Raw genomic sequence first — 132,641 nt, 5'->3', positions numbered from 1 at the left:
GCTGTGTTGGGTCTTCGTTTCTGTGCGAGGGCTTTCTCTAGTTGTGGCAAGCGGGGGCCACTCTTCATTGCGGTACGCGGGCCTCTCACTATCGTGGCGTCTCCCGTTGCAGAGCACAGGCTCTGGACGCGCAGGCTCAGCGGCCATGGCTCACGGGCCCAGCCGCTCCACGGCATGTGGGATCTTCCCGGACCGGGGCACGAACCCATGTCCTCTGCATCGGCAGGCAGACTCTCAACCACTGCGCCACCAGGGAAGTCCCTTAAAATATTCTTGATAGAGATTCTTTGTTATACATGATACATCTTCTCTATTTGTAGTTTACCTTTTCATCTTCTTTAACATGTCTTTTAATTAATACTAGTTTTTAATTTCAATATAGTCAAAGTCATCACACTTACTTGATAATGGGCTTTTTCGGGTCCAGTGTTTAAGAAATCCTTCCCTAACCTCCAGATCTAAAGATATTCACTCATATTTTTTTTCTGAAAGTTTTAAAGTTTTGCTTTTGATATTTGAATCCTTAATCCATCTGGAGTTGATTTGCATGTCTGATGTGAGATAGGAATCTGATTTATTTTTCATATGGATAATAATCTTTTTCCTGTTCCATTTATTGAATTCCTTATAAATAACCCAGAAAACGCAAATCAAGACCATAAAGAGAGATACCAATTTACATCCATTTAGTTGGCAAAAATTGAGAAGTCTGACAGTATCAAGTGCTGAAGAGGATAGATCAATAGGATGGTGAGAGTATAAACAGTTACAACTGCTTTGGAAAACAGTCTGGCTTTATACTGCAAAGTTGAACGTACATCCTACAATGGACCCACATTCCATTCATAGGTATAAACCGAGGGCGACTCCAGCATGTATGCCCTGGGAGAGAAAACCACTTATGAGAATGCTCATTAGAGCAAGAAATGTGAAAGCCTAAACTCCAGTACCCAGGAGGCCAGATAAATAAATGCTGGTATAGTCAAACAATGAAATACTATACCGCAGTGAAGATGAATGAATCACTGCAAACCACAACTCCTAGTAATAGAAAACTAAATGGGAAAAAAGTCCCAGAAGACTATATACAGCATAATATCCTTTTTGTAAAAGTCAAGAAGAGTTGAAACTAATCATTAACTTCTTTGCGTGCATCTATGTGTGATAAAAAATAATTTAAATCGAGAATGAATAAAAATACAAGATTCAGAATTGTGGCTATACACGTGGAAGAGGCAGGGGGATGGGCCAGGGCAGAGCACGTAGAAGGTGGAAGTTTTTGTCATTGTGTTGGTTCGCTGACTGGATAGTGAGATCGTGGGTGGTCGTTATATTATTTTATTTTATTTTTTTAAAGGTAACTTTCTAAAATTATTTATTTATCTATTTATGGCTGTGTTGGGTCTTCGTTCCTGCACAGGGGCTTTCTCTAGTTGCAGCGAGCCGGGGCTGCTCTTCGTGGCAGAGCCCGGGTGGGCTCTAGGCTCATGGGCTTCAGTAGTTGTGGCACCCAGGCTAAGTAGTTGTGGCTCGTGGGCTTTAGAGCACAGGCTCAGTAGTTGTGGCGCATGGGCTTAGTTGCTCCGCGACATGTGGGATCTTCCCAGACCAGGGATCGAACCCGTGTCTCCTACATTGGCAGGCGGATTCTTAACCACTGTGCCACCAGGGAAGTCCCGGTCGTTATATTATTAACAAATAAACACACAAGTAGATAAAATAAAAGAGGGCCAAGCATGGACCAGTGATGAGAGTGGGAGAGAAAAACCAGCACAGAACCTTTGAGGAATGAGCTGGCCTAAGGTGTGAAGTGATGACACTCAAAACGAAGGTCAAAAAGCTGTTTGAGGGAATTCTCTGGTGGTCCAGTGGTTAGGCCTCTGCCTTTCACTGCCAAGGGCCTGGGTTCAATCCCTGTTCGGGGAACCAGGATCCCACAAGCCATGCTGCGCAGCCAGAAATAAAAAAAGGTATTTGATGTAAGTAACAGTTAAGTATTACTAAATCAAAACTCCTCACCTTAGTAATTTTTTCACTAGATCCTGATTAGGTATTCGTTTATATATGCAGGCTGCCTAAATTCCATGTCATTTCAGGTCTGTTTGGATCACAGTGAAAAACATAAATTCTCTAGGGAGAGACTGGATAGAAAGAGAAGCAAGTTGACTAAGAAAACCTTCAGTTCTTCCAAGCACTCTCTGAGAACTTACAAAATCAAGGCTGTCAGATGTTGGTGACAAGAAATAATAACAATACAAATAAAACGGAGTGCTGGGGTTATTTCAAAGCTGAGTCTCTGTAGATAAGAGCTTACTAAAGACAAATCAGAAAATGGGACATCAATTTATCAGCATGATCTTTTTGTGCTTCAATTTCTTTAAATCTTAGTCTAAACGGGAGGTTACCCTACTGTTGTTCTAAAACTCCAACTCAACAAATATTCGTTGAGTTCCTAAAATATGTAGGCACTGTGCTTGGATCTAGGAATAAAACAATGAACAAAGAAGACAATAGCCATGGAGCTATTGATAAACAATGTTTAGCAAAATAAATATATTTCTGTTGTTATTTAAAGAACTGGATCATACGTGATATCTTTCATGAAGCTTTACCTGTCTTTATCCAAAACATATCCAGTAGAATTGATGACCCCTCCTCTGTCCCCACTAGACCTCACAGTGCTTCCTTTATAGTATTCGTCATGCGGACTTACAATCATTTGCATACATGTCTGCAGTAGATATCTGTTACTTGTATTCTGTCCAGGACCTTTTCTTCTCAGGAACTCCTTTCTCCACTTTCTAAGGCTGTCAGTTACATGCCCCTGCATCCCCAATCCATGGGGAAGTACAAGATGCAGGCTGGCCACAGAGAGAAGGTGGGTCTGTGACCCAAGTAGAACATTTTCTTGAGGCTTTGGATCCTGGAAGAGAAGAATCTGTTTCTCCTCCTAAAATCACTAGTACTAATATGGATGCCTAGAGCTTTGCCTCCATGGGAAAATCTAAGAACACAGAGGAGAACAGAATTGTGAGATGGAGAGAGAGACTGAATCCTGATGATACTTTAAAAAAAATATTTATTTATTTATTTGGTTGTGCCGGGTCTTAGTTGCAGCAGGCGGGCTCCTTAGTTGCAGCATGCAGGCTCCTTAGTTGTGGCATGCATGTGGGATCTAGTTCCCTGGCCAGGGATTGAACCCCGGCCCCCTGCATTGGGAGCATGGAGTCTTAACCACTGGACCACCAGGGAAGTCCCCTGATGATATTCTTTAAACCTGAACTAGTACCTGCAACCCATTATCCCAGTTAAAAGAAACAATATATTGACATTTAACTTAAGCTCGGTAGGTTAGTTTTTTGTCACTTAAAACTAGGAAATCCCAACCAATAATGTGTATGTCTCCTCCCAGACTGTCAGCTTCTAGGAGTACCTATGAGCAAGGACCTACTTGGCACCTAAACTGGTGCACCTAAACCTGGTGGCAATGGCTGACAGGCTGACACGGCAGGCAAATGCCTAGATAAAATTGTTCAGCATCTAGAGCAGGTGTGTATAACCCTAGGCCCATGAACTCCGAATTGGATCCATGAGTGGATGTGTATATGTGGATTTTTCAGGTAAGAAAGTTAATACTGGTCATCCATCAGGTGCTCAAAAGAATCCCAGACCAAGAAAGTTCAGGAACTCTCACTGGTTTAAAGGCTGTGCCTCGCAGACTCAGCCTGGTTTCAGTGACAGCAGTCATCACATCTGGATACATGCAGCCAAGGGGAGAGAGAGCTTTGGTCGAACTTTCCTTCAAGTCTAGAGAATGCAAAAGCTTGCTGTATTCTAAGTGCAGTCATGCCATGTTTGTGTCGTTTGTACCTTTTTGTGTGCTTTTTGTGTGCTTTTTTTTGGATGCTTTTTGGTCTGCTCTTCTAGATCCACTGAGGGATACAGCTGGGAAATGTAAGGTAAGAAGCGAAATCCAACCCCCTTTGACCACAGCCCTCACTTCATATCACGTAACTGACAGAACCCCTCCTGCACTCCCTCCCAATCCCGGGGATCCCTCGAGCACTGACCACACCTAATCCTGTTATTAATCTCTAGATCCACTCTTTTTTTTTTATTGTGGGCAAATACACATAACATACAATTTACCCTCCTAACCATGTTTAAGTGTACTGTTCAGCGGCGTTCAGTACACTCACATTGCCGTGCTACCATCACCACCATCCATCCCCAGAACTCTTCATCATCCCAAATTGAAACTCTGTGCCCATTAAACACTAACTCCCCAAGCACCTCTCCCCCCAGCCCTAGGAAGCTCTGTTCCACTTTCTCTCTCTAAGAACTTGACTAATTTAGGTACCTCATATAAGTAAAATCATACAATATTTGTCCTTTTATGTCTGGATTTTTTCACTTCGCAGAATGTCCTCAAGGTTCAGCCATGTGGTAGCATCTAGCTTACATTCTGAGTCACCTGTGGACCACAGTGACTTAGCTTCCCAAACCTGCCTCTTCACGGCTGACACATAGGCTGGCTCTCAGAGGGCCGGACCGAATGCTGAGCCAGATGCTGTGAATCTTCACTTCCCCGGCACAAACGAGCCTCTCTCAGGGGCTTCCTGGGGAAAACAGATGGGAGAGATTATTATCCCAGGCTCATGAGGTCTCCAAGCATTGCCATATTCATTCATATGGATTTTCTTGATGTTTTTCTTTTTTTAGCGAGGTATAATTGGTCCATAACATTATATTAGTTTGTACAACATGATGTACAAACTCACAATTGTGCAACATGATGATTCAACATGTGTATATATCGCAAAATGATCACCACGATAAGTCTAGTTAACATCTGCTACCATACAATGTAACACATTTTTTTTCTTGTGATGAAAACTTTTAAGATCTACTCTCTTAACAGTTTTCATTGATGTTTTTCAAAGATAAAAGACTGTGGGGAATTCCCTGGCGGTCCAGTGGTTAGGACTCCAAGCTTCCGATGCAGGGGGCACGGGTTCAGGGAACTAAGATCCCGTGGGCGCAGCCAAAAAAAAAAAAAAGACTATCTTTGCGCACCAAATATGCACATGAATAGAAAAGGCTATCAGATCTTTCACTAGGTGAGGTTGGAGCAAGTTCTGGAGAATCTCTAGTGAGGAAGAGAGGGGATGCTAAGGAAGAATCAACCAGGACTGGTAGATAGTCCCAAAGCATCAGGTTTCTTCATGGGAAAGCTGGGCTGGAGAACACAGTGGGACCTCCTACTCCAAGCCCGCTTGACTGAGAGCAATCAGGCCTGTGGCTGTAGTGAGGATGTGACTCTTCTCCCGGAGACCCTACAACAAACATGAAGGTTGGAAGCACAAGACCTGCTCCAACTGAATACAGGCAGGGAGGTCCAAGAGGGGACTGTCAACTGCTCATGCTGTACAGGGGTACACGTGACTTTGACTGGTCAACCCACCCTATTAAGGATCCTGATCGAACTTAGCCATCAATAAACCACTCTCCTATTAAGAATCAGCCAGAAAAGGGATGAAGGGGGAGGCAGGAAGTGAAAGTATTGGGGACGGTCATTCCTCTCTGGGCTAAGGCAGGGATGAGGGGATAAGAGGAAAATAAATCCACCTTGCAAATTCCAGAAAAGCCAGCCTCACTGTTCCCGACAGCAACGGCCTTCAAACTGGACGTAGCAAAGTGAGTTGCTAGTTGATGAGCTCTCAGCAACTTTTCGGGAATTAATATTCAGATCCTCAACTTGAGTTTGTCTTCTTTCTTAAAATTGTTCTGCCAGGGCTTCCCTGGTGGCGCAGTGGTTGAGAGTCTGCCTGCCGATGCAGAGGACATGGGTTCGTGCCCCGGTCCGGGAAGATCCCACATGCCGCGGAGCGGCTGGGCCCGTGAGCCATGGCCGCTGAGCCTGCACGTCCGGAGCCTGTGCTCCGCAACGGGAGAGGCCACAACAGTGAGAGACCCGCGTACCGCAAAAATAAAAAATTGTTCTGCCAGAGAAGCGGTGTGGTCAAACTATTACACTGGTGCTGTATTTCTACCTCCCTGTTCTCAATAGTGCTTCTCCCACTTAGGAAAAGTGTTAGGGTTAGGGTTAGGGTTGGGGTTAGGGTTGGGAACTCGATCTCTCACTCATCTGAATCTTCCAATGGTGCATTGCCACTCGGTATAAAAATCTCCAGGCACCCTACAAAGGGCAATTTAAAATAGTGGTGTTGATGAGAAAATGAATAACTCTAAAGGAACATCTTAGGTTGGTGTATTAGTTTCCCATGGTTGCCATAACAAGCATTTCCACAAACTTGATGGCTTTGCAAAACTAGAAATTTATTTGCTTACAGTTCTGGAGGCCAGATGTCCAAATTCAAGATGTCAGCCGGGACCAGCTCCCTCCTAAGGAAAAATAATCCTTCCTTGCCTCTTCCAGGTTTTGGTGGCTCCAGGCATTCCTTGGCTTGTGGCTGCATCACTCAATCTCTGCCTCTGTCTTCATGTGGCCTTCTCCGTCTTTGTGTCTCCTCGTCTTCCTCTTAAAAGGACACTTGTCTTCGGATTTAAGGCCCCTCTTCTGGGGTAGTCCAGCATGATCTCATTTTACAATTCTTAATTATATTTGCAAAGACTATTTTTCCAAATAAGGCCATATTCACAGGTTACAGGAGTGAGGATGTATCCATATCCATATCTTTTCGGGGGGCCACAATTCAACCTACTGCAGCTGGGTTACCCCAGAAGCATTGTCAAGATCAAGACCTGAGTGCAAATTGTTTTTTAGGGAGGTGATCCCAGGAAGCATCAGCAGGAGAGTGGGAAATGATTGACGGGGAAGAGAAGGAAGCCAATACAGAGTACCTTAATGAGTTACCGTTGTGAGAAACGGGTTCACTTCCATAGAGAGCCCTGGGGAGATGGTGTAGAACACACCTCAGGGTTCTGAGTCAGGGAAGCTGTAGTATTCATGCTCAGAATCTCGTTTGTCATTGACTGAAGGCTGTCCCCAAGGGTATTAACTCCCTGATGCTCATCTCCTTGAACACTCAGGCAAAGTGAAAGCTTTCAAAGGATTATTCATATATGTATTTGAACGCTTAGTGCACGTACTGAAATGCTAAGTGCCTTGGGGATGTGGGTGGGGTATTGATAGCATCTGCTACTGGGCAAGTCAGGTAGTTTTTATTTCATTGCTTCTATCAAAATTGAAGAAAGAGCTATTAGAGTTGTCCACCGACAGGTTATTTAAAATAATATTTAATGGAAGATCACTGAGTGATTTTTGGCATAAAACCGAGAAGAATTTCAAAAAATTGACTGACATTAGTATACAAATTGCTTCCAGACTCCTCTGCACATTTATTTTAACAAAGTTAGTTACTATATATGGGGATTAAGTAGGAATACGTGATATTCATCAATATATAATATTTATCACTGGACACATGAATTAAAAGTTTAAAAGGCCAATAAAATTTTACTTTATGTTGTATACTCATGAAATTACATAGCATACTTAACTTGTTTTTAATACACTTAAAACCCTATGGTCACTGCATATTTTAACATTTCAATTTACAGAGGTATTTTTGTTCTGGAGAATTAAGATGCTGTGATCAATAAAAAATGGACAATTTGGAATGGAAACAGGTTTAAAGGGAAAAAAGAATGATGGAGAATGTCCTGCTGTTAATATAGTGCCTGTTCTTTTTTTTTTAATGGATGATGGATGGATACATTTAAGGCATGAATTTAGATACTGCTGGATATGGGTGAAAGAGTGACATGATGATTTTATTCTAAAATGTAAGTATTGGGCTTCCCTGGTGGCTCAGTGGTTAAGAATCCGCCTGCCAATTCAGGGGACATGGGTTGGAGCCCTGGTCCGGGAAGATCCCTCATGCCGCCCTGAGCAATTAAGCCCGTGCGCCACAACTACTAAGCCTGCACTCTAAAGCGCACGAGCCAAAACTACTGAGCCCACGCACCACAACTACTGAAGCCCGCGCGCCTAGAGTCTGTGCTCCGCAACAAGAGAAGCCACCGCAATGAGAAGCCCGCGCACCGCAACGAAGAGCAGCCCCCGCTCACCGCAACTAGAGAAAGCCCACACGCAGCAAGGAAGACCCAACACAGCCAAAAATAAATAAAATAAAATAAAATAAAATGTAAGTATTTATGGAACCCAGGAAATAACATCCTTTGCAATTCCATATGCTTACAATGAAAAATTTTAGAAGTCACTCTAAACTTCCTTTAGGAAACATTAACTAATCTCTAAATCTGAATCACAGATTCCTTGAAAAGAGGGTCTGATTGGCCCAGTGTGGATCAGATACAGATACCTACCCTGGTAGAATCAGTTGTGGTCAGTGAGGTGGGGTCACACAGACTTTCTGTCCACTCGGTAGGGGCTGTGAGGGGTTGGGTAGCACGTGCTAGATGGTTCTCGGAGAAGAGGGTGGCACCCAAGAAAGCTTGGCTACTTAATAAAGGTTTTTACTTAATACGCAAGTGAACCCCAGCAAACTGATTTTTACGCTGAATCCATTTTTTAAAATATATCTTTTGAGGGAATAGACCGGTGGTCACTCAGAAATACACTGGCACCAACTCTCCAGAAAATCTCTAGGCACTGAGTTTCAGAGACAGTTGAGGGTGCTGTCCATGCAGCCAGGCCCTACCAGCTCTGTTTGTCTCCATTGTAGGATGAGAAGCCGATCAGGCTCTTTGTTCATGGATGGAAACACTCAGAACATGAAATATCACATAAACCTCCCTCGTAACATAAATTTCCTTCCTTCTTCCAGGCAGTGGTCCAACATGTACTTTAGGTTCCTTCTTTAGCATCTGGCTTATTTCATAAGCCAACCTATATTTTGCCCCTTATATTTTTAATCAGGTTGAGTAATGCAGCTACTAGTTTAGACCAAAATTGGATTGATTTGCTTGTGACTATGAATAACACAACAGGGAATAAAAAGGAAACATGTACAGACAGTGTGTCTCTGGAGAGGTACACGAGATTCTCTGAGGAACCGGAGGCTCCAGTTCAGTGTTTCCCAGCATTTTGGACATTTCTGTACTCTCTTCATAAACTTCACTCTATCGCTTCCTTGTACTTTTTTAAAAAATAGCTGTATGGAATTGCACACTCACCATTTATACAATTCAGTGTTTTTTAGTATATTCACAGAGTTGTGCAACCATCACCATCAACTAATTTTAGAACATTTTCATCCTCCACAGAAGGCAGTCCAGACCCACTAGCATTATCTCCCCATTCCTCCCCCTCTACTGGCCCCTACCTGCAAGCACACTTCCCGGCCCTAAGAAACCATTAATTGATCTACTATATGTCTCTATGGACTTGCCTATTCTGGACATTTCATGTATATGGAATCATATAATTTGTGGCTGGCTTTTTTCACTCATATAATGTTTCCAAGATTCATCCATGTTTTAGCATGAATTAGTACTTCAATCCTTTTTATTGCCAAATAATGTTCCATTATATAGGTATATCTCTGTATTAGGGTTCTCCAGAGAAACAGAATCAACAGGATGTGTATATATGTATATAGAGAGATTTTTTTAAAGTTTTATTTTATGTTGGACGATAATTGATTTACAATGGTGTGTTAGTTTCCGTATGTATACATATATCCATTCTTTTTCAAGTTCTTTTCCCATTTAGGTTATTACAGAATTTTGAGCAGAGTTCTCTGTGCTATAGAGTAGGTCCCTGTTCGTTATCTATTTTATATATAGTAGTGCGTATATGTCAATCCCAAACTCCCAATTTATCCCCGCCCCACCACCTTTCCCCTTTGGTAACCATAAGTTTTTTTCTAAGTCTGTGAGTCTGTTTCTGTTTTGTAAATAAGTTCATTTGTATCATTTTTTTTAGATTCCACATATAAGCGATATCATATGATATTTGTCTTTCTCTGTCTGACTTACTTCACTTAGTATGGTAATCTCCACATCCATCCATGTTGCTGCAAATGGCATTATTTCATTCTTTTAATGGCTAAGTAATATTCTATTGTATATATGCACCATATCCACTTTATCCATTCATCTGTCGATGGACATTTAGGTTGCTTCCATGTCTCGGCTATTGTAAACAGTGCTGCAATGATCATTGGGGTGCCTGTACCCTTTTGAACCATGGTTTTCTCCAAATACATGCCCAGGAGTGGGATTGCTGGATCATACGGTAGCTCTATATTTAGTTTTTTAAGGAACCTCCATACTATTCTCCATAGTGGCTGTACCAATTCACATTCCCACCAACAGTGAAGGAGGGTTCTCTTTTCTCCACACCTGAGAGAGATTTATTTTTAAGCAGTTGGCTCATATGATTCTGGAAGCTTGGCAAGTCCAAAATCTCATGGAGTAGGCTAACAGGCTGTAGCCCCAGGAAAGAGCTGCAGTTCAAGTCCAAAGGCAGTCTGTGGGCAGAATTCCTTCTTGCTCAGGGGAGGTCAGTCTTTTATCCTCTTTGGGCTTTCAATGGATTGGATGAGGCCCACCCTCATTATGGAGCATAATCTGCTTTACCCAAAGTCTATAAATTTAATGTTAATCTCATCCCCAAAATACCTACACAGAAACATCCAGAATAATCTTTGATCAAATATCTGGGTACAATGGCCCGGCCACGTAACCATATCAAATCAACCATCACAACTACGTTTTATTTATACATGCACTGGGTGATGGAAATTTGTGCTGATTCCGTTTTTTAGTTATCATGATGCTGTTGTGAACATTCATGTACAAATTTTTGTGTGGACACGTTTTCATTTATCTAGGAGTGAAATTACTGAACTAAATGACAACTCTGTTTTACATTTTGAGGAACTGCCAAAACATTTTCCGAAGCAGCTATACCATTTTATAGTCTAACCAGCAATGTATGAGGGTTCCAGTTTCTCCATAACTTTGCTAATACTTGTCATTATCTGTCTTTTTCAATATAGCCTTTCTAGTAGTTGTGAAGTAGTATCTCATTTCCATTTTCCTGATGACTGATGATATCAGACCTCTTTTCATATGCTTGTTGATTGGCCTTTTGTATACATTCCTTGGAGAAATATTTATTCAGATCCTTTGCCCATTTGTTAACTGGGTTATTTCTCTTTTTATTATTAACTTATGAGTTCTCTATATATTTGGAATACAGGTCTCATATTTGATATATAATTTGCAAATATTGTCTCCCATTCTGTGGGTTGTCTCTTCATTTTCTTGATGGTGTCATTTGTAGCACAAAACTTTTTACTTTTGCTGAAGTCTAATTTATTTGTTATTTTTCTTTTATTGCTTATGTTTTTGGCTTCAGATCTAAAAAAACATCACCTAATCTAAGGTTTCAAAATTTACTTCTATGTTTTCTTCTAAGAGTTTCATAATTTTAGCTCAAATAGATGTGTCTAATTTTAATTTTTGTGTGTGGTGAGAGGAAGGGATTTAACATCATTCTTTTGCATGTGGCTACCTAGTTGACCCAGCACTTGAACTTTTGCTTTTATTACCTAACTTTTCCTGAAATCAATTAATTTTTTGATGAATTGATTGGGCGGCGGACTCTCAACCACTGCGCCACCAGGGAAGCCCCTCAATTAATTTTTTGATGAACTGATTTCAGGAAAATAAATTATTTTAAAAGAAAACGTTATAGCACTACCGTAAGTGTAAAGCTACTATTATTTGCCATATAAAGAGGGGAACATAAATATAAATACTAAGAAAATAAAACAACCCTATAAAATGTTAGAGATACAGATAACTGCTAAAGGCCTCCTTTCTTTGTTATCAATAAAAAGGGAACTCAGTGAGTATTAGAGATTTATTAGGGATATACCAGCACCAAATGGAGATGTTCCAAGTTAGAAGGATAAAAAGAAGGAATTAAAAAGGAAACATTTGTCTCACTGAGTGATTTGGGGTGAATCAGGGCCTCCTGATGAGTGAACAAATAGGGAATTCCCTATGCCCCCTAAGCCTGGGTCCCACCCGGTGGGAAACCCTTCTCTGTATCACTAACATCAACAGTAATGGAAAGAACCTGGGCTGACGGGGGAGCCCACTGTGGGTTTGATGGCAGGCTCATCACTTATCACCTGATTCTGGGCAAGTTACTCAGCCTTTCAGAACACTGTTTGCTCAGCTGTCCCTTCCGAAAGGGTGGTCTGAGGATTTAAAATTGAGGTATATAGAAGGCAGTTCAACAGAGAGTAGGCAAAAAGAAATGTGAGTGCCCTCTCACCAATTCCAGAAAAACAGAGAATCCAATACCCAAGCAGGGTTTCCCAAAATACGGGATGCTAGTGGCGTTGGGATCTCCCTGGAGAGGAGATTCCATTGCACACAGCTGGGGGACTGCTCTCATAGACCTGCCTTGCGTCTCTGTGGCTTCTGTCACTTCTGTTTCGACAGACTGGCCTTGGTGAATTTTCCACTCCTGAAGACACATCCTCTGACAACCACTCCCAAGGTCCTCTCAAGGCTCGGGGAATTTGGTTTTATGAATGACAGGAGAAAAAAGCTAAAAACATGGAGAATCCAAACGCACTGCCAACAGAAAATATCTAGCTTTGAAACGGCAAACTCCTTAATTAACGTTAAGTCCATTCTAGAGGCTGGCCAATGAAGGTAATTACAAACGAACATACGAATAAAAGTCTTCGGAGTGTAATCCTCCAGGTTACAAATATCAACTATTTAGTCAGATTTTGTTAACTGATTTTCATGTTGTGAAAAAAGTCTAAATATATGGTGGCATTTAACAAGACAGTAAAAAAGAAAGTGTTCTATATCTTGACCTGATTGGTGGCTAGACACACACACACACACACACACACGTGTGTGTGTGTGCATGTGTATCCATCATATTGCACCCTTAAAATTTATCTCTCAATAAAAAATAAATATAAGAAATTACTATAAAAAAATACACTGCCAAAAATTCAACCTTCCTAAAGACAGTAGCAGCATCCACGGTCTGTGCCCCTTGCATCCTCTTCCCAGCCCCTGGTGACAAATACTAAGAAGCGGAAACAAGGTACCCAGGCTACCTGTGGGCTGCAGAAAGGAGGGCTGGAAAATCCCAGCTGAGAATAACCAGTTCCTGAAAAACCACAAGCTCTTTCCTGCCATGAAGAGTTACTGAGCCCTTCCCTCTGGACTGCGCCAGGCAAGGTGGGGTACAGATGAGACAGGGGATACAGGATCCCATACCTAGAACCTCTCTGCCCAGGTGGGGAGATGAACCACACAGGAGGGGGTCCCAAGGTGTGACATCTAATCTGAGTCCAGGGGAAGGATGGAGAAATAGTGGCCGGAGAAGGAAAGAAAGCATATATTCCAGAAGACCAATGGGTGGAGAGGCTGGAGAGCTAAGATGCACAGTGGGGTGGAGGGTGGGCCTGACGGGGAGAAGGCAGAATTGAAACAGATATCAGAAACTTGGTGTTCTTTCTTTAAAACAATCAATTCCATCCCACCCCCTATTAGGTCCTGTATTTCCGATTCAGGTTGGCAGATGAAATCCTGACCCTAGCCTTGAGCCTATACACTCTCCTAGTTGGCAGTTGTTAATTAAGAAAGGTACCGACAGACCAGAGAAGCTGTTGATGGAGGTAGACGACATGCTCACCAGAGCAGTTTAAAACTGGTCAGAAAAACCTGGGGGCTGAGAACACTCAGGAGAAACTCCTACCTGCTCGTCTTTCTGGAGCCTTGACTGGAAAGTGTACAGTCGTAACCATACTGTTGTACAGTTTACATCCATGAAGGTAGGTACCCTTACAATATTGCCTCTGACAAATCCCTTTGGAAGCATGTGGCCTTTTAAAGTTTACTGTTCTCTCCTGTATTGTGAAAGCGTTTTTTTGTTTTTTGAGCTATAGTTGATTTACAATGTTGTGTTAGTTTCAGGTGTACAGCAAAGTGACTTAGTTACATATATCTAGTCTGAGTTCAGGGGAAGGAGATATATATATATATTTTTTTCAGATTCTTTTCCACTAGAGGTTATTACAAGATATTGAATATAGTTCCCTGTGCTATACAGTTTTTGTTGTTCATCTATTTTATATATAATGTATCTGTTAATCCCAAACTCCTAATTTATCCCTCCCCCTCCACTTCCCCTTTGGTAACCATGAGACTGTTATCTATGTCTGTGAGTCTGTTTTGTAAATAAGGTCATTTGTATTATTTTTTTAGATTCCATAAATAAGTGATATGATATTTGTCTTTGTCTGACTTACCTCGCTTAGTATGATAATCTCTAGGTCCATCCATGTTGCTGCAAATGGCATTATCTCATTCTTTCCTGTGTTGTAGAAACTTTAATCTCAAAACATTTCATGTGAGGTGGTAATGGTATGGTGGTTACAGAGGAGAGAAAAACCAGAGAAAGGACAGCATTACTAGAATCATACTGTTCCATAAATGGGTTGGGGGAGATAGAGGAACAGATGAAATCATAATGGCAGCCGCTGGGGCCAAGTCAAGTGGACATGGACCCCTTTTCTCAACCCTTCCCCAATTCATTTCACTCAGTTGAACCTGGGTGACGGGTACATGGGTTTTTTTTTTATCCTATTCTCTCTAAGTTTTTGTATATTTGAAAATTTCCATAATAAAGAATTTTTAAATTGCCTAATTGATTATCATGTAGCCAGATGTACCAAATTATATTTAAAATGTATTTAAGAGGTACTTGTTGCTCCCAAAGTATTTCAAGTTTAAATTACTTTGCTCAACTGAAGACCCTGATTGGATGGATGATGAATAGATAGATTAATAAACAGATGGAGGGATGCATGGTCAAATTGCTGCTAAAATAAAGACTTGGTCTCCGGAGCCCTGGCCACAGCTCCAGAGTGCACTTACCCGCCCAGTTCTAACGTACTAACCCTTGCTGATTCCATCTTTGATTTTCCTTCTAAAGCCAGATCTCTGTATCAAGACAGATAGACAAGATCCTTTTCTCTCTCCCTTCAATTTCACTTAGGCTCCTTCTGGGTCACTGACATCCCTGAAAAATGTGAAGTGGTGACCTCAAGATGAATGGCTCCAGGGCCTGTTACCAAATCCCCCAACAACCTATTTTGAAACAACAGGCTTAAATTATATCCTAAATGTGGGTGTTTGCTGTTATTTTAAATTTTTTTATTTATTTTATTTATCTTTGGCTACGTTGGGTCTTCGTTGCTGCACACGGGCTTTCTCTAATTGTGGTGAGCGGGGGCTACTCTTTGTTGCCATGCGCGGGCTTCTCACTGTGGTGGCTTCTCTTGTTGCAGAGCACGGGCTCTAGACATGCGGGCTTCAGTAGTTGTGGCATGTGGGCTCAGTAGTTGTGGCTCGCGGGCTCTAGAGCACAGGCTCAGTAGTTGTGGCGCACAGGCTTAGTTGCTCTGCGGCATGTGGGATCTTCCCAGACCAGGGATCGAACCCGTGTTCCCTGCACTGGCAGGCGGATTCTTAACCACTGCGCGGGCAGGGAAGTCCCGTTGCTTTTGCCATTATTAAGATTTCCTGCTCTTCTTCCCCATCCTGACTGCTTTTCCTTTGGGAAATTAATAGAGGTCTTGCATGCACTCAATCACTGGCTGACCCCCCATTTGCTGAACTCCTATTGTGTGCTACCAAAAATTAGCAACACGGAACCTGCCATGGATTTTTTTGTGGTTCTATGAGGATTTACTGTTAACACAATTGCTTATATGAGGATAGTGGGGTTTTCAAACTCTTTGGGGTACACTTTCCAGTGGTGTGCTGGAGCTGGCTCATCCAGGCTCCAAAGAGCCTACTGTGGCTTCTCTTCCCAACTTCCCAACTCTGTATTCAGGGACGCTAAACGGGCAGCTTGAAAACAGCCATAAGAGGAGTATTTGCACCACAACACCAGCACATTCTCCAAATCAGGGCTTTCTCCCCTCTCCCCCTCAACCTCAGAGCCATTTATTAAACATCTACCAGGACACAACAGACTTTCTGCACGTATTACCCCATTTTCTCTCTACACTAGTCCTTAATGTAAACAATTTACTCATGAGAAAAGCCAAACAAAAACACTAACTGCAGCACAAGACTGAGTGAAAGCTGCAGCCCAGTTCTTATGACTCCAAAGCAGGGGCTCTTCCCCCGACACCCCACACTCCCCCCTGCCACCCCCTCCCCAGCCTCCCTCCCAACTGTAATTGGCTCTCCTTCTCTACTTCTCATCTTTTCCCTTCACTTTTGCCAACCAGATTTTAAGGACAAGAAATAACAAAACAGAAGATGAAGTGGAAACAAGGCAGGCTATGGCTTTTAAAAAATATAATTTTTTAAAGTAAATAACAGAAGTAGCATATAACCTAGAGAGTAGCACTTGTTATAGGCTCCATTATTCATAAGGACCCTCACAGGCTAGCCTGGGGGATTTCATAATATGTATTGAAAAGGGTGGATATGGGCAGTGATAATAGTTACTCGAAAGACCAGTAGGGGTCTTCTCTGGTGGCACAGTGGTTAAGAATCCGCCTGCCAATGCAGGGGACACGGGTTCGAGCCCTGGTCCAGGAAGATCCTACATCCCACGGAGCAACTAAGCCCGTGTGCCGCAACTTTTGAGCCTGTGCTCTAGAGCCCACGAGCCACAGCTACTGAGCCCGTGCACCACAACTACTGAGCCTGCATGCCACAACGACTGAAGCCCACGTGCCTAGAGCCTGTGCTGCGCAACGAGAGAAGCCACAGCAATGAGAAGCCCACGCACCACGACAGAGCAGCCCCCGCTCACCACAACTAGAGAAAGCCCGCGCACAGCAACGAAGACCCAACGCAGCCAAAAAAAAGTTTTAAATAAATAAGACCAGTAGGATATTAGAAATGAAAAAAAGAATTATTAGCAATAGATTTATTTATATTCCAAACAATAGAGACTATAGATAAAGGAGACCGGAAACTCAGAGCCTTGGGATTTTTAATCTCTCTCCATATATCTCTGAATTTGGTTTCTTTCTCTTTTTTCATTATCTGAGTACCCAGGTGCTGTGAAAAATATGAAGATGACCTGTTAGAACCCGCAAGTTGAATTTTCCAGGCTGGTTCCAATTTTAAATAATTATGTATTGTTATCAAAACCCTAAATTTGTTACCTAAAGTCATTGAATACTTATCTTTTCATAATCCTTTTCCTATAACCATTCACAATTTTTAATATGATTTATGAGGTTCAGCCTGGGTCTTTGGTTCAGGAAACACAGCCACTGTACTGGGGACAGTCCTGATCCAGGGCATTTGTGGACTGCTGGAAGAGCTGGCTGTAGTTTCCGATTCAAGTTGGGTGAGCTTTGAAGAAGCAATTTCTTCTTTGGGCTCAGAAGGCTCCAACAAACTACCTTGCAGAGAAATAAAAAAGAGATTCAAACATTTACTAAACTAAAGCAAACAGCTCCCATTTACAGACTGTTGCACAGCAGAGGCAGGCTATTACCAACAAGGTACGGTGGGGAAATGACTTGCCCAAAGTCATCCAGCTTGAAGAGCATCACCAACCAAGTTGAAAGGCAATGCCCGTCTTCCTCCAAAACCTGTGTTCTTTCCTCAATGCCCTGGTCTCAGATCATGTGCTGGGAAGAGATCTGTGAAGAACTAGGAAGATGTTCCTAAATAAAGCAATGAATGGTCTCCCTGATCCTCCTGCTACTTCCCTCCAGCACAGCCACCCCACGGTCTGCAAACCCCTCACCTCCTATCTTATCAGCTCCCAGGATAAAGCGTCTCAACATCAAAATTAGTTCCTTAAAGGGAGCTTTAAAAAAATGTCTAAGGACGGGCTTCCCTAGTGGCACAGTGGTTGAGAGTCCACCTGCCGATGCAGGCGACCCGGGTTCATGCCCCGGTCAAGGGAAGATCCCTCATGTCGCCAAGCGGCTGGGCCCCTGAGCCATGGCCGCTGGGCCTGCGCGTCCGGAGCCTGTGCTCCGCAACAGGAGAGGCCACAACAGTGAGAGGCCCGAGTACCGCACAAAAAAAAAAAAAAAGACACGCCCAGAATAAAAAAGCCAAATTCTGAAGTTATCACACTGTCACTTGAATCTTTGTCTTTTCCTATCTGTTCTGATAAACTTGGCAAGATCAACAAAGGACTTTTTGTGTTGAGACCAGAGGCTTCACTTAGTACTTGGTTCTCAGATGCCACTCCTTTAGGTTTATCATTATTCTCTTTTAGCTTTCCAAAACTAAAAGTTGGGGGTAGGCTGGAGGTAGGGGATGGAGGGACATGATACAAAACTCTGCCTCTCTTATCTAAAAAAGATCCCTAGCACATCCCAGGTTTACAATGTTTTATACTCAAAGTGGCATGGGAGTAGGTAGGAGAATAGATACGACCTCTATACACAGAGGAATATACTACTGGATCTCACTAATCCCAGTGTCACTCTTTATCCTGCCTTCCATACCTTAAACCTAACTTCTCACATCTCCACTGTATCCACCCTATATATTTCAGAAACTCCAAATGATCCGAACGAAATACTTTTTAAAGACTGCTGTTGAAAGCACAATTTCCACATTAATTATGATTAACTGGCATCTTTTATAGAAATGGCATCTTGCTGAAAGTAACATGACAAATTACATGTTTCCCAGGATATTCAGTAAAAAGATTGCCTAGTTCTATTACTATTAAAACTCTGAAAAGAAGCCAAGCTGCTGTGGCACTAGAATATATTGGCAGTTGGTTATTTTTTTAAAATAAACTTGTAAAAACTAAGATAATTAAGTTTTTACTCCCTCAAAGAAAAAGCATTTTGCAAAAATATTGTGACAGGGCTTCTCTGGTGGCGCAGTGGTTGAGAATCTGCCTGCCAATGCAGGGGACACGGGTTCGAGCCCTGGTCTGGGAAGATCCCACATGCCGCAGAGCAACTAGGCCCGTGAGCCACAACTACTGAGCCTGCGCTCTAGAGCCTGTGCTCTGCAACGAGAGAGGCCACGATAGTGAGAGACCCGCGCACCATGATGAAGAGTGGCCCTGGCTTGCCGCAACTAGAGAAAGCCCTCGCACAGAAACGAAGACCCAACACAGCCAAGAATAAATAAATAAATAAAAATAAAGAAAATAAAGGAATTCCTTAAAAAAAATATTTTGATAGTGTGAAACACCACAAACACAAATAAGCAACTGTGTACAAAATAATTTATTATAGCATTACATAGGCTGGCATTATTTTACAGTAAGTTTTTTTCTCTCAACATTTATGAATCTAAATATTAGCTCAGGAAGGAAAACCATTTTAATTCATTGTTTCTCTAAATAAAATCTCCCCTTTTGAATTTATATTTGCCTTTAAAAGGAAGTATTAATGTTACAGACATTTATACAGTTCTGAAAGAGACATATTCAATGATTCTATTACTGTTTTCTGTACAAGATAGAACAAAAGCTACTACCCCCCCCAAAATATTGCTCAACAATACTGTATTTTAATAGTTAAACTAGCTGATAGTTTAAATTCTCATTTTGCTGATATAAAAATGTATTTAATAGTCAATGCATGGCTATAAGAGTAAGAATATCTCATTGTAATTTGTATTTTACCCTATTATGCTCCCTTGAAGCGCTCATATACAAACTACTTGGTCACTCAAAGCAATTTAGCCAAGAAAGCATAACTCTTGCCTGGGGGTCTTTAAGACTGATCTAGATACGCAACAAATTTACCAGTGAACTTCCATGATTAAGAGGCAAACAGATCCCCATATTCTGAATCATCAATATAAAACTGGAGTACCCCTGTTCAACAGAAAATAGCATGTTCACGGCTATTAAAAAAAGTAAGGTGGACAAAAGGTCAAACTGAAGTAAATTTTAAATAAATATCTGTCAAAAGGAGTTCCATATCACTTCTGACATATAGTTAACACTTCAATATTGATGTGCTTTAATAAAAAGCAAACAAACACTAACAAAACAAACCAATAAGGGATCAAAACATCAGATTCTGAAACGAAACCCAGATCTAAAAATAATAATACAGCAGAGCTGTATGCCACTTAGGTTAATTAAGAAATTATAGTTATGACATGAAGTGACAGCACCAATCACAATGCTGATAATTCAGAGGCTTAAGAAAGCTGGACAAGTATATAACAGGTAATTTTAAGAGCTTTTAATGTAAATTGGCATAGTCGGATAAAGAATAAAATAAGCTTACAGCATACTCCATTGAAAAATTCTATCCAATACAGTTGATCTTTGAACAAAAGCAAGAGTTAGGCGCACTGACCCTCCCTCCAAGCAGTCAAAAATCCACATTTAACATACAGGTGGCCCTCTGTATAAGCAGTCCTTCCCTATCTGAGGTTCTGCATCCCTGGATTCAACCAACTGAAGATCGCATAGTACTGTAGTATCTCCTATTGAAAAAATCCACATATAAGTGGACCCTCGAAATTCAAACCCATGCTGTTCAAGGGTCAACTGTACTTCATTTCATATCTATATTAACATACAAGCTGGAAAAGAAACCCTGATCTGAATTCAACTTTGAGTTTTACAGAAGTCAACTTTCTACAGGATTTCAAATTTCACTTGCCAAGACATCACAGTTAGCTGTGTGGTTTAGAGCTGCGCTATGACCGCCGACTTCGCTCCCAGCAGGCAGGAAAGCAGAAGTAAAAGGAAGCAGGTTATGACAGGCCATCCTGTATTCTTCATACTGAGAATTACAGTTCCCAAAGCTGCCATCAAGCAGTGCCTCAGAAACCTTTATTAAAGTCTATTTAAACAAGGGAAAAATAAAAATTATTTTTAAAAAACTCTGGTTAATAACTATTTTAATCAAAAGATGCAATTTGTTAATTAAGCAAGAGAAAACCAACAATGCCACACTCTAAAATAACTTCTTGCTATCTATAATAAGTAATCACCACAAAAAAAAGAACATTTAAAAAATCAATTCTACAAAACCTTAAAAAAGCAATAGGGAACTTGCCTGCTGGTGCAGTGGTTAAGAATCCACCTGCCAATGCAGGGGACACAGGTTTGATCCCTGGTCTGGGAAGATCCCACATGCTGCAGAGCAACTAAGCCCATGCACCACAACTACTGAGCCCAAGCACCACAACTACTGAAGCCTGCGTGCTCTAGGGCCCGTGCTCCGCAACAAGAGAAGCCACTGCAATGAGAAGCCTGCACACCACAATGAAGAGCAGCCCGCGCCCAGCAATGAAGACCCAACAGTCAAAAAAAAAAAGGGCGATAGAATTCTAATACTTAAAAAAAGTGAGTCTCTGAAACTGTGACCACTGAAAGTGTCCTTTATTAATAACAATAGTTCCCATTTACTGAGTGCTTACTATATGCCAAGCACTTCACAGTTTACTATTTCAGTTAACACCAACTCTGAGAGATAGACAGTATTTTCATCCTCACTTTATAAATGAGGAACAGGAAGCTAAGAAAGGTAACTTGCCTAACATGACACAGCTCATAATTGGTAGAAGAGCTGAGATCCAAATCTACACATAACTCCGAAGGGCCACTCAAGAATTATGTTGTAAAGATATGTTTTGTTAGATCACTCAGTATCCACAATCTCTGGGAATCAGTGTGTGAAAACTCTTACCTTTACATTTTTATCTTTTATGGTTTCATCCAGTCTAGTGGCAATAGCAATTGCTTTCTCTTGCCTTGACTTGTCCAGAAAATACATCATTTTAGCACCTGAAATACCAAGACATTACAAAATGAGTGCATTCCTATGTCTTACATTTGAGTTGATTTATACTTATCAGTGACTTAAAACATGGTTCCAGAGACTTCCCTGGTGGCACAGTGGTTAAGAATCCACCTGCCAATGCAGGGGAGACGGGTTCAATCTCTGGTCCGGGAAGATCCCACATGCCGCGGAGCAACTAAGCCCGTGCGTCACAACTACCGAGCCTGCGCTCTAGAGCCCATGAGCCACAACTACTGAGCCCACGTGCCACAACTACTGAAGCCCGCACACCTAGAGCCCGTGCTCCACAACAAGAGAAGCCACCGCAATGAGAAGCCCGTGCACTGCAACGAAGAGTAGCCCCCGCTCGCCGCAACTAGAGAAAGCCCACGCACAGCAGTGAAGACCCAACACAGCAAAAATAAATAAATAAATTTATTTTAAAACAAGAGAGCAGTGTGACAGACGGACAACAGGAAAATGTTTGCATATTCATGAAGAAAATAATTTTTAAAGCTGTTTTAAAGTAAAATCCAGTTTATATTCCCCCTATAAATTACATGGTCCGTGTTCTATGCTCATTTTTCTATTGGGCTTTTATTAATTTATATTTCTATTGTTAATTTATAAGAGTAGTATGTATATTATTAGCTTTTAATTAGTTACATATCTAATGTATTTTTCCCACTTGGCCTTCTGACTTTATGGCTTTTTTTTTTTTAATGTGGCAAAAATTATCTTTTCCTTAGAATTTCGTATGATGTTTAGAAAGGCATTTCCCACTATTATAATAAAGAAATGTCTCCCTCCATTATTCTGTGTTCTTGAAGAGAAATTCTTATTTGCCCTTACTACCAAGAAGTGCTGTAATTTTTCACAGGAATTAACTTTTTTTCCATAGACGTCACAACCAAGCGGTATCCCTTTACAACAAGAAAGCTCAGGTGAAAATATTTAAAGTAGGAGCATAGTTAATTATATTATGTACTCCATTCATTTTGGCCCCAACTGCTTTTCCACAATCTTTTTCCAGTTTCCATTTTGCCATCTTGTCATTTTATGAATTTGTATATGCTGCCTAAAATCCTTCCTGTAACAAGACAGGATACAGTAAATCCTCAAAACACAAAATACGGGGACTTCCCTGGCGGTCCAGTGGTTAAGACTCCACGCTTCCACTGCAGGGGGTGCGGGGAAATAAGATCCCACGTGCATGCCATGAGGTGAGGCCAAAAAGTGAAAAAGAAAACAAACAAACCCACAAACACAAAATACATACAGTAATAAAAAATACAAGAAAAAATAACTGTCGTATAACCTCAACATCCAAAGTCAACCATTAAAGCTTTGATGCTTCTTTTCAGCTTTTATGCCATGTGTATTTTTACATAGCTGAGATTATATGTTAATTCTGCATATATATTACAAAAGTATCCCTGTTATTACAAGTCTTTTGAATAAATATTACTTTATATGACTACCTGTCATTTTATATGAACCTACTACTGTTTTCCCTATTACTGGACATCATTAAATATGTTTCCAGTCTTTTCCCCATCCTTACACAGATCATTCCAGTTAATATCTTTGCCCTTAAAGCTCTTTCTTTGCTTTGGATTAATTCTTTAAAATTATTTACACAAATATGTGTGACTACAGCAAAAGACACAGTTGTAATGAAGCTCTTGGTAAGAATGACAAATTGTTTTCCTACATGGCCAGGGCAATTCACACCTGCAGCAGTAAAATACAAGAGTGCTTATATACCACATCTTTCCCATACTCTAGTCTCCTTTTCCCACACAAAAATAATCTTTCTTTTTAGGTGGGAGGTTAGGTTGTTTATTTGAGACTTTTCTTGTTTCTTCTGAGGAAGGCCTGTATCACTATGAACCTCCCTCTAAGAACTAAGCTTTTGCTGCATCCCGCAGGTTTTGTATGGTTGTGTTTAAAAATAATCTTTCCTAATTTGAAAGATCAGAATGGTATTGTGTTCATTTCTTTTTCTCTGTTAGTGAGGTTGATAATCTTTCCAAACTTTTCTTTTTTCGTCACATTCTAACTTTTTTCCATAAACGTTTTAACCCTGGGAACTAAATACCAACCTGAAAGTAGATGCTGAAGAGAGGTAGCATTATGTTTGAGAAAATCCTCATTAAAACTTTCCAAATCCTTGTTAACAAATATTTTCTGCATTTCTTGAGACAGAACTCTGCTCACAACGTCTGGAAGATTACTATGATTAGACACTATAAAAAGAGAACATGTGAAGTTTATAAAATTTTTGGTCTGTACTTTGAAACAAAATCAATTGAAATACATTTATACTTATTATTAAACTTGATATATTTTACATAATAAAAATAGTATTACTCCTTTGGAATATAAATACATTCTAGCTTAAAATGCACTAATTTCTAACATACCTTTGCTAGCACGTTCATTTTTATAGATAAATCTCCATTTAAATACTATAAACATTGTACTTTTTTTGTTTTACATTGTTATAAATCTCTTTAATGTCCAGCTTAATGGAAGACAGCTGAACTGTTATATTTACTTTTACATAAATATAACCTTTTTTATACTTACCAGATTTAGAAAATTTAATTAAACATTCATGTAACCATGGGTTATTCCTGTTGATGGCAAAAGCTCGTTTGACAGACTGCAGCATTAACAGAAACTTTCCTATGTCAGAAAAAATTATAAAAGTAACAGCATCAATATTTATGTATGTTTTTTCTTCACTTTATTTTAGCCTCACTTAAAATCCAGTAACAAAGTGTTACCTTTCCTGTAACATTCAAAAGCAAAATTCAAAGCTGCCTTTGGTTATCAAAGATAATATTATTTTCTAAAGAAATGCTTGAAAAATCATGAAGAACTGATTCAGGTAAACAACTTGTACGACTATTCAAATTATTCATTTGATCATAATATTCTAATTTATTACTCAGTAAAGTTTTGAGTAGCAAAGGAAAAAGGAATTAAGAGCCTTTGTGGAAGGTTGAAATGAAACTCTAAGAAACAAAAATAGATCTAATTCACAAAGATTCTATTGAATATGGCCACCAATAAAATCAAGGATTAAAATCTGAATTCAAACTATTACCTTTTCTAAAATATATTTCAAATGCTAACAGATGAGTGTCAATGTTATCAGCAACAAGGTTCTTAAGAGGTATAAGAAACTTGATAGCTTCTTCTAATGGATTTTCTATCTATTTTGAAACAGAAAGAAAAATTATTGTATTTAAAAAGCAGTTACACAACTCAAATTTCCCCCCAAATTTTATATTAGTACATAGCTGAAGTAATTTAGACAGTTCTCTTCATATAACCAAGTAAGCAAGAAAAAATTTTAAAACTATCAACTATAAACAAATAGTCAATACTTTTCAAAAATGGAAATAGTTCTATTGCTTTTCTGATTATAAAATCAAGATAATTTTATAAAAATCAAAAAAAATACAGGAAATTATTCCACAGACTCAATGAAATGGTACTACAAGTACCATTATACTACAAGTACCATTATGCTACCAAGCCCCTTAAACTACAAACATTTAAAGGAGGCAAATATAATTGCACTACATAGTTGAAAAAAAGGACAAATTTAAAATACTTATACTAGATTCATAGTGAATAAACCAGAAAGCTATTTCCCTAAATAGGAAATATTTCCCTAAATCTGGTTCCTAAGTAACTATTAACACTTTGAGAAAATCCTGGAGATAAGATGCTATTCTCTTTGTAGCTAAAACATTATCTAGCAAGGTATATGAAATGCTTCCATATTTAATTGTATTGCTGCTCTAACAAATTACCAAAACTTTACTGTACTAACACAAATTTATTATCCTGTAGTTCTGTAGGTTAAAGGTCCAACATGGGTCTCACTGGGCTTAATATCAAAATGTCAACAGGACTGCATTTCCTTTTGGAGGCTTTAAGGGAGAGTATGTTTCAATGCCTTTTTCCAGCTTCTCAAGGATGCCCACACCCTCTGGCTTGTGGATCCCACCCCATACCCTTCAAAGCAACAACAGAGGATTGAGTCCTTTTCCCACCACTCAGCCCTCCTCTCCTGCTTCCCTCCCCCACGTTTAAGGCCCCTGGTGATTACTTACATTGGGCTTACCTGGATAATCCAGGCTACTCTCCCTATTTAAAGGCCAGCTAAGTACAACCTTAAATTCCATCTGCCACCCTAATTCCCTTTGCCATGAAATATAACATGTTCACAGTTTCCAGGGATTAGAACACAGACACCTTTGGAGGGCCATTATTCTGCCTACCACAACTACAATTCTATCTATAATTTGCATTAGCCAAAATTTGCATATTATCACTCAAAAACAATTGATGACTATCATAATGATCTTGGCTAATACTACAAATAGCTTCTGATTTACAGATTTAAATACATTATGTTTACGGTCAGAACAGAACGAAATAACATAAATTTTACCAAGTAAAGACAGTAAGTTCGTCTCACCCTTTCTAATTTTTCAGGTATAAGTTCTTCTTTGAGACCACTGGTTTCTTCTTCTTCTTCATCCCGTTTTTTCTTTTGATTTTTCTGTTGACGTTCCCTTTCCACATGCTTTTTCTCTTCTTCTAATTTAGCCTTTTTTTGAGCTCTTCTCTGCTTGCTAAGCATTTTCTTCAATTCTTTGGCTGACAGGTTTTCTATAAATATCCAAATGAATGAAAATTCTGAGTCAATGTTTCCAATTTCCTCATATTCTTATTCAATACATACTATTAGTATAGTTTTTTGGGGGGCAACTATATGGAAGATTTTAGAAAGTGTACTCCTAACGACTAGCTCAAACCTGGCACACAAAATGCAACAGCAAATGCTGCATCAACTAAAACCAACCAATTCTAGCCTGGTTCTGCTTCCTACACAATACATGGGTTTAGGCAAATCATCTTCTCTCAGGCTCAAGTCCCAAACTGTATAAAGTGGGGCTGATGACTATCCTCTTGGAATATGAATATATCAAGGATAAGTGCAATGCACATAAACACCCGTGATCTGATCAGAAATTTGCCTCCATGCAATTTCTCAAATATTCTTAGATATCAACATTTTAGTGAATAAAAGGCTCTATACAGATATTCTCATTGGCATTATTATTTTCAATCAAGTAGGTATTCGAAGTTGTACAAATATATGTATTTTTCCCCTAAAAAGCTCAAAACTATCTTCAATTCCTATTTAAGAAAAAAAAAAAAAAAACAGCCCATAAACATTTCTATTTTTCCTGAATGGGCCCTACCGACGATAAAAATTAGAATGACTGCAGGTCATTCCATTAGGGTAATTTAGAAGCATCAGCTACAGGACATCATCCTGTCGACTTTTTCTAAGTCTTCCCCCCACTTTTTCGGGTATTATCAGTTATCTAATGTTGTCTTCACATCCATCTGATAATATACTTTTTCATCATTATGTTAATGATGTTCTGAAATTTTGTGTTCTTTTCAAATCTCTTTAAGCAAGTCCCTTTTCAGTTACCTGAATTTATTTCTTGTTGTTTGCTTTCATTGGTCAAGGGATTATCATACAATTTCAAATATATTTCAATAGCTGATCTAGCGGCCTTGAAATAGAAGGCATGTCTCCTGAGTATATCTTCTAATCTCAAAAGGTCAACGTAGGCACGAAGGGTCATCTTTCTCATGCAATAAGTATGGAAGTCAAATTGATCGTCGGTTATCTCAAAAAAATGCTTAAAAACAAAACCACAAAATTATCCCTTACGTTTATGTCAATAATGTCTACTTTTGAAAAGAAAATCATAAAAAGCCCGAAAGATATGTAAGCAGTCACAATTTCACTTAGTTGCCCTCTGTAGTGTTTAACATATGAAGGACCTCAAGATGTTCTTTGCATTAAACTTAAGTTTCTCTTCCTATGATCCATGCCAATTCCCTATACATCATGTTTTATTATGATACTCAGTTTCTATGAAATAAGTCAGATGAAGGGAATTCCCTGTTGGTCCAGTTGTTAGAACTCAGCGCTTTCACTGCCAGTCCCGAATTCAACCCTGGTCAGGGAACTAAAGTCAGATGATCAGGTTATTTTTTAAACCTGGAAATTACAACATACTGATATTTTCATTTTAATGAAATACTTCTCAGTATTCCCCCCAAAATCAGCAACGCAGAGTTAAACAGAGCTGAACGGAGACGAAATATATATAGGTTCACACTGAATGTCTACAAATTAGACGGTTCTACTCAACCAAGAGCCCTTCAAGGACAAGCCTATCATATCCATCCCCACTACCCGGCACAGGGTCTAGCACAGCAGACATTCAATAAGCACAATATTTGCCAACTCAGGAGAGAAGCTGCTTATCATTCGTGTGACTTGTTAATTTCCTAGAGCCTCAATTATTTAACCTAAGTTAGGAATAAAGAAATATCAATATATACAGCTAATTTCATAAGGTTGCTAAGGGATCAAATAATTATTTTAAAGTTCATTCTGAACAGTAAACTGCTTTACAAACGCAGAGCATTATGGTTTTCTCTCACTCGTTAAACTCCCATTTATCTACTTACATTCCATTTTAGCAAAAGTTCTTAATCTGGAGTCTACGTATAAACAAACCTAATAACATTTTCCTAAGGAGAGAGCTTGAGGCTTTCATCCAATTCTCAAAGGGTCCGTGGCCCAAAAAGGGTTAAGAACTAATCCCCTACAGGGAAAAAGACAACTAATCCTCTGACAAAACAATTTATACTTTTATTTTCTTCCCTACATGCATCTCTACCTCCATCTTCTTTCTTTTCCCCTATTTTAGCTTCGCCAAAAATATATAGGAAAATGAATGATTCATTACACAAACACGGATCAAACTCTGCTACTACTTCATTTTCCCTCTGTCCCGGAGGCCTAGTAACTCACTGTGCAGAGAACACATTAGTAATTGTCCATATCATTTGATAATTTTAGTTATCTTGGTAATTAGAAATACACTATACACAGAATTACAGTAAGTACCTGAGACTTTAAGGGAAGAATACTAAGATAAAAAGAATAAAAGTATACATTGTGAAGGAAAGAAATGGGGAAGAAAAAAAAAATGAACATTTTAAATTAGTTTATATTTCCTAGTTCAAGAATCATGCTTTAACGTTATATTTGAAAGTTGCATTCCTCCCATTAATAAGACAAATAACATAAACTTTTTTTAAATCAAGGAATTACATAGTTGTCACGGCTAATATAAATCAAGTTATATCTAGCACTATAATATCTTAAAATTCAATACAACTGACTGAGGAAAAATGGCAGTGCCCAAAATCATGGCACACATAATGAGATGAAAGCATCTAAGAGATTACAGGACCTTTTTTTAAGGGTGAGAAACATTTACGTGTAAAAAGGCAGACACAAGTTTCAAGAGATATTCCTATAGCATTAGTAGACATAGATTTAAGTCAAGTCTCAGAGGGAGCCATATGGAACCACAAACATTTAAGCCGCCTCTTTATCAGTAACAGCCCATAGGCTGCCTCTCTCCAGTTAATGTCTTCCATAAATAGGGTAACCAACTTAATCCCAGTTTGTCTGAGGCTTTCTCAGTTTTTCCACTGAAAGCCCTGTGTCTCAGGAACCTGCTCAGGAATGGCATACTCCTACTTAAAAACAATTAAATAATCTTAGGTTGATTTTCTTTTTTAACTTTTAATTTTGAAATAATTATAGGTAAAGGAAGTTGCAAAGATAGTACAGAGATGTCTCATATACTCTTCCCTCAGTTTCCCCACAAGGTTACATCCTATAGTAACTATCAAAACAAAAACCTAACGTTGGCTTAATGTGTGTGTATAGTTCCATGTGATTTTATCGTGTGTAGATTTGTGTAACCACCACCACAATCAAGATAAAGAACTAGTCCATTACCACGAAGATCTCCCTAGAACTACCTTGGGGTGATGTTTAAGTCTCCAAATTTATAAAACATAAAAATATACTAGATAACAAAAACAGGCAAATAGGTAAAGTTACCTTCCCTGCACTTCAGCCAAACATGAACGTGATATGGTCACTTAGGTCATTGCAGAAATTAGGCACCCTAATTTTAACATACAGCCTATGGCCTTAACTCACTTTCCCCCTCATCATGAACACTAGTTCTCTCTTTTGGGGGTGAGGGAAAATGTGGCAGGAATGCTGGCAGGAATTGCTTAAGTTGTCAAAATTAGGCTTGTATCAAAGTAAGACAAGTCTTCAAAAAATTAAGAAATGCTATTCACAGCTTAAAAGTACGGTTTTCTTTAGGAATTTCCTATTAGACCTTCTCTTCTGACCCAGATTCTCCCACCCAGTACTTCTGAGTTGCTGCAGGAGACTAATAGGAGCTCATACATAGAAAGGCTACAAAAATCTCTGGACTTAAGAAATAATAATAACTAGACCAACTAGGGCAATAAGCAACTCTATTTTCTTTATAGAAAATCGGTTGTTATAAAAGCATGTGTCAGGACTTCCCTGGTGGCACAGTGGTTAGGAATCCGCCGGCCAATGCTAGGAACATGACTGACTTCAATCCCTGGTCTGGGAAGATCCCACATGCCACGGAGCAACTAAGCCCGTGCGCCACAAGTACTGAGCCTGTGCTCTAGAGCCTGCGAGCCACAGCTACTGAGCCCACGCACCACAACCACTGAAGCCTGCGCGCCTAAAGCCTGTGCTCTGCAACAAGAGAAGACACCGCAATGAGAAGCCCACGCATGGCAACCAAGAGTAGCCCCCATTCGCCACAATTAGAGAAGGTCCGCGCGGAGCAACGAAGACCCAAAGCAGCCAAAAATAAATTAATTAAAATAAATAAATTTTAAAAAATAAAAGCACATGTCAATTTGATAAAGATTAAGATGCACTAGAAGATAAATTTATGAACTTCCTATGGTTTTGATCTATCAGAAATCTTAGATCTTATCAAAAAGTTTTAGAAATATACATTGTTCCTGTTTCAGATATAAATCAACACACTAAAATAATGAGAAACTAATCACCTGAAGAAAAAGGAAAAGAAAGCTCAATTCTTGAAACATAAAATAGTTAAAAATATTATTCTGAACACAAGTTTAGAGCCAATACTTTGAAGGTGGTCATTTTGTCTTATGTCTAATAAAACAAGTTCTAAACATCGGATTGGGTTGGACTACATAATCTTTATATATAATCCTAAAATCCTGTAAGGGGGGCAAGATGAAGGCAGAAGAAGTACTACAGTGGGCCATTCTAGAAATCTAATGTTTCAAATCCAATTAGTAAGAGCATACAGCAGTATGTCCTAAGCTGAAACTGCCTTCAGTGAAAGAACTCTTGAATGAATTCTCGAAGGGAGAAGGACTTAGCCCTTCTTGGAACTTATTTCTCTATTCAATGACCTTTTATTTAGAAGGTCAACTGCAAAATTTTATATCTGAAAGGTGCTCATTTCTTTACTAAAACAGTTAAAACCTAGGCACAAAAGTAACTCAAACAGATAGCTATTGTATCTTTGATTTCTGTAATTACTTGTAAATCCTTACAGTTATATCAAGAATTTTCTTTTAGATTATATTAATTTTATTAGAAATTAACTTCAGAAGCATTAGTCAGCAAACATCTAATCATCCTATTTGTACTATACACTAATGTTTTTACACATAACCACTAGAAGAGCTAAGTCTTATAATATTTACTTTTTAGTATAAATTATTCACTATAAAGACTAGCTTACAAGTGGAATATGAAGGACCTTTTCTTACTTATCTGCTTCTGGTTATATTTTCAAGCACCAACAGCAAACCCTAAAGATGCTTTGTAAAGTTTCTAGCAATAACAGTTATATACCATGACCAGAGGGTGACGATTTCTACCATGTTTTAATCTCTGATACCAATGATTTCCTCTAATTTTTTTTCCTTCAAAAATGCTTTCTACCAGTCAAAACATGTTTCTTGAACTGGAGGTACAGCTGACCCTTGAACACCACCACGTAGGCCCACCAATATGTGAATTTTTTTCAACAGTAAATACTACAGTACTACATAATCCATGGTTGGCTGCATCCATGGATACAGAACCACGGATAGGTAGGCACCACACATACAAAGAGCCAACGAGAAGGCACAGAGGGATTCTCTACCTCACACAGCACCGGCACCCCAACGCCCACTCTGGTCAAGGGTTCAACTGCAGGAGTTCAAAATCACTGAAAACGCAGGGGAATGAAACTTAGTAATGGAATAGCTAGTAATCATAGCCTAACAATCTTCAAAAAATATTAAAAAGAATAAAGTAGTACAGTTCCTAATGTTAGGAGGAATGGGACTAGAGCTGGAAGAGTTCATGATGGTCTCTAGGTGTTCAAATTTGACTTTCACAGAAAATCTGATAAATTTCTAATTATGGTCTCGCTGGAATTACTGGTCCGTACGTGCCGAGTAGGCTGTTCACTCAGGAAACAATCTACCACTCCCTGAGAACGTCCTGGTTAATAAAAATGTCGTTCCTTAGTAACAAGCAGAATGCTTTTAGAGTGACCATCATCTAGGAGTGTCGAAACAAGCTAGTGATCTAGGTTTTGTCACAGAAATAAGAGCCTGACTTAAACTTAGAATGCTTGGATACTGCCTGAATATATCATCCAAAGGCTTTATATTTTCCAAGAAGATGAGAAGGATTTTCCCCAGCAATCCAGCCATCAAGCCCAGGCTTAAAAAGGAAAAAAACAAAACAAAACAAAGCAAAGCAAAAACTAAGCTATTTCTAAAAGGGCTCAGGTAGAATCCTAGTTCCAGTTCCCAACCAAAGCCACCCCCTAAGATTTAGCCTTCCTTTTGGGCAACCTCAGAAGTTTCACGTGGGAAAAAGGCCAAAGTGACTGCCAGAGTGCAGACATCAGGCTCACCTGGCTACGACGCCTGTGGCTCTATACTGCGTCAGCTTGGGACAGTGCTGCCGAGTGACCCCCAGCTGAGGGCTGCTGAGGGCTGCCTCGGGGGTGCATTTGTGGCTCTTTTCCTCCTGTGGTCCATTTGGAAGGAGAGTGCTTCAGAGATGACAAAGAACAGGAAAACAAAAATTCACACACAAGGAAAAGAAAAGTCCCCTTACTAAGGCACATCACACACATAATCCTAGCAAGTAATAAAATAAGCTTGCAAACCAGCCACACATTGTGTACAAAGTGCTGAATGTGAGAACAAATATCCTGGGAAGACAAACTGGAGAGAGGCTGACTATAGAGCAGATCCTGACATAAAGAGGAGAGAGGTGGCCATCAGCTTGTGCACCTTTCTAGGCTAGAGGTGAAAATCAATAATGGCCGATCAGGGAACAGGAGTTTTGAGTATACGTTAATAATAGCAACAATAACTTACTAATCTTTTCCTTCTTCCTTCAGGCAAAAGTATGCAGACATGTCGAAATCATAACCATTTGAGGATCAAAAGAAAGCAATCATTTATTCACAACTTCTGAATGTTTGAAAGGCTAAAGATCAAGAATTTTTTCACAATGAAGTTTCCAAAGTAGTTATGAGAGGTAGATGATCCCATGTAGAAATCTACCTGCTTTTTTTGTCACCTTACAGGAGAAAAATAAAGCCGAAACTCTATTAACTTACCCTTTCTACTTCATGGCATTTTTTCAAAGCATCCCCATATCTTCCCAAACGCTGATAAGCTGAAATGCATTCTGTTTGAAACCACATACATTGCATCTCATTTAGATTTTCCATGGCAGACGTTCCTTCCTGAAATGGAAGCAATCATAAATAAAGGAAGCAAACAAATAAAAGAGATCCTAAAAATCTCATTTTCTCTTCTACAACTATGTCTACAAGGATTATTATGACAATAAATAGTATTAACAAATTATATAACAAATATATCCATGTGCTTCCAAAAGGCTATCAACTTAAAATTACATGTCTTATTTTCCATCTCTGTTGAGATATTCAACAACCTACATAGAAAAGACTGCAGATTACTGAAGCTAAGTTTTAAACACCAAAGCTTTTACTCAATCTATTTAAGACAGTAATCCTAAGAAGCACTGCCTATCTTTTGTCTATTAAGCAAAAGCTACTTACTTAATCTTTCCTTGCCAACTTAGGATCACTGCTATTTACAACATCATTTTCAAATCGCTTACTAGTAGTTCCAAGCCTGCTTTTCAGTTTCCCAAGTCTCCTCCCTCCACGTCAGGCTATCAGTTGTCACTTCCTTTGTACCCATGTGTCTGCTTCTAACAGCATGTCCTGTTCCATGCCAACTCTTTGCAGTGGGCTGACAAAACCAAATAATGGAATTTATTAAGAATATTTGTAAAAAAAAGAAAAAGAATATTTGTGGGGCTTTCCTGGTGGCGCAGTGGTTGAGAGTCCACCTGCCAATGCAGGGGACACGGGTTCGTGCCCCGGTCCGGGAAGATCCCACATGCTGCGGAGCAGCTGGGCCTGTGAGCCATGGCCGCTGAGCCTGCGCCCCGCAACGGGAGAGGCCGCAACAGTGAGGGGCCCACGTACCACAAAAAAAAAAAAAGAATATTTGTTAACTCAGGCTCAGTGTGTATTCTAGAAGAGTGTAAGACATAGAGTGCCTAGTTTCAGCGCAGGGGCACTGGAGTTTTGTCACAACTTAGAACAGTTATTTAAAATATACTTTATGTGACCCCAGGAAAGACAGTAAAAATATGGGTACATTTATATAAGTTTAATATTCACTTCTCTTTCACACCCCTTGTGAGTTATCAGTTCAATTTTCAGAATTCAAGTATAAAAACCAGTTATCTCTGGGTAAAGGAAATTATGGTGATATTTTATGTCATCTTTAGGGCTGCATATATATTCCATTTTTTGATGACTACATATGTTTATGAGAAATCTACATCACTTTTCATTTCAAAACTTTACTAACTAGAACTTTCCAACTTGCATCAGCAACTCTACAAACATTCTAAACTGTGAAAAATCTGCAAGACGGAAATATGAGCACTTCACTCACTTATTACCAAGCAGATATAAACTGATCACCAGAGTCATTAGCAATTCTCCTCCCCCAGTTCACTGTTATCCACCACACATTAGGGACACGCCTGGCCAGTGAAGCAGTATGGATACACTAACAGGCTCTCCACACGCCACAGCAACTCGTCAAGAGTGGATGATCGGAGATGATTACGATGAGCAAGCTGAGCCCCAGACTTTGAGGACTACTCTCCTCAAACAGCCAACCTTTCCCCTTCTTTCTTCCCCTTCATTCTTCTGGGCCTTTTCAGACATATCCGAGTCGGCTGTGATTTGCTGTGTGGGTGTTTTCTGTTTTTTATTCTTTTTAAACCACTGAATTTATTTAACTTAAGAAGTTTTATATACTCGTTTCTAATTGTACTTTATTTCTAATCTAGCTTGGCCTTCCAGGTGGTACTTTTCTCTACAAGCATCACTGCTTTTACATCTACTCTTGGACTTTCTTCTAATTTCTAATCTTCAAAATTGTGACACAGTGGAAAGGGCATTGAAGAGTTTGAGCCCCAGTACTACTGACTATGTGACCAAAGATGATTCAAGTAACCTCTTCAGAGCCTTAATTACCTTGCTGTAAAATGTCATGTGATTTTACATGGGATTAGGTGCTATATGAACATAAACAGTACTACTATTTTCCTAATTTTATTTTTCTCTAATACCCATCATCCTTTTTTTATTGATATAGCTGGTGTACAATAATTTGTTATAGGTGTGTAACAGTAATTCACAGTTTTTAAAGGTTATACTCCATTTATACAGTTATTATAAAATATTGGCTACGTTCCCTGTGTTGTACAATATATTCTTGTAGCTCATTTATTCTATACACAATTGTTTGTATCTCTTAATCCCTTACCCCCATCTTGCCCCTGTCCCCTTCTTTCCCGGCCCACTGGTAACCATTAATTTGTTCTCTATATCTGAGAGTCTGTTTCCTCTTTGTTATATTCGCTAGCTCTATTTTTTAGATTCCATATATAAGTGGTATCATACGGTATTTGTGTTTCTCTGTCTGACTTACTTCACTTAGCATAATACCCTCCAAGTCCATCCATGTTGTTGCAAATGGCAAAATTTCATTCTTTTTAATGGCTGAGTAGTATTCCATTGTATATACATATATACTGCATCTGCTTTGTCCATTCTTCTGTTGATGGACACTGGTTGCTTCCATATATTGACAACTGTAAATAATGCTATGAACATTAGGGTGCGTGTATCTTTTCGAATCAGTGTTTTCATTTGTTTCTGGATTTATACCCAGGAGTGGAACTGCTGGGTCATATGGTATTTCTATTTTTTCTGAGAAACCTCCATACTGTTTTCCACACTGGCTGCACCAGTTTAGATTCCCACCAACAGTGTTCCCTTTTCTCCACATCCTCACCAACATTTATTTGTGGTCTTTTTGAGGGCAGCCATTTTGACAGGTGTGAGGTGACACCTGACTGTGGTTTTAATTTGCGTCTCTCTGATGATTAACAACATTGAGCATCTCTTCATATGCCTGCTGGCCATCTGTATGTCTTCTTTGGAAAATGTCTATTCAAGTCTTCTGCCCATTTTTTCATCACGTTGTTTGTTTTTCTGACATTGAGTTGTATGAGCTGTTTATTTTGGATATTAACCCCTTATGAGTCACATCATTAGCAAATCTTTTTTCCCATTCAGTAGGCTGTTTTTTCATTTTGTCGATGGTCTCCTTTGCTGTGAAAAAGCTTTTAAGTCTAATTAGGTACCATTTGTTTATTTTTGCTTTTATTTCCTTTGCTTTAGGAAACAAATTCAAAAAAATTGCTATGATTTATGTCAAAGAGTGCTCTGCCTATGTTTTCTTCTAGGAGTTTTATGGTTTCCAGGCTAACATTTAGATCTTCAATCCATCTCAAGTTTATTTTTGTACACGGTGTTAGAGAATGTTCCAATTTCATTCTTTTACATGTAGTTGTCCAGTTTTCCCAGCACTACTTACTGAAGAGACTGTCTTTTCTCCACTGTATATTATTGCCTCCTTTGTTGTAGATTAATTGACCATAAGTGTGTGGGATTTATTTCTGGGCTTTATTCTGTTCCACGGATCTATGTGTCTGTTTTTGTGCCAATACCATTCCGTTTTGATGACTGTAGCTTTGTAGTACAGTCTGAAGTCAGGGAGCTTGTTTTGGCTATTCAGGGTCTTTTGAGTTTCCATAAAAATTTTAAATTATTTGTTCTAGTTCTGTGAAAAAAATACCCTTGGTATTTTGATAGGAACTACACTGAATCTATAGATTGCCTTCAGTAGTATGGTCATTTTAACAATATTAATTCTTCCAATCCATGAACACAATATATCTTCCCATCTGTTTATGACCTCTTCAATTTCTTTCATCAGTGTCTTACAGTTTTCTGAGTACAAGTCTTTTACCTCCTTGGATAGGTTTATTCCTAAGTATTTTATTCTTTTTGATGTTATGGTAAATGGGATTGCTTCCCTAATTTCTCTTTCTGATAGTTTGTTGTTAGTGTATAGAAATGCAACAGATTTCTGTATATTAATTTTGTATCCAGCAACTGAATTCATTAATGAGCTTTAGCAGTTTTCTGGTGGTACATTTAGGATTTTCTATATATAGTATCATGTCATCTGCAAACAATTACAGTTTACTTTCTTTCTAAATTGGATTCCTTTTATTTCTTTTTCTTGTCTGATTGTTGTGGCTAGAACTTCCAATACTACGCTGAATAAAGGTGGCATCAGTGGGCATCCTTGTCTTGTTCCTGACCTTAGAGGAAATGCTTTCAGCTTTAGAAAGCATTCAGAAATGATTTAGAACATTACTGATGTTCTGTCTGGATGATCTGTCCACTGATGTAAGTGGGGTATTAAAGTCCCCTACTATTACTGTGTTACTGTCATTTCTCCCTTTATGTCTATTAATATTTGCTTTATGTATTTAGGTGCTCCTATGTTGGGTACATATATGTTTACGATTGTTATATCTTCTTCTTGATTGACCCCTTGATCATTACCATCATTCTTGCTAATACTCTGCACCACCACTACATCTGCTACTTTACAATTACTGTTGATCCTATGCCATATGAGTTTTAGAAATACTAGTTTGTATCCTACTACACAATTCTAAAACATGGGTTTTAAAGAGTCTACCTAGGGCTTCCCTGGTGGCGCAGTGGTTAAGAATCCACCTGCCAATGCAGGGGACATGGGTTTGATCCCTGGTTCAGGAAGATCCCACATGCCACTGAGCAACTAAGCCCGTGCGCCACAACTACTGAGCCTGCGCTCTAGAGTCCATGCACCACAGCTACTAAAGCCCACATGGCTAGAACCCGTGCTCCACAACAAGAGAATCCACTGCAATGAGAAGCCCGCGCACTGCAACAAAGAGTAGCCCCTGCTCACCACAACTAGAGAAAGCCCATGTGCAGCAATGAAGACCCAACACAGCCAAAAATAAATTAACAATTAAAAAAAAAAAAGCTCTTTTACGATGAGAAACAACAAATGGTCCATAAGTAGTAGCGTTTAATGAAAAATTAAACCTATATGTGTATATGTACATCACATGCATAGGCCATACGTTGTTTCTTTCTCATCATAAATATATACACAACACAGATATGTGGTATATGTATGTGAGATGTGTGTGCATGTGTGTGTTTGTGTGTGTATGAATGACATACCATTTGCCAATACCAAGTAATGTCAGTCTTAAATTTCTGGGTAACTTCATGGGTAAAAAATGATATATTGTTTTTTTCCCTGATTACTAATGAAGATATCTTTTGGCCATTCCATATTCTACTTCTGTGAACTAATTATTCATCTCCTTTGCCCATATTTGTATTGTCTCATCTTTTTCTTATTGAGTATTGTGTGTGTATGTGTATTTAATGTTTCTATGACATCTTTCTTGCAAGTAGTTAAATTTTCACAATAAAACTTCAAGCTAGGGCTTCCCTGGTGGCGCAGTGGTTGAGAATCTGCCTGCTAATGCAGGGGACACGGAGTTGAGCCCTGGTCTGGGAGGATCCCACATGCCACGGAGCAGCTGGGCCCGTGAGCCACAACTACTGAGCCTGCACGTCTGGAGCCTGTGCTTCGCAACAAGAGGCTGCGATAGTGAGAGGCCCCCACACCGCGATGAAGAGTGGCCCCCGCTTGCCACAACTAGAGAAAGCCCTCGCACAGAAACGAAGACCCAACACAGCAAAAATAAAAATAAATAAAAAAGGCTGTGCTGAACTGTATGGAGGAGTTCAGGTTTTCTGAGCATTGGCTGTCCTGGACTCCTTGTATGGCACACACACACACACAAAAGTTCAAGCTATTCTGTGGCTTCTAAATTATAAGGGGTTTCCCTTAACACCCAGACACAACTAGAATCTAGTTAACATTTAAACAAGGTGGTACACTGGTGCTGTATCAGTGATACATTAGCATCACAGAGCACAGTGGTAACTTATTTTCATCCTAAACAACTTACTTACAAACACCAGCACTAAAGCCCTCCACTTTGTATGTAATGCACTTGGAGAGATAAATTATTTATTTTGAAGTATCTTAATTAAAACTTGGAAATCAAACTTGAAACATGGTTTTCTCATGTCTCTATGTTACATTCAATGTGCAACTATTTCAGTGAATTCTCTGGCTTTCTTTATAAATTCTTTTCTTCTTATATGAGTTGGAAATATCTTCTCCAATTCTATGGTTTGCCTTGTCATTTTGCTTATAATTATTTTTTGTTATACGCTATCTTTAATTTTGATATAATCAAGTTTATCAATTTTACTCTTGTACCTTTATGTGTTTGGTGTCTTAAGAAATGTTTCCTACCTTGAGCCCTAAAGATAAACTTCTATACTTTCTTCCAAAAGTGTGAAAGGTTTGCTTTTAGATCTTTAATCCACCTGTAGCTGATCTGTGTGCAGTATAAGATAAGGATGTCATTTTATTTTTTTCAACACAAATAAATAATTATCCAAACAGTATCTTTTATCTCTGATTTTTAAAGCACCTCTGATACATAACAAGTTTCCAAATATGTGTGAATTAGTTTTCTATTCTGTTCCATTAGCCTCCTTATATTTTTAACCATAAACGTGTACTGTTTTTACAATATAACAGAAAGTCTGTGTAGAAAAGGATATGAAAGGATGGTGAAAGATGAAACAAAGGAATAAATGTTTAGCCTAACAATTTGAAAGAACTTAAATTCTTAATGTCACAGAGACCAGTAGTCCTCAGAAGTTAGTTCTACAGAGAAAGAACTCTATGAGCTCTTATGAAGTTAAGACACTGTAACTGAGAAATTAAACAGCAGTCACAAATTACTAGTGAAACAAAAGAACAATAAATCAAATCTTGCATATAAGCACTGAAGTATGGCATAATGCTTATTTCTATATAAAGGTATTTTGCTCCTGTTATTGCTTTTTAATCATCTCCCACCAGAAGCACAAGCACATACATCAACCACAGTAAGAAACCACACTTAGGATGTGAGCTAAACAAGATTAAAAAATAATAACAAAAGTGAATTCTTAGGAACTGCAGCAGCAAACTTCACACATCACCACAGAACTTAACTTTAATTTTACTAACTCAGACAATTACACGCTATTTCCTACCCTTGTGAACTTGGAGCACATTTCCTCTGCTTCTTTTATCATATTTGCTCGAAGCATATATTTTGCACATTTGGAGTTGATGAATCTATCGGCTGTGTCTAAAGACTGAGCTTCATCCATCCACTTGGCAGCTTCTCTGAGATTACCTATATGCTTTAAGAAATGAAAGTATTAAAGAAATCACTGTTTATGATTAAGAGAATATGGGTACAATATAACGGAAAAAGTTCTTAAAGACAAATTAGAAATCTGTTACATTTCTGTCAAATTTATCTAGAAATCTTCAGATACATTACACTTCATATTTACTAAGAGCTGAATGAAACTATTAATACTGACTATACAACTATATAACATAAAACTCCTTAGGATTATTAGAATATTAGGAATAGATTACCAGGGTGTCCTAAAAGTTATCTCTACACAGAAAGAACTCCAAGCGTTCTTAAAATGGCCAAATTCTTCAACTACTCAAAAAACATGACAAAGATTTTACCTTGTAAATTTTTGCTTTCATATAGAATAATTCTATTAGAGTTGGAGTACTAGCAATTGCAGCATTAATATAATCCAAAGCCAAAGAATACTGCCCGAGTTTATCAAAGTGCTGTGCCAGGAAATACTGAACCCAGAGTAGTGTCGTTGGGGGTTCTGTCTCCCCATTCTCTGCAACCAAACAAATATAACATCATTACAGGGAATGAGGCAAAGTAGAGCAACTCACATACTTTCTTTCTCCCAATGCATACTGAAATTAACTATTACAATAAGCAGTACAAATCCAGCAAAAATGACCAAGTTCAACAGAAAGAGATATGACTTCACGTCGTAAAGTTCAAAAAGTAGCAGCCAAACAGAGAAACAAGATGCTGGTTTCACAGGCTTCTACCCATACCTCACTCCAAAGAAACAGTTTGGGGAAAAGAGGTAAATCAATCTAACTCTACGAATTCTCAGGCTGAGAGCGTAAGGCAGCAGGTCCAGGAAAAGTCAAGGAAAATAGCTTGAAGAAAAGATGTCCCTAACTACCACTGCAAAATTTCCACAAAGGCAAGAATGGCCAGGGCTTACTTAGCATTGTAAGTAGGCCTCGACACTACATCAGGGAAACCCAAAATTGAAGGGTATTAGGAGGGCACATTCCTGACAAGATGGGTCACACAGAATCAGCGGAGCTCCATCTGGTTCCCCATTCTGTACACTCAAGCTACAGAAGAGTAGATAAAGAAATACCAAGCACTCAAAATGGATTTCAGAAGGGAAGACACACAGGTATAAAATGAGGTAGAAAGAGCAGAAAGGAGAATTTACTCATGCCACCTCAGAAAACACAGAAGGTCTCCTGGACTAGATGACCAAATGAAATGACAACAATGAAAACACACAGGTTAGCATAAAATTAAAACACAAATAATAAACATAGGCAAAGAGCCAAGCATTTATCTTGCTCCTCTCATATAAACTATATTTCAGGGGAACCAAATATTTGATGAAGAAAAGTTCTTTACTTGGGGTTGACAATATATACACTAATACGTATAAAATAGATAACTAATAAAAAAAAACTTCTCTATAAGAATTCCAGCTAATAAATGCAGAAGGAATGATGATTAGAATGAAATAAGGGATGAACGCAATGATTCTCAGTGGCTGCAAAAATCATTAGGCCAATGAAGAACTTTTAATGGGCAGATTAGGCTGACAAACATCAAAACCCTGATCAATCTTAGTATCACAAAAAGAGAGACAACCAGAATGTTTTCTGCCTTCAGATGTGATATAACAGGAAGTACAAAGTGTCACATATGAAGTATTCATATGGAACCTGAATCTAATCAAGCCTGTAAATCTAGGGGAATTGCCTGGCGTTCCAGGGGCTAGGACTCCATGTTTCCACTGCAGAGAGCATGGGTTCAATCCCTGGTTGGGGAACTAAGATCTCACTTGCCACACGGCAAGGCCAAAAAAAAAAAAGTCGGTAAATCTAACTCGAGCTTTGTAAGATGTATGGATGACAGCAAAATGTATTAAATGATACCATGAGAAGACAATCAGCCAAATTCAAAACATGGTACGTTCCACAAGACAAGTGACCTTTCGACAAACAGCCTTTTTTTTTTTAAAAAGAAAAGGGGGGAAAGGAGTGGACAGTACTACTCAAGATTAAAAGAATATCAGAGACGTAACAATCAAATGTAAAGTGTGGACCTTAGTTGGATCCATATTCAAATAAACCAGTTATACAATTTTTTAAATAATTGGGAAAATTTGCATGCAGACTGGGTGTTAGATACTGTGGTATGAGAGTTAATTTTGTGTAAGACAGCACTGTGGCTACATCTTGTGTTTAAGTGTTTTAAACAGTTAGAGATGCATACTAAGGTACTGACAGGGGAAACAGTATGTCTGCTTTAAAAATACTCCAGGAAAAAAAAGTCGACAGAAGATACTTCAAATAATACTGGTGAAACACTGATAAAAGAAGCTAGGTGATGGGGACACGAGGGTTCATTATTTACTTCTGTGTCTGTTATTTTATTGTGAAATTTGATTCAAACTAACAAGAACAAAACGGTGATAACAAATAAAAGATGCAAGAAGAAACCAAAGTTACCATTCGCATGACTGAAAGCATTCTAGAGTGTTTTCTAAATAAAGCTGCCTTGATTTACATATGCCCCTACAAACAGAAAAACAAAGAACCAAATTATACAGGATTTAAAGTAATATAAGAGTAGAAAGAACAAAGAAGTAGGAATTCAGGAAAAATACATTTGAACATAAACTAACTACTTGATCTTGGTCAAGCTGCTCAACCTCTCAATTTTGTTTATTCATATTAAAATGGAGTTAACTCCCCCCTGACAAGATTAGGACATTTTTAATTACTTAAGATTGCAAGTGTTCTTCTCATTTCATTCACTAATTCAAAAACTATTTAGGGAACAGCTATCATGTAGCACATACATAATAAACATAAGATAGTGTTAGTGACTAAAAATGGATTGAAATGAGTAATCAAATTTCAACTCAATCTAATTTAAACTTACCATAAGGGCTAAAAAAGTCACAAGTTTTCAGAGAGGCTTCATAATTAGTAACAAGCTCCTGGATTATAGAAATCTGTTAAAGAAACATAGTTTTAAAATTTAAAAATATTTTATGAAGGTATTTTTATTTACTATGGATTAAATTAGATTTGGAAGCAATATACAGTTTACTTCAGTACAATAAATTAACTATAAATTGGGGTGCCTGCTTTTCCCCACTCCCTGTGTTGGGGGAAAATGAGAAAAACAGAAAACGTACTGCTCTCTTTATTAATAGTAAAACAGAATCTCATTAATTTCTCATCTCAATAAATATCAATAGTTTCAGGTTTTGATGGACAAATCATCACTAGTTACCACACACTCTTTTTCTTTTTGGCCAAAGAACACACCTGTATAATATATTATTATCAACAATTTATTTGCCTTTTGCTTCCCATTGTTACAGGGTGAAGTTGTAAGCCATTATATATTCAGATTTTCTAAAATGTCACTCATTACAAAAAAGTCAAGTGAAATCATCTAAATTATACAGTGAGTTGATGGAAGAAGTTAAGTAAACTAACTAGATGCTTAAACTACCTTTGTTTTTAGTGGTCCCTTTGATAGATTTTCATTCCAATGCTGCACTTAGGTAGGACTGAAATATTATACACTACACTGTAAACATGCTATGCCCTGCAAGTGCAAAAGAAAAGTGACATGAGTTAGAAGTGGCAGGGGAAAAAAGTAGCTTCTATGCGTGGCTTGTTTTAAATGTCTGTTAATGTTACCTGTTCAAAATGAGTTAGAAAATATAACCACCCTATTTGCAAACTTCAGAAAAACAAAGGTCAAAAGTGAAGAAAAACCATTAAAACTTATAATAGTATGTGACCAATACAGTATTATTTTAAAACCATCCCACTGACAGCAGTCAAAAAAACAAAAAAGATCAAATTAAAACACTTCTCAGGCTTACATGATCTCTTTCTGTCAAGAATGTTGCATTGTAGGGCATAATTCTCTTAGACAGAAGGGCAATAAGGAATAGGTGGGACAGTACACATTAAAAGTGGGGGAAAATATGTAAGTAACATATAAAAAACAGAACATGAAAAGAAGTTACACACATTATGACTTCACTAAAACATATATGTATAGATACATACTCATTGGAAATATGACCAAATGGATTAGGGTAGTAGAATATGAGGACACTCTTTTAAAACACAATAATGCTGTATTATTTTAATAAGATTTTTAAAGCAAAGGACTGTTTAAAAAGAATGATTATTAAAATGTGAATAGACCTATAACTAGTAAGGAGATTGAACCAGAAATCAAAAACCTACCAGAGAACAAACATATGGATACCAAGGGGGGAAGGGGAAGTGGGATGAATTGGGAAACTGGGATTGACATATATACACTGCCATGTATAAAACAGATTAACTAATGAGAACCTACTGTAGAGCACAGGGAACTCTACTCAATGCTCTGTGGTGACCTAAATGGGAAGGAAATCCAAAAAAGAGGGGATAATGTATACATACAGCTGATTCACTTCGCTGTACAGCAGAAACTAACACAACATTGTAAAGCAACTATACTCCAATAAAAATTAATTTAAAAAACAAACAAACAAAAAACCTACCAACAAAGAACAGCCCTAGACCCAATGGCTTCAATGGTGAACTCTACCCAACATTTAAAAAACTAATACCAAACTCTGCCAAAAAATCAAACAGAAGGGAACACTTCCAAACTCATTCTGAGGCCAGCATTACTCTCATACCAAAGCCAGACAAAAGCCAGACAAAAGCACCACAAGAAAACTACTGACCAACACCCCTGATGAATATGGATGCAAAATCCTCAACAAAATACTAGCAAACATGCCTCAGCAGCATATTAAAAGGATTATATACCATGACCAAGAGGAATTTATTCCTGGAATGCAAGGATGGTTTAACATAAAAATTGATCAATATAACTTGCCACATCAACAAAATGAAGGAAAAATACCCACGTGATTATCTCAATTGCTGCAGAAAAAGTATGTGACAAAATTCACCACCCTTTCCTTATAAAAACATTCACCAAACTATGAATAGAAGGAAACTATCTCAATATAATGAATGCCAAATATGAAAAACCCACAATGAACATCATACTTAATGGTGAGAGACTGAAAACATTTCCACTATGATCAAGAACAAGGCAAGGATGCCTGCTTTCATCACATCTATCATCACAGTACTGGAAGTTCTACTGCTGGAAGGCAAGAAAAAGAAATAAAAGGTATTCAAATAGTAAAGAAAGAAATAAAATTATCTCTGCAGATGATATGATCTTACTAGTAGAAAACCCTAACGATTTCACAGAAAAACCTGTTAGAATAAATGAACTCAGCAAAGCAGCAAGATACAAAAAGTCAATACACAGAAATCAGCTGCACTTTTACACACACGAACAATCTGAAAAGGAAATTACTAAAGCAATTTCATTCACAACAGCATCAAAAAGAATAAAATACTTAGAAATTAACTTAACCAAGGAAGTGAAAAACTTGTACAATGAAAACTATAAATCATTGCTGAAAAAATTCAAGATGACACAAATAAATGGTAACACATCCCATATTCATGAATTGGGAAAATTAATATTATTAAAATATCAGTACTACGCAAAGAGATCTATAAATTCAACATTATCTCCATCAAAATCCAAATGCCATTTTTTTTTTTTGCAGAAAAAGAAAAGCCCATCCTAAAATTAACATAAAATCTCAAAGAACCCCAAAGAGCCAAAACAATCTTAAAAAAGAACAAAACCAAGAGGACTCACTCCTGACTTCAAAACTTACTACAAAGTTACTGGAATCAAAACAGTGTGGTACTGGCTTAAAGACAGATGTAGAGACTAATGGAATAGAACAGAGAGTCCAGAAATAAACCCTCGCATATATGGTCAAATGATTTTTGACAAGGGTGTCAAGACCAATCACTGGAGAAACAGAAGTCTTTTCAACAAATGGTATTGGGAAAACTGCATATCCACATGCAAAAGAATGCAGGTGAACCCTTACCTAATACCATGTGTACAAAAATTAACTCAAAATGAATCAAGGACCTAAATGTAAGACCTAAAACAATAAAACTCTTAAAAGAAAACATAGGACAAAAACTTCACAATATTAGATTTGGCAATGATTTCTTGGATAGGACACCAAAGGCACAGGTAACAAAAGAAAAAACCGACAAATTGGACTTCATGAAAATTTAAAAATTTGTACACCAAGATGCCATCCATAGAGTAAAGAGGCAACCCACGGAATAGGAGAAAATATTTGCAAATCATGTATCTGATAAGAGGTTAATACCCAAAATATATGGAGAACTAAAATTCGACAATAAAAATCCAATTCAAAAATGTTTGATAAAATACTTGAATAAACATTTCTCCAAAGATATACAAATAGCCAGTAAGCACATGAAAAGATGTGCAACATCACTAGTCATTAAGGAAATGCAACTCAAAACTACAATGAGATGCCACCTCACACCCAGGAGGATGGCTACCTTAAAACAAAACAAAACAGAAAACAACAGTAGACAAGGATGTGAAAAAAATTGCAACCCTTGTGCACTGCTGGTGGAAAATGGTACAGCTGCTGTGGAAAACAATACAGCAGTTCCTCAAAAAGTTAAAAATACAACTACCAAATGATCCAGCAATTCCACTTACGGCTATATATCCAAAAGAACTGAAAGCAGATCTCGAAGAAATATTTGTACATCCATGTTCATATCATTGTTCATAATAGTCAAAACGTGGAAGCAACCCAAGTGTCCACGGATGGAAGAATGGATGAGCAAATGTGGTACAGACATACAATGGGATATTATTAAGCTTTGAAACGGAAATTCTGAAATGTGCTACAACATGGACGTTACGCTAAGGGAAATAACCTAGTCACAGAAAGACAATTACTGTATGATTCCACTTATATCAGCTTACTTAAAGTTGTCAAAATCATAAAGACATAAAGTATAATGGTTGTTGCCGGGGGCTAGAGGGAGGGAAAAACAGAAAGTTATTGTTTAAAGGGTACAGAATTTCAGTTATACAAGATGAAAAGAGCTATGGGGATGGATGGTGGTGATGCGTGCACAAAAATGTGAATGTAGTTAATACCACTAAACCGTACACTTAAAAATGGTCAACATGGTAAACCTTATGTTAAGTGTATTTTGCTGCAACAAAACAACAACACAAAGGCGGTTCTAAAAGTGCAAATCCTCACCGTCAATATCATAAATGTCAGCATTAGCAACATTAGTGGTTTGTTAGAGATGCAAATTTTTGACCAAACCCCAAATTTATGGAATCAGAAACTCTGAGTCTAGCAATGCTTTTAGCAAGCCGCCAGATAATTCTGACATACCCTAGAGTTTGAGAACTGATTTTTAAAAATGCTGCAATAAGACTATTACTACAAAGCAAAATAAAAACCAATAGGCATTTTTAGGGACTTGCCTGGTGGCGCAGTGGTTAAGAATCCGCCTCCCAATGCAGGGGACACAGGTTCGATCCCTGGTCCAGGAAGATCCCACATACTGCGGAGCAACTAAGGCCCTTTGCCACAACTACTGAGCCTGTGCTCTAGAGCCCACGAGCCACAACTACTGAGCCTGCGTGCCACAACTACTGAAGCCCACACGCCTAGACCCCGTGCTCCGCAACAAGAGAAGCCACCGCAATGAGAAGCCCACGCACCGCAACGAAGAGTAGCCCCCACTCGCCGCAACTAGAGAAAGCCTGTGTGCAGCAACGAAGACCCAACACAACCAAAAATAAATAAATAAATAAATATTTATTTATTTTAAAAAAAGTAATAGGCATTTTTAACCCACCAGGATCAATCTCACTGAGAGTATGTGTAACTTAAAAAACGTTCAGTACTCAATTTATGGAAGGATATAGTTTTCCATGAACCTACACTGCCATCTACTGGCAGTTACTAAACCCACAGCTAGAGCTTTAAATAAGGGTGTACCTTTCCATCTCTAGGGTGAAATAAATTTTTAAAATCAGTTTTAATCATTTTAAAAAGTACAACAAAATATATACTGAAGTTACACATAATTCTTCATAAAGGAGTATAAAATACTACTGAATAAAATAGAATCTCCAGCTTCAGAACTTCAAAACAAGATTTAATTGGGGAAATAAATCAAGGTAATGGAAAGTTCACATGAAATGTCCTAAATAAAAAAATTGCAGAGAACACTGTCCTTCCTGGTTTATTAGGCATATTTATTGAATCTAAAAAATGTATATTATAGTCATTCACTCAGTAATTAAGTGAACAATTCAATTTTCCAAACTTGTCTATGAAAGTTAGTCTAAGGAGTTTTACTAAGGTATAAAGGACCCATTTTACTTCAAGTTTACTTACCATTTATATTTCAATAATACTGCATAACTGTAAATTCAATTATATAATTGTATACTGTATAACTATATTCAATTATACAATATAACTGTATATTCAACTCCTTTCTTGCAAAACAACATGTAATGGCTATTCTTGTTGAAAACAGCTATCTGCCGCTGCCAATTAAAATCAAGAAAGCCAATCCACTTGTTAGGTATCTAAGATCACAATAAAACTTTAAGCCTCAAAATAGCTTAAATTATACAGTCAAAAATTTTTATGAACTGAAAAAATTTCCAAGTTCAACCACCTTCTCCTGATTTAAACATTTTCTTCTAACAGTTATAATTTGACCAGGATTGAAAAAGCTTTGTTTCTGCTAATAAAATCTAACCTGGGCAAATGTTGTGACTATTGTAGATAATTTCCTAAATTACTGCCCTTATCCAGCTTTTCTTATGTATGAGTTAAAAGAATTCTTTATTACCCTTAAAGACAAAGCCCTACAAACCACATCTGATACACAATTTTTCACAATATAAATACAGATCCCATTTAAAATGTTACTGTAACATGAAAGGCACTGAAACTGTCTTTTCAGATTTTTTTTTAAAACCCAAATTAGAAAACTAAGCACAACAGTTTATCAACAAGGACCAAAATTGCTGGATTAATTTCTAATAAATGTACAATTAACAGTGACAATTTTGGTTCCAAAGGAGCTAGCTAGAGATAAGTTGTCCAAGAACTATGACACTAAAATGAAACTAGGTAACTTCTTGCAGAGATGAGGTGTGATGGGTGGGGATGGTGAGAGAACGACCAGTTCTTGAAAACCCTCTCTGAACCAAGCACTTTACAAACTTTATCATTTAATTAAAGAACACAGCAACTCCTTAAGTATTATCTTCCCCAACTTTATGATCCAGAAACAGATTCAGGTAGTTGCTCAAGCAAATGTGTGATGGAGTCAGGATTCCAAACCAGGCCTGATTCCAAAGCAATGCTCCTTTCCCTATACCAGTATTTCCCAAAGAGTGGTGCCCATGCTGGAACAAGAGATGATTACAGCTAATTCACCAACTGAAACTTTTTAAGTTAGATTTTAATTTTATGTGTTTTATAAAAATGATACTAGCACAAATCTGTGGTTTTTACGAAAAACAAAAAAGTAATCAAATTTACTGAAAAATATTTTTAAAATAACACTATAGGTGTTATGTAGATTTGGCAAAAATTGTGAAGGAAATGTCAGCAGACATTATAGTATACTGTCATACCTTCCTAGGTATTGGAATACCTAGGAAAAGTATTGGGTTGGCCAAAAAGTTTGTTCGGGTTTTTCTGTAAGATGTTATGGGAAAAACCAAAAGAACTTTCTGGCCAAGCCAATACTTGCTTTTATTTTCTTCTCCCAAAATTTAACTGTTTTTAAACAAACAAAATGAATTCATGATCATTACAATTACCATTAACTGTTGATCAGCATGTCTGAAAAATACTAACTCTGATACTGTTACCACTGCAAATAATGCCTTCTGGAATTTTTAAAGATAGAACTGTTATTGACTCATTTTTTTCCTTTTCGTGAGAAATCCAGGATTCTCACAAAGAAACATTCTTAATGTAGTCCTTCTATTACTTAGAGCATCTAAGAAAAAAATTCCTTATATTGCCCTGAAATACAAATCAAACTCTTGCTTTCCTTGCCAATTATTCCCCTGTATTACCTTCTGAAACACCTAGTTTTCCAAAAGTATATATGAAATGAAGCATTTTAAGAATCATTTTGCTTGACTAGTAACTGTGAAGCCATTTTTACAATGACAACAGAATTCTAACATTTTTATAATGCTGTTTAGCTTCATTTTTTTCCTAACTTACCTTCACAATTACAGTTAGGTAGTAAACAGATACAAAACTCAAATGTTATACCTACCTGAGTTAATTAAAAATAAGGAAAGCAGCAAAGATACCTTACAGATAATATATTCCAGGATCAAAATCTAGCTTACCCACCACCTCCACCAACAAATTATAGTTGTTTCCCACTAACAACAGCCAAACAATTTAGTACTTCCCGTAGAAATATTCCAATGAAGTTCATGATGATTCTCTTTCTCCACTGAACAGGCCAAGTTTTTTGTAACTCTGTGGGTCTACAGTCACCAGTTTCTAAAGGGCACACAAACCTCTACATGTTCTTTAACTGAATGAGGATCTTGGAATATTTTCATAGTATGGGCAGATTTAACACAAAAAAATGTCCTCTGGGAAACAGCCTACCTCCCCTTCCTGTGTATGGACAGCCATACGGTTTTTGTTGAGACATCTATGCTTCATCCAGTCAGTCTCATCAAGTACTCAATTTCCATGTTCTTACTCATATTCACTGCACCTGTGCACTGATGTCCAGCTTCAATGGAATCAAATGCACCTGTAACAACCCACGCAAACCTTGATGATTCACCGCCTTCATTCAATAGTCTGACATAGTGAATAGCTACAGAACAAAACTGCAAAGTACTTTCCATTATAGATGAAAATGGAAGCCCAGAATTAATCTCCACCTCTTATTTAGGGTCATTCTGGTTTCTTTTAAAACACTAAAACAATTTTTTTAATGTATATACTGTAGCCTTGACAGTTGAACTAAAATTAAATAAAAACTGATTTTACTCAGTATCTTTCTGTGCAAATATATATCTTTATCCTTAGAAAAAACATTTTTCTCATCGATTAAATCTGCAAAGTAAAAAACCAAAATACAGAACACTAAGCACATGTTAGGAAAAAAAAAACTGGAAAAAGATGAGCAAATTAAACCTAAAACCAGCATAAGTAAGGGAATAATGAAGATGAGATTTGGGAACCAATAAAATAGAAAAGGAGGGTGGGGAAATCAACAAATCCAAAACTTGGCCTTCGGAAAAGATTGACAAAAGTGCCTGACCAAGAAAAAAAGAAGACTCAAGTTATTAAAATTAAAAATTAAAGAAGAGACATTACTGACTGGAAATAAAATGATTATAAAGGAATATGATGAACATATATGCCAATACTGGATAACTTAAATGGACAAATTTCTAGAAACACAAATTTCAGAAACCAAATAAGAAGAAATAGAAGATATAAATAAACCAATAACAAGTAAAGAGTTTCAACAGGTAATCAAAAACTACCCACAAAGAAAAGTCCAGGCCCAGATAGTTTCACTGGTAAATCCTACCAAATATTTAATACCAATACCAATCTTCACAAACTTTTCAAAAAAAAAAATACAGAACAGGGGAGAACACTTCCCAACTCATTATAAGGCCATTATTACCCTGATATCAAAACCAGACAAAGACATCACAAGAAAACTACAGTCCAGTATCTGTTAGAAATATAGACGCAAAAATCCTTAATAAAATACCAGCAAATTGAACCTAGCAACATATATAAAGAATTATACAGCACAACCAAGTGGGTTTTATTCCACTAATGCAAGGTTGTTTAACATCTGAAAATCAATTAATGTAACATACAGTATCAACAGAATAAAAACAATAAACACATGATCATCTCAATAGACAAAAACCATTTGACTCAATCTAACACCCTTTCACAATAAAAATGCTGTTTGTTGAAACTAGGAGTAGGAGGGAACTTCCTCAACATTATAAAGGGCATATACAAAAAAATCCATAGTTAACACAATATTTAATGGAGAAAGACTAGATGCTTTCCTTTTTTCCTAACTTACCTTCACAATTACAGTTAGGTAGTAAACAGATACAAAACTCAAATGTTATACCTACCTGAGTTAATTAAAAATAAGGAAAGCAGCAAAGATACCTTACAGATAATATATTCCAGGATCAAAATCTAGCTTACCCACCACCTCCACCAACAAATTATAGTTGTTTCCCACTAACAACAGCCAAACAATTTAGTACTTCCCGTAGAAATATTCCAATGAAGTTCATGATGATTCTCTTTCTCCACTGAACAGGCCAAGTTTTTTGTAACTCTGTGGGTCTACAGTCACCAGTTTCTAAAGGGCACACAAACCTCTACATGTTCTTTAACTGAATGAGGATCTTGGAATATTTTCATAGTATGGGCAGATTTAACACAAAAAAATGTCCTCTGGGAAACAGCCTACCTCCCCTTCCTGTGTATGGACAGCCATACGGTTTTTGTTGAGACATCTATGCTTCATCCAGTCAGTCTCATCAAGTACTCAATTTCCATGTTCTTACTCATATTCACTGCACCTGTGCACTGATGTCCAGCTTCAATGGAATCAAATGCACCTGTAACAACCCACGCAAACCTTGATGATTCACCGCCTTCATTCAATAGTCTGACATAGTGAATAGCTACAGAACAAAACTGCAAAGTACTTTCCATTATAGATGAAAATGGAAGCCCAGAATTAATCTCCACCTCTTATTTAGGGTCATTCTGGTTTCTTTTAAAACACTAAAACAATTTTTTTAATGTATATACTGTAGCCTTGACAGTTGAACTAAAATTAAATAAAAACTGATTTTACTCAGTATCTTTCTGTGCAAATATATATCTTTATCCTTAGAAAAAACATTTTTCTCATCGATTAAATCTGCAAAGTAAAAAACCAAAATACAGAACACTAAGCACATGTTAGGAAAAAAAAAACTGGAAAAAGATGAGCAAATTAAACCTAAAACCAGCATAAGTAAGGGAATAATGAAGATGAGATTTGGGAACCAATAAAATAGAAAAGGAGGGTGGGGAAATCAACAAATCCAAAACTTGGCCTTCGGAAAAGATTGACAAAAGTGCCTGACCAAGAAAAAAAGAAGACTCAAGTTATTAAAATTAAAAATTAAAGAAGAGACATTACTGACTGGAAATAAAATGATTATAAAGGAATATGATGAACATATATGCCAATACTGGATAACTTAAATGGACAAATTTCTAGAAACACAAATTTCAGAAACCAAATAAGAAGAAATAGAAGATATAAATAAACCAATAACAAGTAAAGAGTTTCAACAGGTAATCAAAAACTACCCACAAAGAAAAGTCCAGGCCCAGATAGTTTCACTGGTAAATCCTACCAAATATTTAATACCAATACCAATCTTCACAAACTTTTCAAAAAAAAAAATACAGAACAGGGGAGAACACTTCCCAACTCATTATAAGGCCATTATTACCCTGATATCAAAACCAGACAAAGACATCACAAGAAAACTACAGTCCAGTATCTGTTAGAAATATAGACGCAAAAATCCTTAATAAAATACCAGCAAATTGAACCTAGCAACATATATAAAGAATTATACAGCACAACCAAGTGGGTTTTATTCCACTAATGCAAGGTTGTTTAACATCTGAAAATCAATTAATGTAACATACAGTATCAACAGAATAAAAACAATAAACACATGATCATCTCAATAGACAAAAACCATTTGACTCAATCTAACACCCTTTCACAATAAAAATGCTGTTTGTTGAAACTAGGAGTAGGAGGGAACTTCCTCAACATTATAAAGGGCATATACAAAAAAATCCATAGTTAACACAATATTTAATGGAGAAAGACTAGATGCTTTCCCACTGAGATCAAGAACAAAACAAAAATGTCAATTCTCATCATTTCTATTCAACACTGACTGGAGGTTCTAGACAGGGCAATTAGTCAAGAAAATGAATAAAAAGGATACAAACTGGAAAGGAAGAAATAAAACTTTCTATCTGCAGATGACAGAAATTCATTACACCAACTATAACAACTAATAAACAGGTTCATCAAGGTTACAGAATATAAGAACAATATACAAAAATCTACCGTATTTTATATACTAGCAATAAAAAAACCTGAAAACTAAATTTAAGAAAAATTCCAACCCAAAGAACACAAAAACACTAATCCAAAGAGATAGATGCACCCCTATGTTCACTGCAGGATTATTTACAATAGCCAAAATATGGAAACAACTTAGATGTCCATCAATGGATGAATGGATAAAGATGTGATGTACATATACAATGGACTATTTACTTAGCCATAATGAAGTCCTGCCATTTGCAACAACATGGATGGACCTCGACGGTATTATGCTAAGTGAAATAAATCAGACAGAGACAAATGTCACATGATTGCACTCATATGTGGAATCTTAAAAAAAATTTAAAAAAATAAAACAAAATAAAACAAAAACAAACTCAGACACAGAAAACAGATTAGTGGTTACCAGAGGGGAAGGCTAGGTATAGGCGGTGGGTGTGAAATGGATGAAGGTGGGGTGGGGGGGTCAACTGTATGGTGATGAATGGTAACTAGGCTTGTAGTGGTGAACAACTTATAGTGTACACCGATGTCAAATTATAATTGGCCCTATATAAGTTTCAGGATGTACATCTAAAACTATATAATAAAAAAAGAGAAAATACTTCCATCTAGCATAGCATAAAAAAATAAAATACTTAGGAATAAATCTAACAAAAGATGTATAAGACTTATAAACTGAAAACTACAAAAAATTGTTGAAAGAAATTAAAGACAATCTAAATAAATGGAAAATTTCCAATGTTCATAGACTGAAAGACTCAATAGTGTTAAGATGGAAATACTTCCCAAAGCGATCTACAGATTCAATGCAATCCCTATAAAATCCCAGCTGGCTTCTTTGTAGAAGCTGAAAACTTGATCGTAAAATTCATATGGAAATAAAATAAATCTTTAATGGCCAAAAGAATATTAAAAAAAAAAACTAGGAAGATTCACACTTCCTAATTTCAAAATTTACCCCAAAGCTACAGTAATCAAGACAGCGTGATACTAGCCTCAGGACAGACATACAGATCAATGGAACAGAAATGAGAGTCCAGAAGTGAACCCTCACATTTATGATCCATTTACTTTCAACAAGGATATCAAGACTTTCAATGGAAAAAAAAAACAAATGGTGCTGGGAAACTGGGCAAACACATGCAAAAGAATGAAGCTGGGCTCCCACCTCACACCATATACAAAAACGAACGCAAAATGAATCAAAGACTTTAATGTAAGAACCAAAAGTATAAAACTCTTAGAAGTAAACACGTGTAAATCTTCATGACCCCGAATTTGGAAATAGGTTTCTTATATACAACACAAAAGCACAAGCAACACAAGGGAAAATAGATAAAATGGGCTTCATCAAGACACTTTTAAGAAAGTGAAAAGACAATCCACAGAATGGTAGAAAATATTTTCAAATCATACATCTGATAAGAAACTTGTACCTAGAATATATTTTAAAACTTACAACTAATAATGAAGAGACAAATAACCCAATTAAAAACTGGGAGAAGAACCTGAACTGACGTTTCTCCAGGGAAGATATACAAATGGCCAACAAGCCCTTGAAATAATGCTCAAAATGATCAGTCATCAAGGAAATGCAAACGAAAACCACAAGGAGATAGACCACTTCACACCCTCTAGGATGGCCATAATCAAATATCATATAATAACAAGTGGATTGTTGGTGAGGGTGTATAGAAATCAGAATCCTTATACACTACTTGTGGGAATGTAAAATGGTGAAGGTACTTTGGAAAAGAGTCTTGACAAGTTTTTGAAAAGTTTAAACATGGAGTTACCATTTGACCTAGCAATTCCACTCCCGGGTATATGCACCCAAGAGAAATGAAAACATGTACATGCAAAAACTTGTACACAAATGTTCACAGCATTATTCATACCGAAAGGTACAAACAACCAAAATGTCCATCAACTGATAGATAAAATGTAGTATAGCCATACAACTGGACATTTGGACATAAAAGGCGATGCAGTACTCATGCTACCACGTAGGTCAAAATATTTATGCTAAGTATAAGAAGCTAGAGAAAAAAAGGCCACATATTGTTTGATTCTGTTTGTATGAAATACCCAGAATAGGCAAATCCATAAACAGAAAGTAGACTAGTGGCTGCCTGATTGGGGGAGTGCAGCGGGCAGATATGAATGGGGTTTCTTTTTCGGGTGATGAAAATTTTCTAAAATTACTGTGGTGATGGTTGCAAAACTCTGAATATACGAAAAATCAGTGAATTTGTAAACTTCAAATAGGTCAATTTTATTGTATGTGAACTGCATCTCAATAAAGCTATTAAGAAAACAACAAAGATACTGGGGGTAAGCTGCTGACGCTAAGTGGTAGAGGCCAAGGACACTGCCAAATATCCTGTGATGCACAGGACAGCCCCTAGAATTACACAGCCCAACATGTTGGTGACGCAGTTCTTTGCTGTGGGGGGCTGTCCTGTGCACTGAAGAGTGTTCAGCAGTGTCCCTGGGCTCCACCCACATTAGGTATCAGTAGCACACCCACCAGGCTGACAACCAAAACACCTCCAGACATTGCAGAATGTCCCCTGGGAGACAAAATTCCCTCCCCCGCCCCACCTTGAGAAGCACTGCTCAAGAGGAAGCGGACTTTCCAAACTGCCTGTGAAACAATAGGTGAACTTCCACAATAGAAATAAAGATCAGCAAATCTGGTTACATTAAAATTTAGCTTCTTTATGTTTTAAAATAAAATCTCATTAGAAAAGCAAACATAAGAAAAGAAAATATTTAACACTGTCTAATGCTGGTGAGGGCACAGTGAACCTTTCACACACTTTGGTAATGGCAATACAAATTGATGTTTACAAGAATAACAAAATGTTCTTACCTTTTACCCATTAATTTATTCTGAGAATTTATGAGACAAAAATCCTAAGTAAAGCTATGTATACAAAGATATACTTTTTTAACTGCAAAAACTTTGAAAATCAAAGTTCAGTTGGAGGTATGATTTTGATAAAAGACTATGCTGTCATTAAAAAGAAGATATTGAAGACTACACAATAACACATTAAGTGATTGTGAAATTGCTGGGGGGAAAAACCCAAAATATTTATGGTCAAAATTCACAACTTAAAATGCTGGAGACATTTTTAAAATACTTTTTGACACTTGTACTATATCCTAAGCTAACTTCAAAAGATAATTTTATTTTCATGGTACCTGACATGGATTATTTTTTAAGACTTGGAAGCTTACAAAACTATAATTGTTTATCAGCCTTAACCTCTTTGAAATCCTTCGAGAGTTAAAATGCAGCCCTTAGCTAAAAACAGGACTCACTGCTGATTAGAAATATGCAAATTTTAAAACGCCCTCTAGAGTAATCACAAGTATGTGACCAAAATGATTTGAGAAGGATTTCCCATACTTGTACATTTTTTCTCACTATACTAAGTTCTGACAACTTAAACTCAATTTTCTGCAGCTTAATTCAATTCTCAAAAACACATGGTAAACATTCCTGTTGCGTGCTCAAAGATTAACACTAAAGAGATGTCAAAGGTTCACATATAGATGAATGTATTCTCACTGCCTTCTTTAAAAATGCAATTTACAAGCTTTATAAAATAAAATACCAACAAGTGCTTAACACCTTTAAGATGGTAATTTTGGATCAATATTGGAGAGATTTTTTTTTTTTTAAGTCTATGCCTCTTATGAAAACTGAGAAAGCCAGTGAAAGCCCAGTGAGAGCTTAAGAGGAACAAGTTCTGTAAGGAATTCTGTAAGGAACAAATTCTGTCTTCAGTACTTGCTGTAAGACAGTGTTACAAAAGCACTACTCTATTCTCATTCACATACATGTTCTTTATTATTTCCGACATTTTATCTCATCTTTCTTCTCTGTCACCCTTGCCTAAATGAGTAAGAGAAGAATTTTGGCAAATGCTAATTTAAATAACCTACAAAAATTACTGGTAGGCACTGCTACATGTTTTCATATGAATCAATCACTATCAAAAGAAAATCAATAGAAAAAAATCAACTGCAGAAAAAAATTGATAACAGTACCATTGCAATCAAATAAAGCATACTACAGACATTAAATAATTGTTAAGTTTTGTTTGTTTGTTTTAATGTAAATGACACTTTTTACTATTCGGGTACTATATAGGTCTCTTTCCCGAAGTGGGGATCTGCCCAATTGGCATGGAGACTGGGTGCACCAATGGTAGGAACAGAGTACAGAAGTTCTGTTAGCCATCCTCAGCCACTCCCCTCTAGACATTATCAGTTTTCCCTTTTAGTTTATGAAACCTGCTGCCAAAGGAAGAAAGTGTCAGTCAGTTATACCTAACACTGACTTTTTTCAATATTTTATTATTCACAATTATTACTAATTTACAAATAATTATGGGTCAAAACTAAATAAAGTGATATAGGTTTAACTAAAAATATTTTAGCATTTTTAATAACATCTTTTCCTTATCCACTAGTAACTTTCAAAAACTGATTACAGAAATGAACACAAGATTTTAGACCTTAAGAAATAAGAAGCAATGCTTGGAAATAGAAGTATAATTATTTTCTATTAACTTTTAATTTTCTAATTATCTAATATAAAACCAAGTCTATTTCCTAATTTTAAAAAGCAGAAAGTGATTCTCTTCATTTGAAAACTAGCTAAAACTACATTAAAATGTAGCCTATTAGTTAAAACTAACAGTGCCAAATGACATGTTACTGTTGCAGTAACAATTTTCCATGCTCTAACTTTATTTTATTTATTTTTTTTTTTGTGTGGTACGCGGGCCTCTCACTGTTGTGGCCTCTCCCGTTGCGGAGCACAGGCTCCGGACGCTCAAGCTCTGCGGCCATGGCTCACGGGCCCAGCCGCTCCGTGGCATGTGGGATCTTCCCGGACCGGGGCACGAACCTGTGTCCCCTGCATCGGCAGGTGGACTCTCAACCACTGCGCCACCAGGGAAGCCCGAAGCTCTAACTTTTAAGGCAAGCATAACGAATTTAAAAATCCACAGTCATACCATAAAATAATAGATAATCATCAAATAGTTAAATATAGACCTCTGGTGACAATAGGTCAAACTTAAAATCCCACTACAAAAGTATACCCATTAAAAACAACAACCTTTATTTTAGTGCTTTTATAAACCCTTTACTCGGTAAGCTTCAGATTGACATTTCCTTTGATACTACTTATAGTACATGCATACAATTTCGGTTCATCTATTATTAGACTAAGATGCACACTATTGTAAGAATAGAGAAAATGATGGAGTCATAGCATATTATTTACATGGAAATCTTTCTGTAATAATTAAGTTAGTAAAAAAGACTACAGCAAATTGAATAAAGACCAAATTTTACCTTTTCTGTATTGTAATATAAAGATTTCAAAGTAGTAAACAAGGGTGGGCAGCCTTTACTGAAGTTAACCCTCAGGAACTTATCCATTAGTTCTCTAAATTTTTCACCTAGAAACAAAAGTGTACTTTGTTATACTTCGACTGATGCAAACAGTTCGCAAAATTATTTCATAAATAAAAATAAAACTCCTTCAGAAACAATGATTCCCCTATCCAATGTTTAAACCCAAAAAGTCAGCATTATTTGTTACCGCCAAAAAGCATAACACCAAGTATCTCGGTTCGGTTGGCAAGTGTATTTTCCCTAGATGCAGATTCAAAATATCTTCAAGGAACACTTCAAAAGATAGGTAAACAAAATGACTGTGCAGCTTTGAGGAAAAGTAACCTACTATCTTTCTGAATACAGTCCCCATAGGAAGTACCTTTCCTAATCTCACTGACCAGCAGAGGCTCGATGCTACTATCTCAATCCTACATCTCAGAAAGCACTCTGCAAACTATATAAGGATTCTACTGTAACCAGCACTATATTTAAGTAGCAGTCAAAATATCTTTTTAAACACTAACACGGTATTTACAAATGTTTTCCGAATCAACTAGTGATTTATTTCAACAGTCATTCATTCCACAATCATCTATCAAGCACCTACTATGTGCCAGGCATTGTTCCAGGTATCCAGGGTATAGCCGTGATTAAAACAAAAAAATTTTTTAAAACTCTGCCCTCATGGAAATTAACATTCTAGTGGGTGAGATAGACAGTAAGTAAAATAACATCCATAAGACATCAGACAGAGCCCTGAGGCATGCTAATATTAGAATTAAATAAATACCCTATTTGTAACGTCAAGTAAATAAATCTCCTATTATTGCTAAGCCCTTACCAAAAAGCTTCAGTGTCACTTTTTAAAAGCAGAAAAAATTGAAAAGAATTAATTTTAAATACAAAAGCTCTAACTTTTTGACAATAAGGGTTACTATGTAAGGACATGGATTTGCCCACTCAAAAGAAAAAAAAAAAGATACATATATGTCATGAATGTTTTAAGCTAAAGTAAGACTACTGAAATGACCTTTCTTAAGGTTTCTTTATGAATCACATTTTACCAAAATACTCAACAACTCAAGTGGTTATTTTTATTTGTTGTGACTGACACTACTGAACAAAACATGCATACGCAACATATTACAGATATAAATATTAAGAGGAGAAATTTAAATTTTATTGAGTGAAAATTTTATCTAATATAAAAACAGGATCAACATTTGTTACCTCAACTTACTACGAAGACTGTTTTCAGATGATCTCTAATCTTTATAACAGAGGAAGTGCTGGAAATATTTGATCTCTAAAACTACTTTTGAATTTTAAGGAAGTAATCATGTATATTCAACCCAGAGTGGTATTTTGTGTTCCTTCGGTATACTTTGTATATAATCTTTTGAAAATCACAGATTATCAGGACTGCACAAAATTTCACTCTGGGTTAAATATACATCATTACTTCCTTAAAAATCAAAAAGTTTCAGAGATCAAATCTTTCTAGCACTTTCTCTGATATAAAGCAAAGGTTAACAGTATTGTGGCAGGCAGTCAGCGATGTTGTTGCTTACTTCGTGTGACACTGTCCGCTAAAAACCTCAATTTCTCCACTGTAAGATGACGGTAACACCACCAGCCTCAAGAGTACTCTTTCATGACTCACACAAGATGAAAAGTAAACAGCATAAGCACACAGTAACCACTCAATAAATGTCTATTATTTACACCTTGACATCTGATAGCTATTGTATTTCTATAGTTAAGAATGTTTTCCACATTTGCTATCATCATCTACTGAGAAAACATGCATTTTATCTTCATGTCAGAGGCTACTCTGAACTCCTCTTCAACTTTCTCAATCTATTTAGATCATACTGGCAATTCTACTTTAAAGACAATGTACTCAGCTCTCAAGTATCCACTATATTACAAGCCTCTTCTCCCATTAAACTTTTATTTCAACTGTGCAGCTAGCTATGATAAAGAATGAGGAAGGTCTTACATACCAATATAGGACTGAATTCCAGATACAGAGTTAAGTGAAAAGGAAAGCAAGGTGCAGAACAATCTATGTCACTTTTGTACAAAAGGGGGAGGAAAAAGGAAAACTATACATAAACCCTCAAACACATACTTTTGCTTGTATATGCACAATGTATTTCTGGAAGAGTTAAACCATCTACTAGTAACAATGGCTGTCTCTGGGGAAGTAAACTTGGTGGCCAGAGGACAGAGACACAGAAAAGACTTTTCAGTTAAAACCTGTTTTGCACCCTTTTATTCAGAACTGTATGAACACACTGTCTAAACCAGAAGCCTACACAGCTACTCAACGGCTCAGTCACACATATAACCCAAAATTACTTACTATTTACCCATCTCATCATTTTTTTCTTTACATATAAGAAAAACTGGTTCACAAAAATAAATAACCTCCCTTCTTCCTAACTATTTTAAAATAATTCTTTAGTACCCCCATAGTCTTTCCTTTAGGGGGAAAGAAAAGCTATCAATCATTATGTGCCTGACTCAGCCATAAAAAGGAACGAAACTGGGTCATTTGTAGAGACATGGATGGATCTAGAGACTGTCCTACAGAGTGAAGTAAGTCAGAAAGAGAAAAACAGATATCATATATTAATGCATATATGTGGAACCTAGAAAAATGGTACAGATGAACCGGTTTGCAGGGCAGAAATAGAGACACAGATGTAGAGAACAAACATATGGACACCAAAGGGGGAACGTGGGGAAGGGCTGGTGGTGGTGGGATGAACTGGGAGGTTGGGATTGACATATATACACTAATATGTATAAAATGCATAACTGATAAGAACCTGCTGTATAAAAAAATAAAATTCTAAAATTAAAAAAAAATCATTATGTGCCTGTTTAGCACTGCAGCTTGTAAAACAAGTTATCTGACTACAGAGATGCTATGCTAATTCTTCACTAGATGTAGTACAGATTCACATAAAAACTGACAGCCCAAAAACCACCGCTAAAATAATGAACATAAATAGCAAGATCAGACTGTATCTGATAACCTGGGAATTTACTCTAAATAATGGTGCATGTTTTCACTACAAAAAAGAAATGACAATCATGTGACCTAATGGAGGTGTTAGCTAACACTACAGTGATGATAATATTGGAATATATAAAAGTATCAATCAATACATCATACACCTTAAACTTACACACTGTATGTCAACTATATCTCAATAAAAAATAAAAACAATCCAATGAAACAAAAATAAAATAGGAGCAAAATGTGATTAGCATTCTCATTTAATACTCTGGATTATCTCCTTCCCTCTTTCTCCCTCCTTGGCCAGTGAAGACTAATAGATCACGACGAATTAAACTGGTTATTTTGAAAAGTACTGTTTTCACAGCACTTAGTATTTCAGGCTGTTGGAGAATCTCCCCAGGACTTTGGCTGTTCACTAATCTGTAGGTAATAAACATTTTTATCTAAAAACCAGTAAGCCTTTTTCAAAACTTGCATTCTCAAGTTCCATCATGTTTCTCGAGAAAGATCTTACTGCCTTTGATAATGCTAAGATACCTTTCTTATTACACATAAAAATATTTCTAAACACGCGAAAACGCTTCATGAAGTATTCAGCTGTTGCACAGGTACAATTAAGTAGTTGCACAATTTTATATATGGTCCCCAGAGCTTTGTAAATACATGTATGTTAGAACCTCAAATGACGCTGACCTTGAAGCCCAAGCCGTCAAGACCCCTCAACTGAGGCCTAGCTTGTAAAAAGATCCTTTTAGCATTTCAAAGACAATGTCCTAGAGGGTCCAGAATGATCCCACTTTTACCCAAATCACACTTTACATTCAAAAACTGGCTCCAGGTTATCTTTCAGTAAGAACATACTTCCTACCTTATACACAAAAGGCCACCTATGGTATGATTCCAATCATACAAAATGTCCAAAACCAGCAAGTCCACAGGTACAGAAAGTTAGGTTAGTGGTTGCCTGGTGCAGGGGTTGGGGGCTGGGAGTGACTGCTAATGGACATGAGTTTTCTTTTTGGAGTGACAAAAATTTCCTGAAACCAGGGAGTGATGATGGTTGTGCAACTCCCTGAGCACATTAAAAGAGTTGCACACTTTAAAAAGTGCATTTTATGGTATGTGAGTTATATTTCAACAGGCTGCTATTTTTTTAAAAAAGGAGATACAGAAATGTGAGCTCAAGCATCTTCCAGAAAACGCTTTTACTAGGGAAATGCTCCCCTCTGCACAGTACATCCCACCTTGGAAACTCACAACTCATATACTGAAAGTTCTAGGAAGTCCTGCAGAAGCCTGATTGTTGTGTTTAACCAAAAGTTTCCCAAACTCATTTGAATGAAGAACATCTCAGTACACAGGCATCCTCCCCACCAAGCCTACTAACATCCACTGGGACTTAATGTTCCCTGGAAAACATTAGGGAATCTGCCTACTTCACAAAGCTGAAACAAAACAGGGAGGATCAGAATACTATTCATCATTTACATAAATGAAAGGCACTATTTATTTATTTTTAAATAAATTTGTATCTACTGTCTAACCCAGTACACTTCTAAGAGGTATTTCATGTATTTTTAAAGTCAGTCAAATAAAAAGCTTTTAATTTCCATTAATCTTTTGATAAAAAGAAAATAACACAATTATTTAAACAACATATGCATAACAAATAAATAACTGATCACTCCCACCCCCAAGACTGGTGTAGATGTAAACTCTATTCCAGAAACAAGCTTTTAAAATGTGAATGGTGTTGAGTAATTTCAACAAGTAATTATTAGTGTTACAAAAGATATCCTAATATTACCTGGGACAAGATTCAAAGGTAATCTTCTAGGTGAAATTGCTCTGGGGTGCTGCTTACTAATTTCTTCATAAATTTGAAGCCTCTCTTCTAAAGTGCCTATTATCAGTAAATATGCGTCAGATTCAAAGCATCAAAACTTTTATCTATGATAAAATGCTAATAAACTTTAAAAATTATGTCATAAATTAAAAATCACATTATCAATATTAAAGCTGCTCTCAATTTTTGTAAGAATGACATTAAAAACTCTGTGGCAACGAAATAATCATTAAATCACCATTTTAAACCCAAAGTCCAGAGAAAACCAAAATTTCACCACTCAAATCATATACACACAAGACAGACTCAAGATACACTGCACTTCTCTGATATTCCTGCATGCACAACCCATGAAAAAGAAAATGTTCCTTTATAACATATCTTACATAAATCCTCTAACCCAATATAACCCACATAAACCCAACAAAAGTCTATAATGCCTATAGATAGGCTCAAAAAAGCAACAGTTTTAGGGTCATGAATGCAATATTTTAAAAGATGAACTCAGTTTCTAAGGAGGTTTGACACTTAAAATCTTCAATGAAACTCTATTACAAAGACCTCCATTAGTTCATGTCCCTGTCCAGGTACCAAAAAAAAAGAACCCCATTAGAACAGACTTTTAAAGTGTCAATTACTTCTCCCAAATATTATGATATAAAATATACTTCTAACAGAAAGTTGTATCTTCCCTGTCAAGACCAACCTAATTTTATAGTACTAAATACAGGATCTATATGTAACCTACATTAACAATCGGCAGAATCGGATCTGGCTCTAGTTTATTATTCTAAAATAATATCCAGCATAATTTACAAAGAGAGATTACATGCATTATTTTACATAAGCAATAAGATAACTTACAACAGAATTTTTAAGAAAAAGCAAACCCATTTTTAAACTATAAGGTTCTAGGTGGATTTTAATTCGGACCACAGAAATATAAGTATTATAAAAATAACCCTTGGTGCTAGCAATCAAGCCACCGTAAATGTAGTGTTCAGTATCAAGATTATTAACACAGCACTTTAAAAAGTAAAGTCCGATTTTGTTTAGACTCCTTCCTTCCCCCAGTAATACATTTTGGAGCTCCAATGTGGTTGAATTTTAAAAACTGGGATATGTGAAAAATTATTTTCACGTTCTGTTAATGATTTGGAGACTTCATGAAATATTAAGGACCCTTATACTAAAATTTACAAGAAGCCTATTGCATATTTTTAAAAAGCAGTTCTCATATTTATACCTAATCTTAGAGAATGAGACGAACTATGAGTATAAAAAACATTTTCCCACTAACCCAGATAAAACAAGTCTTATAAATGTAGTTACATTAAGACAAAAACCAAACCATTTCAATGCCCTATTTGAAGTCACAAGTTGGAGCTCCAGAACCTACCATGGGGGAGAAAAGGTCCTAAGGAACCTAAAAAAATAGTTTTATAATCAATATATTTTATAGTAAGCATGGATCCTGATATATGGAACATATTACATTCATTTTACTAAAGCAGTTAAGTGATTAACATGCCAGTAACTGGTAGTTTAAAGAAAAATCAGTTATCTCACATTTCCAACTTTCAGACACATGACTTTTGTCCTGTTTTGTTTTTTTAAAGACAGACTATTGATCTAATCAATATTTTAATTTTCATTATTTTCTTAAAAACAATTATTTAAGGAACTTTTTTTAATAATTTGTGATATAAAATTTTAAATACACACAGAAAACCTGGATTCATGTATACAAGTAATTAAGATACAACAAATAAATTTTTCTCATAGCTCTTCCTACTATAAATGAATATGGGTAGCTAGCTACTTACCATACTTCTTAAATTTAAAAATTCTGCTGTTTCAACACCTTCGAGTCTCATAATTATTTCATATAAGTTTCATAATTATTTCAGCCATATACTTACCCATGACTAAATATGATTTTAGCAATATTAAAGATATTTAATTATGAGAATATTAGGGAAAATTTAGAATAATATTCTAGATTTCTGAAAAGGGTCATGGTTATCAAATTTCAAAAGAAGATGTATACAATTTATTCTACACAAATTAGCCTAGTTTGAAAGTAAAAGAATAGTTTTTATGCTGATGCTATATACAACGTACTCTCAGCAGCATTTCTTTGGCCCAATTCTTATTCTTAGAGATTGAGAGTAACAGTCCTCTAATTCTTTAAAAACTAAATAATTATGACATTTCCCAGAAAGGGAATGCCCATTTTCCTCCCCACCACTCTAGTTAGTGTAAATTGGTTAACATTTTAATGGATCAAGAAACCTAAAATAATCTGTAAGCATTTATCACTTAAATATAAATATCTGAATTCATTTTCACTCCCATGTTTAACCTGTAATCTTCCTAAATGGAAACATGAATGCTAAAACTAAAAATATGCATCCTCAAATATTCTTACAACTTTATATTTTACTATACTTCAAACACTAGCTAAGGGCTTCCCTGGTGGCACAGTGGTTGAGAATCCACCTGCCAATGCAGGGGAGACGGGTTCGATCTCTGGTCCGGGAAGATCCCACATGCCGCGGAGCTACTAAGCCCGTGCGTCACAACTACTGAGCCTGCACTCCAGAGCCCACGAGCCACAATTACTGAAGCCCGCATGCCTAGAGTCCGTGCGGCGCAACAAGAGAAGGCCCTGCTCACCGCAACTAGAGAAAAAGCCCACGCGCAGCAACGAAGACCCAACGCAGCCAAAAATAAATAATTAAAACAAAAACACTAGCTAAGAGAAGGTAGGAGAAAAATCATTACATACTAAGTTGTAGAGCTTTTTCCAAGCCTTCATAGTAACACCAATTTTCTGCATTCCGATCAATCAAGTTTTTGAATACTTCGCTCGCTTCTTTTAATCGTCCCAATTTCAACAGCATTTCCCCTAAAATTAAGTTTAAATGTCACATTCATTTTGCTTAAACATTAAATACCTTTCTAATTCCAGAGATTTCACTAAGCATTATTAGTATAATAGATGTTTATGAAAGACAACTGTACGGTACTTCCCTTTAGGGCTTGTTGCAGTTTAAATAACTAAACATAGATTAATTCACAGCTTGTCTTCAGAAATGAACCTTCACTTACACATTCTATTATACTAACATTCATTTTTGGCTCCCTCCCACACCGTATATATGGTATTAACTTGTTCGTAAAAAATCTTTGCATTATGCCCATTTTTGTACACCCTTTAAAGTAACTAAAGTTACCTTAGATATAGATTGGTAAATAATTCTAATGAAATACACCTGCCTTCCTACTGCAAGATTTTTAATGTACTTTTCCTAATCAATTCTTATGTTAAACAATTCTCCATTCAATTCTCTTACTGTCCTTTCCAGGTCACTAAAATTGGAGAAGTTTAACTCACAAAACAATAACACTAAATACCACTTCGCAGCAAGAAACTATACAAACCATGTTCACATGTGGGTCACCTCTAAGACTCAATTTCTTTTACTAAGCCATACAAATTGCAAGTGGGTATGGGAAATGAGAATCTAAATTTCTCAGATAGGGACTTCCCTGGCGGTCCAGTGGTTAAGACTCCACACTTCCACTGCAGGGGTCGCGGGTTCAATCCCCTGTGGGGGAACTAAGATCCTGCAAGCTGCACGGCGCAGCCAAAATAAATAAATAACGATCTTCTCAGATAAAATGGAAAGCACACCTAATCAAGATAAAAGGGAGAATCTCAAAAAATATATCTCAACTTTCTATCCCTAAGCTTTCCCATTCCCTACAGAATCTGTTTCAAACAACCCTTTGAAATGTCTTCAGTCATACATACTATTTCAGCTTTCACCATCATCATATTACAGTGCTTATTACATATATCATTTTACTATTTATTTTATTATATTGTATATTACTCAAGCTCTACAATAAGACTAACTAGGTGTAACTACCAGTCTTACCACTTTCTAGCTCTGTGACTGAATAACTTACAAAACTCCCAATTTCCATTTCCTGCAAAATATCAACTACATCAGTCTGCTTTTATGATAATCAACTGAAATAATGTACTTAAAACGGTCAGCACACTATTTGGTACAAAGTGAACACACATAAACATTTACTAGTTAAAACCGTAAACAGTACATTAAACTTAAACTATACTTGAATTCAAAAAATAATAAAAGGAGAAAAAAAGAACTATGATCGTGCCCCATTCCTCCACAAGAGTAGAGGATAGCAGCTAAAAGGACTCATGAAAAGACATGAAAGAACCTTAAATGCATATTGCTAAGTGAAAGAAGCCAATCTGAAAAGGCTACATACTGTATGCTTCCACCTCTAATACATTCTGTAAAAGGCACAACTATGGAGACAGTAAAAGGATTACTGGTTGCCAAGGGTTGGGGGCAAGGAGAAACAGGCAGAGCAGAGGATTTTTAGGGCAATGAAACTACTCTGTATGATACTATAATGGTAGTATGTAAAATGTCATCATACATTTTTTAACACCTAGAGGGTATACAACACCAAGAATGAGCCCAAATATAAACTACAGGCTTGGGGGGATGGGGGGTGCAGGTAGGAGGAACTGTGCATGTGCAGGGACAGAGGGTATATAGGAAATCTTTGTACCTTCCACTCAGTTTTACTGTGAACCTAGAACTGCTCTAAAAAATAAAGTCTATTTAAATTAAAAAAAAAAAAAAAGTAAAGGCTCTGAAGTCAGAAAGATATTTTTAGCAATTAAACTCTACCTCCTGAAAGGCTGGGCAACTTGGGCAAGTCCTTAACCTCTCTTAGTTTCTTCAAATATAAAAAGGGACAATAAGTAATACCCATGTTAGAGGTGCTAAAAATTAAGTGAAAGTAAGCAGTTTAAGCAGTTACCATACTGTGAAACACAGAAGAGTAAATAAACCTTAGCTAGTATTTTTAAGCTTTACAAGTCCTGCAACTACATGAGATTTTAGTTTTAAACTAATTATTTATTTAGATGGACATTCTATTTAATATGGTGTTGCTCAGGAAATGCGTAATTGATGAGCAAAGCTATGTATAAAAAAGGAAATTTGTTTGACTTTGTTGAAAAACATTCTTAACAAACTATTTCTCAGAATCCTGTCTTCTTAATTAGCCCATAATGAAAATAAATGAATCTTGCTTTCATGAGGATCCCAAGTGTCATTTACTCTTCTCATTTTACTATATATGGAGATAAATACTGGGGGAGGGGGTTGAATATGAAGGCAGTATAACATACTGCTTAAGAAAATGGAATCTGGAGTCAAAATCCCTGCACTCAAATCCAGCACTACCCAGATTACTTAGCTGTGTGACTCTGGGCAAGTCACTTACCTCTCTGTTCCTCAGTTCCTGATCTCTAAAATGGATGTAACAACTACATCATAGGGTTGTTATGAAGATTACATTAATTGTATTATTAAACCATTACATTAATTAATAATGGCTTAATAATAAAGTGTTGAGAACTTTGCCTGATATATATAGTAAGTCTCATTTAAGTGTTCACACATAATAAAGTATATAGGTTTTATTCTTTTCTTTAACTGAGGCCAATAAAAAAGAAAAAGCAGTTCAACTTACCTTTAATTTCTTCCACCAAAAGTTTATCACATATCTGTTTCTCATAAGTTTCTATATGTTCCAAAGATTCCTGAAATAGATCTGCCTCCCTCATCACTTGATTCTGGTACAGTATCAGTTCACTATATTCATAGTCTATTTTGTTGGGAGGAATCTGAAAAAAATAACCAAATTATCTTACTTATATAATAATATAAAGCAGTTACACATCTTTAATTTAATTGCTTTCTCAGGACAGTCATTCACACAGACTTTAAAAAGCAACCCACAAGCAGTTACAAATAGAAGAGTGATTAACAGCAAAGAAGATTAATATATTCTTTAAAACAAAAAAAGGAGTGGGGACTTCTGCCTACAGAAAAGTGAAGAGGTTAGCAAATCCTATTACCAAAGGAAAGTATAACAATGATTAAAATCCTAAAGAATCTTCCCAAAAAAACTACTAGAACCCATAAAGGAGTTTAGCAAGGTGACAGAATACAAGATCAATATATGAAAATCAATTATACTTCTATATACTAGGAACGAACAACCCAAAAATGAAAGTAAAATAATTTTCACAATAGCATCAAAATGAACAAAACATTCAGGAATAAATTTAAGAAACAAGACCCATATACCAAAGGATACTCAATCTTTTTTTGACTCTATATTTATTTTCCCCAAATTGATCTAAAAATTCAATGCAATCCCTATCAAACTCTCAGCAAGCTTTTAGAAACTGATAAGCTGATGCTAAAATTAAAATGGAAATAAAAGGAACCCTGCATGGACAAAAGAATCTTAAAAAGAAAAAGTAGGAAGACATGTACTTCAAATTTCAAACATCCTTTAAAATTACAGTAATCAAGACAGTGTGGTTGGTATTGGCATAAGGATACACATATAGATCAATGGAACAGAATACAAGGTTCAGAAATAGCCCTTATAATCTGGTCAACTGATTTTCAACAGATGTGCCAAGACAATTCAACAGGGACAGGTTAGTCTTTACAACAAATGATGGTGGGACAATTTAATATCCATATGCAAAAACAGACACATACTTCATACCATTTACAAAAATTAAATCAAAACGGATCACAGACCTAAATGTGAGCACTAAAACAATAAAAGAAACCTTAGAGGAATAGGAGAAAATCTTTGTGACCCTTTGCATAAAAGAAAAAACAGGTAAATTGAACTTCAACAAAATTATAAACTTTCCTCTTCAAAAGACACCATTAATAACATAAAAATACAAGTTACAGACTAGGAGAAAATATTTGCAAATGATCTATCTGATAAGGAACTTGTATTGAGAATATTCAAGAAACTCTTACAACTCAGCTGTAAGACAAATAACCCAACTAAAAAATGGGCAAAAGAGTTGAACAGACATTTCATCAAAGAAGAAGTATAAATGGCTAATAAGAACATGATAAAATGCTCAATAGCATTAGTTGTTAGAAAAATGCAGAGACACAACTAAAACAGATACTACTACATATCCACTAAGATGGCTATCATCAAAAAATTTGACAGTAACAGGTGTGGGGATGGGTAGAAACTGGAATTCTCACACATTGCTAGTAGGAATGTAAAATGGTTCAGCCACGTAGGAAAACAACTGGGCAGTTTATTAAGAAGCTAAATATATACTTACCATATAACCAAGTAATTTCATTCCTAGGTATCTACCCAAAAGAAATAAAAACATATGTCCACACAAAAACGTATGCACAAATGTTCATAGCAGCATTATTCACAACAACTAAAACTAAAAATATATATGTCCATCAATTAATGAATGGATAAACAAAGTGTTATCCATAGACTACAGTGTATCCATATAATGAAACAGTATTCAGCATTAAAAAGGAATGAACCACTAATACATGCTCTAACACAGGTGAATCTCAAAAGCATTATGAATAAAAGAATTTCGAGAGAAAACACTGCATTTGAATGCCTTTATTCGAATTTTCCAAAAAGGGCAAATCTATAGAGACAAAAAGCAGATCAGTGGTTGGCTGGGGATGAGTGGAAACCGACAAATGGGCACAAAAGAACTTTTGGGGGGTGACGAAACATTCTAAAACTGGACTGTGGTAATGACTACATGACTATAAATTTACAAAAATAAAAATCTTCGAGATGTACAACTAAAATGGGTAAATTTTATGGCATGTATTATACCTCAAAAAAGCCTCGTATACCTCTTAATTATACTTATTATTACAAAAAATAAGAAAATTCCACACACCTAATTTTAACCATCAAATTGCAATAAGATTGTATTTAAAATGAAAGCGTGTTTATCAAACCCCAGTGAATATGGTACAGTACACCTTCCTATGGTTAAGGACTTGATTCCTGGATAAAGACAAAGAACTAGTCTCAATAGAGAATTCTCTAGTTCTCAGTAAAAAGCTAAGAATCTAAGTAAACATGATGAACTTACCACACTCTCTTATGAGAGTAAAAATAATAGAGGGTTTAAAAATATATTAACCTATGAAAATAGAACATATGAGATTTCAACAAACTTCTGGGAAACGGTAAGCAAATGAAGAATAAGGGATGAAGTAAAGCAGAAGCTAAAGCCTAGAGTAGCTACACAGAGGAAATCTTTTTTTTTTTTTTTTTTTTTTTTAGAGGAAATCTTTAGGGAGGGTGGCTATCTGCCCCGGAAATCACCAAACAGGGTCAGGATTCTGAAATGACAGGTAAACAGAGGGTGCAGGAATGAGAAATGGGGCTCAAGATTAAGGGATTAACTGAAAGGCTGACCCTGGCCCCATTTCCATCAACTCAGCAGCCAAATCCTTGTTTAAAATATTACCCTGTAACCAGGCATCCATCCCACTCAAAGAGCCAGGAGCTCTTCTTCAAAGAAAGCAGACAGCCCCAGAGAACTGGATGCTAAGGCGGGGGCGGAGATATTCACTGCAGCATTATTCATAATAGTCAAGATATGGAAACAACCTAAGTGTCCATCAACAAATGAATGGATAAAGATGTGATATATATATATACAACAGAATAATATTCAGCCATGAGAAACAAGGAATTCCTGCCATTTGCTGGCTTAAGACACAAAAGTGTAAGTATACTCCCTAATGTTATAAAGGTAACAAACACTTAAAGAACCAGAAATATTCATATAACTATTATCAGGAGAATGGGGAAGAGACGGTGAGGTGACATAAAAGAACTATTTACTACTCTATTGTAGCAAAAACCATAGAGAATGCCTAAAATACATATAAAAAAGTTGAACGTGCATTATTTAGACATATGGCGGGCTGTGTTCTTCCATGTCTTCTCTGAACTAGACTCTGGATAGCAAGGCAGGGACAGAAAGGTAGAATAGGGGACTGTTACCATGTGTACTCTGTAACGAGAATTACTGGATAAATGAAAAGTGAAAAAAAGTTTACCACTCTAGCAGGTAAAATTAGTTTGGCTATCATTCCAAAAAACAATACCTTGCTTTTAGGGTAACGTGTCAAAAGAAAAAGTTTTCATCAAGAAAATACAAAGAGGATGATGTCAGGAAAACCGGCAGAGTAAAGAAAGAACTCCAAAATTTCACCTCTCCAAAAGAGCGAGGAAAGAACTGGCAAAAACTGTCAGAATCACCTTTTTCAGAACTCTGGAAATTAACCAGAGGCTTACAGCACACCTGGGGAGCATTTATTGACGAAAACAGCTAGATCTTGGTAAGACCAGTGAGTTTTGTGTCATTTTAACTTGCCCTAATCCTGTCCAGTGCTCTCCAGCTACACAGTAGCCTTGAAAAATAAGCTTGTATTCCCAGAGCAGCTTGACAGCCACCAGTAAGAACAATAAAGCTGGAGCTCTTTCAAAGCCTCATTCCCAAAGAACTGTAATTAACTGACCTGTTGGTTCACTGCAAGCCTCCAAGTACAAGCCTACCTCAGAGTTTGCCCAGAGCAAAAAAGCCTTGGGGGGAAGGGAAGGGCCAAAAGTGCTTATTAAAAGTGATTACAGGCATGTGTTTTACCTTTATAGTGCCTGAAAGACGGCTAACAGTCAGGACAAACAACAGACTAAACAAAAACCTTAAAGTAAAAGCTGGGAAATGTGATGTCCACAGGGGCTTTGAAAAGTCACACACACATACAGAGTTACACACATGTTCAAGAAAGACCTGAGAAAGCCCTAAACTCTTACCTCTTGCTGACCTTGAGACTCTGACCTTTCACCTTGAGGCGAAAGCTAAGGTCGAGTTGTAAACTGCCTGGCTGAGTGCTAAAGCATACATACACCAACACACCCACAGAGAAATTTAACAAAACTACAATTTGGTTCTTTGACAAGATTTACAAAATTGACAAACCTTTAGCTGGAATGACCAAGAAAGAAAAAGAGAAGACTACTAAAATTGAGAATAAAAGGAGGGACATTACCACAAACCCTACAAAAATAAAAAGGATTATAAGGGACTATTATGAAAAGTTGTATGCCAACAAATTAGATTACCTAGATGAAATGGACCAATATTTACATAAGAACTAACACCATCTGTCACAAACTCTTTCAAAAGAGGGAACACTTCCCAACTCATGCCATGAGGCCAGACACAGACATCAAAAGAAAAGTACAGATAATATATCTTATTCCAATATCCCTCACTAATAATCAAAGAAACACAAATTAAAAGAATAATGAGGGAATTCCCTGGTGGTCCAGTGGTTAGGACTTGGAACTTTCACTGCTGAGGGCCCAGGTTCAATCGCTGGTCGGGAACTAAGATCCCACAAGCCGTGCAGCGTAGCCAAAAAAATAAATAAATAAATAAAAGTTAAAAAAAGAAAAATAATGAGAAAAACTTCTTCACATCCAGAAGAACGGAAAAAATCATAAAGCTGACATCAAGTGTCAGTAAGGATATAGGCAAAAATAAGCATAAAACCTTGCTAGCGGGCATGTAAATTGGTAAAGGTGCTTCAAATTAGTAAAACTAAACACACAGAGCCACAACTCTGCAATTCCAGTTTTAGGTATAAACTGAAGAGGAACTCACAAATGTGGCTAATGAAACAGCAGACAAGAATATTCACTGCAGCACTAATTTTTAATACAGACAAAGTAGAGTAGATTAACTTTAGCTTATTTATATAACAGAACACCGAACAGCAGTTTAAAATGAATAAACTAGTCAACATGTATCAACATAGATATATCTCAAGAAATGTTGAATTTTAAAAACTACATGTCATTCATGTAAAATTTTAAATATACAAAATAATAGTTTGTAACTTTCATGGACTTAAAACATAATGTAAACATGACGAGAAATGATCTATACCAATTTCAGAATAGTGGCTACCTCTAGGGAGGGATGTGGGAGGACTTCAGCTGTTTCTGTAACATTTCTTTAAAAAATAATTAAATCTGGAGCAATTACGGCAAAATGTTAACATCTTTTTAATTTCTCTTGTGATATACAGTATATTTTTTGTATTTTTCTACTTTACATACATATTAAAATGTATGTATTAACGTATTTATATAAAATATAAAGCAACATATATTAGAGAAACAATTCCCACAGTCACAAAACTATTTTCATTTTCATGTATTCTTTTCTTTATTCATTTGAATATTGCTGAAATTATAGTATACAAAAATCTTTATATTATTTATTTTGTATTAAGAATTCTTTGTTTTAACTTCTTCCAATTATTTCAAAAATTTTTCAAGTTCTTCCATAGATCTGAAAGACTAATTCATGCTTGCAGATGGAGGCAATATAGAAGTTAACTATTTTAGTTTGTGAAGGTAGAAGAAAATGTTAAAATGCAGTTCTTACTTGCTGAGTTTGTCTAAATTCTTCCAATAGTTTTAGTGCCATATCATAATCTTTCAGTAAGTGGTATGCAATGGCATATCCAATCCAGGATGCACGTTGTGTTGGGCGCAACTGAAGAAGCTGATATCTCGTCTCCTTTAAAAACAAAAAACAATTCTTTAAAATTTTTTTCACTTTCCTAAGTTTCTCTAAAATATAATTCATCACAGAGTTTTAAGAAAAAATACCTTTAATTCCTTTCTAATGAATTCAATAAACAAACATCTCTGAACTCCAGAATAAAACAGAAATACTTTTTATGTTCCTGATCTAAACTTAAGTTCCAGAATACCCTGTAATGTAATGTCCTTGGGGTCAATGCTTTTAGGTTGCCCTATAAAATTACCTTTATATAATAAGAATTTCTTCTGGTAACTAAACATCTCAGAAGAGAGACTAAGATAGCTTTTTATGAAACTAGAGTTTACTGTTTATAATATTGTTATATGAAACCACAACATATTTTACATTATTATAATAGGCCCCAGAGATAGGATGGACACAGCCAGGGAAAACACTCAAACGTCTGACTGGACTTTTCTAGCAGAAACACCACTGCTGCTACTCTAAGACAGTTCAATATCTACGACATTAGGGAGAAAACACCAGAAATTCCACCATGGCTGCTCCAGAAGAATCAAGATGCCTTCAGACCAGCAGAAAATCTAACCTCCCTACACAGCTCCCACTTCTTCATAGCTCATATCTGCCTCCAACTTTTAGGCAAGTGCAACTTTGCTTGGCCGAACAGGGTCTCATGAAGAACACTAGCTGCAACGAGTTTTGAAAATGTAATGTTTAGCTTCTGTGACTCTGTTGATGGAATGGGTGCCGTCCATCCACGCTACATGCCACAAGGAGAACCATGATCAGATCTTTTTTAAAAAAGATACCTTCAACAAAACAACTTAGACAATATCACTCCTCTACATTCATGTGTAAATGCCTGCTCCTTTTAGGCATATGTCATTAAGCTCTACCACTGTATCACCCTTACTTTCACTGTTGCTTCTCTGTCACTCCCCCACTTCATTAAAGTCTGACTCAGCTTTCATCTCTCTACCAAATTCTGCCATTATTCTGGGCAAATGCAACACTGTGGATCACCTATCTAATAACCTATCTTCTTAGATCCACGATTTCCTCATCTACAATGATCTCCACCCCACTTCAGGGACCCACTTCCACCACCACACCCTAGACCTTACTGCCACCCAGAAATCATAAATTCAGATACTCACTCTCGCTACAGTTCCTATGCTGCCAACACTGTCACTCAGTGACCTTCCTGCCCTTGTTCTTGGATACCACCAGTACCTCTAGTTCCTTGAATCCTTCACTTCTAACCACCAGCTCTTTTATCTTCATTTATTTCACTACCCCTCCTAGCAACCAGTCTCTCGCCATTACTAATTTCTTTACTTTATTTCTAAAGATAACTGATTTTAACTCTCACCAAACTTAGGCTGCTAAGTCCTAATGAAGAAAAATCACACAATCGTGATGAATGGTACCATTATTAAGCTCAGCAGAACCCTTGAAACTTCTGCAAAAATCTATGCAAAGACTTACATGGCAGTAGAAGGACAACAGTAAATGAAAAAAGACTTATCTAAACAGAACTATTAAGAGTTGGTAGCCTCCTTCACAAGAGAAAGTGAGATAATTCCATTTTGGACATACTGAATTTAGGAAACTAAGTGGAGTAAGCACATGGAGATGCCCAGCAGAGTTGAAGGTAACAGTGTGAAAAGGCCTGGGACTACATTTATGGCAATCCTCACAATATTTTGTATTTTCTAAACCATAATGAAGAAAGCTAATTAATCTCCACATTTAGATTTTAATTATAAAAGCTCTGCTTACCAAGTCTGTAAATATCAAGCCCACAAAGAATATAGTACAGCATTAGCACATAGGCGATATTCTAGCTTTTCAAAAAGCATTAAATGAGGGACTTCCCTGGTGGTGCAGTGGTTAAGAATCTGCCTGCCAATGCAGAGGACATGGGTTCAAACCCTGGTCCGGGAAGATCCCACATGCCACGGATCAACTAAGCCCACGAGCCACCCACAACTACTGAGCCTGTGCGCCACAACTACTGAAGCTCGTGTGCTCTAGGGACCGCGTGCCGCAACTACCGAGGCCGCATGCTACAACTACTGAAAGCCCGCGTGCCTAGAGCCCATGCTCCACAACAAGAGAAGCCACCGCAATGAGAAGCCCGCGCACCACAACAAAGAGTAGACGCCGCTTGCCACAACTAGAGAAAGCCCGCACAAAGCAACGAAGACCCAACGCAGCCAAAAAAATTTTTTTAATTAAATAAAATAAGTAAAAAACCATAAAATGAATAAACTAGTTATCCGTTTCTGATGATCAAGTATGCACTTCCAGGGACTTCCCTGGTGGCACAGTGGTTAAGAATCCGCCTGCCAATTCAGGTCCAGGAAGATCCCACATGTCGCAGAGCAACCAAGCCAGTGCGCTACAACTACTGAGCCTGCGCTCTAGAGCCTGTGAGCCACAACTACTAAGCCCACGCACTTAGAACCCGTGTTCCACAAGAGAAGCCACCGCAATGAGAAGCCTGCACACAGCCAATGAAGAGAAGCCCCTGCTCGCCGCAACTACAGAAAGCCTGCACACGGCAATGAAGACCCAATGCAGCCAAGAATAAATTAATTAGTTAATTAATTTTTTAAAAAGTATGCAGTTCCACTACTATTATTGGAGGGAAGATCCAAAGTGACTTTTCCCTTCTACTGCAGACTGTAATGAACAATCAAGTCTACATGATCTCGTCTTAAGTTCACCTCATTCTGAATTCACATGCTTTTAAATTACATCTATTGTAAAAACATGTACATTTAAGACTAAAGTACTTACTCGATAACCTTCAAGGTCTCTCATTTGGATCTGTAACAGAGAGAGATCCCTCAAAATTTGCAGATTATCTTTATCTAATTTGAGGGCATTTCGGTAACACTTAATAGCTTCATCATACTTCTTATCAGAACGCTGCAAGAGTCCATACACATGCCAACCTATTAAGTTAAGGAAACACACATTCACAGCTACTAGAATGTACTATGCTACATGTCTAATAGAAAGCTTACCTTAGCAAAATGGTATGTTGTTTGGGACTTACTTCAGAATGATCTGGCATCAGAGGGAGGGGGATAGTAAGCAGGTGACAAAATATGAAACCAGATCAGCCTTGATTGACAACTGTTAAATTATTGAAGCTAGGTGATAGGCGGATAGGGGTGCATTATTCTATTCTACTTTTGTACACGTCTGAAATTTTCCGTAATATATTTTTAAGTAACCTTAGAAAATTATTGGTAAAAATTCTTCACGTTGCCTATCCCCTCACTTTCCTACGCCAGCACCTCAACACTCACTTATTCTCAAACACTATGTATGGAAACAGAATATGTATTATACAAAAATTGCAATTATCTTTTAAAACAAGTATATATTCAATCAATTATAAAACAACATGTAACCATCAATTAATTCACTAGTGATATTAAAGACCACAAAAATTAAGTTTTTATTTAATGTAAAGTCAAGTCTTAGGATATCTTGGAGCCAAAAAACTATCATACTTACATGCCCTCTCTCTTCGCTCTGGGGTAAGCACTGGGATAAAGAAATAAGTATTTAGTATTTTGAGAGAACCCTAAGCTAAATATGTAAAAACACCACTAAGACTACTGACGTTCAATACTGGCCAATAGCTAGATGATTTAAATGCTAAAAATTAAGGTACAAGGGTAATATGTGAAAAGGTTGTAAGTATATAAATAGGTAAAACAGAGATTAAAACAATTTCAACGATCCATCCCTAAAGAATATTTTTGTTTTTTTAACAAACTGGGATACTAGTCAATGAAAAATACGATTGTTAAGTACCCAGTGAAGTAACAGCTAAGTCCCTGTTTAACAGAAACGAAGCTGAAAATCAACATAATATTTAATACTAAATAAAATCTATTTTACATCAAGTTGCTTCTGAATTTTTCTCCTAAAAATTCTAAAGGAAAGTTTAAGGAACTTTTAAGGAACACAAGTTTTACTGTACAGGTTAAGTACTATACAGGTAAGTCATTATTTGGAATGAGGAAAGTGTCGCTCAGTTTATGGATATATAGGGGAAAAATGGGTTTTAAATCACATATAATTATTAGTTACTATTCTCTCACACTAGGCACAACTGCAGTAAATATACAGTGCATAGTAATTCTCTTTAAAATACTCAAACAAAAAAATAAGTAGGGAACAGATGAAACTAATATTAAAAATGTTGATAATTATTGAAACTTGATAATGGGTACATAAAGTTCATTACATTCACTCTTCCATATAGTTTAAAATTTTTTCATAGTGAAGTTTTTTTTAATTTGAGTTAGAAAAAACTCATAAATGGAAAATACATAAATGAAATTGAACTATTCAACTACTGCAAAAGGATACAGACATGACTCTTGACATCATTACGAAGTCCTTTACGAACAAATTCATACGCCTCTTCTTTTTTTCCTAAACAGTTCAATGTTAATCCTTTCATAGCCAAAGTTTCTGAAAAATATTTTTAACCTCTATTTACACATGAAAAATTCAAATTATTCTCTTAGCACTATTTTAATATCTGAGCTCTACCAATACTTACATTATTCATCCTTTTAATCCTATAGTTAGAAGAATTTCTCTCCAAATAAAAAAAGTAAAAGTATATTTATGTATCTGCTTAAAGTTTAGCCCAAGTCCTTTTCTGAAATTCCTCAGGCTGGGACTGAGTTGGTAAAATGCTTTCTGTCTTTCTGAAGACTCTATAAAGAAGGTTAAGATTATTCTGCTGAAAAAAGGTAACACAGCAGGGTCCTGAGTCCTGCTGAGTTAAATCTACCGCAACAGACCTCAGCTTTCACCTGAGATCAAGCCTACTAAGAATCAAATCATCTGATTTATACCCCACAAAATCATTCAATCTACCTTAAAGAGATGTACAGAATTTAAAAATCACCTCACTCATTATTGGAACAGACTTCATTTTGGGCTGCAAGTTTATTCCAATGAATCCCACTTAGGCTAATTAACATCAGTTTGCATTTGAAAAGCACGAGTGGCAACCCAAGAATATGTTGAAGGTAGTTAATCAAAGATTGTTTAGAATGAAATAATTCTCTGAATAATCCACAACTAGGGAATTAGACAAGAACAATGGTTTTCAAACTGATCTCTATGGACTATGGTTTTCAGAATGGGTGATCCAGCAGTCCAGGCCCCTATGACCAAACATCTTATTTTTTTATCTGTTTTTACATAATGAATTTCCCCACAAGCTCCCCTTTGGATAAGGGTTCCACTGCTAAACAGCTTGAAAACAAGCTTTAATTTCTAAAATTCTATGAAACTACTTCTTTCCATTTCCTTCAAAGAATGTTTTAAGTGTTACTAGAAAGCCGAGTAGGGTCAGCCTATTTTCCCAAAAAGATGGTTTCAGTAATTACTCAAGTCTAATATTCAGAAACCCCAATCAGCTTTGCTCTGCTACAGGACCATAATTTACATGTCTAACCTGATCCATCCTTTTACCAAACACTGGTCACCAGTGAAAAAGGATGAGACAAGCAAATACAGACTTACTAACATCAGTGCTAGAAAAACAACCCAAGATAATACAATGGTAAATCAGTAGTATCTTATTTACATATGAAGGTTAACAGATAGATAAAAAAATACATCTACCAAAAAATAAAATGCATTTGATTGTATCTTCATACTACTCTGGTGTTGCAAATATTGTTCTAATTTTACACACAAGAAATCAAGGGATAAACTTAAATTCTTTTCAAAGTAACAAATGAAATCAGGTCTACAAAAATACAGGTATATATGCCAATTACTCACCAATATATCAACCAATCATTTCTCATCTAAAAGTAAAGACTGTAAATACACCTAAGCATAAAAGAAGTAATTTAGAATAAGAATGATATGAGGCATATCTGAAAACATTAAACATTTATGCACTCTAATAGAGAACTACAAGGCCATGGAATCTGGGAAGTATTCTTCCCTCACAGTTGGGAATCCTATCCATCTGGTTTTAGAATTAGATTTCCCCAAAGTAATCTCTCATAGATGAGATAATACCTCCATGTTCAGCAAATTTTGGATTTGAAAGAATCAACTTGCAAAACTTGAGGCCATTTTTGTATTGCTTCTGTTCATAACATTTCTGTAAAGAAATATGAACAACAATTATTATATAAAATGAATACACATGTAGCAACTTTTCATTCCATTATATAAATTCTAAATTCAAGATCCAAAATTAGGTCTAAAACATATGTGATGGAACGGTTTTGTATCAATTCGTATCAGTTATAACATGAAGTTTACCTCTGTAACCTACTCCTTGCCAAACTATTCTGGTATCTGAGTATTTTTACTTTTATAGAAGATAAAGAAAAAAACACCTTAATTGTCAACCAACACACTGCTACAGCTTTCTTTTATTCAAAATCCAAAAGCAAAAACATATGTGATAACACAGAAAAATACTAGAAACTGCATTAAAAGTCTTTGCTACTTCAAGAATGGAACCAAGGCATACACACAAAAAAATACTGCTATTTACTGAGCAACTACCACGTGTCTGTACAAAACTTGCTATAACTCACAACAACTCCTTAAGGTAGGTGTCATGACCTCCACCTTACAGATGTAGAAACTGAAATTTAAAAGTCCATTAGATTAATTTACAAGTGGCTCAGCTTAGTTGCAAACTCTCCTCTGACTCCAAGACTATGGTTTTTCCATCACTTGTAGTCTAATACAAGTGTAAGCAAATCTCTTACACTTGTATTAGACTAGATTTATTTAGGAATAAGCCCTCTTTATTCCTCAATGCCACCAGCCAGGCTAAGTAATCACGCCTGCCCTCCACAGCCATTAACCACCAGAACACCGCATCTTTAACTCAATCTTTCACTTACGTGGTTACGGGTTTTCTTTTTAGTACTCAGCGTGCCTAGCTCATCCTCACCTCAGGGCCTCTGCACTTGTGTTCCTTCCACCCCCTGAAATGTTGTTCCTCCCCACATCTTCTCATGGCTGATTCCTTATGATCAAGTTTTACATATCATCTATCTGACAACTCTAACAATGCCAGCCTCTTACAGCACCCCCCAAAACACTCTATCATATTACTCTATTTTCTACAAAGCGCTATCATTTCCTGACATTCTTACTCATTTTTGTACTTATTTAGTGTCTATCTTCCCCACCATACTGTAAGCTCCTGAGAACAAGGATCTTGCCTACTTTAAACACTGCTGCATCCTCAGGTTCTAGACAAATAAGAACTGCTCAATACATGGTCAATATATACATTCAAGTTCAAAGCAAAACAGTACCAGCAAAGGAGGAGGAAGAGATTAATTCTTGCCAACAGGGGTGGGATATGGAGAGGAGAATTAGGAAAGTATTCATAGAAAAACATCTTTATATTAAGGCTTCTTGATTGCCTATGGGGAAGAGAACTTAGTGGCTGGGAAAGAGGATAGGAAAACCTGAATTTTGAACCATGCGAATATATTACGTATTCCAAAAATATTAAAAAAAAAAAAAAAAAAAAAAAAAAAAAAACCAAAAAACAAGCAGAAGGAACTACTGGGGAAGAGGAAAAGAAGAGAAATATTATTTTTTTTCTGCCTTACCAAGTGATCTGGAAGTAATAATGTCATACTACCAATAACAGTAATAGTAATAGTTAACACTTATTGGAAGCACTTACTATGTGTCAGGCACTGTTCTCATTTATTCCTTACTTAAATACCAGGAAAGCCTATGAGATGCACGTTATCTGCATTTTAGATGGAGAGACTGAGGCAGAGTTACTGAGTTTACACAGCTACTGAGTTTACACAGCCAGTAAGTGTCAGAGCCACAATTCAAGCCCAGGTGGTCATCTCCAGTATCCGAGTACTCAGGTTAAAGAAAAGTCTTAAGTTCAGTAAGGAATATCTACTTAGTAGAAAAGATAGACTCTAGTTTCAACTTTGCTACTAACCAGACCAAGAACCTTAGATACTCAGTCATTTACCATCCCTGGGTTTGTTTGTCTCATTTGTAAAAGAGGGCCTGCAATAGCTCCAAAATTTAACAAAACATAACGCTAACAGCCAGTCTGGGTAATAAGATAGGCAGGTACAAGCCATGCAGAACATGTGATAAGCAACCTGGTGAATTTGGTATGGGTGTCTTTCAGTAAAATGATAATTTTTAAAAAATTACTGTTGGTGGCAAAGCATTTTGGTCCACCAACCAAACTTTAAAGAATAATTTTATTATAGACTTCTGTTTGCTACGGAATTTGTCATAGTAAAACTTTACCCACACTTATTGCAATTTGAGACAATCAAATCATTCACTTTTGCAGTATCCTCCTAAATTCATGTAATGTTATAATAAGCATTACATACCCAGATAAAAAATGTTTAGCATTTCCCAATTTACTTGGGGATAAAATTAACTCTGCAGTGGTCTTTACATTTTTTTATAACTAGAGTAATAATAAATCATATAATTGTTTTTCATTATGCTACTGATAACATGATTTGAACTAGAAAATATCCATACAGAGAGAAAATAAGTGTCTGTCATCTTTTAGGTATAATACCAAATGTCCTAAAATCCAACAATTTATAGATAATTTTTCATTAATTATACAGAGAGAAAATAAGTGTCTGTCATCTTTTAGGTATAATACCAAATGTCCTAAAATCCAACAATTTATAGATAATTTTTCATTAACATGTTTCAGTTTCTTTAGACCAAAAAAATAACAACAAAACACCCCACCCAAAGGGGGCAAAAAAGTTCACTTCTCCAATTCCACACTGCGAAAAATACAAGGGTATGAGAAAAATGAAAGTAAAATAAAGAAAAAATATATGCAAAGTCGAATGAAACAATCTGCCACAATGCTTTAATTAGATTTATGTTTTTACACTCGTTTCTCATCATTTGCTCAACACTAAGCACCATATAAAATTAAGACAAAATTTTCATCCCATTTACTATGTAGCTTTTGTAACATTCTGAAGACTAAGTGTGACGTTTCTATTTGGCTTGAAACAGAACGGCTACTATGATTTTTTTTTTTATCTGCAGTTGCTTATACTTTATTTTATATATAATAAAGGTAAGCAACAGCTAATGGTCACATAACCAACACAAGCTCTGATTAATAAATTCACCCTTAAAATCTAAACGCTGGTCTTCAGATGAAAGACAATCAGTCTCCAGTGTCTATTGAGAAAAGCAAAGGCATGTTGCCCCTCCTCCCTGGAAAACCATTAAGGTACCAGGACGGTGACACATAACCCACAGAAAACTCCCCTCTCCACCAGGCAGCCGTCATCATTACGGGGCCATTATTCAGGTTTCTGCTCGGAATCAAAGTAAATGCACCCCTCAAGTGCAATACCAGCCAGTCCGCGCGGCTTTAACCACTTACAGGGCCTGTACGAGTTAAAAACAATCACAGCTATGTTCGGCTTTAGAACTTAGAAATGCAGTTCGAGTCACGTACTTCCCAAAGAGGATTAGTACGACACACCAAAAATAGGCAAACTCTCTACCAAAGGGAGGATGAGTCTCCGGGGTTTTAGTTTCCCGTTACCGGTATAAATCGGATCCCATCCCATTACAGGATCGCTCCCGCTTTCAAAGGTGTCGAGGTGCGCTGTGCAATAGATTCCACATAAAGCAGTGAACGAACACCTGGACGCAGGGATGCTGGCAAAAGTAACTGGGGTGGACCGGGGAGAGGAGGTTGCGATGCCGGCCGCCAGGCGCCGCAGAGGGCACGGGCCACTCCCGGCCGGCGCGCCCAGGCCCAGGGTGACTGCGGCGGGAAGATTCTGGAAGGAGCGGCCGCGCAGGGAGGGAGGAGAGCTGGGTGGCGGGCCCTGCGAGGCGGGGGTAGGGCCGTGCGGGTTCGCGCACAAACAAAGAACCCAGGGGGGCCGGGCCCAGCCGCGCAGGCGCCATCGCCGCCAGACAGCTCGCCGCGCCGGGCCCGGGGCTGCCGGGGGTGGGCGGCGCAGCCACTCACCAAGATGCGTTTGAAGAGGTTGCTCTCCTTTGGCGGCAGCTGCACGTTCGGCATCGCGGCTGAAGAGGAGGCTGGGTGCCCGCGCGTTCCGTTTCGCGGGATGGGCACCGGGACGAGCCGCGGCTAAAGTCGTGCTGAGGGCGACGGGTCAGTTCATACTTGGGGCTGAGCAGCCTGGGCAGAGCTGCCGAGCAGGGCTGGCAATGGAAAAGGAAGCCGGTCTGGGTGGGATACCCTTCGGCCCCTGCCTTGCTTTGGGGCAAGCGGCGGCGGCTCCCGTACGGGGCAAGATGGCAGCTAGGGCCCGCCCCCCTCGAGCGAGGCGGCGTGCGCATGCGCAGGGCGCCCCGCGGCGAGGAACTGGGGCCCTGTGTCGGTCGCTTCTGTCACCTGCACCCAGGCTCCGGGTAGGGAGCTTGCACCGTAGCCGTTCGTAAGTCGCTGCCTTGTACTGTGCTTGGGTTGTTAGGCTTCTGGCCCAAGATAATGTTAGTTATATCAGAATCTGACTTTTTTGATTTCTCTCCAGTCAGGAATTTAAACAGTTCTGGACACAAAGTAAATTTCTTGATGTAGGACGAACTTGTTTTCCTTATTTTCTCCCTCGACTTAGTCTTTAAGAGAAGCCTTTTCTCTCCAGGGCAGAGCAAAGAAGTATTGACAACGTATGTGAGGTCACTGGGCAGGACTTGAAAAAGGCTAATGTGAAAGCACGTTTGAAATGTCAGAGAAAAATATTCTCAGCAGTTTAGAACACCTAACATTGTCAGTGAGAATTACGGTGGTTTTATGGGGCGCCTGATTCCCCAGGTCCACCTACGTTTTCTCCTCAGGTGGTTCTCCTTTATACAAGCCCTATAATAATGAAAGGAAAAAGATTCAAACCCAGGATCTTCCAACTCTGGGGCGCTTTCTACCATACATAAAAGGCAGCATAGTGACAGAAATGTGTGAGTCTAGAAAGATCTGGACATACATTGTTGACAAGAATAGCCGTACATACGGTGTAGGTTTAATATTAAGGTATATGTAAATATTAGGTACATAAACTTATACATGTTCTGGATCTTCATTTGTGCATGTTTTTGAGAGTACAGGGTAATTGATGCATAGTTGCATTTAATGGGCTGTAATCAGAACTGGGTCGGGCTTACTTGATTTTTTTTTCCCTGTAGCCTGAGTTGGTCGGAGATGGGAGACACAGTATCACCTCAGTCTTTTTTTTTTTTGGCCGCTCTGCAGGGCTTGCCAGATACTAGTTCCCCAGCCATGGATCAGACGCGCACCCTCAGCAGTGAAAGTGCAGAGCCCTAACCACTGGACTGCCAGGGAATTACCTCACTTTTAAAATAAGGAAGGGACTGTTATTAAAACGGGGGAGGTCCAGAAGGGCCTATGTGTTCTAGACAGAAACTAGGCTCCCCAAGCTATTAGAGAGGAAGTAGGCAAAGAGGGCTTCATGGGAAACTTGGCTGAGTGGCACCTGAGCTGGTGGTGGTCTCCTAGACCAGGGGTCCCCAACCCCCGGGCCACAGACCGGTAACAGTTCGTGGCCTATTAGGAACCCGGCTGCACAGCACGACGTGAGCGGCAGGTGAGTGAAGCTTCATCTGTGTTTACAGCCTGGCCTTATTACTCCCATTACCGCCTGAGCTCCGACGCCTGTCAGATCAGCGGCCGCATTAGATTCTTATAGGAGGGCAAACCCTACTGTGAACTGCGCATGCGAGGGATCTAGGCTTCACTCTCCTTTTGAGAATCTGATGCCTGATGATCTGAGGTGGAGCTGAGGCAATGATGCTAGCGCTGGGGAGCGGCTGCAAATACAGATTATCCTTAGCAGAGAGGTTTGACTGCACAGAGACCGTAATAAATCAGTTGCTTGCAGACTCATATCAAAACCCTATCAGTGAGTGGCAAGTGACAATTAAGCTGCATCTTACAGAGTAGACTGGACATAAGCAGCACACTTCGGGTGTCACTGTCTCCCATCACCCCCAGATGGGACCATCTAGTTGCAGGAAAACAAGCTCAGGGCTCCCACTGATTCTGCATTATGGTGAGTTGTATAATTATTTCATTACATATTACAATGTAATAATAATAGAAATAATAATAGAAATAGAAATAATAATAATAATATAGAAATAATAGAAAAAATAGAAATAGTAATAATAATAGAAATTTATTTCTATTATTCTATTTATTCTATTAATTCTAGAAATAATTCTATTTCTATTTTCTACTTGAACAGTAAAAATAAAACTTATTGGGGCTGTCTTACAAAGCCAGCTGACAGGGTAAAATCAAGTCATTTGCTGCTATTCCCACCACAAAAGGGATGGAAAAGAGCTCATCAGATTGCGTAATGTTTCTGCTCACTTCTCCCTTCCATGCTCTTGTTTCAGAAAAGAGGGTACTTCATTCCTCCCTGGGAGCTCTTGATCCCATCTCCTTTTGCTTTTCCTGAACTTTCATTCGTCGGTTATTCCCCCCACTATTTGCATTTTCTCCCTCCTTATGTAGTTTATATTCCATGGGAGGAGGCGGAGAATAAACACATAAAGGAACAAGATTATTCCAGACTGTGGGAGGTCCTGGGAAGGAAATAAAACAAGGTCATGTGAGGGCAATGGGGGTTGAGGAGAGAACAAATGTGTTTAAATACTCGAAATACTTCCGATACTCAGGAATGATCTAGAACAGCTTCTGGAGAGGTGATAACATGAACAGAGACCTAAACGATGAGAAAAGAGTTAACGAGATGAGAAATTGGAACATCGCTTTCCAGTGAAAGGGAACCACGTGCCTGATTAAAAGAGTCAGGGACTCTTTTAATGATTAAAAGATTAATCATTAAAACATGATTAAAAGAGTCACATTCACATGATTAAAAGAGTCAGGTTAAGAACTACAGGTTCAAGGAGGTGGCTGGGGGGTCATGCGGGGAGGAAGATGGTACAGTTCAGTTGAAACTGTAGCCCAGGTTGTCTTTGGTTTGTCATCTTAGGCAATGTGGTTTGGTTTGGTTTCATCCTAAACTCAGTGAGGGAGCCATTGAAGCATTTGAAGCAGGAAAGTTTCATGATCTGATTTAGTTTTTTTAAAAGGTCACTCTCAAAGAGATAATGGGGTTTCTTCTAGGAAAGTGCCAATTCTAATCTAATCCTTCTTAAGACTTGGCTTCTGCCTCTTTTGAAAATGTTCTCTGAAATCTCACCAATTCATTTGTTCAGTACTTAGTTATGGAACAATGTGACAGTCTTCTGACAAACAAAACTAGCTGCCCTCATGAAGCTCACATGTTAAGGATTGCCTAGTGGCCAAATCCAAAGATTTTTTTCAGTTCACAGTTTCCTTAACTTCTCTGTAGCATTTCACACAGTGGATCACCGTCCTTGACTTTTCCTGCCTTCAGTCACCAAGCCCCAGCAGAATCCTGGGTTTCTGCCTGTCTCTCCTCCTAGTCATTCTCTGGGTCCTCCATCATCTCCTCCTCTTTCTTTATTTTTTTAAATTAATTTATTTTATTTATTTAGTTTTGGCTGTGTTGAGTCCTCGTTGCTGCACACAGGCTTTCTCTAGTTGTGGCGAGGGGGAGCTACTCTTCGTTGTGGTGCACGGACTTCTCATTGTGGTGGCTTGTCTTGTTGTGGAGCACGGCCTCTAGGTGCATGGGCTTCAGTAGTTGTGGCACACGGGCTCAGTAGTTGTGGCTCACAGGCTCTAGAGCGCGGGTTCAGTAGTTGTGGCGCATGGGCTTAGTTGCTCCGCTGTACTTGGGATCTTCCCATACCAGGGCTCGAACCCGTGTCCCGTGCATTGGCAGGCGGATTCTTAACCACTGTGCCAGCAGGGAAGCCCCTCCTCCTCTTTCTAAATGTTGGTTGTCTAGACAACTTGGCTTTCTCTTTCAACAGCAGCAATAAAACCTGTTCATCAAGCACCTGCTGCTCAGCAGCAAGATGAAATTAATCATTCTCCTGCCCCCATAGCCTCCATTATTAACACCAAGCAGATTACAAATCTGTCTCCAGTTTCAAACCCTCTTGATCTCTTAGCCTTCATGCCCACTTGTTTGTTAAATATCTCCACCTGGCTGTCTTATAAACATTTTCTACTTGAACAGTAAAAATAAAACTTATTGGGGCTTCCCTGGTGGCACAGTGGTTAAGAATCCACCTCCCAGTGCAGGGGACACGGGTTCGAGCCCTGGTCCAGGAAGATCCCACATGCCGCGGAGCAACTAAGCCCGTGCACCACAACTACTGAGCCTGCACTGTAGAGCCCGCCAGCCACAACTACTGGGCCCACATGCCACAACTACAGAAGCCTGCGTGCCTAGAGCCTGTGCTCTGCAACAAGAGAAGCCACTGTAATGAGAAGCCCGCGCATGGCAACAAATAGTAACCCCTGCTCACTGCAACTAGAGAAAGCCCAAGCGCAGCAATGAAGAGCCAACACAGCCAAAAATAAATATATTTATTTAAAAAATAAAAACAAAAAATAAAATAAAATAAAACTTAACATCTTTCCATCAAACCAGCTCAAGTCCTGACTTTGTAACAGGGAACAACCTTTGTATTCTATTGCAAGCTATTCACTAAAGGGATGTTGCCTATAAGCTTGAATTATACATAATAGCCCATCTCTGGGAGCCCTGCCTCCCAGGTAATGAGCATTATGCTAAAATACCTTTGTTTAGCTCACAGGAAGCATCCTAACTAGGCCCACCTGTGAATGACTGCAGGGAGGAAGAAATTAACACACCCCCTCTGGAGGCTGACAGGAACCAGGAAATGTTTGACTTTACTCCCTCCCCTTTATGTATAAAAGAAACCTGAATTCTAACTCAGGCAAGATGGTTCTTTGGGACATGAGTCCACCATCTTCTCAGTCTGCCAGCTTTCCAAATAAAGTCACTATTCCTTGCCCCAACATCTGGTCTCTGATTTATTGGTCTGTCATGTGGCAAGCAGTATGAACTTGGACTAAGTAACAACTTCTCTATTGTTGTTAATGACACCACTCCTGTAGTTAAAATTTTCTGATCAGTTTTGACTCCCCTTTATTATCCTCCACATTCAAGTTGCCTAGTCCTTTAAATTCTAGGTCTGTCACATTTCTCCCTTTCCTCCTTGCCTTCCATTCCCACTCCAGCTTAACATTAAATATTGCAAAAACCTCATAATTGCAAAACCCAGTGACCTCATAACTCTACTTTCAGGCTCTCTCCTCTCCATTTCATTTTGCACATTGCTCTAGACTTGTCTTTTCTATCTAGACTGAGTGTATAAAAACTTTCAGTGACCACCCATTGTCTAGAACTCAGTCTATTCTCAGATTTTTATTTCACTTTGCTCCCACAATTACCTTATATAGCAGCGGAACCAGTGGGTACATCAGGTCCAGTATTTTCTAAACTCCATACTTTCGCTCAACCTGATAGTTTTATGAGATTGTTCTCCCAATACCCTAATCTTTATCTTCCTAAGTTCTTCATCTCAAATGGCATGACTTTCATAAGATCTTCCCAAGTCTTCCCAGTAGATCTAATCTCTCTCTTCTCTGTATTTACGTAGCACTTTGTCCTTCTTTTATGCCTTTAGTCTTAGTGTGTTTTATGTTTTATAAATTGTAAATTGTTCGAAAACAGTGGTTCTCAACCTTGTCTGCACTTTTGTATCATCTAAGGAGCTTAAAAATCTACTGATGCCTGAGTCCTACCTCCATAAATTCTGATTCAATTGGGGTGGGGTGGAGATGGGGCATTTCAGATCTTCCCGGTTGGCTGTAATGTGCAACCAGAGTTGAGAACCACTGTTTCAAGGCATTTCATCAAAATCCAGTCTTAAACATGCCACCATTCCTCTTGAGGTTGAATTTAGATAAGGCACATAAACAAAAAAACCCTCACCACCAAGATTCAACTTGGAACCCTAGGCAAAAGCCACAAATTGCAGATAGGACCACAGATAGTGAAAGTGACCTAGAATTAGCACCATTCAAAGACTCTGGATCAGCGCAGAAACAACTTTACCCAAGAGTTCCCTCAAAACTATCAACAGATTCACGCCCTCCAGTCCTCTCACTTCTGTTGTATTCTTGTTTGTCTGTCTCTCTGCTTTCTCTCCAAACTCATCCTGCTACCGTTCCTTTCTATGCCACACCTTTGCTGTTCGGCTTTATCCTCAACCCTTTCACTGAGCATTCTCTTCCTCCCTACCTTCATTGATATCCAGCCCTTCATCAGGGACATTGTCTCTCGTTTTGCATCTTCCTCTGCTTGTATACCGTAGGAGTTCGTGAGGGAAAAATCAGCACTTTTTCCCCATCCCACTGCCCCACCCCCCAAATCATAATACTTCACCTTCATTTAAGGACAGGATACTTGAGTCTATACTCACCAGCTTTGTTGTTCTCTTCTCCTTTTCCTCTTGGTCACTATCCTTCATTTGTTCATTTGCCAAGTGACAGTAGTTGTCATTTCAACTTCACTCCTAGCGTCCATCTACTATGATTCCAGTAACTATATGTATGATTTAAAACCCTAGCCTTGGATAAATAAACTGTGGTACATTTAGACAATGGAATATTATTTAGTACTAAAAAGAAATGAGCTATCAAGCCATGAAAGGACATCAAAGAATCTTAAATGTATATTACTAAGTGAAAGAAGCCAATCTGAAAAGGCTGCATACTGTATGATTCCAACTATATGACTTTCTAGGAAAGACAAAACTATGGAGACAGTAAAAAGATCAGTGATTGCCAAGGGTTAGGGGGAGGAAGGGATGACTAGGTGAAGCACAGAGGGTTTTTAGGGCAGTGAAAGTATTCTGTATGATACTATAATGGTGGCTACACATCATTATACACTTGTCAAAACCTATAGGGTGTACAGCACCAAGAGTGAACCCTAATGTAAACTGTGGACTGTGGGTGATAATGAGGTGTCAATGTAGGTTCATCAGTTGTAGCAAATGTATTGCTCTGGTGGGAGATATTGACAATGGAAGAGGCTATGCATATGTGGGGACAGGGGGTTTCCATAGGGGAAATCTCTGTACCGTCAGCTTAATCTTTCTGTGAACCTAAAACTGCTCTAAAAAATACAATCCATTTTTTAAAACATCCCTAGCCTTACAGTTCCTTGGTTTCATCTACAAAGACCTTCACCTTCTACACTATTTTAGCTACCCACTCCCATGGCCAAATTTAGAATCAGCAAGACCTGCCCCTCCTCTTAAATCATAAATTCTAGCAATCTACTACTTTATATTTTATTTTATTTCATTTCATTTCATTTCATTTTACCACACCACACAGCATGTGGCATCTCAGTTCCCTGACCAGGGATCGAACCTGTGCCCCCTGCAGTGGAAGTGCAGAGTCTTAAGCACTGGACCACCAGGGAAGTCCCTGAAATTATTTTTAAATGAGAAGAGATTTGCCAATATCCTTTTAACTCCAAGGAAACTTGTTTCAACAGGCATAACTCCCTGTTATTGAAGATGAGATGCCAGCTTCTGGGATTAGTAGCCTGGCAGGGTGACACTGAGAGAAGCCTTTTTGCCATTGCACTGAGGTTCCAGCCTCCTGCCTCCAGCATGAGCCCAAGGGCTGTTGCTCTCATAGGGTTGTTCTGTGTACATCTATCATTTCTAATGCTAGTGACTTCAATCAGATTCTTTGAGGGACAATTCATGTTCTAATGACAATCTCCTATTTTTTCTTCCACAAACATTTGCTGATTCCTTAATAAGAGGCCTTCACTCTTCAAGATGCAGGGGATCACACTATTTTCTCCTTATCTGTTCACTCATTCAACCCCCATTTGTGGAATGCCCTTCAGCACCCATCACTTTTCTTCTTTCTTCCCCTCTCAGCAAAAACAGTGCCTTCTGGACTTCCCTGGTGGCCCAGTGGTTAAGAATCCACCTTCCAGTGCAGGGGACACGGGTTCAATCCCTGGTCTGGGAACTAAGATCCCACAGGCAGTGGGGCAAGTAAGCCCGCGGGCTGCAACTACTGAGCCCATGCACCACAACTAGAGAGCCTGCACACTGCGACTACTGAGGCTGTGTGCTCTGGAGCCTGCACGCTACAACTAGAGAGAAGCCCGTGTGCCACAACTAGAGAGAAGCCCGCTCACCGCAGCGAAAGATCCCGTGTACTGCAACTAAGACCCAACGCAGCCAAAAATAAATAAATAAATAAATAAATAAATATTAAAACAAAAAACAAAAAAAACAGTGCCTTCTGGCCTTTGCAGAACTAATTCTATCAACAGTGCTTAGGAGGGAATACATTTCTACCTTCTTTGGAGACTTTACTTCTCTCTCCTTATTCTCCCTTCTCTTCTCAATTACAGTAATCATTTAATAATAACTGTTACTGGGGGGCTTCCCTGGTGGCGCGGTGGTTGAGGGTCCGCCTGCCGATGCAGGGGACACGGGTTTGTGCCCCAGTCCGGGAAGATCCCACGTGCCGCGGAGCGGCTGGGCCCATGAGCCATGGCCGCTGAGCCTGCGCGTCCGGAGCCTGTGCTCCGCAACGGGAGAGGCCACAACAGTGAGAGGCCCGCGTACTGCAAAAAAATATATATATAATAATAACTGTTATTGAGCACATACCCTGTGCCAGACACTATGTATAATTTGCTATTTCTTATTTAATCCTCATGAAAGCACCATGAGAAAAATACTGTTATCCCCCTTTTACAAATGAGAACTGAAGCTTAAAAAAAGTAAATTTATACCCAATTATGAAACTAAGTAAGGGCCATCTCACCAAAGTTCATGCCTGTAGCTACTATGCTAAACTGCTTTTCATAGCATACTAATGAGTTTCCATAGATCTTTAGCCAGCCTCATTCAGTTTATTTTTTGCATTAATTTCCAAGGGAAAAATCTGTATGAATGGGAATCTGCATTAATTTTCTATCACTGATGTAACAAATTGCCACAAATTATGTCTTAAAGCAATACAAATTTATTATCTCACAGTTTTGGACGTCAGAAGTCAGAAATGTGTCTGCAGGCCCATGTTCCTTTTGGAGGCTCTAGGAGAGAATTTATTTCCTTGCTTTTACCAGCTTCTCCAGGCCACCTGCATTTCTGGGCTCATGGCCCTTTCTTCCATCTTCAAAGCCAACAACAAAGCATCTCCTCTACTCTCTGACCTCTGCTTCCTCTTCACATCTTCTCTCTGACTCTAACTCTGCTGCTTCTCTCTTATAAGGACCCTCGTGATCACACTGGGCCCAGGAAGATAATGCAGGATCATCTCCCCATCTTAATATATTTAATCGCATCTGCAAAATCTCTTTTTGCCATATAAGGTAACAGTCACAGATCCCGGTGATTAGAGTGTTACACACATTCAGCCTACTACATGATCTTTGTAAAATACAAATCTAATGATGCTTTTTTCAAAGTATTAATTTATTTATTTTGGCTGCTCCGGGTCTTAGTTGCGGCACTTGGGGTCTTTGTTGTGGCCTGTTTAGTTGCAGCATGCTGACTTCTTATTTGTGGCAAGTGCAATCTTAGTTGTGGCATGCACGTGGGAGCTAGTTCTCAGACCAGGGATAGAACCCAGGCCCCCTGCATTGGGAGCTCAGAGTCTCACCCACTGGCCCACCAGGGAAGTCCCTAATGATGCTTATTGCTTAAATTTCTTCCATGGCTTCCAGGAGAAAGCTGAGCCTCTTTACCTGAGAATGTGAAGCCCTTTATGATTTAGTTCCTGCCTATCTCTTGAAATTTCCCAGATTCTCAGTGTGTATCTGCGATGCCCTTCCCATCTGTGCCTAGCTCACTTCTACTTGTCCTTCGGAATTCAATTAAGGGTCAGCTTCTCCCAGAAGACATCACTGTCCCTGACCCTGATATGGCTGCCTCTCCTCTACACTCTCGAAACACTCACTACTCACCTCTAATATAGTGCTCATCGTACTGTGTTGAAGTCACTAACTTACGCGTCTATTTCCTCCACTAGACTGAAGTGTCTCTGCATCAGACACCATGTCTTATTTAACTGTGCATTCCCTGTGTTTTACAGTTGTTGCTCAAAAATATCTTTGCTGAATTAATCATCTTCCTGTAGCACATAGCATAGTATCTTATGTATAGTACAGAGTCAAAAACATATTTGCTAAATTGAGCTATAGTTGTTTTCACCTCCTCAGGAATAGGAAAGTAATATATCATCTTCTGCCAAAAAGATTCAGAATTGGGGACTTATATCTTGCTCCCCAGAACTGTAAAATGAAGTGTGAATAATAAATTGCTAAGTATAATACAAGGAAAGATTCAGCAATATTACAAGAATTGTAATTGAGATTATATGAGAGCTTAAATGAAGGACTATGATAGGTGGATGAGCTGATCTATCAAAGACACTGACAGCTGGAATGGAGTCTGTTTTCCTCACCATTGAACCCCTAGCACTTAGCAGAGTGCTTGGCACATGGTAGATATTCAGTAAATACTGGTTTGATGAAGATAATTTCAATGAATTGCACTCCAGGCAGAGGAATTAGTATTGTTAAGAAAAATTGGGAGACGCTGAAATAGGCAGAGATTATAAGACCTCCTGTTGAATTGTGTTTTTTCATTGTCTTTGAGCTATTTCACAACTCTTTTATGTTGTAGAAAACTGCTAACAATGCACATGATTCTTTTACTGAGATTGCCCTTTTTAAAAAAATTAATTAATTTATTTATTTTTGGCTGCGTTGGGTCTTCATGGCTGCGGGGCAGGCTTTCTTTAGTTGCGGCGAGCGGGGGCTACTCTTCGTTGCAGTGCGCGGACTTCTCATTGCGGTGGCTTCTCTTGTTGCCTAGCACAGGCTATAGGCGCGTGGGCTTCAGTAGATGTGGCTCGCAGGCTTTAGAGCGCAGGCTAAGTAGTTGTGGCACTGGGGTTTAGTTGCTCCTCGGCATGTGGGATCTTCCCGGAACAGGGCTCAAACCCTTGTCCCCCGGATTGGCAGGCGGATTCTTAACCACTGCGCTACCAGAGAAGCCCTGCACGTGATTCTTTTCCCTAGAAATGCAAATTTGTATAACTGAGATGCAAGTGGTTATGTCTTGCGTGTACGACCAGTTTTTCATCTTTTAAACAAATTCATTTCAGCATTCCTTATGGTGTATTTATGTTTTCTCTTTAGATTTTGTTTAACAAATTATAACATCCCTCATTAATTAATAATTTAAAAAAAAATTGGCAGTTGTACAATTCATATTTATACAAAAGTCATAATCTTACCTTTAAAAATATCTTTTAGGGCTTCCCTGGTGGCGCAGTGGTTGAGAGTCCACCTGTTGATGCAGGGGACACGGGTGCGTGCCCCGGCCCGGGAAGATCCCACATGCCGCGGAGCAGCTGGGCCCGTGAGCCATGGCCGCTGAGCCTGTGCGTCCGGAGCCTGTGCTCCGCAGCGGGAGAGGCCACAACAGTGAGAGGCCCGCGTACCGCATTATATATATAGTTATATATATATTTTAGCAGTATGAACAAAAAAGCCAAGTTTGAAGATGTGTTTTGGAAGAAATAAGGAGTTATCTGGTTGAGCTGAAACATGAGGACCTGAGGTTCTTGGAGGATATCATGAGAGATGAAAAGAGGCTAGCTAGATTGGAGTCAGATCTTGGAGAGCTGGGAGAACGATGTGCAAGTTGATGAGAGAGTACGGGCAGCAGAATCAAGGTCACAGTGCAGCCCAGGCTTTTTGGTTCAAATCCCTTTGGCCACTCTTCATCTGTCTGTTGGGTACAATCTTGAGCAAGTCACCTAGCCATGCTGTGCCTCAGCAATTCGTAGGGTTGTTGGGAAGACTGAGTGAGTTAGTTAAATGTTAAAAATTTAGAGCACTACCTGGTAAAGAATAAGTACTCAGTGAATGTTAACTACTATATTATTGTTACAGCTCACAGTTCTTTACCTGAAATACTTGGACCAGATGTTTTCAAACTTCAGGATGCTTTGGATTTAGAAAGGAAATGCGTATACCGTACATTGTAACACTTTCAGCGGGATCTGGAGCAGCAGCCTGTAATCTAACAAACAAATATTTCTTTTTTTAATTAAATCAAATTAAATTTTATTTTTTATTGAAGTATAGTTGATTTACAATGTTGTGTTAGTTTCAGGTGTACAGCAAAGTGATTCAGACATATATATTCTTTTTCAGATTCTTTTCCCTTGTAGGTTATTAGAAAATATTGAATATAGTTTCCTGTGCTATACAATAGGTCCTTGTTGGTTATCTATTTTATATACAGTAGTGTGTACATGTTAATCCTAAATTCCTAGTTTATCCCTCCCCTCCATGAATAAATATTTCTTCGGTAAATAATACGAATATTTATTCCAAGTGGGATAAATACAGATATAAATCGCCTTACTTCAGTCTCAGTTGGTATGCCTGCCAAACTGGGTTTGGGTTAGGGCAGATTTGGCCATCAAATAAGTTACCAAAAACCCTTCAGTTTTCAGAGATTTTTTGATATTTGCATTGAAAACAAGGTTTTTCAGAGCTTTGGGGATATGAGAATTGCAGAGAATTGCCGTACTACTAAAGTAAAAAAAAAAAGATAAGATTGAAATAGAATTTGGAAATCCTGGATATTGTTCAGAAAGCAAAATTTTGAATTTGATCACCTCTCTCCACTTTGGCAAAGTTTTAATTTTTTCTTTTAAAAATTTCAAAGCAAGGGCAACAAATAGTTGATGAGGAAAAGTTTCTCTTTATAGAGATTCCAAATAATAAATGAAGTCAGAGGACTTCCCTCGTGGCGCAGTGGTTGACTCCATGCTCCCAATGCAGGGAGCCCAGGTTTGATCCTTGGTCAGGGAACCAGATCCCACATGCATGCCACAACTAAGAGTTCACATGCCGCAACTAAGGAGCCTGCGAGCCGCGACTAAGTCCCGGCACAACCAAATAAATAAATAAATAAGTGAAGTCAGAATGATAAAATATCACCATTTTGCAACTTCTAATGGAATAATGGATCTAGGCAATCAAGAGCTTCTAGTATTTTAAAAAGACACAACTAAATATTTTGCATCTTCCTTTGTAAGTATCTAACCCACCTATGAATTAGTTTTGAAAAAAAAAAAAGTAAATATGACTCTGTTCAAGCTTCCAGACAAGTTTATAGGAAATACAGGAAACAAAGGAACATGATAAACACCACAACACAAGTCTAGAAAAATCTAGACTGTGTGAAACTTCTCAAGGCAAAGGATCTGGTCTCTTCAACAAATACATTGCAAATAAAAATAATTAAAAAGAGAGGGGAACCTGTAGATTAAAACAAACCAAGTATTACATATAGAAACAAATTGCAATGTATGGACCTTATTTGAATCTTGATGTGAACAAGCAAACTGCCTCCCCCTGCCAAAAAAGAAAAAGACAAAAAATCTGGCACAATCAGGGAAATTTAAATACTGACTAGATATTTGATAATATTAAGAAGCTATTTTTAATTTTTTAGGGGTGATCATATATTATAAAAGTCTTTATCTTCTGGAGATGTATACAAAAATATTTACAGGGCTTCCCTGGTGGCGCAGTGGTTAAGAATCCGCCTGCCAAGGCAGGGGACACGGGTTCGAGCCCTGGTCCGGGAAGATCCCACATGCCGCGGAGCAACTAAGCCCGTGTGCCACAACTGCTGAGCCTGCGCTCTAGAGCCCGTGAGCCACAACTACTGAAGCCCGCGCGCCTAGAGCCCGTGCTCCGCAATAAGAGAAGCCACCGCGATGAGAAGCCCACACACTGCCTTAAGAGTAGCCCCCGCTCACCGCAACTAGAGAAAGCCTGCACACAGCAACAAAGACCCAATGCAGCCAAAAATAAATAAATAAAAATTAAAAAAAAAAAAAAATATTTACAGACGAAGAGTTACAATGTCTTGTATTTGCTTCAAATTAATCCAGTGAGGATGAGAAGAGAGAGGGAGGAGGGAGGGTGAACACTAAGTTGATAATGTTGAGAATTCATGATGAGTGAACAGGGGTCATTTTACTGTTCTAATTTTGAACATGTTTGAAATTTTTCATAATAAAAAGGGAAAAAATAAAAAGATATATATCTACACATACAGAGAGTATAGATTACATTGTATTCCTCAAGGGAAGATTTGTATCTAAGTTGGAAAGTACTTTAATGCTTATAAAGGGTATTTGAAGACTACTGTTAGTAGAAAAAGATGGGAAAACTAAACTCATTGAAATGAAAATTTGAAAATGTATAATTCAAAACTGAAGGAAATAATTTAAGAAAAATATTTAGCCTGAAATTTAGGATGAAAAATGGAAGAGGTGAAATTACCAAGAAGTTGTAGGAGACAACACTAAATGAGCTTGTTAACAAAGCTGACCTCAGCCTAGGCTAATACCAGTTTATGGGGTAAAAGATGAGTTTCCAGGATCTACCCTTTTATTATTATTATTAGAGTAAAAGAAATACATCGTAAGTTGACATTTCAAGACTCCTTGAACACCTCTTGACTCTGAAAATAACTTGCGATCTAGTTTCAATAATGCCAGCAGGTGGCGTGTTTGTTAGCTTTATTTTTTTCAAGCTCCGAAAAATTTAAGAAGCAGTATGAAGATGTGAAAATAAGAAATGCTCTTTTTTCATTCTTTATATTTCGCTTCTCTCGGGGAAAATAATTTATAAGAATACAAATAAAATAAACTCTGTTTTTCTACTTTTCCACTATATTGAGAGCTTGAATTTTGTATTAAATTGCTACGTGCTTTCACTTTTTCTATAGTAAAATATATCTGATTCAAATCCCAAGCCATTGCCAGTCTCAAGATGGCATTGGTCAAGAGCTAAACTACCGGGAATCAGGAAGCCAGGTGTATCTTCACAGTGTGCTAAAAAACAATGTGTTATGGCTTGTGTGCTGAGATTTTATGTTGCTTTCAGTGCCACTGAAAATTTCCCAGATAGGACCAAAGTTTCAACTTAGCCTGGAACAATCTCTACACTCACCCTTGTCTAGCTCCCCAAAGAATGTTCAGGGCTGAGGAAAGTCTGGTGCTCTGCTTCTCTCAGGGTAAGCCCTAATCAGACAGTTTACTGATGTGAAATCTCTGCTGAAGGACACAAATCGACCTCTTGTTAGTACTCTAGACGCGAGTGTCCTCAGAATCTTTAAAAGAATCCGGAGGTCTCTGAGAGGAAGTTAAGTGAAAATCCCCATTCCCTACCCCTATGGGTTTGGGACTGATTTGCTCTAAATGGAGATGAAAAATGACCCCACGTATTTTGTTGTGTTAGCATGCTCCAAGTTGGAGGAGGGGGACACAGGTCATTTAGTTTCTGACAAAGAGATACCAAATCGTCAGTGTCCATTACAAATTCATTCAACAAAGAAAGTATTCATAGTTGACTTTATCGTGAGAAATATTTCAGGCATGGTAGTGCTTGTTTCTAATTTAATCAAAATGCTAATTCTTTTTCCCCCACTGATTCCGATCTAAAAATATATATATATATATAGTTATATATATATTTTAGCAGTATGAACAAAAAAGCCAAGTTTGAAGATGTGTTTTGGAAGAAATAAGGAGTTATCTGGTTGAGCTGAAACATGAGGACCTGAGGTTCTTGGAGGATATCATGAGAGATGAAAAGAGGCTAGCTAGATTGGAGTCAGATCTTGGAGAGCTGGGAGAACGATGTGCAAGTTGATGAGAGAGTACGGGCAGCAGAATCAAGGTCACAGTGCAGCCCAGGCTTTTTGGTTCAAATCCCTTTGGCCACTCTTCATCTGTCTGTTGGGTACAATCTTGAGCAAGTCACCTAGCCATGCTGTGCCTCAGCAATTCGTAGGGTTGTTGGGAAGACTGAGTGAGTTAGTTAAATGTTAAAAATTTAGAGCACTACCTGGTAAAGAATAAGTACTCAGTGAATGTTAACTACTATATTATTGTTACAGCTCACAGTTCTTTACCTGAAATACTTGGACCAGATGTTTTCAAACTTCAGGATGCTTTGGATTTAGAAAGGAAATGCGTATACCGTACATTGTAACACTTTCAGCGGGATCTGGAGCAGCAGCCTGTAATCTAACAAACAAATATTTCTTTTTTTAATTAAATCAAATTAAATTTTATTTTTTATTGAAGTATAGTTGATTTACAATGTTGTGTTAGTTTCAGGTGTACAGCAAAGTGATTCAGACATATATATTCTTTTTCAGATTCTTTTCCCTTGTAGGTTATTAGAAAATATTGAATATAGTTTCCTGTGCTATACAATAGGTCCTTGTTGGTTATCTATTTTATATACAGTAGTGTGTACATGTTAATCCTAAATTCCTAGTTTATCCCTCCCCTCCATGAATAAATATTTCTTCGGTAAATAATACGAATATTTATTCCAAGTGGGATAAATACAGATATAAATCGCCTTACTTCAGTCTCAGTTGGTATGCCTGCCAAACTGGGTTTGGGTTAGGGCAGATTTGGCCATCAAATAAGTTACCAAAAACCCTTCAGTTTTCAGAGATTTTTTGATATTTGCATTGAAAACAAGGTTTTTCAGAGCTTTGGGGATATGAGAATTGCAGAGAATTGCCGTACTACTAAAGTAAAAAAAAAAAGATAAGATTGAAATAGAATTTGGAAATCCTGGATATTGTTCAGAAAGCAAAATTTTGAATTTGATCACCTCTCTCCACTTTGGCAAAGTTTTAATTTTTTCTTTTAAAAATTTCAAAGCAAGGGCAACAAATAGTTGATGAGGAAAAGTTTCTCTTTATAGAGATTCCAAATAATAAATGAAGTCAGAGGACTTCCCTCGTGGCGCAGTGGTTGACTCCATGCTCCCAATGCAGGGAGCCCAGGTTTGATCCTTGGTCAGGGAACCAGATCCCACATGCATGCCACAACTAAGAGTTCACATGCCGCAACTAAGGAGCCTGCGAGCCGCGACTAAGTCCCGGCACAACCAAATAAATAAATAAATAAGTGAAGTCAGAATGATAAAATATCACCATTTTGCAACTTCTAATGGAATAATGGATCTAGGCAATCAAGAGCTTCTAGTATTTTAAAAAGACACAACTAAATATTTTGCATCTTCCTTTGTAAGTATCTAACCCACCTATGAATTAGTTTTGAAAAAAAAAAAAGTAAATATGACTCTGTTCAAGCTTCCAGACAAGTTTATAGGAAATACAGGAAACAAAGGAACATGATAAACACCACAACACAAGTCTAGAAAAATCTAGACTGTGTGAAACTTCTCAAGGCAAAGGATCTGGTCTCTTCAACAAATACATTGCAAATAAAAATAATTAAAAAGAGAGGGGAACCTGTAGATTAAAACAAACCAAGTATTACATATAGAAACAAATTGCAATGTATGGACCTTATTTGAATCTTGATGTGAACAAGCAAACTGCCTCCCCCTGCCAAAAAAGAAAAAGACAAAAAATCTGGCACAATCAGGGAAATTTAAATACTGACTAGATATTTGATAATATTAAGAAGCTATTTTTAATTTTTTAGGGGTGATCATATATTATAAAAGTCTTTATCTTCTGGAGATGTATACAAAAATATTTACAGGGCTTCCCTGGTGGCGCAGTGGTTAAGAATCCGCCTGCCAAGGCAGGGGACACGGGTTCGAGCCCTGGTCCGGGAAGATCCCACATGCCGCGGAGCAACTAAGCCCGTGTGCCACAACTGCTGAGCCTGCGCTCTAGAGCCCGTGAGCCACAACTACTGAAGCCCGCGCGCCTAGAGCCCGTGCTCCGCAATAAGAGAAGCCACCGCGATGAGAAGCCCACACACTGCCTTAAGAGTAGCCCCCGCTCACCGCAACTAGAGAAAGCCTGCACACAGCAACAAAGACCCAATGCTTAAGAAGCTATTTTTAATTTTTTAGGGGTGATCATATATTATAAAAGTCTTTATCTTCTGGAGATGTATACAAAAATATTTACAGGGCTTCCCTGGTGGCGCAGTGGTTAAGAATCCGCCTGCCAAGGCAGGGGACACGGGTTCGAGCCCTGGTCCGGGAAGATCCCACATGCCGCGGAGCAACTAAGCCCGTGTGCCACAACTGCTGAGCCTGCGCTCTAGAGCCCGTGAGCCACAACTACTGAAGCCCGCGCGCCTAGAGCCCGTGCTCCGCAATAAGAGAAGCCACCGCGATGAGAAGCCCACACACTGCCTTAAGAGTAGCCCCCGCTCACCGCAACTAGAGAAAGCCTGCACACAGCAACAAAGACCCAATGCAGCCAAAAATAAATAAATAAAAATTAAAAAAAAAAAAAAATATTTACAGACGAAGAGTTACAATGTCTTGTATTTGCTTCAAATTAATCCAGTGAGGATGAGAAGAGAGAGGGAGGAGGGAGGGTGAACACTAAGTTGATAATGTTGAGAATTCATGATGAGTGAACAGGGGTCATTTTACTGTTCTAATTTTGAACATGTTTGAAATTTTTCATAATAAAAAGGGAAAAAATAAAAAGATATATATCTACACATACAGAGAGTATAGATTACATTGTATTCCTCAAGGGAAGATTTGTATCTAAGTTGGAAAGTACTTTAATGCTTATAAAGGGTATTTGAAGACTACTGTTAGTAGAAAAAGATGGGAAAACTAAACTCATTGAAATGAAAATTTGAAAATGTATAATTCAAAACTGAAGGAAATAATTTAAGAAAAATATTTAGCCTGAAATTTAGGATGAAAAATGGAAGAGGTGAAATTACCAAGAAGTTGTAGGAGACAACACTAAATGAGCTTGTTAACAAAGCTGACCTCAGCCTAGGCTAATACCAGTTTATGGGGTAAAAGATGAGTTTCCAGGATCTACCCTTTTATTATTATTATTAGAGTAAAAGAAATACATCGTAAGTTGACATTTCAAGACTCCTTGAACACCTCTTGACTCTGAAAATAACTTGCGATCTAGTTTCAATAATGCCAGCAGGTGGCGTGTTTGTTAGCTTTATTTTTTTCAAGCTCCGAAAAATTTAAGAAGCAGTATGAAGATGTGAAAATAAGAAATGCTCTTTTTTCATTCTTTATATTTCGCTTCTCTCGGGGAAAATAATTTATAAGAATACAAATAAAATAAACTCTGTTTTTCTACTTTTCCACTATATTGAGAGCTTGAATTTTGTATTAAATTGCTACGTGCTTTCACTTTTTCTATAGTAAAATATATCTGATTCAAATCCCAAGCCATTGCCAGTCTCAAGATGGCATTGGTCAAGAGCTAAACTACCGGGAATCAGGAAGCCAGGTGTATCTTCACAGTGTGCTAAAAAACAATGTGTTATGGCTTGTGTGCTGAGATTTTATGTTGCTTTCAGTGCCACTGAAAATTTCCCAGATAGGACCAAAGTTTCAACTTAGCCTGGAACAATCTCTACACTCACCCTTGTCTAGCTCCCCAAAGAATGTTCAGGGCTGAGGAAAGTCTGGTGCTCTGCTTCTCTCAGGGTAAGCCCTAATCAGACAGTTTACTGATGTGAAATCTCTGCTGAAGGACACAAATCGACCTCTTGTTAGTACTCTAGACGCGAGTGTCCTCAGAATCTTTAAAAGAATCCGGAGGTCTCTGAGAGGAAGTTAAGTGAAAATCCCCATTCCCTACCCCTATGGGTTTGGGACTGATTTGCTCTAAATGGAGATGAAAAATGACCCCACGTATTTTGTTGTGTTAGCATGCTCCAAGTTGGAGGAGGGGGACACAGGTCATTTAGTTTCTGACAAAGAGATACCAAATCGTCAGTGTCCATTACAAATTCATTCAACAAAGAAAGTATTCATAGTTGACTTTATCGTGAGAAATATTTCAGGCATGGTAGTGCTTGTTTCTAATTTAATCAAAATGCTAATTCTTTTTCCCCCACTGAATCAACCTCTTTTATTACTATTTCTGGAAACTTTTATTCTGTAATATATCAGACTTCTTGCAAATAGAAGTTGTTTAGCTTCATAGAACAATTTGAGAATAATAACTTCCATAAGGCTTTTCAATCAAACATGAAAGAATGTCTTTTTTCTTTTATAGCTTTCTTGTTTACAATACCCATCACAAAATTTCAAGACATTCATAGTACTATGAAAAGGAAAATAGAGATTACCTATAATTCCACCAGATTTTTCTTTTTTTTTTTTCTTTTTTTTGGCTGCACTGCACGGCTTGTAGGATCTTAGTTCCCCCACCAGGGATTGAACCCAGGCCACAGCAGTGAAAGCACCAAGTCCTAACCACTGGACCACCAGGGAATTCCCTCTTCCAGACTTTTAAATATGCATCATATACTTTTTTTAAAAATCAATTAATTAATTATTTTTGGCTGCATTGGGTCTTCGTCGTTGCACGCGGGCTTTCTCTAGTTGTAGTGTGCAGGGGCTACTCTTCCTTGCTGTGCGTGGGCTTCTCATTGCAGTGGCTTCTCTTGTTGCGGAGCACGGGCTCTAGGCACGCGGGCTTCAGTAGTTGTGGCACGAGGGCTCAGTAGATGTGGCTTGTGAGCTTAGCTGCTCTGTGCAGTCTTCCCGGACCAGGGCTCCGACCCGTGTCCCCTGCATTGGCAGGTGGATTCTTAACTACTGCACCACCAGGGAAGTCCCACATACGTTTTTTAAGTGAAATAGTTTGATGAAGTTTTTAAACATTCTCTTTCACTTAATAATATATTGTGGACATCTTTGCATATTAATAAATATAATTATAACCACATTACTTTCTTTAAAAACACATGGAGGAGGAAGCAATATTTATAGTCTTTAGGGATTTTCTTTAAATTTAGAAATAACATTCATAAAGTGTGTAACGTTTCATGTATATCTCAATAAATGTTTACATATGTAAATGTCTTTGCTTGGGCTGCCATAACAAAGTACCATACTGAGTGGCTTAAACAACAGAAATTTATTTCTCACAGTTTTGGAGGTTGGAAAGGTCAAGGTGCTGGCAAGATAGGTTTCATTCTGAGGCCTCTTCTCTTGGCTTGTAGGTGGCTGCTATCTTGCTGTGTGCTCACCCACTGACCTCTTTTCGCTTGTTGAGGGAAAGAGGGGGGCAGAAAGAGACTACACAAGCTCTCTGGTCTCTTCCTGTAAGGGCACTAGTCCTATCAGATTAGGGTTCCCTCTATATGACCTTATTTAACCTTAATCACCTTAAAGGCCCTATTTCCAGTGGGGTCATACTGGGGGTTAGCTTCAACATACTGAATTTGGGAGGGATTAGTCCATGGCACTAAAGCTTATTTTTTAAGAAGGAAGTTTTATATATACATCAAAATAAAGAATTAAAAGATTTTGTTGGATAATTTAGGAGAATGATTTATGTGGGTACTTTGGTATTCGTGAGAGCAAAGATTTTTGTCTTTTCTGTTCATTGCTGAATCTCATGTCTAGAATAGTGATTAACGCATAACTGGTGCTCAGTGTTTACTGCATGAAAGACTGAATGTTTTCTTTTCTTTTTTCTGGAGGAGGGAGGCAGTATCAGAGCTTAGGAGCCATAGATCATTAAGACAGATTGTCTTCATTGAATCTCAGCTCTATCACTTACTGGTTCTTTTACCTTGGACAAGTTACTTAAACTCTCTGTGCCTTAGTTTTCTCTTCTGCAAAATGGGTATTTTAGGGTTGTTGTAAAGATTAAATTAATTAATAAATAGGCTTAAGCCATTTAGAGTAGTATCTAATATGTAGTTGGTAGAAGTAGATACCTTGAAATAGGCAATACATGTTAGATATTTATATTTATGCCTAATTCTCCTTTTTATATATGTGGTCATAAACTAAGAAAATGTCTTGTGAAGTTGGTAATGTGGAATTCTTGTTGCCTCTGCTTTTCAGGAAGAAATACTAGGGCACAGAGGTCAAATGACTTGTAAATGTGATCACCAATGTAAATGTGTGTATCCTACTTGAATATTCAAAGTAAGGCAATATATTTGCATTTTCCTGGAATTGTTTATTATTTAGGATTTTTAATGCTTTACTTAATTGTTGGTTTACAAGCTACAAACTTAAATTGAGTCCCCAAATTGTGTTTATGTATACAACAGCTATAAATTCACCAAGTTGTGGCTATATATAGTCTCTCATATTTTGGATCCTCCTTATGATTTAAAAAAATACAACTTTATAGTCTCAATTAGTCATTTGGTATCTTCTCAGGCAATGGAAGCTGAAAGTACAAGTATTAACATGCAGAATCCTGCAAATTTTTGAATGATGAAAAGGGATCCTCATTTAAAAAAATCAGGAATCTCTGCTCTAGTGGCTCTATATACAAGAAAATTCTTGTATATCTTGATCTCTTAATCAGAACTGTAGGGAATCTCCCTTTTGGGCTTGCCTGAAACTGTGAAAACCAAAGCTCCACCTTTGGCCTAGGGGGTTGGAGGCTGGGCGTTCGTCCGAGATAAACTACAACTCCCAAGATTCCCGGGTGGGGAGCTGTGGTTCACTGCGGCACCAATGCCCCTGCACCTCCCCTCCCCCTTCCATCGCAACCTACACCCTGGGCTCAGAATCCGGATGAGTAAGTCGCCTGGTCATCTCTCTCGTGGGAATTTTTCTCGCTTTTCCATTTTTCTCTTTTGTTTCCCCTGTTAGCTTATTGTTAGGCACACGCAAGGACTACTCTTCTGGAGAAGAGTCGAGACGGAAGAGGCGGGATCAAGCTCTAAGCCGGAAGGGGTGAACCCGGCAGTGAAAGTGATCCGGTGCCTGTCGGGCTGAAACGTAGTGGACCACAGAAGGTTCAGACCTCCGTAAGGAAACCTAACGTCCTTTCTGTCTGTCTTTTTTTTTTTTTTTTTTTTTTTTTTTTAACGTGCTCACAGTTCACTTCTCTTTTCTGGTGTTAAAAGTCTATTTTCCTTCTCCAGCTTTTTTTTTTTTTTTCCCACGGTGTCTCCTTGTGGGATCACTCCGTATACCGAGTTAGTGTGGCTTACACGTGATCCTCTCGTGCCGGCTTAGTGTCACTTCTGACCTGCCAAGGCTGAGAGTTGTCCCTAGAGTATCATTTTATTTTTAATTTTCATTTATTTAATTTATTTATTTGTGTCTGCGTTGGGTCTTCGTTGCTTCGCGCGGGCTTTCTCTAGTTGCAGCGAGCGGGGGCTACTCTTCGTTGCGGTGCGCGGGCTTCTCATTGCGGTGGCTTCTCTCGTTGCCGATCACGGGCTCCAGGCGCGCAGGCTTCAGTAGTTGTGGCATGAGGGCTCAGTAGTTGTGGCTCACGGGCCCTAGAGCGCAGGCTCAGCAGTTGTGGCGCACGGGCTTAGTTGCTCCGCGGCATGTGGGATCTTCCCGGACCAGGGCTTGAACCCATGTTCCCTGCCTTGGCAGGCGGACTCTTAAACGACTGGAAAAGAGTCACCAGGAAAGCCCCTAGAGTATCATTTTAATCCTGTTACTGTCGGGGAGTGATGGAGAAGACTTGCTATTCTCAGGTATAGATTAACCTAGAAGGTAAACGTCTTGGGATTTACTTAACATTGAGGTTCATGACCTTGAGAGTTGCTTTTTCTACTATTTCTAAAATGGAAATTTAGCTAGAGGTGTTTTAACAAAAATCTTTTTGCCATTTTTTTTGTTACGTCCTTTTTCAAATGGACACACTTTCTGTGACTAGATGTTGTTTTAGACTAGGGTTCCTGGCCTCCTTAATCAATAGATATTGATCAGAAGCCAGACAAGAAATTCAGGCAAGGCTATATCGTGGCCCCTGCTGCAGCAGAGGGGAGTGAGCAGGTTCCTTACATGGGGTGAGGGTAGGGGTGTGTCCAGGGATCCAGCAGAGGGGTGGCTTAAGTGGTCTGCCCATCCCCTTGGCTACGTTGTGTGCAGGGGGCATGCGCAGTACCCTGCTTTTGCTCCCTGCTTTTGCTGCCAGCTCTTCAGAGGTGCCGGTTGGGCTTTTTGGTCTCCTTTTATCTAGTTGTCCAGAATTTGCCCCAACTGTGCATGCACACAGTTATTTTTAGCCCCTGTTCGTTTCTTTGTATTTTGTTGCTTAAGGAAACATTTGTCCAGGTGCAAGCATTGCAGCACTGCAGCAAACGGTCCCAGGTCCCAGCTTGTCTTAATGTGAAGACAGGCAGAAACTCCTGCTGGAGGACTGTAACATTTGTGGCTACTGTGCCTTTGTGCATGCTTCCCGCAGTCCTTTTCTCAATGTGATTCAGTATGTTAAATTTCCTTAGTACAAGCCTGCAAACTGTGAATATTTTAGAGACTATTCTGAATATTTTATTTCCTAGGAGATGACAATATCCAAGTTAGCAGACTTACAATGATCAAATGAGCTAATATATGAATACACCTAACGTAGTAGGAACACTGGAGACAATAAAGGTTGATTCTGATCAATTTTGACCCTTATTTCAACTTTGAACCTCAGGATTTTAGGGGCAAAGTATTTTTCTTAGAACACTTTATCTTCTCTTTCTTACTCAGTAAAACCATTGTGTACATTTGTTAGCTCTTTTGATTATCTCTGTTAGAAGGAAGAACAGATAATTATTGTACATAACTAATTTCACCTAACATGTAATTTTTTAAAGTAATTTTTCTTCCTGATTGTAAAAGTAGCATGTGCTAAATGTATAGGAAACTTGGAAAACATGAAGAAGTAGAAAAAAAAAGGAAGCAAAAGGAATCCATAATCCCACAACTAGAGATCATCTTACTAACGTTTTGGTATGTTTTTAGTTTTCTTTTTTCAAAATAAAGCTCTTCCTCAACTTATGATGCAGTTATGTCCCCATAAACCCATGTATTCCATGTACTGTAGACAGATTTGAAAACCTAATTGAGATTATATTGTTTTGATTCTGCTTTTTTCATTTAATATAATTATCATCATTGTCTTTTTTTTAACCAAACTTTCTACTTCTTTAGTCTGTTAATATATAAAATTTCCATCCTTTAGGATCTCAGCTAAAAGGGAAGCACCTTCGAAGAGTGATTGCATAGTTGGGAATGAAAAGCACTGAAGTCTGAACAGGCAAGCTGCATTCACCTCAGCTCTGCCTCTATCTGGCAGAATGAATAATCATGATTAAGTTACTTGACTTCCTTGGGCATCTGGATACCGAAGAATTAGACAAGGAAGTAGTGTTTCCTTCAAACTTTAAAAATCTATTAATATACGAACCACCTAAAGTTTGCATGATTATTTCATACTTGTCAAGAGCTTATTCACACACTCAATTTTAGATTCTGGGTACTTTCTAGAAAATAGCTGATTTAACCCATTCTATTGATATATTTATTAGTTACACTCCTACTCATTTGCCTTAGTTAATTATATGTGTTGAATGGGTAGAAAACAGCACTACCTTCATTTATTTTGTTATATTCACAGATTTGAAGATTCGTTTTCTTTTTGTGGGTTATTGAATTTAGGGACTGTGTTTGGAGCTGGCTGAGGCAGTGAACTGAGCAAGATTTCTTGAGGCTCCTTCAGCTTTTATATCTGTGGAGTTGATATTTCTCAGATTGTGTTTATTTTGTTTCAGATGCTGAAATGAATCGTCACCTGTTTGTTTGGCTTTTTAGACATCCGTGTCTTACTGGGCACCACCAGTGCCATGTCCATCTCCATTCTCATCAGCTTACACAGATACCTCTTGACACAAGGCTGTGGGTTTTTAGACGAAACAGGAATCACATTCTCCATGGTCTGTTAAGTGAGAATTGGTCCAGGAGATATTGTCATCAAGATACCAGGATGCTCTGGAAGCATAAAGGACTACAGAAATACATGGAGGACCTGAGTAAGGAGTACCAAACACTTGATCATCGTTTGCAGCATATCTCTGTGAGTGAAGGGGACCGGAGGTCCTTGAATCAACGGCATGCTGAGCTGGCTCCGCTTGCAGTCATTTACAAAGAAATTCAGGAGGCTGAACAAGCCATCGAAGAATTAGAATCAATGTGTAAAAGTAGGTAAAAGATGTGTGTGTACAAGTACAGGATTGATTTTCTAAGTTAAAGGTATATTGAACACAGTCTTTTAAAAAGCCTGCACATAGTAAGCCCTGCACTTGGAAAGGACAGGACTCGACTCTGGGTGTTTGAAGTATTTCAGCTACTAAAGAGCAACTACTAAGAGACCGAGGTCCTTGTGATACTTGCCAAGAAGCACTTAGGGTCTGGGAGACTAAATATTGACCTTTTCAGAAGGTTTAATTTATTAATAGATCTTTATTGGGCACTGTCCTATGTGCTACATACCAGGGACACAAAAATACAATTCCTACCCCGTCAGAGGGCTTATATGGTATGGGTATTATTTCATCACCCCAAAAAGAAACCCTGTACCCTTTAGCCATCTCATGCCAATCCCCCCCATCCCTGCCAGCCCTAGACAACCACTAATCTACTTTCTGTCTCTATACAGTTACTTATTTCAGGCATTTTATATAAATGGAATCATACAATATGTTACCCTATGTGACTGGCTTCTTTCACTTAGCATATGTTTAAGTTTCATTTATGTTGTAGCATGTTTCTGTACTTCATTTCTTTTTATTGCTGAATTATGTCCCATTGTATAGGTATACCACATTTTATTTATCCATTCATCAGTTGTTGGTTATTGAGTTTTTCCACTTTTTTGGTTATTATGAACAATGCTGTTATGAACATTTGTGTACAAGTTTTTGTGTAGACATATATTGCTAAGTTGTGTGGTAACTCCATGTTTAACCTTTTGAGGAACTGTCAGACTGGTTTTCCAAAGTGGCTGAACCATTTTACATCCCAGCCTCAGTGTATGAGCGTTCTGGTGTTTCTACATCCTCTCCAACCCTTGTGATCCGCCCTTTCGATTCTAGCCTTCCTAGAGTGTGTGAAGTGGTACCTTACTGTGGTTTTGACTTGCATTTCCCTGATTAATGGTGTTGAGTGTCTTTTTATGTGCCTATTGGCTGTTGTATATCACCTTTGGTTAAATGACTGTTTAGATCCTTTGCCCATTTTTTAATGGAGTTGTCTTTTTATTATTGAGCTGTAAGAGTTTTTTATATTACAGATACAAGTTCCTTATCAGATATATTATTTGCAAAAATTTTCTCCCATTCTGTGGGTTGTCCCTTGGAGCACCACAGTTTTTAATTTTGATGATGTTCAGTTTATCTTTTTTTTCTCTTGTTTGTGTTTTGGTGACATATCTAAGAAATTATTGCATAATCCAAGGTCACAAAGGTTCACATCTGAGTTTTCTTCCAAGGGTTTTATATTTTTAGTCCTTACATTTAGGTCATTGATCTATTTGAGTTAATTTTATATATAATGTGAGAGGTGTTAATTTTTAATTTTAGTATCTCTTAATATTTTATTGCCTTAACATTTTTTCTTTTATGAAAAATTTCCAAAATATACAGAAGTTGAGAGAAAAGTATAATGGACTAACTTGGGATTCAACATGTATCCAAATTTTTTTTTTTTAAAGGACATGAGCCCTCTTTTTTTCTTTTAGTATTTATTTATTTGGTTGCACCGGGTCTTAGTTGTAGCATGCAAACTCTTAGTTGCGGCATGCATGTGGGATCTAGTTCCCTGACCAGGGATCGAACCCGGGCCCCCTGCCTTGAGAGCATGGAGTCCTATCCACTGCGCTACCAGGGAAGTCCCGATCCAAATTTTGCTATTGGCTTTTATTGTATTTTATTTTTAATATTTATTTATTTGGCTGCACCGGGTCTTAGTTGCAGCACACCGCATCTTCAGTTGCAGCATGCGGGATCTAGTTTCGTGACCAGTGATGGAACCCAGGCCCCCTGCATTGGGAGCACAGAGTCTTAACCACTGGACCACCAGGAAAGTCCCTTGCTATTGGCTTTTAGTTTAATTTATAAACTTTCTTTTGTGCTCCATCCTGTTTCATTAAGCCTTAGAGATGTTAAGCAGCATCGAGGCCAGTCACAGCTATACCTGTAAAGTCCTGGATGTCCAAAGCCTTACCTTTTTCTGCCTCCTATTGGTGGTCTGCGAGTCTCTCACTTTTCTTTTGGCCATGAGGCATGCGGGATCTTAGTTCCCTGACCAGAGATTGAACATGTGCCCCCTGCAGTGGAAGTGCAGAGTCCTAACCACTGGACCGCCAGGGAATTCCCTCTCACCTCTTTTAATGAGGATTATTTTTTACTCTTTCGCATAATGCCACTCAAATTTGTAATTAATTAGTTTGGGAAAGTTGCTTGCACATAATAGGAGCTTCCTAAATGCTTTCCAAATTAAATTGACATAACCTCTTTCAGCCACGTTTGTATCATGTGTAATATTAGTAGATTGGATTAAAGTATTAGTAGTTTGCTTCTAAAGTTTCTTCTGCAATTCTGCTATTTTATAATAATAGTGATAATAGCTACGTTTACTAAGTCTTAGTATGTGCCAGGCACTAAGGTAAGTATTTTGCAAATATCTCATTTGAAATGTTCACAGTGACCTTATAAGGTAGGAATTATTATTAATACTCTCACTTTATAGATGAAGAAACTGAGAGGTTAAAATGCCAAAGGTCACTTAGCCAGTCAGGAGAGGAGCAGGAATTTGAACCCAATCAAGGAGACTCCACAGCCTCTGCTCTTATCCACTGCACAATGATTCAAAGTCCAATAGGGTCTCCCTCTGTAATGTATCTTGCATGAGTCCTCTTCTGTTCTTTCCACTAGTTTATATTTTCATTATATCTCAGTCCTAGATGATTACAATAAATTCCTAACTTGTAGTCTCACCTCCAAGCTTTCCCAGCCTAAGTACAACCTTAATCATATTTCTCTCCCGCTCTGAATTTCCAGTAACTCCCATTGCCTATAAATACAGATTGCTTGGCTTGGCATTTAATAGTCTGCCGAGTGACCCCCACCTCTCTGTGTAGTATATTAATTCCCTTTGCGTATTCTCCCTTCCAACCAAAACAGACAATCTGCCATTCCCTGAATATACTCAGACCATCCCATGTCTGTGTCTTTGCTCATGTTGCTAACCCACCAATTTCACCTTCTTAAAGTTCAGTCTGCTTACAAAGTATGGCTTGAATATCATCCTTTGGCTTCACTCCCCTCTGTAAAACAAGTATGATTGCCTTTCTCTGTTTTATATTCTGATCCATTATGTAATTGTCTTAACTTCAGTCCCTTTCCCTGTTCCGCAAGTACAGGGCCTGTGTCTTATTCATCTTTATTTCCTGCAGCACCAAACATAAGGTATAATAGACTCTTGAATCTGTTGATACATTGAAATTGAACTAGATTGGATCTTACAGTTCAGTAAATAATAAAAAGCCACAAAAGTAATTTTATATGATTGCAGATCAGCAGGTTTTTCTGGTACCTCTGACCCGAGACTTATGTGCGCAAGGTGAGGCCAGTAGCGATATTACAATTCTGCAACAGGTGACCCATAATTAGAATTGAGTTCAGATGGCACCTTACCTAGGAACCTTCCTTAAGGGTTGAAGTCTGGGTTAGACCACCCTTTGGGCCTCGATGGTGCTGCCCACACCACATATCGTAATCAAGTGAATGTGTCCACCTTTCCCACCAGACTGAGCCACTTTAGCCCTGAACCATGTTTTATTCATCCTTGTGTCCCCAGCAACTGGCAGAGTATTTAGCACAGAGTAAGTGTGAAATGTTGAAAGCAGGAATGAGGCATAGAATCCCATCAGACCCCCATGACTTCCATGACTAGAAAAGAATTTTAAAGAGCCTTCTCTCCTTTATGAGTCTTCATTTCTATTTTCTTCTTTATTTTTAAGAATTAAAAATTTCTACCTCATCGAGCACACATCACCAGTGACAAATGGAATCTCTGGGCATCTAAAGCATGGAGTCAAAAGTTATGGGATCTACCCTACTTGGCCACTATCTCATTGATAGCTTGTGTTATTAGAGCTCCATGATTTAACTTTCTGCTTTGAAATGATGTGAAAATGACCGTCCTTTCCATAAAGCAGAGGCTTGCAAGGATGTGTGGTTTTTTGACCCATGTGGTGTTTTTAAAAAATGTTTACTAAGTATGAACATTTCAAGAGGTTTCAGAATTTTAAAGAGGTCTTATTTCTGACTTCTCTTGAAAAAAAAAAGAGGAGGTTCTAGCCATGCTACATTACTCACAGCGTGCTGGGTAATGGCTGCCAGCTTTAGAGAAGAAATGGTCACCCCAGTTTACCCTGAGACTTAGCTTATTCGGGTTTACGTTTAATTAGCCAGTCCCTTTTTAAACCTGTTTGATTTATCACTGATTTCTATAATTACTTACAGACATTCAAATCACCAGCTCCTTGGGGCAAGATCGTACTTGTTTTCACACTGAGTTTTTTGGACATACTTAGCAAATACTTACTTTACATTCTCTAACTATTCTGTTCTTTTGTATAATCCCTTGCCTTCACTACTGAAATAAAACCTAGTAGGTAGAGATTAGATAGCTATTTAAGAATTTCTTTGTAAGTATTTAAACATTTTTACCATTATTTCTGTCGATGGTTTGTAGGTCTAAATAAACAAGATGAAAAGCAGTTACAAGAACTTGCTTTGGAAGAGAGGCAAACCATTCTTCAGAAAATCAACATGTTATACAGTGAGGTATGTTTTAAGAGGTAAACTAATCTCAGCAATGTTAATGTAAAGGAATACTATTCTTGCTAGACTATGTTTTGCTGCTCAAAGTATTTTCCAAACACCAGTTGATTAAGTCTTCTCTTATGATGATTGGTAATATTGGGTTTAGTGCTGTCATTTACTACAGAATGAGATTGAAGAGATTGTGTTGGCAAGGAACGAAACCACCCCCCCCCCAGACAGAAGTATTCCAAAGCTGAATCTATTAAGTTACCAGACAAGGGAACACATGCTAGTGAAGAAATTTACTTCAACATGGAGTAGAGTCAGGGGGTTTTAAGTCTTAGAAAGAGGGAGTGGTACATGGTAACTGGGTTAATTAAGGATTGAAAATTTGCATTCAGGATAGAATGGAATGAATCCAAGGGCATAGAGACAGTGGGTTAATACAAGTCTTTAGTCCCTTCTAGCTCAATGGATGGTTTGTCTACAAGAAAATGAAAATACGGTGCTATGTACTATGTTCCCCTTTGTCATATTTGCCATCCTCCTACCTTCAGTCTTCCGTACCCTGGAAATCCAGTAGAGAGATGTTTTTTTCCTTGAAGTATAGTTGATTTACAATGTTATGTTAGTTTCAGGTGTACAGCACAGTGATTCAGATATACATATATCTTCTTTGTCAGATTCTTTTCCCTTATATGTTGTTACAGAATATTCAGTATAATTCCCTGTGCTATACAGTAGGTCCTTGTTGGTTATATATTTTATATATGGTAGTGGATGTATGTTAATCCCAAACCCCTTTTCCCTTTGGTAACCATATGTTTGTTTTCTATTTCTGTGAGTCTATTTCTGTTTTGTAAATAAGTTCATTTGTATCTTTTTTTTTTAGATTTCACATACAAGCAGTATCATATGATATTTGTCTTTCTCTGTCTGGCTTGCTTCACTTAGTATGATAATCTCTAGAGGGACTTTTTGAGGATGAGGATGGAGGTATCAGTTATTGTTTTCACTGATTTAAACAGCTAGTCAAAAGCAGATGTAGGACGTCTGACTCTTAGTCTACTATTCTCTCCTGCAGGCTATATCATTTCTAGCAGAGATGGACTATTTCAAAAATTGTCAGTAGGGGGAATCATGACACATAGATACTTTCAGTTTGATTTGAAAGACCTTTTAGTAATAACAAAGTTGCTTCCCTTTTCTTCCTAAGAGGTAAGTTGGTTGCTTTCTTTATTAGAAAGCCCCTTTTTTTCTTGTCGCACTGAGAGACTATTTGAGCCTTACCTTGGGAATCCCCAATCTACTCTTTAAACAGCAACTCTGCTGAGAAGACAGGGCACGGCCTGGTGTCCGTCCGCTGTCATTTATTGTGGGAGAGAATATATAATCATACGTTAAAAATCCTCATTTTCTCCAAATGAAGACTTTCAGAGCTTACTTCTTTCATTAGATGAAAGAAGCTACTGTTTAAGACTAATCAGAAGCAAAATTCGAAGAAAATTGAATGGAACACTGGACTTTGATCTAAACTTTTGCATTTTAGAAAATTAAGATAATTTGATAGCATTGTAGAAAATATGCCAACAAGTAACTTCATTATTAACATGAATCATCATTTATTTTAGGCCTAATTAGGTCTACTTATTAAAGCATTTTAGGACCAGACCTCTTTGAGCTCTATGATTTTGTTAATTACTGATTTTTTAGTATTTGGGGATCTTTTATCTAAATTCAAGGAATAGCAGTATACCGTGGAAAATATACACATTAATACTGATTTTTTTTTTCTTTTTCAGCTTCTCCAGAGTCTAGTGCCAAAGGAGAAATATGACAAAAATGATGTTATTTTAGAGGTGACATCTGGAAGAACTACTGGAGGTCAATAAAATAATTTTATTGTAAATGATCTTAAAAAATACTTAAATGTTACCTTGATATGACACACTGTCACTTTAAAAGTCTGTTAAATGTGTTTCACTTCGGAAGTAGTCATTTCTGAACTCCTAAGGGGTTTTTACTTAAGGAGGACTCTCTAAGAAATTTGTGCTGATTTTTAAAAAATGTTTATTGAAGTATAGTTGATTTACAATGCTGTGTTAGTTTCTGGTGTACAGCAGAGTGATTCAGTTATAAATGAATATTTTTTTCATATTCTTTTTATTTTGGTTTATTACAGGATATTGAATATTTTCTATCCTACTGTGCTGTACAGTAGGACCTTGTTGTTTGTCTATTTCATATGTAGTAGTTTGTATCTGCTAATCCCAAACTCCTAATTTATCCCTCCCCACCCCCTATTCCTTTTGGTAACCATAAGTTTGATTTCTATGTGTGTGAGTCTGTTTCTGTTTTGTAAATAAGTTCATTTGTGTCATATTTTAGATTCCACATGCAAGTGATACCATATGGTGCTTGTCTTTCTCTGTCTGACTTACTTCACTTAGTATGATAATCTCTAGGTCCATCCATGTTGCTGCAAATGGCATTATTTCATTCTTTTTTATGACTGAGTGGTATTCCATTGTGTATATGTACCACACCTTTATCCATTCCTCTGTTGATGGACATTTAGGTTGCTTCCATGTTTTGGCTATTGTAAATAGTACTGCTATGAACATTGGGGTGCATGTATCTTTTCTTATTAGAGTTTGCTTCAGATATATGCCCAAGCATGGGATTGCTGGGTCATATGGCAACTCTATTTTTAGTTTTTGAAGGAACCTCCATACTGTTTTCCAGAGTGGCTGCACCAATTTACATTCCCACCAACAGTGCAGGAGGGTTCCCTTTTCTCCACACCCTCTCCAGCATTTATTGTTTGTAGACTTTTTGATGATGGCCATTCTGAGCAGTGTGAGGTGATACCTCATGGTAGTTTTGATTTGCATTTCTCTAATAATTAGCAATGTTGGGCATCTTTTCGTGTGCCTACTGGCCATCTGTATGTCTTCTTTGGAGAAATGTGTGCTGACTGAATATTTTTATATTTTCTCTTAGGTGATATCTGCCAACAATTTACCCGGGAAATATTTGATATGTATCAGAATTATTCAAGCTACAAACACTGGAAATTTGAACTTCTGAATTATACACCAGCTGATTATGGTAGGTGTGTTTGAGGATTTGTCCATAGATGATGCTGGAAGTTGTTTTTCTTTGATATTGATTAGAACCATGTTGTCCCATTTTTTAAAACATTTGACCTATATCTGCTAAATACTGTGACATGGGCTCATCAATCACAGTGGCTTACTATAGTAGAATTCTTACTATGGGAGAAGAGAGTGGGAGGGAAGGAAGTATCCTCCTAGGAAGGAATATCTGAATTAGAGAAACTTTCCCTGTGGAGGGTTGATATATGCCTTGCTTGAAAAATCATTGCTCTGTTGTTCAAAGCCAAGATGTATTAAGGTTTTTACTCTGAAGTACTGATGATGTGTTGGAGGTTTATGGGAATGCAGAAGAAGTTAGTCATTTGTCTTTATTTTCAAGAAGCTCCCACCCTAGTTGGGCTGATAAAAACTTAGACAACATAAGCAATAAGAACCAATGTGAGTCTTTAAACTTTTAAATACTCAAGTATGTTAAATCCGAACATCTGATAGTAATTCTTTTTTGTTCAAGTCTCTTAATCCACCTGGAAGTTTTTGTCTGCTTGGTTACACAAAGATACACTGTAGTAGACGGAGGGCCGATGAATAATAACCCACAAATTATCAAAGTGGGGAAAGATGATTCATGTAAGTTAAACAATCGAGGGAAATGAAAACAAGTATAGAGCATAAGTAAGGTTGTGCGTCATATGGATTTGAAATACAGCCAGTGGTTAGGAAAGGTGAAACAGGAGGGAAGGGGGCAGGGCGCAACCTTCGAAAGAATGACGTAGCCCAAGGACATGACATAAACTGATGAGAACCAAATGGGTCCAAGATGGTGGACAAGTCGACTTCCACTAGACCTTGAGCTTCAGTATATGCTCATTGTAATACATCAGCAAGCTAAATGACACACTGACTGGCGCCATGACAGTGCCAAGGCCAACCATAAGGATGAAAAATTGGGCGGTGGCCCAATTCCCGGAAATCCCCACCCCCTTCCCAAAATAGCTGGAATACTCCTCCCACTCATTAGCCTATGAAGTTACCCACCCCTTAAAAACTGACAACCCCATACCCTGGTGCTGCTTTCACCTCCTGAGATGGCCCACACTATATCTGTGGAGTGTGTATCTCTCTAAATAAATCCACTTCTTACTATCACTTTGCCTCTCACTGAATTCTTTCTGTGATGAGACATCAAGAACCTGAGCTTCATTAAGTCCTAAAACCAGGTGTGTGATCTCAGTTGGAAGACTGTGGGTTTTGGCCAGGTTTGAGTCCTAGCCATGTGGGTTCAAGTCCCAATCAGGGTTTAGGCTGGGTTCGAGTCCCAGCACACCTGAGGTGCATGGTTTCAAAGGGAAGACCAACGAGAGCAGATGGAAGGACCAATTTGAGCAACAGCATGGTGGTGGGAAAGATCTTGATGTGTGTGTAGAAGTGAGGAAGCCAATTAAACCAGAGGATATTTGTGATGAGACGTGAGAGGAAATAGGTTCAAAAGAGTAGATTTTGAGCAGACGTTAAAGCGGAACAGGCCTTGATTGTTAGGGAGCTGTTGAAGATTTTGCTAATAAGAATATGATTTGATCAATATATATTTTAAGAAGATTCTTTTTTTCTTTTTTTATTGAAGTATAGATGATTTACAATATGGTGTTAGTTTCAGGTGTACAGCACAGTGATTCAGTTATGTGTGTGTATGTGTGTATATATATATATATATATATATATATATATTCCTTTTCAGATTCTTTTCCCTTATAGGTTATTACAGAATATTGAGCATAGTTCCCTATGCTATACAGTAGGTCCTTGTTGGTTATCTGTTTTCTATATAGTAGTGTGTATATGTTAATCCCAGCCTCCTAATTTATCCCTCCCCCCACTCTCCTTTCCCCTTTGGCAACCATAAGTTTGTTTTTAGAAGATTATTTTGACAGCAGTGTGAAAGATGGACTGAAGAGGCTAGATTTAAGGCAGATGGCATAGAGGTTATTAGAGTAATCCAGGTATGACTAAGAGTTAGAACTGGGAGTAGGGACACATATGAGAGAACTTCAGATGAAGAATGAGCAAAATTTGTAACTGACAAGAGGATCTATTGCTTGCCCACTATGTCCTGCGTGCAGTATGTGTCGTTTGATCTTCACAACCCTGGGTATTGTTAATCCCATTTTACAGATGAAGATCTAGGCTCAGAGAGTAAGTAACTAATCCAAGATCACACAATAAGTGATGGCAGTCCTGGGTTTAGATTTAAGTCTGTCTGATCCAGAACCACACTACATCCCATTAGTTTATTCTGATACAAAGGAGATGAGCCACAGGGATCTAATCTTTCTAGCTGGGAAGATGTGATATTCATTCATGCCATTGAATGGAATAGAAATTGGAAGGCCGTCTCCATTTGGGCAGAACAGTGAAGTTGTTTTTGAATTATTGTGTGTTTTGTTATAGTGAGCGTTCCTTTAGAAATATCCAGTAAATGCTGAAATCGTGTAGCCAGAGCTTTGGTGAGAGAATAGAATTGAGGAGAGCGATTTGATAGCTCTTAGCACAGAGATAATGTCTGATACTGAGAGAGAATAAGTGAGGGAGAGTTTATAGAGAGGGAGTATTCAGGGTACCAAACGTTGGAGAATGGCCATATTTAGAAAGATAAACTAGTTGGCAAAAGAAAAAGAGGGGTCAGAGAAGCAGGAAAAGGGATGAGAACAGTATAATATTTTGGAAGCAGGAGAGGAGAGAGTTTCAAGAATGTAATGAGAAACACCAGCATATGAAAGAGAGAATGTAATCGCTGAGACGTATATTTTGAATTCAACTTTCAATAATGAAAGGGAGATGAACTTAATAACAGGAAGAGAGATTCCGTTTCAGGTGCCCAGAGCAGCCCAAACAATGGTTGGGAAATCTTTCTTTTAGATACATTAACTCAGTAGCAAAATAAAATAAAGACATTTTAGAAAGTAAAAGGACCTTTTATTTTATTTTATTTTATTTTTTTATTGGAGTATAGTGGATTTACAATGTTGTGTTAGTTTCAGGTGTACAGCAAAGTGAATCAGTTATACATACACATATATCCACTCCTTTTCATATTCTTTTCCCATATAGGCCATATTACAGAATATTCAGTAGAGCTGAATATTCCCATATTACAGAATATTCAGTAGAGCTCCCTATGCTATACAGTAGGTCCTTATTAGTTAAAAAATATGGAATGCTTCGCAAATTTGTGGGTCATCCTTGCACAGGGGCCATGCTAATCTTCTCTGTAGCGTTCCAATTTTAGTATATGTGCTGCTGAAGTGAGCACAAAAAAAGGTCTTTTATTAAAAAAGAAAAAATTTTCAGGAATTCCCTGGTGGTCCAGTGGTTAGGACTTGGTGCTTTCACTGCCAGGGCCTGGGTTTGATCCCTGGTCAGCGAAGTAAGATCCTGCATGCTGCATGGCGCAGCCAAAAAATAAATAAGATAGAGAAAGAGGAAAAGATACCTGCCCTATAAAGTATGTATATTAAATTATATGTATGGGCTTCCCTGATGGCACAGTGGTTCAGAATCCGCCTGCCAATGCAGGGGACACGGGTTCAAGCCTGGTCCGGGAAGATCCCACATGCCACAGAGCAACTAAGCCTGTGTGCCACAACTACTGAGCCTGCGCTCTAGAGCCCGCAAGCTACAACTACTGAGCCCGCGCACCACAACTACTGAAGCCCACGCGCCTAGAACCCATGTTCCACAACAAGAGAAGCCACCACAATGAGAAGCCCGCACACTGAGAAGAGTAACCCTCACTTGCCACAACTAGAGAAAGCCCGCACGCAGCAACAAAGACCCAACGCAGCCAAAAATAAATTTAAAAATAAATTTATAAAAAATTATATGTATATATATTTAATGTTTAATTGAAATAGAATCACAGAGATACAGCACTAACAGCTAAGATTGGAAAAAAATACATTTTCATGCAAAAATTCATATATCAAATGACTTAAAGTCTTGTAGTTTTGTGACCTTGGGACAGATAGGGGAAATACTCAACCACTACATAAATAATCGAAACTAAATAATTACAAGATAGTCATTGTGGAAGCAATGGAGGGTGATGGCTCTTGATATGTAGTGTAGGTCTAACACTATTATTCTGTATTCCTGGTACCTAAGGAATTGAAATATTTTTCAAGTTAAAGGGAGTCTATGAAATATATTACATCATCTCTTCCAACAGATTAATGTTTATAAATATGTTTTGTTATTCTGTGCTCAAACGTTGAATTCAGGGATAGGTCACTTAAAGTAATGTGGTGGTTAATTTTGTGTGTACAGAAGACATACATTTCACCACAACTCTGAGAAATAAATTTGTGAAAGGAGCCCTGGCATCCTTGAAGAGCTCTGTGATTGCTTTTCTCTGTAGCCCAGACCTTACAGTGGGAACTCTCTTGTTGTCTGGCCAAGGACCTCAAGCTGATGATCCAGTTTCTGGATCCAGCTGCCCAATTGCAGCCAGTAAAGAGGGCAGAAAAACAGGTTGAATCACTCCAAGAGTATGCAGTCAGCAAAACCAGACCATGGGGGACTTCCCTGGTGGTTCAGTGGATAAGACTCCATGCTCCTAATGCAGGGGGCCTGGGTTCAATCCCTGGTCAGGTAACTAGATCCCACATGCATGCCACAGCGAAGATCCCATGTGCTGCAACTAAGACCCAGCACAGACAAAATAGGTAAATAATAAATAAATGTATTTTTAAAAAAGAATCGTTTAAAAAAATTAAAACTCTCCAGAAAGTGGGCATAGAGGGAACCTACCTCAACATAATAAAGGCCATATATGACAAACCCACAGCTAAACTATGACACTGATGAAAGAAATTAAAGATGATACCAACAGATGGAGAGATACACCATGTTCTTGGATTGGAAGAATCAATATAGTGAAAATGACCATACTACCCAAAGTAATCTACACATTCAATGCAATCCATATCAAATGACCGATGGCATTTTTTTACGGAACTACAAAAAAATCATCTTAAAATTTGTATGGAGACAAAAAAACCCCGAATAGCTGAAGCAGTCTTGAGGGAACTGCAGTCATTGTTGATTTTGTTGTGGTCATCCATTTACAATGCTTGGTGTCAGTTTATCTCTTGTAAGAAGAAAATACAGTGTGTGTATGTGAAAAAAAAAAAGGTAAGCACTTATTTTAAAAAAACACCACATAGTCACTTTGCTATTATCAGACCCCCCCAAAAAAATCCCTTAGTATAATAAAATATCCAGTGAGTGTTCACATTTCCCTGCTCATAAATTTTTTTGTATAGTTTTTGTTCAAACTGAAACCTAAGTAACTTCCTTACGTTGCAGTTGGTTGATATGTCTCTTAAATCTCTTGTAATCCACAGCTACCTCCTCAATTTTAATATTTTTCCTTGCAATTCATTTGTTAAGGGAACTAGATTATTTGTCCTATAGATCATCTGGATTTTTTTTTTTTTGCGGTACGCGGGCCTCTTACTGTTGTGGCCTCTCCCGTTGCGGAGCACAGGCTCCGGATGCGCAGGCTCAGCGGCCATGGCTCACGGGCCTAGCCGCTCTGTGGCATGTGGGATCTTCCCGGACCGGGGCACGAACCCGTGTCCCCTGAATCGGCAGGTGGACTCCCAACCACTGCACCACCAGGGAAGCCCAGATCATCTGGATTTTGCTGATTGCATCCCTGTGGTAATATTTCACATGTTTTTATTGCCCTTCTATTTTCTGTAATTGTCCTTCTATTTTTCTAATTATAGTCAGAGACCAGAAAAAAAATTAAAAATTAAAGAAAAATAATTAAAAAAAAGAACAGAACGTGGGAAATTTCTGTCGATCAATAGCCCTAGTTCCTCAACAGATAATTTGAAGTAAACAAGAGAGATGGATGACGAACTTACAGACTGAGAGGTTTGAAAGACATATCAAATTTTTTAAATGGACAAGACTAAACTGTAAGAAACTAACACACCATTGTAAAGCAATTATACCCCAATAAAGATGTTAAAAAAAATCTTAAAAAAAAAAGACTAAACTGTAGTAGCTAGGGTAAGAGATGGATGACGAACTTACAGACTGAGAGGTTTGAAAGACATATCAAATTTTTTAAATGGACAAGACTAAACTGTAAGAAACTAACACACCATTGTAAAGCAATTATACCCCAATAAAGATGTTAAAAAAAATCTTAAAAAAAAAAAAGACTAAACTGTAGTAGCTAGGGCAGCACATTAGGTAATAAAATTATAATAAAGAAGGGAATAGAAGGATAATGGTTATTCATGAGAAGGGGAGGGGATTGTAACTAGGAAGGGGCATGTGAGAGGGCTTTGGGGGTGCCTGACAAAATTCTTTTTTTTTTTTGTGGCTGCGCTGTGCGGCATGTGGGATCTTAATTCCCTGATCAGGGATCAATCCTGTGCCCCCTGCAGTGGAAGTGCCGAGTCTTAACCTCTGGACCGCCAAAGAACTCCAACAAAGTTCTTTTTCTTGATCTTGAACTATACATTTCATTCATGTGGTTTCCCATGTATATTATTTTGTAATAAAAACATTTTTTAAAAACATAGTCAATAAGAAACTAGCTTAGGCATTAAGATTTTTTTGTGCTTATCTTCCCACTCCACAGATAAGCAAGAGCTAAATTTCAATCGATTCTTGAGAACTTGAGAGAACCTATAGAATTATTCATCATTATCAAATTACTATGTTACTGAACAGTCTTTTATATATGGCACCAAATTAGCCTAAGATTGCATGGTATAGTTCAATGTAGAAAACACCCCAGTATTCTTTTTTTCTAATACTATTTTTGTAAAAGTGAAATTTGTTCATTTATATAAAACTTAGCAACAAGAAAAGTATAGAAAGTAAAATGAAAAACATGCTGTTATTCTATTCTCCAGAGGTAACCATAAATAATATTTTGGTATGTTTCCTTTTATATATTAATTCACTTACATTGGGAAAATATAGTTTTGTACCTACCTTATGTTCTCATGTCAGGCTCTATGCTCACATCCAGGCCTTACATTAAGGGCATCTAAGATCCTGATCCCTTTCAAAGTAGAATTCATTAATATTGCTGGAACATTTCTTCATAGGTGGGCTACATCATGCAGCCGCCCGAATTTCCGGTGACAATGTCTATAAGCATTTGAAGTATGAAGGTGGGATTCACCGAGTTCAGCGAATTCCTGAGGTGGGCCTGTCGTCAAGGATGCAGCGTATTCACACGGGAACGATGTCGGTTATTGTCCTCCCTCAACCAGATGAGGTAACCTCCTACCTAAACTCTATACCATTATCTATGAAGATCAACCAGAATTTTATTGTCTAGGAAAAACTCCTGTGTGTTCTGTATACTCACAGAGTACTTCTGCACTCCAGATGTATGGAGTTCATTACCCCCCGACGAAGTACTTCTTCAGTTCTCTGTGGACAGCATGTGGTCGTCCTACAATTCAACTCAGTTCTGACCCCATCTACCTGGAGATGGCGTCAGATCCTACAGGCTAGACTCAGTGCCACAAGAGAGCCTCCCCTTCTGCTTCAGAGGCCAATCACAAGGCCTGGTTGTCTTCTGTGTTTCTGATCAACTGCTTATCCATCTGGATGTTCACATGACCCCCTCCTTAGGTTAAATAATACTAAAGTGGCTTACAGAACTCAGGAAAACAGCTTACTTACTAGACTACTGGCTAATTACAAAAGATACAACTCAGGAATAGACAGATGGAAGAAGTGCATAGGACAAAGTATGTGGGAAGAGGTGCAGAGCTTCTGTACCCTCTCCAGGCTCGCTGCCCTTCCAGCAGCTTCATGTGTTCATCAGCCCTGGCAGCTCTCTGAACCCTGTGCTTTGGGGATTTTTATGGAGGCTTCCATACATAGACATGTTTGGTTAAATCATCGGGCTTTGGGGATTCTGCTCCCTGGAGGTTGGGAGTGCAGTGGAGATGAAAGTTCCAACCCTCTAATCATGTGGTTGGTTCCCCTAGGATCAGCCCCTGTCCTGTGGTTATCTAGAGGCTTTCCAAATATCACCTCATTAACATAAACTCAAGTGTGGTTGAAAGGAGCTTAGGGTGAGAACTGGACAAAAACAAATATATATTATTATAAATCACAATATCACAATTTATTTTTGCAGCAATTTTTTTAAACAGGATCCCGTCAAATTTCACTTATTGCAGTTGGTTGTTATAGCTCTTTAAGTCTGGAACCAGTCTCCCAACCTTTCTTCTTTTTTTCTTTTAATGACATTGACTTTTTGAAGAGTCTAAACCATTTGCCTTATAGAATGTTCCACATCTGCATTCATCTGATTGTTTCCTCATAGTATTCTTTAAATTGTTCCTTTATGTCCTATGTTGTATTGAAAGTTATATTTAAATGTTCCGTTCTATTCAGGTTATACATTTTGAGCAAGGATACTTTTCAGGTGTAGTTATATTCATGTTGCAACTTATCAGAAGGCATAGAATATCATATTGTCCCACTCTTAGTGAGGACTGGTTTGAGCATTTAGTTAAGATGGTGACCACAAAAATATCTCCATTATGAAAGTGTATTTTTCCCTTTGTAATTACTAAGTAATCTCTAGGGTAATATGTCCTATTCCCAACAACTTTTCTTCCATGGTTTTAACATCCATTAGTGATCTTTGCCTGAATTAGTTATTTAGTTTGGGATTGCAAAATGGTGATTTTCTAATTCTACCATTCCTTCTACATGTATTACCTGGCATTCTTTTCTGTAAGGAACATTCCTCCCCACTACCTTCTCTCCTCCTTTCTTCTTGCTCTCTTTCTTTTTTTGTTGTTTTTAACATCTTTATTAGAGTATAATTGCTTTACAATGGTGTGTCAGTTTCTGCTTTATAACAAAATGAATCAGTTATACATATACATATGTCCCCATATCTCTTCCCTCTTGCATCTCCCTCCCTCCCTTGGCAGTGGCGGGCTGCACAGGCTCCCGGGAGGGGAGATGTGGACAGTGACCTGTGCTTGCACACAGGCTTCTTCGTGGCGGCAGCAGCAGCCTTAGCGTCGCATGCCCGTCTCTGGGGTCCGCGCTGATAGCCGCGGCTCGCACCCGTCTCTGGAGCTCCTTTAAGCGGCGCTCTTAATCCCCTCTTCTCGCACACCAGGAAACAAAGGAGCAAGAAAAAGTCTCTTGCCTCTTTGGCAGCTCCAGACTTTTTCCCGGACTCCCTCCCGGCTAGCTGTTGCGCACTAGCCCCCTTCAGGCTCTGTTCGCAGCCAACCCCGGTCCTCTCTGGGGGATCCGACCTCTGAAGCCCGAGCCTCAGCTCCCAGCCCCCACCCATCCCGGCGGGTGAGCCGACAAGCCTCTCGGGCTGGTGAGTGCCTGTCGGCACCGATCCTCTGTGCGGGAATCTCACCGCTTTGCCCTCCGCACCCCTTTTGCTGCGCTCTCCTCCTTGGCTCTGAAGCTTCCCCCCTCCGCCACCCACAGCCTCTGCCCACGAAGGGGCTTCCTAGTGTGTGGAAACCTTTCCTCCTTCACAGCTCCCTCCCACTGGTGCAGGTCCCGTCCCTATTCTTTGTCTGTTTTTTCTTTTTTCTTTTATGCTACCCAGGTACATGGGAAGTTTCTTGCCTTTTGGGAGGTCTGAGGTCATCTGCCAGCGTCAGTAGTTGTTCTGTAGGAGCTGTTCCACATGTAGATGTATTTTTGAAGTATTTGTCGAGAGGAAGGTGATCTCCGTGTCTTACTTTTCTGCCATCTTGAAGCTCCTCCTCTCTTTCTCTTTTATTTTACCTCATTATAAACTCATATATTGAATTTCATATATTGACCTCATTATAGACCTATGGATTTTTTAAATTCAATGAGTTATAATCACTATTGTTTTTCTTTCTTATTAAATTGAGGTATAGTCGATTTACAATACTATATTAGTTTCGGGTGTACAACATAGTGATTCACAATTTTTTTAAGTTTTATAGTTTTTATAAGATATTGTCTATATTCCTTTGTGCTGTACAATATATCCTTGTGGCTCATTTATTTTATAAATGTACATTTACTGTACATCTTACTCCCCTACCTCTATTCTTCCCCTCTCCCCTTCCCTCTCCCCACTGGTAACCACTGGTTTGTTCTGTGTATCTATGAGTCTATTTCTTTTTTGCTATATTCACTAGTTTGTTTTATTTTTTAGATTCCACATATAGGTGATATCATACAGTATTTGTCTTTGTCTGACTAATTTCAGTAAGCACAGTACCCTCCACATACATCCATGTTATTGCAAATGGCAAAATTTCATTAATTTTTATGGCTGAGTAATATGCCATTGCATATATATACATCTTCTTTATCCATTCATCTGTTGATGGACACTTAGGTTGCTTCCATACCTTGGCAATTGTAAATAATGCTGCTGTGAACACCGTGGTGCATATATCTTTACGAATTAATGTTTTCGTGTTTTTTTGGATATACACCCCAGGAGTGGAATTGCTGGATTGTATGGTAGTTCTGTTTTTAGTTTTTTGAGGAGCCTCCATACTGTTTTCCACAGTGGCTGCACCAATTTACATTCCTAAAGTGTATAAAGGTTCCCATTTCTTCACATCCCCACCGATACTTGTTGTTTGTGTTCTTTCTGATGATACCCATTCTGACAGGTGTGAGGTGATATCTCACTGTGGTTTTGATATGAATTTCTCTGATGATTAGTGATGTTGAGCTTCTTGTCCTGTGCTTGTTGGCCATCTGAATGTCTTCTTTGGAAAAATGTCTGTTCACGTCTTCTGCCTATTTTTTGACTGGGTTGTTTGGTTTTTTTTTTAATGTTGAGTTACATGAGCTGTTTATATATTTTATATATTAACCCCTTATCATCATATCATTAGCAAGTATTTTCTCCCATTCAGTAGGTTGTCTTTTTGTTTACCTATTTTTTCCTATGCTGTGCAAAAGCATTTAAGTTTGATTAGGTCCCATTTGTTTATTTTTGTTTTTGTTTCTTTTAGGAGACATATCCAAAAAATATTGCTACAATTTATGTCAAAGAGTGTTCTACCTATATTTTCTTCTAGGAGTTTTATGGTCTTACATTTAGGTCTTAAATTCATTTTGAGTTTATTTTTGTATATGGAATGAGAAAATGTTCTAATTTCACTCCTTTACATGTAGCTGTCCAGTTTTCCCAGGACCACTTATTGAATAGGGTATCTTTTCCCCATTGTATATTCTTGCCTCCTTTGTTGCACATTAATTGACCATAAGTGTTTGGGTTTACTTCTGGGCTCATTATTCTGTTTCATTGATCTATGTATCTGTTTTTGTGCCAGTACCATACTGTTTTGATTACTGTAGCTTTGTTGTGCAATCTGAGGTTAGGGAGCGTGATAGCTCCAGCTCTGTTCTTCTTTCTCAAGATTGTTTTGGCTATTTGGGGTTTCTTGAGTTTCCACACAAATTTTTAAATTATTTGTTCTAGTTCTGTGAAAAATGCCATTGGTATTTTGATAGGGATTTCATTGAGTCTGTAGGTTGCCTTGGGTAGTATGGTCATTTTAACATAAAATTCTTCCAATCTATGAACACAGTATGTTTTTCCATCTGTATCATCTTCAGGTTCTTTCATCAGTGTCTTGTTTTCTGAGTTACAGGTCTTTTACCTCCTTAGGTAGGTTTATTCCTAGGTATTCTATTCTTTTTGATGCTATTGTAAATGGGGTTGTTGTCTTAATTTCTCTTTCTGATAGTTGTTAGTATATAGAAATGCAACATATTTATGTATATTAGTTTTGTATCCTACAACTTTACCAGATTCATTGATGAGCCCTAGAAGTTTTTTGGTGCTGTCTTTAGGATTTTCTATGTATATTATCATGTCATCTGCAAACAGTGACAGTTTTACTTCTTCCTTTCCAATTGGATTCCTTTTATTTTTCTTGTGTGATTGCTGAGGCTGGGCAGTCGCTATTGTTTTTAATGTTCAAATTGTCCCATTTTGGCCCATAGTAGCCTTTTTAGGGTAGCCCCTTTTGAAATGACCCAGTGAGTCTTTGAGTGCATACTTGCTTTCTGCTATAATAGACATCCCAGGCTACCTTGTACTCTCCTGCCTCAGACTTGGAGTCAGACCTGGTTCTTTTTAGTGGGGAATGTATCCAGAAATCAACGTATGGGTACTAGGTCTGCTCATTATTACTAAAGTGTGCTTATTACATCAAGACTCTTCAGTGGATATAATTAGGAAATACA

The 132,641-nt window shown here is 37.9% G+C and overlaps 2 protein-coding genes and 1 non-coding gene across 11 annotated transcripts; 1 reads left to right on the top strand and 2 right to left on the bottom strand.

The window, feature by feature from the left end:
- Positions 1-16,887: 16,887 nt before the first annotated feature.
- NAA16 (N-alpha-acetyltransferase 16, NatA auxiliary subunit) lies at positions 16,888-86,924 on the bottom strand. Of its 9 annotated transcripts, XM_024754198.1 has the most exons (21): positions 86,632-86,919; positions 82,662-82,746; positions 80,983-81,083; positions 80,115-80,144; positions 79,386-79,415; positions 76,458-76,592; positions 70,637-70,790; positions 67,836-67,955; positions 65,006-65,101; positions 60,120-60,226; positions 43,486-43,558; positions 40,932-41,101; positions 40,436-40,588; positions 33,392-33,520; positions 27,271-27,484; positions 26,242-26,435; positions 24,856-24,964; positions 24,333-24,431; positions 23,846-23,989; positions 21,648-21,745; positions 16,888-17,411 (listed from the first exon to the last, which is right to left on the bottom strand). In XM_024754198.1, exons 1-21 carry the CDS (start codon positions 86,683-86,685, stop codon positions 17,208-17,210), a joined length of 2,499 nt encoding a protein of 832 aa, XP_024609966.1. In that variant the 5' UTR covers positions 86,686-86,919; the 3' UTR covers positions 16,888-17,207. The 9 variants fall into 9 exon arrangements, 8 of the variants coding, with proteins under 8 accessions (XP_024609966.1, XP_024609963.1, XP_024609968.1 ...); XM_024754195.1 differs by lacking the exon at positions 80,115-80,144 and having other exon boundaries at positions 79,386-79,543; positions 80,979-81,083; positions 86,632-86,918; XM_024754199.1 differs by lacking the exon at positions 80,115-80,144 and having other exon boundaries at positions 17,256-17,407; positions 79,386-79,543; positions 80,979-81,083; positions 86,632-86,917.
- LOC112405710 (peptide chain release factor 1, mitochondrial-like) lies at positions 86,710-127,910 on the top strand. Its single transcript, XM_024754209.1, has 7 exons — positions 86,710-86,778; positions 112,232-112,617; positions 117,176-117,267; positions 119,049-119,130; positions 120,250-120,357; positions 127,496-127,668; positions 127,764-127,910. The coding sequence occupies exons 2-7, from the start codon at positions 112,404-112,406 to the stop codon at positions 127,908-127,910; spliced, it is 816 nt and encodes a 271-aa protein (XP_024609977.1). The 5' UTR covers positions 86,710-86,778; positions 112,232-112,403.
- Positions 123,566-123,672, bottom strand: LOC112405711 (U6 spliceosomal RNA). The gene has a single exon (XR_003004419.1). It is a non-coding gene; the product is annotated as a U6 spliceosomal RNA (small nuclear RNA).
- Positions 127,911-132,641: the final 4,731 nt, after the last annotated feature.

Source organism: Neophocaena asiaeorientalis, unplaced genomic scaffold, assembly GCF_003031525.2.
Source record: "Neophocaena asiaeorientalis asiaeorientalis breed wild unplaced genomic scaffold, Neophocaena_asiaeorientalis_V1.1 scaffold415, whole genome shotgun sequence".
In the NCBI taxonomy this organism is placed as follows: domain Eukaryota; kingdom Metazoa; phylum Chordata; class Mammalia; order Artiodactyla; family Phocoenidae; genus Neophocaena; species Neophocaena asiaeorientalis.
Note: the sequence above shows the minus strand (reverse complement) of the source record. Positions and strands in the feature narration are given on the sequence as shown.

Coding starts and splice junctions, on each gene's coding strand:
- NAA16 (XM_024754195.1), bottom strand. CDS start 86,685: ATGCCGAACGTGCAGCTGCCGCCAAAGGAGAGCAACCTCTTCAAACGC. Junction 67,956..70,636: donor TTTGGTGGAAGAAATTAAAG/GTAAGTTGAACT, acceptor ACTTAATTTTAG/GGGAAATGCTGTTGAAATTG. Junction 24,965..26,241: donor TACCTGAAAAATTAGAAAGG/GTGAGACGAACT, acceptor GTTTCAAAATAG/ATAGAAAATCCATTAGAAGA.
- LOC112405710 (XM_024754209.1), top strand. CDS start 112,404: ATGCTCTGGAAGCATAAAGGACTACAGAAATACATGGAGGACCTGAGT. Junction 119,131..120,249: donor ATCTGGAAGAACTACTGGAG/GTCAATAAAATA, acceptor ATTTTCTCTTAG/GTGATATCTGCCAACAATTT. Junction 120,358..127,495: donor TTATACACCAGCTGATTATG/GTAGGTGTGTTT, acceptor ATTTCTTCATAG/GTGGGCTACATCATGCAGCC.